This window comes from Salminus brasiliensis, chromosome 3, assembly GCF_030463535.1.
Source record: "Salminus brasiliensis chromosome 3, fSalBra1.hap2, whole genome shotgun sequence".
NCBI lineage: Eukaryota > Metazoa > Chordata > Actinopteri > Characiformes > Bryconidae > Salminus > Salminus brasiliensis.
Genome location: NC_132880.1, coordinates 35360806 through 35503690, shown reverse-complemented (window position 1 = coordinate 35503690; position 142885 = coordinate 35360806). Strand labels below are relative to the sequence as shown.

The following is a 142885-nucleotide window of genomic DNA, read 5'->3' as shown; positions in this document are numbered from 1 at the left end:
TTGCTTCGGTGGTTCCCAATTCTGGTCAGTTTTTTCTATGGAAAAAAATATATATACATTATGGGTTTGATTGCTTTATTCCCTTTTTACAGAACACACTGCATTGCAGATGATTTAGTACACATTTAATGTATTAAGATCAAACTTTTATCAAGTCATTTATTCAGTTGTACACAAAGTTTTACATCTGGAAAAGTTAATTACATCCAACAAGTAAATCAGTCAATGCCGAGTTAATAAATGTTTGCACAAAAAGTTCCATAACTTTTTTTTATGCCAATAATGCCGTTCCTAGACCTATGAAACCATCTGTAACAGCAGGCTGCTCATAAGCCATCCGTAGCTACAGTAGAATCGGTGACTCTAGCTTCTTTAAAGCAATACTTTGGAGTGGAATGAATAAAAGGGAGAGACTACAACTGCAGAGAATTAGGAGCCATTGACCATCATACATTACGTATGCTGAAATCACGTGACATACACATGATGAAAAATGTACTGAATCTTCTGAAAGCTTTCGTCCATTAACAATAACTATAATCCAGCTATTTAATTTACCCTTAAAGCAAATCAGGTTCACTAGTGCACTGTTCTAAAAATAACATTAACCACTCCATTTCTGAAGTACTCACTCTGACTGGCAGGTGGAATAACATTCTGCTTGGCTGGTTCCTCCTGGGGCACATGAGGACGGGGCTTAATGGTGTTGCTCTCTGCAGGTGCAGGTAAAACCTCGGTGTTCACCTACAAAGTGCACAAAATGTTATATTTGCAACAAACCATATTTCATGGAGAACCAGAAACTCAACATTAATCTTCAATTTGAGAAACTATGCATTTTGACTGCCATTTTAAAAAATTAGCCTTTCATTTCTCACAAGTCTGCCAAGCAGCCATGATGTGAATTCTCTTGCCTAATAAAACACAGCAAAACGGTTCACAATGACTGTAGAAAGCATGGACAACGCAACCCCTCTCAAAAGTGAGGCCACCACATTCTAGCGCCTCTGCTGTTTAGTTTCCAAATAAATAAATAAATAAATAAATAAATAAATAAACAATAAAAAAAAATTGTGAACCTGGTGAATCTCTAATCTCGCTTCCTTCAAGTTTGGTTTTTTTTCCGCTATGCTGGCACTTTTGCCATTTTGTGAGCAGATTTGTAAACGGATTTGTACCATTTTTATTACCTCTTAACAAGTATCTGAAATCTGAAGCAATTTGTAGCATGTATGAAATGTCTCCAGCTATTTAAGCACTAGACAGAAGTAATAAAGATTGAGAATGTGACCTGCCTCTCCACGTCTAACTGGTGGATTTGTGCGCCTGTCTGTTTTGGGTGAAACTGACCAATGGACACTGAAACTCATCTTTGTTTATATACCAACTTCATTCATACAATTCACTACTATAGTGACTCTGGTAAATCCATTTTACTCATCCACATGAGTAGTGTTTTTACAGGAAATATTAGGAATGTCTACAATCAGCTTCTGGATATTTTGATATAAACATGTGGGTATTATCTTTTACACACAAGTGCCTTTAAAGGTGAATTTAAGAAGAAAAAACTAGAAAATGCCAAACAATGGTTTGTTGATGCAAAATAATTACTGACCAAGGGAAAAAAAAAAAAAAAAAATGCCACATACAGTAACTGTAAGGCTGTGCTGTAGTCTGAGATAATTGGTCTGCGAGATAGGGGCAGGTCCAACCAAATGAACATGTGTGTCTGGCTCTGCCTCATGATTTCTACCGTGCATTTCCTGGATGCAAATTTACAACATGGCGAGCAATTTAGGCTTCATTTCTATAGAATGGAAGGCAATGGAAACACTGTGTCCATGTTTCTACAGTCAGTGTAAAAAAGCAAACAAAAAACAACCAAACAAACAAAACAACAACAACAACCTCACCTGGGAAACAGCTGTTTCATCCTCTGGTTTCTTCTTCTTTTTCTTCTTTCTCTTGGACTTGCCACTCCCAGAAGGATCTCCTTTCTCCTTATCGTCATCCGAATCTTGCAACTGAGCCACATTCTGCACAAAAAAAAAACCACACAATTAGTATTACTTGGATCCAAAAACACCTCTTGTAACAAGCATAAGCTTTCTTTTTTTTCCACTGACCACTGGTGGCTGGGAAACAGGTGTCTCTTGGACAGCAGGTGTCTCTGCTTTAGGGCCTTCATAGTTCCCCCATTCCTCTGCCGGAGCATTCCAATCAGAACTTAAATCCCCAGGTCCATCTGAAACGATCAGGTTACTCCAATCACTATCAAACATTTCATAACGTGCTTTCAACTAAACCATGCACTCCTATTTGATCAGCCTAATGAACACTTATTTCTCTTACTGAATCCAGACCACTCGCTGTCAACAGCAGTGTGATTCTCCCATTTCCCATTGTCACCAGCAGACTGAATCACAGGATCTCCAGCTGAGAGACAGAAGGTGCATGATCTGTTTTTTTTTTTTAACTATAATTAACTTGGGAAATAAGTTATGGTTGCTACCTCCTTAATAATATCTGTCTAACGTCCTTCATTTGTTCACTCGAGAGAATTAGGAAAAAAAACAAAAAAAACAATTCCAATTCATATCTATAGATTAGGTAGAAATATATTTGAATCAACTGCTCTGATGACATGCACAACATGGGAAAAGATGCAAGCTTGCATGAAAATTCCATTAAACTGCATTATAAATGTCCTAAAGCAGCCAAAAACGTTTCTATTAAACCCTAAAACAAGGACTATGTTCACAGCAATATGTTCACAGACTGTCAGTGTGGCACATAACCTCACATTTGGTATGCAAAGTTGATTACCCACTGTATCTCAGACCTGGCCTTACTTTAACCATTGCATTTGGCAATAAGCCATCTGCACAGTTATATAGTGTGTAAATACCTGTTGGGTTTAATCCAAGCATGAAATTCACGGTGTTTCGTTCAGCCTTAATTCTCCCATCAATGCCAGCCCACGACCCTGAGCAATAGCATCACATACACACATTTATGAGCTGTGAGCTATTTATTTAGCATTTTTCCATAATCAATGGTCTGTATTTCTTTCAAAGATTTTTAAGATAAATAAGGTGAGGTCAAGATGTTGGATGATCACCACCCCCATCTCATCTAAAATGTATCGGATGGAACACAACCAGAAAGTACAGTTTCTCTGCTTCATATCCCTCTAACCCACACATCACATTAGGCATGGTGCCAATTGGTTCACATATCTGCTCTAGAAAGACCTATTTTATTGGCAATCCTTCTCTACAGGGACTAGAAGCTGTATGCACATCTGTTTCAGCAATGGGTGCAACTTAGTAGTTGAAAGTAGCTGAATGCATTCATTAATAGGGGTGTCCACAAACATTTTGACATATGGGTATATCAAATCAGCCCCAGACTGTTGGCAGGGTAAAAACACTTCTGCAGGAAACTTCCACTTCCACAAAAAGTGTCAAAAACTTCAGACGTAGAGATGGGATAATTCTGTGTAAAACAATTCATTTGGGGTCAATTTACATGCAAGCTAATGTGAAGCTTAGAAATATTATTCTGTCTTTAAGGTCAGATGATTCATGATAATCCCTTACCCTCCGATTCTTGTCCCCGGTTCAAGGGCTCAGAGTTCCTTAGGGTTCCAGATTTCTTCATGTTGACAGACCACTTCTCACCATCTGAAGTGCTCACTGGAGGAGTGAGCTTCAACATTTCATTCCAACCTCCACTATTCACAGAGCTTATAGTAGTCCAGTTGGGTAGTGCTGTAGACAGTGGAAATTTGTAAGCTGTTTAGTTTTTACAAGCAGCACTTGCACAGAAAATGTAAAATCTACACTGACAAATCCACATTTGTACCTTGAGTTACAACAGCCTCCTTCTTCTCGGTCTTCGTATTCATTGATTCTACCAAGAGAAAAGATTAAAGATGAACAAACTTAGTTCTCAGGTCCCAAAAAAAGCTACAAACTCAGAGATATAAGTAAACACCCCCACAATTCAACTGTTAATTAAAAAATATATATGTTTTAATTCTGAAAGATGACCAACACAGATCCACTGCCAAAACTAAAGCAAAAAAACCAAGAAACATTTACAGTTTCAACACAGCTTACCCTTGTTCTTCTTGGTGCTTACAGGGGCTGTAACCACAGGCTGCGCTGTTTGTTTGCCACCTCGGTCTCCAGCCACAGGGCTACCAGAATCACCAGGGCCTTTTTCCTTCCTGCGTTGCTGGCGCTTCTCACGGTTACTGACCTTAGTTTCCCAGGCACCTTACAAACAATAATTGTAATATATGCTGAAAACATTTAGCTAAAAACTAAATTAAGTGTTGCATTTCAGCTCAATATTAGGATTCAAATTTTAGCAACTGTCAAGTTTTATGTTCCAAACATTTCCAAACCTCTACCATGCAAAACAAATACGGCCATTTTTGTTATTGTACCTTTTAGTCAGACAAATGAGCTGTTCTTATTTGCCATCCTGTATAGTGTCTAAATTAAAAATACGCTCAGAGCTGAAACACCCCCAAGAACAGCAGTTTAAATTGGTAGGGCTGAACAGTGGTACACTAAATAGGAGAAGATATGCAAATCAGTTGATTCTCATGACATTAAGAAACTGAGTATACAATGGGCTGTTTTTAGTTTTTACTAGGGCAACCTAGTAGAAGAGGAAACTATGTTAAGGATAAGGATTCATTCTTTTAAGACTTTTTAAACTGATGCTACAATGGAAACTACAAACTTTAGCAAGAATAAAGATCAGTATAATCAGTGATAATTTACTGGCATAATGCCATGAAGCCAAATCCTAACATCAAGTAATTCTTATGAAGCAAAAACCTAAGCTCTAAAGCTAACCTTTTCTCTGAAAATGTGCAATTGTCACAATGTGGTAGAAACCAATACCAAGGGCCATACCTTCATCAGGCTCCTTTCCATCAGCGGTGGTAACATTTTGGCCCTGCTTGGCCTCCGGTTTTGCTTTCTTCTTACTTTTCTTGGCCTACAGAAATAATGAAAAAAAGACAGACAACCTTACCTTTACTTTTACTATTTAGTACAGTAAACCTGTGGTGAACTGATGCCTTCCCTCAATGGAATTAACTTCAGGTATGAGTGGACAGAGATAGGCAACATGGCAAAAAATGAATTTTACAATACCTGGACATTTTAACAGGTAATAAAATTTAGATTGGATAGGTGGGAATGCACTTAATCTTAATTATTATTATTTTTAAGTTACTTAACGCTAAAATTAAACTGGAAAAAAACAACTTAAAAATAAAATGGTGCATGTTGGCCTGTTCCAAGTTTAAATTAAGATCATCCATTATATTTCAAATATTTCTGACCCTGTCCTCAAGCAGAGGCCTTTGTTTCCTTACAGCGCAATGTACAGTATATTTAAATAAGCAGTAATCAGCTGTTAGTCAAATTATTAAAAGTTCATTTTCTTACTTTATCAGCTTTATTGTCAGCAGGTGGTGCTGCTGGTGGTGGTTGTTGAGGTGGTTGTTGTTTTGGTGGTGGTGGTTGTTGCTGCTGCTGCTGCTGCTGCTGCTGCTGCTGCTGCTGCTGCTGCTTTTGTGGTGGTGGTTGTTGTTGTTGTTGTTTTGGTGGTGGTGGTTGTTTTGGTGGTTGTTGTTGCTGTTTTGGTGGTGGCGATGGTTGTTGTTTTGGTGGTGGCGATGGTTGTTGTTTTTGGGACTGTTTTTGTTGCTTTTGTGGTGGTTGTTTTTGTGGCGGTGGCAGGGTTGCCTGTTTAGGGATCTCCTGAACAGCTTTGATTTCTTCCCGAGGTTCAGTGACTGTCCGGCCATTTGGTTGGGTCTTCTGCTGCAGAGAAAAGACAACAGACACTTGTTAAATATAAATGACAGTTTCCCCTGCAATGTCCTAACACCGCCCATGTCTTTCAATACCTATACAAGCTATATGAAAAAGACAAGACTACTAATTTTAGCTGTCTGCTTACAAATAACCAAACTAACATTTTATAGGGATGTCCTGACACTGGTGGTTAAGACTGCACCAGGCATTTTAAGCTTGATTCTGTTACGATTCTCTGTTTTTCCGTTCAAGCAGAGCACCCTTAGGTTAACAACGGGCCTCACTCATCAATACACTAAATGTGGACACCCCTTCTAATGAATGCATTCAGCTACATTCAGTTGCAACCATTGCTGACACAGATGTGCAAATGCGCATACAGCTTCTCTAGTCCCCATAGGCAAGTACTGCCAATATAAAAAGGACTCACTGGAGCAGATAAACTTGAACATATTGACACCATGTCTAACGCCAGGTGTGGGTTAAAGGGGTATAACCCCCCCCCCTTCCTGTGTTGAGCTGTACTTTTGAGATGAGCTGGGCAGTTGGGTAGAGGTGGGGTGGTGATCATCCAACATTGACCTCACTAACTTGTGACAGAATGCAATCAAATCCTCACATCAATGCTCTGAAATCTAGTAGTGTGTCTTCCATTAACAGTAGAGTCATTTACTCCAACAAAACCCTTTAACACCATTGATTTTAAGAAGAAACGATGAATGGGCAGTGTCCCAATACTTTTGCCATAGGTCATAAAACCTTAAAGATTTAGTTATTTATATTTTTTATATTTATTTTTAAGTCATAAAGGCTTAATAGATAGTTTCCAAAATTAATCGCCGTTTCTAGGTATTTTAGGGATATAAAATAGTGGTCAAACACTATTCCTGCTCTGCACTTTTCGCAAGAGGCGCTATTTCTGAACACCGCTAAAGCATGACGAGGTCTTAACGGGGTCTTTACTGAACAGCTAAAAAAGCCAAATCTGTGAATCATCATCATCATCATCCTCCTCTCAGAAGACGAAGTTGGAGAAGACTGCGGATTAGTTAGTTAGCTATCTAAATCTACGTGTGGCCGCTTATGTCCTCAGTTAGGACTTAAAGGGAAATCCCTACAGTAACACGTCGAGGAAACATCTCGGCAGCCTGAAGACACCGACCACAGCTCCACTTTGCACTAAGCTAACCGCTAGCTAGCGCTTTCAGAAGATTAGCTACTATTATTAAATAACGTTAACTTAGCTAGAATATTTACTTCATACTTGTTTCGTTTAACAGCTCGTTTCAAAATCAGTCCTAAAATCTGAAAGTACTTCAGGAAATGCTTTAAAACTGACCTAGCTAAATGCTTTCAGCTGTCGTGGCAAATCCAGATCCAGAAAGTAAAAATTCAGCGCGGGATTTTGTTCCAACCACCTGAGCAGATCTGCTGTAGCACAGGAGCAAAACCTCGGGCTGGATTCTTACTTTTTGGACGGGGAATTGCCACATCTACCCACCAGGAACACAAATCTGTGCCTGTACTGTCGAATCTGTCGAAGTCAATGAAGTTACAGGAAGGCAGGTTAGCCAGCACAGCTAGCCGCCTGTCGGCAACGTGCACAGATTAACTGTTCTGGGAGCGGATCTTGAACCGGGGCTGCGCACCTTTTCGCTCGCTTTCTTCTTGTTCTTTTTCTTCGGTTCCTCGGTCCTAACCGTCTTCGCCGGCGGGGTCTTGCCTCCGTCCGTCGCGCTAACGGCAACGCTGACGTTGACGCTACTCTCTCTCGCACCGGTTCGCCGTTTTCTCCTTGTGGCTCCGCCGCAGGCCACGACCCACCACACCGCCACAAGGAGCCCGACCAGCACCGCTGAGAGGATCACCCATGACGGCCAGAGGTCCGGGTTCACGCCCAGGTCCAGTCCGAACTCATTGTTGAGGAAATGCAGCCCGGACGACGCGAGCCGCCGGAGACGATCCGATACGAGCTCGGCCTGCTCCAGCGCTGCGGCTCGCCAGGTTGCTGCCATCTTACAGCACGGGATCGCGCACGCCAGCACACATACGCTTACGTACGCAAGGGGCCGCGCGCACGTTCCAAGACACGACACACGAGAACGCGCACGCACGGACACGTATGCTTACGAGAGGACGTAGTGCTGACTACTGAAAGCCATTTCCTCGACTTGATAAACTGTTAAATCGATGTTGATTATCATTATCCTGCAGCAGAGGCCATCCTCTTTCATCTTCAGCTTTTTACAGTTTGTGTGATGCTCTACCATGAAAGTGTTCCTCGTACCTCTGGATGCAACACAAGCACAAAGCATGATCAAGCCACACCATGATTAATAAGAGCTGTTCTTTTCATTATATTCTGCATCCTTTTCACTCCAAACATACCTCTGCCAATATATTGTGGCCAATATATTCTATTCTTATTAGTTCAAATCAGTTTCCCCCCCAAAACACACCAGGCTTGATTAGATCATTTGAAAACATCTAATGCTGAATTTTGTGGTGTGGACACATGGAAGGTCTGCTGATGACTCTTTCATGAAGGCAATATTTTTGCAGTTCTTTGCAGTTGCACAGTAGAAGATTGCACCAACACTCCAGATTCTGATAAATCTTTCTGAAGGTTGTTTGCAGTCAATGGTTTTACGTTGCCTGTCTATCGGGCCTTCTAGACCTCAACTTGAACAACAAACTGCCATTTCTTAATTATATTACAAACTGATTAAACAGCTACCTGAAAATGATGTGATATTTTCTTATAGCCTTCTCTTGCTTTGTGAGCATCAATTGCTTTAGTTTCCAGAGTGCTGATTGTTGGAACAAGATTATTAGGAGTAAGTATTTATAAAGCTTTGAAATTTGCATTACTTTGCCTTTCCTAACAGTGGTTGTGGACAAAGGTTGTACATGTTTTAGGCCGTAAGCCTAAAAACAAAAAGTTATCTAAAGGGGTGCTCCTTTCCTTTTTTCACTCTAAAACTGTACAAACACATAGCGATCTTGCTTAAAGTGTTGAAAATCATTCGTTTCATCCATCTTTTATCTGTTGGTTCCATGCAGTTTATGAGGCTACCACTAATCACTATGCTGATGTGAGCAGTGAAGCTGTGCGGTGTGATCAACTTCATAAAGGCGTGACAGGATACACAAGATCAAAGATTTACTATGAAGCAGTGCATAAGATCTTACAACACCATCACAACAGTAACATAAATACAGAAAAATACACAAATAAGCCATGATGTTATTACTGCAACTTCTCCTGTAAAACAAGAAAATTCCACACTGTTAACAGTGTCAACTTAAGTTGAGCAAAATAATAATTTTGAGAGGGTTTCGCAATACAAACCCTTTGATTTGTCAGTTCTGAAGTACATGTGCTATCGAGAACACAGACTGAGGTAGTCGAAACTAATTTCACTTTAAAATATTTACAATAAAAACCAATTATGTACTTTTATTGTACGTATTTAACTGCCTATAACCGTCCCAGTTGCCGTCATGTATCACTGGGCCACCGTACTGACCAATGAGAATACTAATACAGACATTTATGTTTTCCATCATTCATCATCCATCAATCATTTTTCATGGCTGTAGAAGCAGTGCTACAACAGGCTCTCAGTATTTAGAAGTTAGGCTGTGAACACTCACTCCCGTATATCCAAGTCAGTAAATAACCTCTAAGCTGGACGTTAGCTTGCAAAAATGTAAAACTGCAACACAAAAATACATTTACTAAAGTACCATGAATAAACTGCTTTTCTCTGTGAACTGTGAGCTGAATACTTTTACTTCTTCTTCAATTGAGTAAACACTTCTAAGTAAACACTGTACAGGGTTAGAAATCTGCATCAAGAGTGAATTCACAGTCCATTGTGTTTGACATCACTCCAAAGCGTTGGTACTCAGCCACTCGCTTCTCAAAGAAGTTGGTTTTGCCTTCCAGCGAGATGGACTCCATGAAGTCAAAAGGGTTCTCTGCTCGATAAACCTTTTGGTAGAAAAAGACAAAATAGCAACATTAAATGTATTACATCAGGCTTTAAAAAAAGACATCACTCTTGAACAAGAAGAACCTACACCCTGGAGAAACATCCAGACCTGTGATACTGACATGCAACTCACAAAGAACAGTTTAAGCATTGGAAATCAACTAGGTTCACTAACCTTTGGCATTTCTAAGTCTGTTAACAGCCTGTCAGCCACAAACTCAATGTACTGTTTCATTAGAGAGCAGTTAATCCCAATGAGGTCAACCGGTAAAGCCTCAGTCAGAAACTCCTGCAAGAGAAAGCAGTTGTCTTATGGTTATAATGTTCTGACTATATAAAAAATACTGCATAGTAAGAACAGCCTATTTGAATTGCACTGACCTGTTCAATGCTCACTGCCTTAGTGATGATATCCCTCACTCTGTCAGCGGATGGTTTCTTCACCAGGTAACTGTACATAAGGCAGGCGAAATTACAGTGCAAACCCTGAGGGATTATAAAATGACAGTCAGTTAGGAATTCAAGAAAGCATATTATCCATGTTTACTCTGAAAAGCCTTGAAGCTACCTTTAAGAATAAAAACAAAACCTCTATTCACCTCATCCCTGCTGATGAGCTCATTTGAGTACGTAAGCCCAGGCATCAAACCTCTTTTCTTCAACCAGTAGATGGCAGCAAATGACCCTGAGAAAAAGATGCCTTCAACCGCTGCAAACGCTATCAATCTCTCCCCTGTGAACATCAGAGGAACTGAAGTTATACCTCACAAAAATATTAAGTATAAGTAGAACACAATTATCACTATTTTATTCACAACCTTCTAAGAAGTAAAAATAGATTTGCAACTTGCCAAAAGTAGAGTTTGTATCAGAGATCCACTGTAGAGCCCAGTCTGCTTTTCTTTTCACACAAGGCATGGTCTCGATGGCATTAAACAAATAGTCTCTGGAAAACAAAATGAGTGGTGAGGAAATCAATAGATTGATAAAATGGTCATTGAATCGTCAGGTAACTTTTCAAATAGATTCTGCTCTGTCCCCAACCAAATCAGCCAATAGCTGATCAACTCCTAGCTAATATACATGAACGCTTGTGAAAGAATGGGCCCCACACAGACCCCTAGACCCACCTACAGTAGGAACTCCGCGCTAAACAATTGCTATTTGGAAATGATCAGTGCATCCACATCATGGTTCCTGATATAAATTATGTGCCAAAAGTGTATTACAAACTTCAAATAGAACCGTTTAAGCAATCATTTTGTTTGTGCTTTATTTATACAGTATATACACACACTCACACACACACACACAGTATATTAACATAGTAGTAGTAGTAGTAGCACTTGATCTCTGGCCTATTCTTGGTCAGGGATCATGGATAAACTACAGCACGCTACTGATGCACTAAGAAACAGATAATCCACCAAACCACAAGACATAAGCTACTATAGCGTTGTTGTTGCACAAAAACATTCTATCTCTATTTTTTATTTATTTATATATTTTAAACATAATTTGAATATGTCAGTTATCATTATCATGATGAATAGACCAATAGGAATGCTCCAAAATAACTTGGAATAAAATTTTTTTCTTTTTATTATTTAACTTTCAAAGTTAAGAAGATTTTTGTCCCTCTACTGTAAAGCTGGCATTTTGGGGATGTGAGTTTTTTAAGTGACACTGAAGATACACTAATTGTCTTCTTTAAGGTTGGCCTAAACCGCATTTGACAGGCCTCAAATACTTGTTAGGGTTTCCAAAATGCAAAACTAGTTATTCTCAAAACCACCCTTAAAACAACACACGTTCATTACTGCAGTTCAAAAAACATCCTCCAGGCAGCAAGAGTGTATTAATAGTGTATATTGGTGATGGTGAAAATGAACTGAAATCAGATACAAAAATGTTGACTGTCGGATGCTGATATATATCAGCTTGTATAAGACAATAAGCTCTTCTTGTATAAGGAACAAACATATGATTCATCACAACTGTCGTCCCTTCTTGTTATACCCTGCATCTTATCCCCAATTTTGCACTAAGCATTTTTCTTATTGTACAATCATTTAAAGTGCTCAACACTGGTGATTTCTAAGACATTTTATTATATGAGCTTTAGTAGCCTTGTGGGAAGTGGTGCAGTCTTTTGCTGATAATTTATTGTAGTTTAGGCTACAACTTTTGTGATTTAAAAAAAATATGGACCTTCTAAATTCTATGCAGAAGCCTTCTAGCCTTCTTTTATTCTGTGTTCATGCGTTCACTATCATGCTTACTTACAAAACCACATTAGAAAAAAACAGTTAGTGTAAATGAGTGTTCAACTGAAAAGTGCTGCACCTGCCACCTGCATTTAAATACTGACTACACAGCAACAACTGCAAATTGGACCCACGCTGACTACTCCCTGACCCTAGTGTTGTTCCCTCACCTCTCCTTTAAGTCCTTGATGTAGGTGTTGATCAGCATGCTATACATCTCTGAGTGCACATTTTCTATGAGGATTTGGAAGCCATAGAAAGAGCGAGCCTCTGGAAGCTGAACCTCCTGACTGAACCTCTGCACCTGCAGGTGGGTCAGACAAGAAAACAGGTCAAAACAGTAACATATTGGGCAAATGGTATATCAGTGACATATCATTGTTAATTATTCTGCTAAATGGTTACACTCATAAATAAAGGATTCTTTGGTTTAATCATTCCATACATTTCCATTCACATTTCATTCATAAAGTAAAGTTAGCATATACATACTTTAAAAAAAGTCTGAACTTACATTTTATAAAATTATGTATGACATTATAACAGCTAATATAAACTATATACACTATATGTCCAAATGTTTGTGGACACCCCTTCTAATGAATGCATTCAGCTACGTTAAGTTGCATCCATTGATTTCTCTGCATTGAAGTTGCACACACACAGCTCTCTTCCCTGTATAGAAGTACTGCCAATAGAATGGACTCTCTGGACCAGATAAACTTATTGGCCCCATGCCTAATGCCAGGCATGGACTAGAGGGAAATAAAGCCCACCATTATTGAGCTGTGGAGCAGCGGGACTGTGTTCTCTGGAATGACGGTGTTCCATCCAATACTTTTGGGATAAGTTGGGGATGAGGTGGGGTGGTGATCACCCAGCATCCTGACACCACTAATGCTCTGAGTAATACTTCATAAATAAACTAAAAGCAAATACTAAAGGTCTTTAATAAGCTCACCAGGTTCTCGTTGACAATACCATCACTTGCCGCAAAGAAAGCCAAGACATGTGATATAAAGTGTCTCTCATCGGGCTTCAGTTTCTCCCAGTGAGCCAGATCCTTTGATAAATCCACCTGCACAAACCAACACAAATAATCAACAACTGCCTCCATACAAAACAAATGCATTCTCATCACTTGTTTAGCACAAAGACTTCAGCCTGAAAAGGACAGAGACCTTGAGATTTGAAATGACTCTGATGGCGGGCAATATGACAAAAATATAACATCATAAAATTAAGACAATTATACTGTATACAATTTGCATCAATCCATCATACTACCATAGGCTTATTGTTATTGTACATACACAACTGCCCTGAATTGAACCTGGCTCAAAAACTGCTTTGCTTTGGGGATAAGCTTCTCTCGATAAGCGGTCTTAGAAGAGACATCATTACATTTTTATGTACAGGCCACTACAGAACATGGTCAGTCCTAACTGTTAAACTGTGCTCAAGTGTTTTCATAGCTAAAGATTAAACAAATCATTGTGTATTATGTAAGTACAATGTTGTGTAAGCAAAGGAATGGTACTGAGGGAGTACTAGGGGTGTAGGAAAACACTGACATAAATTGTTTTGGAACTTTTTAGGGGAAAACCTCCCTGATGTTTTATGACACTAACTTGACAGAACATCACATAAACAACAGTCTCTTTTTTATGCTGAGCAGCCTGCTTTCCCACAGGAGGCCTTATTAAACCATGCAGAAGATCAGAAGATGTCACTATGGTTTAGTAAACATCAAGGGTTTTTCAAGTTTCCCAATACACAGCTGGTCAACCTTAGCAAATAAACACAGATTTTGGGAACTGAAAAGATGTTAGAACGTATTCTCAGTACAGTAAAACTGCTGTACTGCAATGTTAATACATGCTTATACAGTGGATTCAGAAACGATCCGGGACCCTTTTCATTGTGCCATTTGTATCACACACTTGGGTCTATAAGGGCCCTCAGCATTGTCAGTACAAAACTAAGCTATGCAGTCCAAGAAACTGTCTGGATTGTGGCAGTGCATAGAGCAGGGCAGGGATATTAAACAATATCTAAGGCTTTGATTGTTCCCAGGTCAACAGTGGCCTCAATAACTCCTAAATGGAAGACTGTCACAACCTTCAACAGTCCTAGAATAGGCTGTCTGCAAGAAGGCTTCTTCTGGCATGAGGACAAGAAGTAAAGGTAAGTAAGAACCCAACAATAACTTCAAAAGGGAAACTATCTTTGCAGCACTCCATTAATCCGGCCTTTACTGCAGAGTGCCAAGACTGATCCACTCTTGAGTAAAAGGTACAACCTGGCAACATGTGGAAAAATCATCTCTGGTCTGTTGAGACGAAAATTTGACTCTTCGGGCAGAACAGCAAGCACTACGTCTGGTGAAAAACAAGAACTGCACATCGCCTGGCTAAAACCATCCCTATGATGAAACAAGGTGGTGGCAGCATCATACAGGTGCTCGACTGCAGGGACAGGGAGACTGGTAACAACTAAAGAATGGATAAATGAAGGCAAATACAGGAATTACTCCAGAGCAATCGCAATCTGTTATGGGAAAGGGATGAACTGGGATGACAGTTCACCTTTCAACACGACAGTGACCTGGAACATACAGCCAAAACAACACTGTGGCTTCAGGGCAAGTTTCTGAATGTCCTTGAGTGGCCCAGCCAAAGCCCTGATGTAAACCCCATCGAACATCTGTGGAGAGACCTGGAGATGACATTTCACAGATGCTCGCCCTCAAATCTGACAGAGCTTGAGAAGATCAACCATGAGAAATGGAATAAAATGCCCAAATCCAAGAGTGCAAAGATTGGATATGTCCAATATATGTCCTATATAAAACCTATTTTCACTATTATGGGTGTTTAAGTGTAGAATGATGAGTAAAACTTTTTCAATTAAATTCACAACACAATAAAATGTGAAACAAGTACAAGGGGTCTGAATACTGTCCGCTGGGTATGGTCCAGGTAATCTGCATTACTAAGTTTCTGTTTAAAAGAGCCTATAAAGCACTCACAAAATGTCAGTCAGTCCCCTGCTCAAATTCTGACCAACTTAAACCCTCCATTTTTGTGCCTGCTCCAAAAAAGCCTCCAAGATTCAACCCTGTCTTGGTTTTGACAAAACAATGAACTCCTAATCCTCTAAGCCTCTTGTAGAGCCATTACGCCTCACTTACACCTACAATGTGTGTATACAGTGCAAACAGGCCAGTGTATCATAAACATAGACCTTCAATTCATGCTACAAGGAATGGCCTCAGGGGGCATCTTTTCTTTAACATCATCGAACCATTTTTCTCGTGCACTAATATTCAGCTCACTTCAGGGCAGAGTATTTGTGTTCAGTGATAAGTAAAACAGCTCATGTTGGCCCACACTAACTGGGAATGCTAAAACAGGGTGGACAGTCCTGGAGGCCAGATTCCTTTTCTCGCTCAAGCACATCTGGTTCAACTCACCTATTAATTGCCAGGTTAAGTACAGATGTACCTGCTTAGCCACATAAATCACAAGAGGATCGCTGACCAATGACGGTCTTACCTACAGAAACTGGGGGAGGAGCCAACACTTTAAAAGAAGGAGCCAAGCTGGTTGCTAGAGAATGGACTGCTGTCATTTTTATTTTATTTTATTAAATAAACTATATAGATGATATGAACTGGTTGTGTTGGGACTATGTCACTCTGGAAATTTTATGTGTTTCCGAGCTTTGTTTTGGGTGTTTTACCTGTGGCTCTTAACTTCTATAGATTAGTTCTTGTTGAAGTGGACTTGGTGTGGGTAACTTCATGCCAGTTCTTGCCAAACCTGCATTACAGGGGATTATCGCTTGTGTTTCTGTGCTTTGATAATTTGTCAGTACTCTCCCAACTGATGTCCTGTCTTGTGTTGGGGTGTTGTTTGGTAAACTTTGCCAGCACACTCTCCCTTAAGAGGTGTGTGCCACCTGGGATTTTAATGTGAAGTGCATTCCTACACTTGACATGTAGGGCTCTGTTTTGCCTTAGGCTAGAGAGTGAGTGCCACCCATATTTCATTATTATCTAAGTTCAGAGCGGCCTGTTTTTTTACATATCTTTGTAGTAAAGTACATTTTGAGTGTAGTGTGTGTTTGGTTTCAAACTTTATTAAATAGCACTTTAGATTAAAGGTGGGGCTGTAGGTCATTTTTAATATTGACTTCAACTCTTGATTACAAATCTTTGATGGTGGCATTTCAACAAATGTTTGTAATGAAGAAACCTAAACATATGTACACCTTCCACTTCAGGAAATGCCTGTGTTTCTGAATGCCTGTGGTTTGAAAAATTTGCATCCTGTGGCAAAATCACTTTTAAGGTGTGTCAAGCAGCTACATACCACAGATTCGTCCACTAATTAAACTGTCCTTGGAGCACTTTGGTAAGTACTAACTGGGAACATACTGGAAACTTCAAGTCCTGCATGATGCTTTCTGAGATGCTCTGATCCAGTTGTCTAACCATTACAATATGGCCCTTGACAGTCACTCAGATTTTTGCAACAGCTTTTTTCTTTCGTCCAGCACATCTTCGTCCAGAACTGCCTGTTCACTTGCTGCTTAATACTCAGCCATTGTAATGAGAAACAACTGTTTATTTTTAGGTTGTTTTTGAGTTTATTATTATTATTATTATTATTATATTTCATATTTTATTTCCCCTGTGGCTCTCAGCTACATTAAAAACAAGAACCCACCCCCTGGCCCAGTCAGTATTCACTATCAGTCACAGAAAATCCAATACCTGTCTCATTATCTCCTCTCGCCATTTGTTCTGACCAAGAAACTCCTATAAATGCTGATGCAATGAGGCAAAAGCACAAAAGAGCAGCTCCTGTCTCTCTGACCTTATTGTGGGTGTTAGAGACATTGCACCAGTGTAGTAAATCAAGACTGCCACGTTTTAAACAGTGCAAAATATGAGTAAATCTGCCTCTGAAAGTGAAGATGTTCAATCGTTCACTGTATTGACAGGTATCTTGTTTTTGACACACACACACACACACACACACACAGCCTAAGACCAGACTGAAATCAGAACACTTGGGATGGCTCGTGTTGTTGCCTTGTACTGTCAATGTTGTCAGGTGTGCATTTACTGAGTAATGTAGAAAAAAATCTAATTAAGCTCATACTTACCTCTTCTACTGTCCAGAAAGAGGCCTGGGCCTGTTTGTACATTCTCCAGATGTCTGGGTACTGGATGGGAAAGATGACAAATCGTCTTCTGTTTTCTCTGAGAAGCGGCTCGTCTTCAGTGCTCTGTGGATCCACATCTTTGTGGCCATTCTGACAAACAAAACATTTAATAAAAAATATTTTATTCTTTCTCTCTGTTTCTACAGAAATGTTTAAATATTTTAAATCTATATTGTTACATAATAAATCTACTTTTTTATTTTAATAAACCTAAATGTACGTCTGTATTTAAGCAGGTGTGGAGGGAGCAGCAGGGGGCGCCAGTTCAGCAGCGCGACGGTTTTCTTTGCCAGTGAAATTAAATGGACGGGACTGTGGTAATTCAGTGCTAGTTTACATAATTCTTTATTTAAAGGTTTAAAAGTCCTAAAACTAACCCTGGACAACCACAAAACGCTTAAACAAGGCACTTTATTATTTGCCCTACGCATTAAGTCAGTACCCCGGCAGTATCTAACTGACTGATCTATATATTTACTCCCTCTGAGCTCACATTAACACTACACAACTGCGTGTGCCAGCTAGCCATCACGACACAGGACTCATCCAGACAGACTGCTGTTCACACACTGTAATTACATGTGTGTTATATGACTATAAACGTTGTATAACAACCCCTGGGATGTGTGGCGTCTTCATCCGGCACTTTCTTTGTTATGAAAGGTCGCAGAACAGCGAGAGGCTGTGACTTTGCCAGCAGGAGACTAACATTAGCTATTTTAACACAGTCCACATAATAAACAGCGGCAGCCTGGGTTTCCTACCTGATATTGCTTGTCGTCCGTCCACATATTTGTTCCATTGGTGTCCATTAGAGATGCACCGCTAAGCCAGTGTTACTGCCGTGCCTGTCATCGGAGGCGAGTGAGTGGAAACACGCTGTGGCAGCAGCGGGCAGAGCTCTCAGCAGGGCGCCTCCTCTGGCCTTACAGGGAATGACAGGCGTATATTAGCTTACCAGAAAACTACGGAGTCAGTAAAAGTAAGGAGGCTCTGTCAGTTTAATAAATCAGTCTAATAAACTGTTTAATAAATTGTTCCCTGAATTTAATAGCTAAATTGTTCGCACAGTTTATGTAAATTGTCCCCTCCTCTAAACTGAGGGAACGACTTATTAAATCGAGGGAACCTATTTCTTTATTATTTAATTTAATTAAATAATATATATTTTTTTCTAATTGAGAGAATAATTTCTTAAATCGATAGAAGGTTTTAAATTTAGGGAATTATTTATTAAATGGGGGAGATTTGTTTTATTAAACATTTTAAATTGAGGGAATGATTTATTAAATCGAGGGAAGTTTTTTTAATTGAGGGAATGATTTATTAAATCGAGGGAAGTTTTTTAATTGAGGGAATGATTTATTAAATCGAGGGAAGTTTTTTTAATTGAGGGAATGATTTATTAAATTGAGGCAATTTTCTTTTTAATTAAGCGAATGATTTATTAAATAAGGAAACGTTTTAAGTTTCTTCTACCTTTGATACTTTAGAGTCTCCGTAAAAAACTGACAGGAACTTTTCAGAAATAAAGCGATGTAAAACGAATGAATTCTGTTATTTGTGAATTTTCTCAGTTGTTCTAATGAACAAGATTACATTTTTTGATCAAATGTGAAACAATACCGATGTCCAGAAATAAAGCATTTTATATTTTATTGCCTACGTTGTGTTTTGCAGGGCGCAACTATTGGGACAGTTGTCTGGGTTTGAATGATTATTGAGTAAACACACGTGGCAGAGCTGACTCCCATTCTTGGTCTTGGCCTTTGACCCAAATGAGGCTGACTGAGAAAAACTACAATTAAAAGAGGAATCTTATCTGCTGCTGAAATCCTCCTCCAAAGTGCAACTACAATCTACTGTTTACAGGATTGATTTATGAATTAGTTATAGCCTATACCTCACACTCTTATCTGTGGAAGTAGAAAAACAGAAGGGCCAGAGCGCAGACGGGTGCAGAAATTGGGAGTCCAGAGGTCTGGCTCGCCTGCTAAGAGGAGAAATTTGATGGATAGATGTATTGAATTGATGGGCAGAAAAACGGAGGCTCCCCAATTCAACTATGAATGAGTTTACTGGAGGAATTGCTAAGATCCTCAGTCAGTGAAAGAAGGTACAGGCTTACTCTACTTAGATTTACTTTCATGACAAATACAGCAACTATAGTCATATTCAATAGATATTCATTATGGCTGTTCATCTTTACTCGTCATGCCCCAGTGTGGCTAAGGTAAACCTTTAGAACAAATAAAGAGACATTAATAACTCATTATTTCAGTCAAAGAAGTGTATTAAGTTAATATTTTTCATTACAACACAATATTACAGTCAAAAACAGGCTATGGTCCATTAGTGCCTCAGACAAAAATATTTTACATTACATCGCTAAAGGGTGTGATTTCATTAACTGGGGTGGAGATATAAATTTTCAAATCAAAAGACATTGAACAAAGCCTTTTTGGAAGGTAAACAGCACAAGAAGATATGATCAAATGTTTCATTGTTGCTAAATTACAAAATAACCCTCATCTGGCACTCTTCCATCCAAAACAGAGTATGTTGGTCTTCCATCTGCTGCTGGTCCCAAAGTGTTCTTTCTTCTGAGAAAATGGTGCAAGCACAGCCTGGGCTCATACTACATAAACATCTGACAGTGTTGGACTAGACGCTTTCGATTCTTTTCACCATGCCATCATCTCTCAGTCTTTGTTGTGGACCCAAAAGCCATTCGTTCAGGTATATCAGTGTTACTTCCAATGAAAGATATGATCAAATCTTTAGAACAACTATTTATGGTTAAGCCTGAGAGAAGCTGTCAGAGATCAATAGCATGAATCTTGCAGCATTTATGGTGACTGTTATTGGTAGTTTGAGCACACTGCCTCAGGCACTTGCACATTTAGCTTGAAGTCACCTTCCCCAGTCCCAGTTCTAAGAGATTCCTTTAAAGTCAGGCCTACGTCCTTGGTATTTGTACAATCTACAGGTGTGACCCTACTGTTTGTGTTCTAAGAGCCTTTTTCAGGTCACAAAAGTCAATCGGTCATTCACAGTACACATAGCCAAAGGACAGCATGAAATACACATCAATACTGGGAAATACTGCCACAATCCATGTACTGAGGACACAACCAAAGGTGTACTCCACAGCTCTATGAACCCATGGTCGACAAAGATGGAGAAGCTTTGATATAACAAATCAATATCAAAATTTCCACGGTGTCAATCTACATAAAGGGCCATAACACATCTGATTTTATACTCTAAACTCATTAAAATCACATCTGATTTTAATATAGACAAGTGCATAATGGTGCAACAGACAACTCATTTACAAGACTGTCAGCAGGTAATCAATATATAATTAAATTAATCGAACACTTATGTAAACGATTTTTGATTAAGAAACCCAATGATTGGATTCCATCTCCACAGTCATCCATTTTGTTGCATATGTTGATACTTAATATGGGGCTCCTGGACTCATTTCTCTGGTGGTCAAGGAAAATAAGCATTTCAAATCAGTAAATTGTGAGAAACCTAGATAAGGACATTTATTTTGTGATCCCAATGCCACTGTTCTTGTTCCTTTTCTAGTGGCTAAGCATTGTTGTCCCCACCCATAGCTGTTGGAATGTTCACTATGCAGGCCGTGAGACTTGACTTGAAACGCACAGGGTAGGGGTCAGCATCAGATTGTTTCCCCAACTACAAGCCATACTGGACTAAGGAGAAATTCTTCATGGTGTTGTCAAGAGAGATTCCAGCCTCCTGCATCTCAAACCTGAAAGACAGACAATACATGTATTTATGAATGTGAGAATATAGGGTTCACGCTTAATTAATACCCAGACAAAAGCAAGACATTTTCATTCATTTGATGATGCATTTATGTGCATTTTTAAAATGATAAATTCACCAACAGGAACAAAATAAAGTGTATAAATATCCAATTTGTTTCTAATTACCAGTCATCTGTAGAAATGGTGTAATACACAGGTGGCCTGTCTGAGTTATTGATGGCTGCGGACTCCTCCTGACCACTGGCCCCCATATTATTGAAGATCAGCCAATCTCCCACAGTGAGCTCAGGGAGAAGGCAGTGCTCCACCACCTGGTCTAATGCGTCACAGGAGGGACCCCACAAGCTGCTGGGAAACACTGGCTCATCTGCTGTAAGTGACATCTGAAAAACAAAACAATGGAACTCAAGTGACCAGACCCAAAAATAAAAGCAACTGGCATGTGAGTAGTTTTGCCCATGTGGGTTCTATACCTTGTGTACTGTAGGGGATGGAATGGTGTTTCCTAACAGCTTGCCCACAAATGATCCATAGACACCATCATTTAAATAGTACAAAAAATCTGGCTCATCGTTTGGAGTCAACTCTGCTGTGGACACAAAAGAAACACAAGAACTTAAAACGAGAAAAGACCCATGTTAGAAAAGACCTAAGACCATGTCCTATGTTATGTAGTACCACAGGTGTGTGCAGTGTGTAGTGAGAGAGACTGCACTCACCTTTAGATTCAACATGAAGATTGCTCACTGCCACTTTCTTTCCAATGACATTTACCGCCAGGGTGAAAGAGGAAGACACGTAAAAAGTTCCTGGCTCAGCAATGACGCGCACTCCAGACATAACAGGGAAATAGGCCTCCAGCAGAGGTCTAATAGCAGCATGGATCTGATCATGAGAAAAAGAAACCATTTTATTACTAAAATGGGAAGAAGCAGAATAGTAAATTTTCTATTCAAAATAAAAAATAAAATAAAACAAGCAACGGATGATATGTAAGGATCTCAAAGTTTGGGGTACCTGTTTCAACTGAAACTCAGAGCCACTGAATCCACCGCCAATATCCAGAATTTCAATGTTAAACCCAAGCTCCTCCTGTGGAAGAACAATTGGGAATAAATTAGTCAATTTAAAAGTAAATGTTTTAAATCATGATTCTTTTGATACTACATATCCACTCACCCCCATATCAAATACACAGCGGGCATCGGACAGCGCATGGGCATAAACCTGGGGGTCTTTGCATGATGTTGGTACCTGAAACCTGTAAGATTACAAAGACAAGGCAGTTTAAGTGATGCTCTGGGAAGTCACAATGCTCATCACAGAGGTCATGGTCACTAAAAAAAACAACTTACATAACTCCAACCACATCCACACCCAGCTCCTTAGCAGTTTCCATAAGGTGCCTACAGCTCTTTAGGGAGCACCCAAATGCCATGCTGGCCTCTTCTGCTTGAGCATCAGTGGACAGCTGCAGGAGCAGCCTGGAAGGAGAGATAGAGTTTAAAAGTTGATTGTAATAAAAAATAAGGATAAAAATATAAAGCTTGTTTACAGTTAACCAGAAACTGACCTGGCATTTGGATGAGCCCGGGCAATTTTGCAAAGCTCTGCTTCATTGTCACACACCAGGTAGTTGATGCCATTCTTGGCAGCATGTTTGATGTGGGAGAGCTGCTTGCAAACACCAGCCAGGATAATGTTCTCTGGGGGGACGTCATGGTTAAGTACAAGGGAGATTTCAGCCTGAAAATGTTTGGTGGGAACAAAAATCATCAGAAAAAGAAACACCATGTTTTTCAAAGTACAAAATAAAATAATTTAAATTGCTACTTCTCAGATCATGCAAATAAGCAATGCATCACCTTATTTGCACAGACAAAACCAACTCCCAGAGCCGCCAGAACCTCAATGACTGCAGGGCTGCTGTTACATTTGACTGGGTAAAAGGGTCGGACCATGGGCAGCGTGCTCTGCCAAAGAACATGCTGCTGCATCAAGGCCCCAAGGTTGGCCACAACAAATGCATTCTTTTCAGCCTGAGGACAAGACAGAGGACAGAGAGTGATCTACCACCAATATCAATTAATGGAAAAATATGACCTGCACCCTGCTCCATCTATTCAAACTGAGCAGTCTTTCATAGTTCCACTTGACTCAGCGGTGCGTGTATGCCAGGCTTTTATTAAAACAGAATAATACATGGCTGCACTCACCAGAGCTTGTTCATAAATGTGGTTGTCAATGACATCTTCAAGGGTTGTTCCTCCGTCAAGCAGCTCAACAATGTAGTTTGGTTCATCAGTAAATCCTTTCATCTCAACCGTAGTCCGCAGATCCGACAATCATAAAGAGAGTTTATTTTGGGGTCCGGTAAATATGCAACAAACTGCAAAGAGAGAGCACAACATGTGTTTATACAACACTAATAAACTGTACAGACATGCAACAGACACGTACAGACATGTATAGCCGGTAGACATGTATATAAGAACAGTCAGACATTTTCCAGACGCTGGCAGTTTGCAGGCATACTGATTTAGGTCAATATTTAGCGGATGTCTAACTGTGCACTTTGGCTCTCAACTGTTCATAGTCTAAACCTACAAGCTAATAAGGCCAAAGAATGCCAAGAATGATTGAACACGTCTACTTCAGCTATGCTTTTAAAATTATTTCTTACATGACTGGCTCTATCAGTCTACAGGCTGCTGTATTACATGAATCTATAACGTATGCCTAAGCATGAAGATATTAATAGTTGGGGACCGGACCACTCACATGGACAAGCTGGGAGATGGACCTCTCCCGCTATCAACTAGGATCCCAAGGTGGCTCGGCGTTGAAGTCGAACTGCTCGCGGTAGAGCGCCTCCCCTAGGCCTTCTGGGTACCTCTTATACACTTGCACAGAAAGAGGGGAGCCCTGTCAGGACAAAAAAGAGTAGATGATTGAGATTGCAGATAACTAAACAGTCTAAATCATTGAGAATGTAGCTTATAAAACAACAACAACAAAACAATCCTGAACTGTAAGTAAAGTAACATCCCTGCAAACTGTGTAACAAATCCTAAATGTGGTAATAAGGGTAATAAGGGTTGGTTTACAGTAGTCTCACCGGTTTTGGGCATCGGCACAAAACCCAAAACCATTTGTCTTCCCTTGACGCCATTTGTCCAGACAAAAAACAACCACAAACCAAGCTGTTGGGTAGCATTCAAACATTGTATATGATAAAGATTGTGGGTAAAGCATGCAAATCAGTGGATTTGCATGGACTTATAGAATTAATATATATTTGGTCACTGTTTTTTTTTTTTTTGTCGTCCTGAGTTTGGGGTGGGGGGGGTTGTGCAACATTTGGTACCTATTTTTGTCTCTCCTAAGAAGGAGAAACCAGACCTATTGTAGATGTGAAATGGACTCCACCGAGACCAGAGTTCTGCCAAATACAGCGCAAGAATTGTTGCAAATTGTGATATAGGAGCAGTGATGACATGGATATCGGGCGTCTGAACATGAGACCCAAGACCAAGATGATCAGATGTACAAATGAGTTCAGGAACAAACTGACTAACCCTCACAACCCAGACCTAAATCACAAGCTCATTAAAGAAAGATCTTAGTAGTGGGAAGACGCTGTCAGTCTGAACAAGTTAATTACACAGAATATAGATATAAGTCTCAAGAGTCTTAAACTCTGATTGTAAATAAATAAATAAATATATATATATTAAAAAAAAGATCTGTAATAATGCTACTATAAGACTTTTACTCTCTATCCTTACAGTACACTCCCAATACTATATGCCTGCTGTAGCACTGCACAGTCCACAAAAAGTGTCACCTTCAGAAATATCCTTGTAGTAGGGTGGTGTAATGTAGTGGGTAACAACACTGTAACAACACCACCCTCCCTCTGGCAGAGAGAAGTTTGCATCCCAGACTAGGCAGGCGCAACACCCTACACTAATAAGAGTCACTGGGCAAAGCTCTTAACTCCACATTTGCCTGCCTGGGTAACATGATTTCAATGTCAGCCGGTCTGGATGAGAGATGTACATACATGTAAAAGTAATGTAAATGTTGGGAGTGTGGATTTATTATTTGATTCATATGGAAATAGCTGTACAAATGCCTGGAGTGTCACTACAGTAACTTTTGACAGGGGGACATTTGGGTAACGACAGCAGATTTCTCTTTAGAGAATAAACCTGTGTTAGCTGTTAATCCTTAAGAAGAAAAACTAACTGGCCATCCTGTCTGATTAAAGTATGCACTAGTAAACGTTTTCCTGGCATAATAAAGAGTTGCGCAACCAGCGAGAACATGGTGTGTAAGTTCATGGTGTTTCACCAACGCGCTGACGTAGGACTTCAGCCTGTCACGGGTCCCCACAAATCCGCCCGCAAAACACACAACTTCTTAAAAGCAGCCGGATCATTTAGCTAGCGAAGCATCCCCCGATCCTAACAGAAGGTAAAAAGTCAGATATCCCCCCTTCCTCTTTTTACCATCGTCCTCTAAAACCTCCGCTCCCTACACGCCAAGTTAACCATAATACATGTCACAAGCTCCCGGATTTAGCTACCCGAATGAATCAACGGCCAAACGTCCTCAACGTGCATGTGTCACTTTCACCCACACCCAACAACCTTCAAGCCCTACAAACACATTACCGTGGTTTATGTCTAAAATCTACCACCACGAACCCCTTCTAGAGCCGTCCTAAACACCCCAACAAGCAAAGGTCTCTATCAGCGAGGGACGACAACAGCAGCAGGCGCCGCCGCCATGTTGTACGGCTGCTCGTTCCCTCAAGAAGCTCAACATTGGCGGGATGGAGTCCGCCACAGAAACCCCCGTACTTACGTGAGATAACGGCCTGAAAGATTTGGAAAATCGTCTTCTCTTTTTCGGCGGAATTTTTAAAGAGTGGTGGGGACACTGGTACAAGAAAGAAAGGAGGCTGTTGTTGCCATATGCCTGGGTAACGGGAGCTGGAGAACACGCTAGCTTCCAGTGCTCAGGACTCGGGTAAAGAAGAAATGGCAGCTCAGCCGAGAAGATCAATGAGGGAGCGGAGAGTCTGAGGGTGTGGGCGGGGCTAGCATACGAAACAGCCAATGAGCTTTCAGATTCAAGAGGCAGTAACGATATAAACACCAAAAGAACCAATAAGGACGGGCTCCAGTAACGTTACACTATGGGAGACTGTTACAACACCGTAAGAGCAGTAACCAGTGTAAAGACTGGCCTCCAATATACAGTCTGTGGTGGCGATGGTATAATTGGGTCCAACAGGCCCAATAGGTCCACCCATAAATACTATATACATTATATATTGCCAAAAATATACATAAGTGTACATATCAGAGAATTTCTACAGATTTGTATATTCTGTATTTTGTGTATATTTTGTATTTATTTAATATAATTTTTAATAGAACTTTATTTATAATAATATGTTTAGTATGTATATAGTTTTATCCTCCTGTAGAGCATCAACCTGAGCCTCAGCACAAGCATTTCAATGCATAAATGTCCTGACATGTTGTGCAAATGACAAATAAACTTGAAACTTGAACTTGAAGTATTCACTCCCGCATCCAAATCATTGAATTCAGGTGTTGCAATCAATTCCATGGCCTCAGGTGTATGAAACCAAGCACCTAGGCATGCAGACTGAAAGAACGGGTCGCTCAGTGAATTCCAGCGTGGTACCGTGATAGGATGCCACCTGTGCAACAGTCCAGTCATGAAATTTCCTCGCAACTAAATATTCCACAGTCGACTGTCAGTGGTATTATAACAAAGTGGGAGCGACTGGGAATGACAACAACTCAGCCACAAAGTGGTAGGACATGTAAAATTACAAAGCGGGGTCAGCGGAAGCTTGTTTCCATGGACGAGCAGCTGCATCCAAGCCTGACATCACCAAGCGCAATGCAAAGCGTCGGATGCGGTGGTGTACAGCAGGCCGCCACTGGACTCTAGAGCGGTGGAGATCACGCTTCTCTGTATGGCAAGTCCTTGTTCGGATGATAGACGAGTCTGGGTTTGGCGGTTGCCAGGAGTACAGTACTAGTCTGACTGCACTGTGCCAAGTGTAAAGTTTGGTGGAGGGGGGATTATGGTGTGGGGTTGTTTTTCATTAGTTGGGTTCAGCCTCTTAGTTCCAGTGAAAGGAACTCTTAATGCTTCAGCATACCAAGAGAACAGTTTGGGGATGGCCCCTTCCTGTTCCAACATGACTGCGCACCAATGCACAAAGCAAGGTCCATAAAGACATGGATAGGCGAGTTTGGTGTAGACCTCCTGACCTCAACACCTTTGGGATTAATTAGAGGGGAGACAGGAGACGTGAGCCAGGCCTTCTCATCCAACATCAGTGTCTGACCTCACAAATGCACTTCTGCACTTCACTTGACACTTGTGTTACTCTTAAAGCAGCCGGCACAACAACCGACACACCCTAAAGCAGCCGGCACACCAACCAGCACATCTCACAGTAGGTGGCACACCAACTGGCACATTGAGAGCATTCTTTTAAAATAGAGAAAGATGAGTCTGGTAACAGGATAGAAAGTTCATGATCCCTGGTAACAGGATAGAAAAAGGAGTATAGCAGGTCACCAACAAAGAAATCTGAAAATATTGTGTTTTTTAAAACTGGAATGCTGGTCAACCTAATTTACATATGGTTGCTGTCATGGAACAAAAACATAGTATCTTCAAAACAGCAACTAAATGTGATTGCAAAGCAAGACATTTTGGAGCACTTCTATTGGTCCATTCATCACAAAGTTCAACTTACAACTGTCAGATTCAGAATCAGTCAGTGGAAAGCGGAAAACAGCAAGAATTGAGACATACATTTTAAATATGATATTTATACACAGGGTTGAGTTGCACTTAGTTTTAAAGTTTTAAAACATCAAACAATCTCCCGTTTTTAGCTCACTTTTCTTTCCTTCTGTGAACAGTAAAGAGAGTGTGTCAGTAAAGTAGGGTACCTTGTATGATCTGCAGGAGTGTTTTCAGGTTTTGGATATGATGAGACATGATGAGTGCACTTTAACATGTAGATTAAGATCTGTTTAAATCTACACCCTGGACAGTTTAAGGACTTCCCAGGGTGGCAGGGTCCAGAACCATTTATCAGATTAATATGCTATAATTAATCAAACCTGAGATGTGGTCACATGATTGTTTTTTTATTTCAGCAGGGCATTAAGGCGCCTGGTGCGTTTTTACGCATTTCGTGCGTTTTTACGCATTTTGGGCGTTTTTGCGCACGGTGCACAAAACAAGAGAAAGGGAAGTACACTCAAGGATAAATACAGTTTTTTGTCTCTGTGCTGTAACGATAAACCTGTCCATATATGCTTCACCACCAACACGCAGGGCTAATGTGGGAAGTCCTACGTTGCCCTAAAATGCACACATGCATCAGTCTCACGGTGGCGAATTCAAGTTAAATTATTGGACTATTTACACATACATTTATAAACACAGAACTCCAAATGAGCTGTAAATTTAACCCTAGTCCAGATATCTCACGATTTGCCGGCTGCTGTAAGACAGTTCTTCACGAATCTTCACAACTCACACACAATGTTTCTGGGCACGTCTGGTTGTTACCAGTGGTTAGTTTCTATTTCAGGACATGCTGATTTGTTGTACTGGGTCGGTCCAGTGCTTATGCTCGCACCAATTTCCCGTTTTTTCTGAGCTTTCTTTTCCCCCATAAGCAGCTCCGTGTTCTCTGTTGGTTTATCATTTTTATCATTTTTATTTTTATCATTTGTGTTCACAGGCTGGATCAAGGGCTCAGACCAAGAGTGGACATTCAGAGTGGTCGACTGTTCAAATGGTAAATTTAACAGGGCACACCTCGACTACAAGAAAGCCCTTTCAGTCACATGCTGTGATATTTTTGTTTACTTTAAAATGAACGTTTTCAAACAAGAGGTGCCATGTCCCAAGTTATTTAAGATAACATGTAGATATAGGTCCATTAAAATAAAACGAGCAGCAGTGCGCGTCTGATGCGTTTTTACGCACGGTGAACAAAACAGGGGAAAATGAAGGTGCTGTAAGGTGTTGATTAGCGTGTCGATTCGGGCCTCACTACCAACACGAAGCGCAGATGGAGTCCTACGTTGCCCAAGCCGCTTGAAAATGCATAGATGCAGAAGTTAAATGAGTGCCAATTCAGTTTTAGCTCACTTGGAAATGGATTGGTTCAAACAAGAGGTGGCATGTTAAGACATTTAAACAATTAAAGCCTAAATATTGTCACTAACAAATATTCACTTTTCTTAGCCAGCCTCTTCTTTTTGCAGTGCAGCTTTCTGCTTTTCTACATGCTGTATCTCATGTTACATCAAAAAGCTCCATATAATGTTTAATACTGTTAGCTTCATCTGTCAAGTTAAACAAAGTTGTTTAGACCAGTCAAGTAACCGGTATACCTTAAAATAGAGTACAATTAGTGTTAAACATAGTTTGCTGTTGGTCATAAGGTACAGCATGTGTCTCATATTGTGACAGATGACATAAAACTGGACCTCTTTGGAAAAGACAGAAACATTTATATCACTTGGAATAGCAGAACATGAGGCTTAGTGCTTATGAATCGATGTATAAATAGTCAAATGAGAACAAATCAGAAATTAAATGTTAGTGTAATCGATTGTGATGCTCCAAAACCAGACGCAGTTGAATCTGCCACTGTGGTGGCTCAGTGTTAGAGCTCTAGGCTATTGATGACAGGGTTGTGGGTTCGGTAACCGGGCTCGGCAAGCTGCCACTTGAGCAAGGGCCCTTCACCCTCTCTGCTCCTCAGGCGCTAGAGTTGGCTGCCCACCGCTCTCTGTGTGTGTGTTCACTACCACAGATGGGTGAAATGCAGAGGACACATTATGCTGTACATAGTGCAATGCCAAATACGTGCACCTTTACTGATACTGCATGTATGTCTTTTGGGGCAATGTAGGACTTTCCACATTACATTACATTACATTACATTTAAGACTTTCCACATTAGCGTTGCATGTTGGTGGTGAAGCATATGGAGGCATTTATCAACATGTTACAGCACTAAAAGAAGACAATAATACTTATCGTTAAGTGTACTACACTTTTTCCGTTGTTTTGCACACCGTGTGTAAAAATGCACCAGATGCGGAAAAACGTACCAGACACCTTGAACGCGCTGCAGAAAGTGTACAGACTAAAATCACAACTGCTGTAGTGAAAAACAGTCTTGTGACTACTCAGGTGTTGATTAATTATAGCATGTTATTCTGGTTAATGGTTTTGGACACCTGAGAAGTTTTGATCTGTCCAGGGTGTAGATTAAAAAATATCTTAATCTACATGAATGGACCAATAGGAGTGCTTCAAAATGACTTTTACATTGACCTCTATTCAAAGGTAAGGAAGTTTTTGCCGTTTTTAAAGATCCTGGTGTAGGATATGCCAGGTGGTGTGCTGGCTAGTTAAGGATTTGCGTGGACTGGTTGTTGCTGCTGTGCCAGATTTTGCTGGTTTAGGATGTGCCGGATGGTGTGCCATATGCTTTATAATGTGCCAGATGGCATGCCAGGATTTGCAATGGCAATCCTGGATGGCATGCCAGGATTTGCCGGATGGTGTGCTGGATGGTGTGCTGGCTGGTTTAGGATGTGCCAGATGGTGTGCCAGATGGTGTGCCGGCTGGTTTAGGATGTGCCAGATGATGTGCCATTAGCAGTAGGATGTGCCGCATGATGTGCGATTGAATTTAGGATGCGCTGGATGGTGTGCCAGATGGTTTAGGATGTGCTGGATGGTGTGCCAGATGGTTTAGAATGTGCTGGATGGTGTGCTGGATGGTTTAGGATGTGCTGGATGGTGTGCCAGATGGTTTAGAATGTGCTGAATGGTGTGCCGGATGGTTTAGGATGTGCTGGATGGTGTGCCAGATGGTTTAGGATGTGCTGGATGATGTGCCAGATGGTTTAGGATGTGCTGGATGATGTGCTGGATGGTTTAGGATGTGCCAGATGGTGCACCATTGGCTTTAGGATGTGCCACATGGTATGCCAGCTGGTTTAGGATGTGCCAAGTAGTGTGCCTTTGAATTTATGATGTGCTGGATGGTGTGCCGGATGTAGTCGTGTTCAAATGTTGAAATTTTCGTTCAGGACTTTAGCACAAACTTTCACTTACTGGAAGTATAACGTCTCTGTAGCTTTTGGAGACCCTGCTTTTTTTACTATGACCAGTGCTTGTATATTTCTACTGAACTGTAAATATGTAAGCTTATTTACAGACATTGGTTTCTGTCACTAAATGAGCTTCAAGTTAATTCTATGGGTATAAAATAGAATAATTAATGAGGGGATTCCTGGCAATATTGTACTGCAACAACAACTAAAACGCCTAATATGTTGGAAAACAGATATCATTAACAAATATTTCTGGTCACTTTTTTTTGAAGGAATGTCTTTCATGAGTGTTTTTTTGTTATAGCCTCTGGAGCAGCTTGGTTTGCCAAAGAATTTTAGTTAATTCCCCAAACAGATTGCAAAGCTTACTGAACAAATGCATTATTGTTTACAGAACAAAATATCCATAGCCTAGCGGAAATCTCACAGAATAGCCTTTTTTCTTTGAAGAACAAACAACTTTTCACACTGCTGATATTCCAGCTATCCTTATAACTGTGACCAGAAACATACAAAAAGAAGAGTTCGTAGCCCATGCATTCACACCAACATTGACCATTAGTTATTACACATATGTTGTAACAAAAACACATTTGCCTTTCTGTAATAACAGTAAAATTATCCCATAATATAATAATCACATACATACACTACGTGGACAAAAATATTAGGACGCCTGTTCATTCATTGTTTCTTTTAGGATTGTTTCATTCATCTACACAATTTTGGAATATTGCTGTCAGGATTTGGTTGCATTCAGCAACAAGAGTGCCGGTAAGGTCAGAATGTTGGATTATCACCCCTCCACCTCATTCTCAACTGAATCCAAAAGTATTGGATTGGATGGAGTACCATTACTCCAGATAATACAGTTCCACTGCTCCACAGCTCAATCCCCCTTTATATCCCTCAAACCCACACTTGGCATTAGGCATGGTGCCAAAAGGTTCATGTTTATCTGCTGAAGAGAGTCCTATTCTATTGGCAGTACTTTGTTTATTGGGACTAGAAAGGCTGTGTGTGTCAGCAATGATGCAAATTAAAGTAGCTGCATGCATTCATTAGAAAAGGCGTCCACAACCATTTGGACATATAGTGAATATGTGGTTTACTCCAAGCTCATTGCTACAAAGGGTTTTTTGGGAGAGCATAGAGCAAAGTGGGCACCACTTTTGATTCCTTAGGTTTTTCATCTTCATTTTGTAAAATAGATGTTTTTGAACATGTTTCTTTTTCTTTATACTCAATATTTTACAAAAATGGTTCTTTAGGGACCTAAAAATGTTATAAACTAGGGAACTGAAATGGATAAATTATTTTTCAACTAACCCTTTCATGCATAGAATATGTTTGTTGTGTCATTTCAAGCCTGTCTCTCATTAGATGTCTTATCTGTTGTGTTTATGCATGTTTTTTATGATACTGACCAAAATAAGACAAGTAATGACTTTTCAGTTTTTACAATTTAATAAGAACAAGACATCCCAAATTAAAAAATGAGTCACATGTTTTTTTCATCAGAAAACTATGTCATTTATTCCAATCCGAGCTTTAGGCCACAGTCATGCTGACGCTTGAAAGGGGCAAATAGCTTAGGCCTACTAGAAATAGTCCAAAAATCCCATGGGCTTATTTGCCCAGTCTACAGCTATAAGGCTTTGTTGACTGCTGATTATAGACTAAGTTTCTTGTTACCATTCAAGCCAAATCTTTCCTAAAAGAATTAGGAAAAGGCCTGTGGCAGACCCGGCACTGAATGACCCACCAAATGTTGTACTACTGAGAGAATGAGGCTTCAGGCGAATTCCACATAGTTCAACTGTTAACCACTTCTGTCTCTTAAAAGTACATTCATAGCTGCAATATTGAAGGAGTATTACTGTGGAATAGCTTTTGTAAAACTACTGCTTTTGTAGAATAGCTCTAAAATTTACCAATCTGTCAAAAAAAGTGCAGTAATCTAAGGTCAGTATACACCGATCTCATATAACACAAAAACTGCTGACAGGTGATGTGAATAACATGTACACATAACATAAACCAGAGTCCTGGTTATCGGACTAAAGCTTGCCCAAACGAATCAAAGTAACTTAGACCTTGGGGATGGTGGAGGATTGAACAGGATTGCACGGCCCTGTGTTTGAGATCCAGGTGCATCAACTCACTGAGTGGAGTTCATTCTAAAACCAAGCCTTAATTTAATTTATTTATTCTATAACCTCTGTGTAAGTGTTATTCAGAGTACATATTTAAGTTCCTTACATTCCTTACCTTGGAATGTAAAGGGTGACCATAGTATGGCTTTCAGAAAATGGACACATTTGACACAAATGACTGGCTAAACTGCTGTAGGTTAAACAGGTGGATGTAAATGAGTAGAAATAGCATAGATCAGCAAAGCTTGTCATGGGTATAAACTGGCATGTGTTTTAAACTAGCAATAGACTGTAATTTACTAATCACCAGCGAAAAACAGCATTTCGAAAACTGGTATGCTATTCAACCAGCACAAATCAACTACATTTACATTTTACAGCATTTAGCTGGCGCTCTTATCCAGAGTGACTTACATGGTTACTCATATTACAGAAGTGGGCCAACGCAATGTTAGGAGTCTTGCCCAAGGACTCTTATTGGTGTAGGGCGCCCAGACTGGGAACCGAACCCTGGTCCTCCAACATGGTGTAACAGCGCACTGGCAGCTAGTGGTTTCATCTGTTGCGCCACACCAACCATGCCACACCAATCCCAGCATGGATTTGTTTTAGCGCCTTAACTTCTGTGTGGACTGTAAGTGAATTTACTATATTTTGTTTTGTATAGCACTTTTCACTGAGAAATCTCCAGGATATGGTCTCTTTGAATGATCCACCTTAATCCCTTAATTTAAATGATCCACCTTAATCAGCAGGGTGTCTAGCTCTTGCTAGATCTGGGCCCAGTTTCCTAACAGGTAACTGTTATCTTAACTGACAGACTGTTTAATCAGCTTGATTTGTGTATGGATTAAGACATGAATTTACTATTATTCATTTTTTTTAATAGTATGTGAAATCTCTTCCATAGAAATGTGAGGTAAATTTGTGTAAGTCCTTTGAATGATGCATATTATATTAAACAGCATCTTTGTTAACATGTGTTTAGTCCTAATCGTTCTAATATAAATATTAGTTCCATATGATTTGCAGAGGATCTTACTGTTTTGCTCCCTCCACAGTAACAGGGGGCGATATATTCTCGCTCAGGCCCAGAAAGCTACTGCAGAGATTATGATGGTGGGGTGCGTTCACTTCACGAAAATGTGCCCTATAAATAGAGCTTCCCTGTCGATTTAGACTTTCCTTTTTTTTGTGTGCTGATATCCATTAACTTGGTTTACGTAGTGTAAAATCTGGAATCCAGCCGTGAAATATATACTTGGAGATTATCAAAATGTGCGAAACTGAAGCTTTCTGAAGCTAACTGGCGCTAGTCCAGATACGGCTTTGGCGCAGCACGGTGAACGCTGTAGTGAACGCTGCCTTCTTAGATCAGCTGACTTTGAATGTATTGAGCACGGTCTGTGATCTCTGTGGCAGCAGGGTAAATAACCGACACCGTCTGTTTTCTTTTAATAGCTGAAATAGGCAATATAATCATTATTTTATCGTGGTTTGGTTTACTGAGTCTGTAAACCCTAAACGGTATGTATGTACACATAAATATCAGTAGCTTATCCCATGTTCGTGACTCTCCTGTGTAGCGTTAGGCTCGTAGTAAAAAGGGACATTGGCCAGCATCGACTGCTATACACACCGACTCTCATACTAGTGAACTGCGTTTTAGGTGTGCGTTTAAAGTCCAGACACTGTATTTGATGTTTAATTTGAATAGTGTATCTAAATAACACAATAACACACCAGCTGCAGCAGCTGGCTCATACAGTCTGTCCTTATGATCAGGAAACTCGTGACTGCTATTTGAGGAATAAACGAGGAAACGTGAAACTGCAGGCAGACAGTTGTCAGATCAAATCCCTGTCACATATGTACAGCAGTATTCTCTAGATCTATTCTCAGCTCCTTCCCCAATCCTGAGCTCAATGACCGTGTTTGATTTTATGTTATAGGAGATTCCCTGGTCTGATGCACTGTCTGAGAGAAGCCATGGCTGAATTCTGGCTCATATCTGCTCCTGGAGAGAAGACCTGTCAGCAGACATGGGATAAGATGAACATCGCCACCACTCACACCAACAGCAACCTGTCCACCAACAGCAAATTCAGCATTCCAGACCTAAAGGTGAAGTTTCGGCCTTTTGTTTCTGTCTTTGAAGAACACCACATGTTGAGGTTTTATGGTTGGAGAACTCGGTACATTCGAAGTGAGCTGATCCTAGAAGGCAGCGTTCACTACAGTGTTCACGATGCTGTTCACGGAAGCCGTATCTGGACTAGTATCAGTTGTCTTCAGAAAGCTTCAGTTTTGCACAATTTGATGATCTCCAAGTACTTATTTCATGGCTGGATTTTACACTATGTAAACCAAGGTAATGGAAATCAGCACAAAAATAAACAAGACCTGATAGACAGGAAAGCTCTATTTATGGAGCACGTTTTCGTGAAGTGAACGCACCCCACCATCATGATCTCTGCAGTAGTGAGAGACCAGTAAAGGTGCACGTATTTGTCACTGTACAGCGAAATGTGTCCTCCGCCTTTAACCCATCTGTGGTAGTGAACACACACACTAGTGAACTAGGGGCAGTGAGTACACACACACCTAGAGAGGTGGGCAGCCAACTCAGGGAGCCCAGGGAGCAGAGAGGGTAAAGGGCCTTGCTCAAGGGCCCAACAGTGGCAGCTTGCCAAGCCCAGGAATCGAACCCACAACCCTGTTATCGATAGCCCGGCGCTCTAACCGCTGAGCCACCACTGCCCTTAACACTTAATAACTACAGCAGTTGAATAACCAAAAACATAATGGCTTGTTAAGTGTACTATACCATACTTTAAGCATATTAATGGTACTGATCAGATTACTCAAGTATTACAAAGTGTTGAGAAATGAAGATAAACTCAGATACAAGCCTGAAGCTTCAGGTGATTTTGAATCAGAAAGGGGGGGTGGTCTCAGTGATTTGAAGTGTGGTTGTGATGTGGGCTGGGGTTTTTGTGCACGTCTGTCTCTACAGTATCAGAATAAATAAAAAAACAATGAGTGGTCCAAAGATCCAGGGACGTTTAGAGAGTGTGGCCAGACTGTTTCAAGGCTACAGGAACTCTACTGGCTACAGATAACCACTCTGTACAACCGTGGTGAACAGAAAAGCATCTCAGAATGCACAACAAGTTGAACCCTTAAGCAGATGTGCTGCATGCAGATGGCTTCGGTCAGCCAGGAACAGAAAGCTGAGGCTGAAGCCTGCAAAAATGCAACCTGGTCAAATGAGTCCGGAATCAGAAATCAGAGAATTGCTTCAAACAGATCAGCATCAGGCAGGTGTTTAGATTTGCTTTTTTTTTTGTTTGTTTGAGCAGAACATTTAGATGATACTGGGCTACTGTGCTAAAATATTTGTTTACTTGATTACTGCTTTTGTAACAGTACAGAAATACAGGTTATATTTCTCTGTAATGCTGAACCAGAAGGATTTGGTCCCAATTTAAAAATTGTGCAAGCAGCTATGCATCAGCATCTGCATCTATACTGTATACTTACATGAAAAGTGCAGGATGTTGGCAATGGCCCACAATTTCGTATGCAGGCTTTGTAGACTGGCATAAGAACCTAAGACCTAAGTTTCCATGTGTTTTAGTGAATGTTGTTGTTTTTCTTTATAGGTGGGAACACTTGATGTCCTTGTAGGCCTGTCAGATGAGCTTGCCAAACTGGACTCCTTTGTTGAAAGGTTTGTGTCTTTTTGTGTTATTTGTTCAGTTTGTGTGAATCATCTTTTAACATTAGACTTGTTTCAAAAGTAGATATCTACTGTAAAGTAACACCTTTAGAGAACCATTTCTTGCAAAGTTATGTAGAAATGCACATTTATGTAGAAATTGCACATTTCTTGAATATAATAGTGAGCGATGTGCATTGCTATTTAGCGTCAGATTTGTATAATAAATCCAGTTCAAAGGATAGTCCAGTGATGCCCTAAAATAATCAAGTTTTTAAAACTTAGAGTTGAAAATCTGACCTACAACATGTAGTAATAATTATAATATATATATATATAATTATTATTATTATTAATACTAATATATTATAAGTATAAGTAATTATAAGTAATTAATTATATATGAACACAGAAATAACAAAAATATACAAATAAATAAAAAATGAAACATTTTTAAAAGTGCTAGCAGTAAAAACAGTAAAACTGATTAGTGAAAAGCCAAAAACAATCTAACAAATTTTTAAAATGTCATAATTTTTGTTTTTACCTAAGAAATTTATTTTGGTCACTTGAGTCTAGCTGCATTTGCAAGAAGCCACTCCATATAACTTAATATTTTAAACCTCCTCAGTGTGGTAAAGAAGTTGGCCCAGTACATGACTGATGTTTTGGAGGATAGTCGAGATAAAGTACAAGAGAATCTTTTGGCCAATGGAGGTAAGGGAAGAAATCATCCCATATGTTGAATATAATTACATAATATGTTCACCATTGTAAGTGTCTTTGTTTGCCACTAGGAGATGGATGAATTTAAGCAGACACTTTGGCATGTGTATTAGTAGTAAGGATACAATACTAATCCTTGTGCCAACATTTCTTTTCTTTGCAGTTGATTTAATCACCTACATAACAAGGTTCCAGTGGGACATGGCCAAATATCCCATCAAGCAGTCTCTGAAGAATATCTTAGAAATCATCTCAAAAGTAAGGACCATAGAAGAATATGTATCATACGTTTTTGAATCATGGTTGTTTTGTGATGTTTTTACCTCCAAATGACTTTTTTAATGCATCTGTCCCTTTTTTTTATTTAACAGCAAGTGACTCAGATAGACAATGATTTGAAAGCAAGAGCTTCAGCGTACAACAGCATTAAGGGCAACCTGCAGAACCTGGAGAGGAAGAATGCGTAAGTGGAAGCATTTAGACTATGATAGCCTAATAGTATAGTTAGCATTCTGTAAATTGAGGCTTTTCTGTGTGTGCCTCCCAAACAAACAAACAAAGCTTTTATCAAGGGGGAGATCAGTGCTTTTTTCTAGTTGATTGACAACTGATCTCCTGATGGTGATGTTTTTGTCCACTAGGGGGAGCCTTTTGACACGGAGCTTGGCTGACATTGTGAAGAAAGAGGACTTTGTGCTTGACTCTGAATACCTCATCACTATGATTGTTGTTGTTCCGAAGTAAGTAATGCTGCTATTTCTGCTTTTCATAATGTTTACTTTAACTGGATATTTTTTTCATCTTCCTTACATTGAGCCGATTTCTCAGTGCTCACCAACCCAAGTAATGGAGATTTATTTTCCTATTGAGCAGAAATCATCAATTCTGTTGCTGGGGAGTTAAGTCTGGCCCAGTTTATTGATTTCCTTACCTTTCCTCACCTCAACGTATCAGTTAGTTATCAGGTTTAGTAGGAGTGACCGAGCAGGGACATTACCAACACTGGCCACTGGCCACTCCAGAACCATAATTGATTACCCCTGCTGAGGAACAGTTAGTGGCCAGTTAGTTAGGGAACCTAAATTCATGTTTTCTCTCTGAACAGGTTCATCTTTCTTTTGTGGGCAAATAATATATATGCACCCTGTATGCTTTATCTTGGGTACTGCTTGTGTCAGTGGTACCCTTACCAGTCAGAGGACTGATGTGTTTTGTTCCACCCACACAGCTTTAACCACACTGTCCATTCAGCTCTGTCTCACTGCGTTCCAGTCTGAGAAAGCTAGCATACCTATCTGTCTCTCTGCTGGTCTGTCCACCATCTGTTTCCCTGTTCATTCATTCATGTCCATTTATCCATGCGTTCCATTCATGTGTATCTCCATCTTTTACATTTTTTTTCTTTTTTTTTATGTGGGTCTGTCAGTTCTGTACGTTGTGTCTAGATTTGATGTATTCAAATTGCATAGAATAAAATCTTTCTGCATGGACTTCTGTTGGACAGTAAGAAGGTGTTTTCCTCCTCCTGTATAAGGTTTTTTCATTTACAGGGATGTCAGTCACATTCAGAAGAATATTAGGACCCTGCCCAGACAGTTCTCAGATTGGTTTGATTATTAAATTATAATATGTATGTTATTATATTTCTTTTCTGCTATTTTCATCCAAATTTTACTGGATGTTTAATAGATCACTCAATTGTAGTGCCATCCAAGCTGTACTATACTGTTCCATAGGACTTTAAGTCACCTCATCTGTCTATATGTTTTCTAATACCCGTGGTCAGCCAGGATAGGACTGTCCGATTTAGCTTTGTAACTTAAAGGCGGTAGATCAAATTTTTTTCTGCATGTCATGGAAATTTCATGGGAAAACAAAGTATCTTAATCAACAGTTTTTCCCTGATATCCCTTTTATGCATCCAGGTTTTATGTTTCCTTTTTTTAATGTTCCAGTAATTGCTTAATTTTACAGAACAAGTTACCCTGACTGGCAGAAGACATATGAGACCCTTTCTGAAATGGTGGTTCCACGATCTTCGAAGTAAGTCATGTTTATTGGGATTTAAAAGTGAAATCTGACTGAAAACATGGGCCGCGCTCATTTCACAGTGTTTTTTAACACAATAGAGAAAACTGTTCCTGCTGTTATTCTTGCATTTATTGTGTTAACGCAGTGTTTTGGAAAACTGTGAAGTACTCGAAATGAACAGTGCCGAGCTCAACTCGTGTAAAGCGCAGTCTTTGTGCATTATGCTTTCTGCATCTGTTCCTTTGTTGGAGAAACAGGCAGACTGACCTATGTAATCAGCCATCGCAGTGACTATGGAAACCCATTATCCCCCTGTCTGTGTGGTCGTGATGACAAACGCAATAACAAGGACCATAGCCCTGTACACAGCACACACACACACAGACAGCTGTCCGGGAAAACTAGAAGGTCCCGGTCCTCTTTAAAAGCAGAGCTGCATGAGGAATTCCTGACTAATTTCACATTTATGTTAGGTTTCATCAAGTTATTGAGTTCATTCAATTTGTCATGGGTGTCCTAGATATTTTCCTCCTTTGTTTTGCTATTTCCCATTGTTATGATGAACAAATAGTATTCTGTATGTCCAATGGTTTAAGGACACTTGCCCATCCAACATATCTTCTGAAATCAGTGTCTTATGTCATTGGGTGGATCTCCAATACTTCAGAGAACACAGACCCAGTGCTCCACAGCCCAATGCTGGGAGTTTTATACCCCATTGGGTGGCGCTCGCTCCAATACTTCAAAGAACACAGGCCCAGTGCTCCATAGCCCAATGCTGGGGTAAGCTTTATACCCCTCTAGCTGCCATAGTACTCCAATACTCTGTTAAACACAGATTTAATGTTCCACAGACCAATGCTGGGAGTTTTATACCCCATTGTATTGAGCTCCAGTGCTTCACATCGTACATGGTACTCCTAGACTCATACATGGCGCCTGCTGCTGAGAGTCTCATGCAGATGACAGTGCTATTCTTTGAACAGTACACAAACTGTGCAATTAAATGCTTGTGCCAGCAATACACCTTAACTAGCTTAAATCACTAATATGATGAATGTGGCTGGATGCTTGGGATCTTGCTAAGATTTGTCTCAGCAGTTTGAGTTGAATTCCAGTCTGATCCTTTCACTGCAGTGCCGGTGTAGGACTGCAGCAGAATGCAGTAGTTGATTCTTCTAATTTTGAGATCACATCTTATCTCACAGTCTGCTGTTTGAAGACCAGGACAGTGGGCTGTTCAGCGTCACGCTCTTTAGGAAGGCCATAGATGACTTTAAACACAAGGCCAGGGAAAACAAGTGAGTATCTTAAGCACTGTATGTGCAAATAGCATGTGCACATATACAAGACTCTGTGTTTGTGACTGTATACATTCAACATACATTCTGTATGCCTGTTTACATTCAAAGCCACTACTAAAACACATACACAAGGTTCACTGCAGAACACTGTGCTTGGTGTCCTGTTGTGCTTGGTGTCCTTGACTGGTTTAATTCCTTGTGCCAGGTTTGTGGTGCGTGACTTTCAGTATAATGAAGAGGAGATGAAGGCAGACAAAGAGGAGTTGACTCGGCTCTCTACAGACAAAAAGAAGCAGTTTGTATGATTCCACACTGCACATCACAATCCTTCATTTAAAAAACAATACAGGGATTACACAAAGGTTGAATACATTGTTTAATAAACATTGAATTAAATTTTGCTATAGAGTTTGCAGAAAAAAAATGCAAGTGGCTGTAATCCTCCTGCTGTTTAATGTACTTTGTAATTTTTTATGTTACATTATGTCTTTTGATCCATCCCTCCCAGGCCAGATAAATACACACACCAAACAATGCAAAACAATGCATGATTTCATCTTCTGAAGATGAAATGACTGTTTTTTCATCCTTGCTGGGAAATTGAGGTGTTTCATCAGCATGCATGCAGTATAAGACCACAGAAGTAAATAAAGTAATGAACTAAGATTTCACACTGAAATAATAACCATATATAGATGCAAATGTTTGGGCAGCCCTTGTGAAATCGCATGCTGTATTGGGCAAAAAATGATCACACTTTATTGCAAAATCATTGTTTATTTACTGAACATAACATAACATATTTGGGGGAAAGGGGGTGACATGCTGATGTACGGTATAACGTTTACAGACATTATGCCTTAAAATTTGTAAGAAAAAGCCATTCAATTTTGTGTCAACTTCAAGTTTCACTTAGGAAAATCAGCAAAACATGTCATTTTACCAGCGGTGTGGAAACTTAGTAAGGAATAGTTTGACAAACAGTCTGATTTACATGGTTGTCCACTTAATCAGCCAACACAAGTTTGGTGTCTAACAGCTTATTTAAATAATGTCTATATTATAGAAGTATGGAAGGCTATGCCAATCAAAATTTGTAGCTCCAGTGCAAAACTAAAGAAGCAACTTCAAACACTAACCACAATCAGTTGTAGTTATATGTAAAAGTTTGGGCATCACTGGTCAAATAGCATATTTTATTGCTTTGAAAAGGAAAAGGATGCACATTAATACATGCTCACTTTTATTTGACTAACTTAAACAGAAACATAAAATACTAATTGTGTCATGTGCAAATGTTTGGACTCATTTGTAAGGCAGTACTTATTAACACCTATTGTGGCAGTTATGGCAGCTTAAAAACATTATGGGTCCATCTAGGAGGATGATCTTTCTATTAATCAGTTAGCTTCATTGGGATTGTTCAGCTGCATTACGGAGCCCATGGTTGTTGAGTGATAGCAAAAGATCTGAGGAAGCAGAGTTATTATTTTCTGGAATTGTCATCAGCAGACGATTCCTAATGACAATTTATGGCCTAACTAACAGGCTAACATGTTCTGAGATCTTTGTATGAAACCTTTGTCTGAAACTTGTGTTTTTGCACATACCAATGACTATTTTACTTTCTTTAAGTTAATCAAATGTCACATTATTATTTCCCATTTACTTAAATATTTTCATTTTACAATGATGCTACACAAGGAGGACTTGATTAATGTATTAAACGCTCTGCTAAGAGGATAAACCTGCATTTGTGTTTGTCTGCAGGGGCCTTTGGTACGATGGCTGAAAGTGAACTTCAGTGAGGCTTTCATTGCTTGGATCCATATCAAGGCTCTGAGAGTTTTTACAGAGTCTGTCTTAAGGTAGGATGCTGTATAAATAGAAGCCATGTTCATTTCTTAACTGTTTGTCTGTGCATTGTTTTTATTAATGAATCCATATGAAGATTTAGATATTAGTCCCTCTAATCTGAACCCTGAAGGTATGGATTGCCAGTCAACTTCCAGGCTATGCTTCTGCAGCCCAATAAGAAGAACATGAAAAAGCTGCGGGAGGTCCTGCAGGAGCTATACAAGCATCTGGACAGCAGTGCTGCTATTATTGATGTAAGTTACCATGTAAATCTAAGCTTGTGGTGCCAGGTACAGTGCAGTGTTTTGTCTAATGTTTCCTGCCTTTGTCTGTAGGCCTCCATGGACATCCCTGGTTTGAACTTGAGCCAGCAGGAATATTACCCCTACGTTTACTACAAGATTGATCTCAACCTTCTTGATTTTAAATAAGGGAGCACAGGCACAGTTTCCTTTCATGGAACACAGGGACGTTCTGCTCTGTGGATAAGCTTCAGGATCTTTGAGTGAAATGTGATTTTTGCTTTAATAATTGAGCTTCTATTTAGTAATTGTCCTCTATATATTTGTGCAGAAGAGGCGTACAAGAAAGACCACAATGGAGGCACATGACTCAAGGTTCTTTCACTACGCACCTGGCCCTCCTGTGCGCTGTTGACAAAAAAACTTGCCCTATTTTGTGACCAAGTAACAAGAAAAGATTACTTCCTGATAAACAACATTGCCAGGAATTGGCAGCACACCTAGTCCTTCTAGGTCAGGTTTTAAATTGTAAAAGTCATAGAGTAATAAAATTGTAAATACCTTTAACCTCCATGGAAGCCTCCTGATTTAGGAAATCTCTAAATTGAAATAAATATCTAGGCTGATTGATGGCATGCGCTTACTCAAAAGGATAAGTCATATTTACCTTGAAGTAAAAAATGAAGTATTTCTTTATTAGTTTTCTGTGTAGTACTTTACCGTCCACACCCTTCAACCATCTTATTCCTGATGTTGTAGATTGTATTATACAGGCAAATGGGCATATTTGAATGACAGCGTTTCACCCTCTGATTGGCATGTTTTATTGGATTAAACGACTCAGTGTGCCGTCAGTGTATTGTGGACACGTATTCGCAACCTTGGTATATCTTTCTCCATAAAGGTGCTGTTTTGTCCGGGCTTTAAGTTATTCGTCCACTTGTGATTCCTGTGTTTGCTGTGTATTTCTGAAATGAGTGATTCTGTTCAGTCTTGTTATCAGGAACCAGTATCTTAATGTTGTGTGTGTTTAGTTGTGAGATCAAGATTTATTTATATTTAAAGAAGACTGTGATCACCTGTGTCAGAAACGAACCACTAAAGGACCAATAAATGTGTACAAAGCTAGTTGTCGTGTTTTATTACAGATCAAGGCACACATATTCAGTCCACAGTAATGCGATTGTTTTGGAAGAATGCTTCCATGTATTAAAAACACCATCGTTATAAAAATGCACTTTATTTATGAAGCACTTTTTATGCCTAAAATGCAGTTCAGAGCACTTCATGGACACAAAATTTGTTTTTCATTCGGAAGTAAAATTTTGATTTCTATTCAAAATAACACAGCAGCAAAGAGATGAGTGACATAAATAATTATTTAAAATGATAAAAAAACAAAAAAAAAACAATTGCTTGTAAAAATGATTCACAAGCTTGAAAAAGCAATGTTTAAAAAAACAGCTCCAGAAAAAATGAAGAGACCACCCTACATTATTAGTTTCTCTGGTTAAACTATTTATAGGCAACGTGTTTAGGGAAATTAACATTTGCATTGTATTTTAACCAAACCATGGACAACATAGCCCTTAAATTCCAAATAAAAATACTGCTATTTAGAGCATTTATTTGCAGAAATGACAGCTGCATAAGTAATGCAAAGACATTTTATAATAATTATAATGCAAAAAAGTTATTATTAAAATTTAAACAACAGCACTATTATTTGAACTTTGAGAGCATTCAGAATCACTATGGTGAAATAACCTTGACTGCCAATCACAGCTTTCATGTCTTGGCAGGCTCTCCACTGGTCTTTCACATTGCTGTTGGGACCATTCATAGTCTGCAAATTCAGGTAACTCAGCCTTGTTTGATGAAATACCTGGAAGAAAATGACTGCCATACACATAGAGATGGGAATTTATCTCTCTAATTTTTCCAGAGCTGTATGTTGCTGGAAATAAATGGTGGGAACAATTCTTATTACCACATCAGTATAATAATAAGTAATACTACTAATATCCATTATTACTCATATCTAGTTATTACTATTATTAGCAGTAATATCATCTTTATATTAAATATCTAATTACAATACATTTTATATTACATTAATTATGTTTATACATAAATTATATATTTCATTCTTCCTCACCATTCGCTGTTCTGCTCTGGGGCCTTACATTGATTCATCTGCACCTCACTGCTTGACAGCACATTTACCTTTTTTCTCTTGGTTCAGTCTTGTTTTATTGTTGTTTTCTCTCTGATTTGCTTATTATTGTTCTATTTGGTGTTGACCAAAGGAGAATGGGTTCCCCTTTTGAGTCTTGGTCCCTCTCAAGGTTTCTTCCTCTCGATCTGAGGGAGTTTTTTTATCTTGCCACTGTTGCCACTAGCTGCAAAGCTGCTTTGGGACAACATTTGTTGTGAAAAGCCCTATATAAAACGTTTGAGTTGAATATAAGTGAATTTTTTAAAATGACAATGTTCTTTACATTGTGTCCAAATTCCATAATATATGAACCAATGGAGAATAAAATATTTTTACATAATAATTATCTTTACAATATTGCAGATACAAAGTTATATATAATAAATATCTAACATTAAAAATCAATAATATAAATACGATTTCAAAGAATCCATCATCTTTTTTTTTTTGGATGACTTGGAGTGCCATGATCTGTTACAAATGAATTTATATTTGAGGTAGAGAGCTGCCATCAGCAGCCGGAGCCCAAGAGAGCACAATAGACCTTGCTCTTTCCAGGAGGGTGGATGGCTCTCCTTCTCCCCACATCACATCACTTCACTTCACTTCACTGTGATTCTGGCCAGCATGGGCGTGGTGCTAGCCAGTGTACGCACGTGTAGGAGGAAGCATGTGTTAGTCCTCCACCTCCCAGTGTCCCGGAGCATTACAAGTGATGGGGGAAGAGTAGTAACGAATGGACTAGCTTCATGACATTATTATAAATGTTTATTTAATTAATATATATTAATTTATAATATATATATTAATTTATATAATAAATTGCACTTACCAAAATCAAACGTGTAAAAAATAATTTCTCCAAGCAAAGTGTTAAGTTAGGTCCTCGTGTGTGTGTTTCCTCGTGTGTGTGTGTTTCCTCGTGTGTGTATTGCTGATTAATAAGGGTGATTTTGCTGCTTTCTCGCAGCTCCGCCCTCAGTGACGCAGGCAGCGATGCAGGGTTCAGCCTGGTCACACTGGTGGTCGTTCACAGTGTCAGATACAGAGGAGCCCGGTACGCTACAGAGGGAGGAGGGTCGCTTACTAACCCCAGTGTGGAGCTCACATGATTTGAGGGTTGATTAGAGTCTGCATCTCTTTGCACCCTCGTCGATGGGTTGCGGTGGAAGCCGAGCAGATGCCATTGAACCGCGCTATCCGGAGAGCTGGACCAGAGAGACCGAGTCGACATGGCTCACCAGCACCGAGGCTGAAACACCTAATGGCGGCAGCAGCAGCAAGATCCACCCGGGCTGTGGAGGGGAAGGCGGGGTGGCCTCGAAGGAGAACAGCAAAGCGGCAGGTAGCATGGGTGTCAGGGGGGTCTTCACACCTTCCTGATATGTGGGAGTGTGAACGCGAATGTCATTACAGATATGACCTGACAGCTGCCAAAACATGCTCATGTAAGATGCTCTACTGGAGGGTGCTGCTCAAAGTGGCCAGATACTGTAATCTCAAATGAAAAGCCTGCCCAAGAATGAGAGACATTACTATTGGAACTGACATTTCTTGGGGGTAACTCACAAAACAGGACCTTTCAGTTCAGCTGGTTAACCTAAGCCAAATGGCAAGTCTGTCCAGTTGTAGAGACGAAGGGTATCAATGTCCTCTACTTGTCTTATGCTAAATTCTCTGTTTATGATTCATTTACCCAGCTAACCGATCAATCAGTGGGGTTCTCACATTCAGTGACTTCTTGGTAAGATGTAGAACTTTAATCAAATGTGAGAGTTGACCTCTTGCTATTTGAGCAGTCCTACTTTGTGCAATACCTGCCTGAAGATCTTCAAGGGACAACAGCTTGCACAGTTTCATCCAAATGTTTGAACACACTTGGGTGAAATATCTGTTGCTTTAAATTGTTACTGAGTAGAATGTAAGATGACCTGATCTTCAAGAAGTATAAAGCTAGAAAGCCAATATCAAAACCCCTGTTTGACCGTGAAAGGAAGACTTAGCAGACTCTGGAGTGGTGGTGCACAAATTGACCATCACTGAAGAGTCATCAGAAGAAAACCTCTTTGGAGGCAATATAAGAACAAGTGCAGAATGTCATGAAAAGGTTAAATATAGGGGTTGATCAGTCATGCTCTGGGCTTGTGCTGCAGCCAGTAGCATGGGGAACATTTTACTGGTTGAGTGAAGAATGGATTCGATCAAATAGCAGCAATTCTTGAAGCAAACATAACGCTATCTGTAAAAAAGTGAAAAGATTACTTTGACAGCAGGATTATGATACATACACAGCCATAAAAATCACAGCTTAAAATCCATAATGGACTTCCTCAAGAGGTGCAAGCTGAGGGTTTTACCATGGCCCTCACAGTCTCCACACCTAAACATTGATGACAATCTGTGGATAGACCTCAGAAGAGCAGAGCATGCAGGATGGCCCAAACCTTTTGCAGAAAAGAATGTGTGAAATCTCCCAAACAAGAATTGAAAGAGTCTGACCATGCAAGGTGGACCATCCAAATCTTTGCTTTAGGCCTTTTTTGATACTAAAAGCTAGAACTGAACAAGTATTATAGAGAACCTTTCAGAAATCCTTTGCTTTTGCTTGGCTATTCACAGTTAGATATTTTGACCCATAATACAAAGGTAATAATACCTTTGTATGCCACTGTATAAATGTAAATTTATAAATGGACTAATGAGCAAAGGTTAACGTATTAAATGAAACTTTTTTATGTAAACGAATTACATGAGAAATGTGTTTTTCTGCTTTGTGAAATACCCTCAAAGTTTATGATCCTGTGGTATCTCTCATAAAGAACAGTTGCATCATTCATTGTGGTCTGTTTGCTCCACAGGCAGAGGTACAGAGGCTCAATCTTCCTTCTCTTTCAGAGAGAGGAGGATGGTGAATGCAGGCACACAGTGTGGGAAGCAGCCCTTGGCCTCCAGTACCTGCACAAACCAGCAGAGAAGGTCTCGTCGAGGCTGCCCGGAGGTTGCTTTTCTTCTTTCTTCAACATTTCTGTTTCTGTGTTTGTACAGCAGAGGAAGGGAAAGGATGATGTGCGATCTTGTCTGGTTATGCTGTATCTGTGTAGCTGAAACACATGGCACGTGTAATAGGCACTGAGAAACATTGATGAGTTGCATTCAGGACCAGCTGTGTCAACATTTGATTAGCAGGAAGATGTGTGTGCTAGTTTCCGGCTCATTCTGAACGGGGTTTTGTCTTGTTCCCTTACAGCAAACAAGTGACTCAAAATGGAGAATGTCCAAGGAAGTGACTGTTCCCTCAAAAGAGGTTTCGCCAGGCAGTGATGTGGCCTCGCACCCGGTGAAGCCGAGCGGCGAGAGTTCAACCACGCACGACAAGGAGATTAACTCAAAGGGCTTCAGCCACGTTAAATGACGGCACTTATAGCTGTTAATAAGCTGTTAAAGCGGTGAAGGGAAAGGGAAGTTAATGACCAAGATGATCCCCAGTGTGCTCTCTGACAGAAGGTGGGGGCCGTAATGGTGCCATCGTAAAGTTAAGCCACTCGAGGAGGCCAATTCTGCGATGGAGACTAAAATACGGCCTATTGAAACATTATTTTGTTTATGGGGGGAAAAAGTTTTGTCATTTAATTACTCAGTTGTTTGATTCGTGTTGTGGGCCACCTGCTTTGCACATCGTCTCTAATCAGAGGAGCAGTACTTGAACTGAATGTACTATGAGGTGCATGAGGCCAGCTTAGCAACCTGCATGCATGATTATTTATTTATTTTGCCTGGAGGGCTGAAAGGTAAGCGTTGGTTATTTAATGTTTATTCAGTGTCCCCTAGCAGACGTACGTGGAAACACAATGACAAATATGGATTACTGTAATTCTAATGTTATGATTGTAATGTTTTGTTATATTACGTTTGTTCAATGTTAATTAAATGCTCAACATCTTTAGGCAGTAGCATGTTCTGTCCATGATTTAGGCCATGGGCCAGCTGTCCTCCTTTTAAAACTGATTACATGTTGTTGTTTGGACAAACTGAACTACAGTTGAAACCAGAAGTTTACATACACTATATAAAAAGGCACATGCATTTTTTCTCACTGTCTGACATGAATTTAGAATAAACTTTTCCCGTTTTAGGTCAATTAGGATTATAAAAATTATTTCTATTTGCTAAATGCCAGATTAATAAGAGAGGGAATTTTGGGCCAGCCCATATGATGATGTCATGTCTTTGGAAGCTTCTGATAGGTTTATTGGCAACAATAATTAGAGGCACACCTGTGGATGTATTCTAATGCACACACTGCTTCTTTGTGTAACATGATGGGAAAGTCAAAAGAAATCAGCCAAGATATCAGGAAGAGAATTGTGGACAAGTCAGCCGCACAGCGTAGGTAAGATGTGCTAATACACAATTGTAAACACCAGTAAAATCACTATTTCAGTGAGAATTTCTGTTCTAAACTGATCTACTTTGTTGTGGCGGCATTTTTTGTTAAATCTCAATAGTGTTTAATATCTCACAATCCAGTATGACTGACCTACCTGACCATTCAGCTCCCAGTTCCAAAGAAAGAAGTGTGGTTCTCCCGCTGGTAAAACAGAGCATTTCCACAATAGTCTGGTTTCTAGTCAGGTGTAATTCAGGAGCAAAGGCAGGATGGGAGTAACGTTATATCTTCCCAAAAAGATTTAATGGAATAAAATATCTCTGTCGTTGCACAACTACAACCAAACTGGTTGGTTTTTGGTAGTATGGACAAATGACAGAAAACAGAAAAACATTAAAGGAAGAGTGATTCAAATCCTCCTGTTTTGACATTTACTAACTATTTGAACTGTTGTTCTGTGTGCCGTTTGTTGTTGGCTGCATCACATTAAGCTTTTTTTTCTCACCAAAATAATGTTGATAAATGACCAATAAATGGTCTATGGTCTTAGAAAAAAAATTTGAAGTTCATCTGCAGCAGCTGAGGGTCATATCTTTTAATAATGGCTAGAGGACGCCGGGTGGCACACTGCCTAAGGTTCGAAAATTGATCAGAACCTTAAAAGCATATATCCGTTATCCATTAAAAATGCCTGATTATTGCCCAGGTCTTGCTGTTGTACATCCCTGGAACAACAGAACTTCTTACCGTCTCCTTCGGTGTCTGAACGGGAGAGATGCTTACTGTTTTAAAACACAGACTGACATCTCTTCCCAGAGTACAATAATCAGCACTTATCTTGCACTGATCATCCGACACCCTGTTCTTGTGCTGAATGCAATCAGATCCTCACAGCAATTCTCTAAAGTCTAGTAGAAAGTGTTTCCTGGACAGTAGAGACAACAAAAAGCAGGATGAACTCTTTTTAAGTGCCCTTGATTTTGGAATGAGCAATGAATGAGCAGGTGTCCCAATACTTCTGTCCATATAGTGTATGTAAATGACTCTCTGAGATGTACAAAGATTAAGCTACATCCAGCCTACTTTCCTTGGATGCATTCAGAACTACATGTTCCAGTGTAGTTTTAGCATGTAGGTCAGTGGTTCCCAACCCTGGTTCCCAACCCTGGTCCTCTAAAGAGCAATACATACAAGTCTGTCCAAAAATCCCACAGAACTTTTTCCTACCCGCATACAGTATCTGGGCTATTCCCTTGGAAAATTTGGTGACTTTCTGGATGATTTGCCATTGCACCCTTTGGGAAATTGTGGAAGGCCAACCAATCCTAGGAAGAGTCATCAGTCTTGGTGATTATCTACCGACAAATTAGGATCATTCTCAATCCACAATGGAAGTACCTCAAGAGGCGCCACCTGAAGGTTTTGTCATGGGCATCACTATAAAATCTGTGGATAGACCTTAAAAGGGGTTCAGAAGATTGGGACGTGCGCCACCAGATGGCGCACAAACAACATGACATCCACTTCCCAGTTTTTATTTTTAATCCAGGCTGCATCTAAAACTACATATTTATTTTACAGGCTTCTTTACGTACTAGACTACTATTGCTACTATATATTTGAAGTATGGAAGTATGCAGTGATCACACATGATCCAAACCTACTGTAGCTGCTGCACATAAACATTAGTATTTTCATGCTAAGTAAATCTCAACCTTCCTCTCAGATATTAAAGAATAATGAATGCATGGGTTAAATGGAGATTACAGTCTGATTGTACTGGGCGTGGGAACCCCAACCTGACGGAGTTCTATCCAGAAGAACAACACTGTCATATGACTCTCGCTCCTTACAGAAGCACTGGGAGCGTTATTTTGTAACCCACCTGTATTCAGACAAGCCCCGCCTCCTGATATAGGATTGGCTGGTGTTTCGTATTCAGAGGTCCCGCCCTATAATTATGTGATAATTATAAGCCATAACCAAAAAAAAAAATAAAATAAAATAAAAAAACCCCCAAAAAAAAACAATGAACGAGAAGCTAAATTATATGATATTTAAAACTGCAAAAAATGCCATCCCTTAATGGACTTCAGTGAGTGATGCAGTGTAGAGCTTTTTTTCATAGTTTGGAAATATGAAAGGAAATCCCACAGAGTGCACAATTCAGTGATCTTTAGGTGTGTCATAGTAGTGGTCATATCAAAATGAATAAGGGGGGGGGGGTTGTGGAGATTATAATGGATATTCAATTAAACATGAATATTTTTCAGTTTTGTGTAATTATGGTCTGTGATTAGCTTTTAGAAGCATTCAATTGTTCAGCCATCAGTTTCCATTCACCATCACTGTGAAATCTCTGCTTTGGTAAGTTTCTCTAAAACAGAGCACCACTCTGCATAAAAGGCTATTAAGTTATGCAGTAATTAACATATTAGCATATTTACATTTATTTAACCCTAAATTGAAGGCACTGGGGTGAGAAAATTGATCTGGGGTATTCCCCTTGAATTTAGGTGACTTTCTGGATGATTTCCAACTGTCCCTTTGGGTAATGTTTAAAGGTCAGTGAATCCTAGGAACACTCACTATTATGGGGTTTTCCTTGGGTTTTCATGGAATATGATTGATAATAGCTCTCACCAAGGTTCAGTGTGACCCTAGAAGCTAAGGCACATTTTTACCCACTTTCCACACAGTTTCTCTGGATTTTTATTTAATCACAGCATTGTGTGATTGTTAAAGTGGAGGGAGATGTCAAGTCTGGCTGTGTTCAATCAACAGAGTATTATTGGCAATTAATTGTAGTTTATTTGCTGTTAGGGTAAATGAAGGGACAGAAACCTTTTCACATGGGCATTTCACAAAATGGGTATATTTGTTCTGTAAATAAATGCTATTGTTTTTAAAATATGTTTGATCTGGTTCCCTTCGTCTAATATCACCAATTGTTTAAATATATATAAATGAATGCAATCGTAGAGAAAATTGTGAAGGGGCAAATATTTTCATATCGTTAAAATCATACACTATACAGTATTATATACTGTGCGCGAAATAATATTAATACACTTCTCATTATGTGTACTAAAGGTGATGCACTATTTCGACATACTATGTAGTGCGGTAGTATGCGATTTTGGACACAGCCCTGACTTCTGAGCCCATCCAATCACAGTACAGGAGGCGGGGCTTGTTCGAATACGGGTGAAAGAGCCCCACACAGCTCTGACTGGCCGACTCCACAGCAACGGCATTTTCTGGAGCCCTGAATGAACGCCGTGCTGATGGTGGCGGATTTCTCTAAATGACAGACCGGACTGTAAACAAACCCTCTCACATTTTCTCCTCTCGAACGAGCCACGACTGACACTCTTGGGGGGGAAAGTCTGAGGCGGGGGGAAGAAACAAGAAAATGGCCAAACGGCCAGGCATCGGCGACGACGGAGGGACGTTAACGTTAATCTCATCGACGGTTGGCCAAGATGTTCACGACGGAGTGGAGGAGTCCACGGACGAGGCCTTGTCTCTGGAGGAAATTTTAACGCTTTACAGTCAGCCGATCAACGAAGAGCAAGCGTGGGCTGTTTGTTACCAGTGCTGCCGGTTCCTGGCGCCTCGACGGCGGGCTAAATCTACCCTGAGCCCGGCCAGGAGGATTGAAGGACCGAGCGATGTGAGGATCCGTAAAGATGGCACGGTTCAGGTACACCAGCAGAGCAGCCCAGGTAAACACGACATATTCATCTTAACGGACTCAATTTTGGATTAAATGAATGACAAATAGTTTGACGGGGTGTGTTGATTTGTTTAACCATCTCATAACCCGCGTAATATTACAGGAACGAGGGCTGTGGACCTGTTTTGTCTTTTTTTTTTATTAAAAATGACTGTTAGGACCCCCAGCCAGGTTTTTCAAAGTGAACATAAACAGCAGACTCCATCATTGTCAGTATATGGATCCATTAAAGGACACGCTACACTTTTTTCAACGTTAAATATTTATTATTTTATTATTTTACAGCTGTTTTATCTTCTTTTTATCATTTTTAATTCGGCTGATATACTGTATATTAATATTTTTTAAATAGGTTTATAGGTTTGTGGTTAGAGTAGGCCTCTTCTCTTAGTGGGGACCCCGCATCTCTCATTGTAAACAATAGGAGCTGATCCAGCTGTGACACCTCACCGCAGGGCCAACACAAAGGCTCTCACACATGCTGCCCTTTAGCCTCCTGTAAGAAAACATGGTCACCAGAATATATATATATATATATATAGCCCACGTTCTGTAGTGCTGCACCGTGATCCATCTTTAGATGATGAAATGTTGAGGAGGTGCTGTAGTGTTTAAGACATTAACTAGCCTACACATGTAATTTAGGCTAAGGTGCAGATGTGTTCACCATGAAAAGGGACGGAAGAACAAGCTAAACAGCACTCATATTTGCTCATATTTGCTTATATTGGAAGAATAAGATTTCATTTAGTAAGCTTATGTGTTTTTTCATGTGTATTGAAATCACAACCATACTAAGCATAATGAAAATGATGATGATGATGATGATGAATGAGCCTTTCAGCCTCAGCAGACGATTGTTTGTTTATAATACTAAATCACGTCTATTTTATTAAATTTACTGCATTTATAACCATCCAGAATGAAATGCTTTGCTTACTGTAATGCCAGTCCAGATTGAGTCTGTCCCAATTTGTCCTGTATTTTCTAAAATGTCAATAAACTGACATCAGATATCCGCATCAGTCCACAGTAGTCTTATCCGTGCATCCCCATTTTCAACGTCTTTTGCATTGTTGTTTTTTTCTTAACATCTTAAGTAACACCTTGCATTGTCTCCAGCTCCCCATTATCCACATTGCATCAATAGAAAGTGGTTGTCACCTCCATTCCTGAATATCTACTATCTCATATGTCCCATTTTGCTTCAGGGTCCTGGTTTCGGGGGTGTTGTTTTTCGGTTTTAACTATACTGGGACTTTATCTGACTCCCTCCCACAAAGCAAAAAAAAAAAAAAACACAACCATTTGCAGATTCATTCCACCGTCCATCCCCAAAATATAGTCGTTGGTGAAGGCTATTACTTTCCATAAATTCCTGTTGTGTATTGTGCAGACCTGCTTTCTATTGTAATCCGCCACCGAATACATGAGCGTCCATGTTTTCATTTAGCTGCTTCAAGTTACAGCTGGCCCCGTTTTAGCTGCTGAATGGAAATCACTTTAAGGAGCCAAAGTATTGGGTTATATAATCAATAATCACTTGGAGAGACGTTTTTATTGTCTTAGCACAACGGTTACGATAGTAGAGGTTTTATTCATTCAGTGTGCGTGCTTATTTATTAAAAATGCTTATTGGACGTTATTTTGTTTCCAGGTATTTCCTTTACAAATTCACAAATTCCAACCCCTTTATATGTGTAGATAAAGAGTACTTGGGTTTTAAACCCCTATACTTGGTGAAATTTAATAGGTCAGGACACTGTTCATCTTTCAAAGACATCAGTCATCAAGGTTTAAAAGGCCTCTAATTAGAGACCGGCATGGATTAGCCTGGCTAGTCATGAGGCCTGAAGTAAGTCATTGAAGGCTGACTTCTTGGGTCCGTAGTTTAATGACAGTATGTCCGTTTAAATAGTATGTCAAACCAATGATCTGAGTCACAAGTTCCGTGTGAGTAAGTGCAGTATGATGGCGTGTGTGTGAAAGAGCTAGGCTGGAATCTTTCACTGTATTAAACAGTGCTCGCTTTTTCCCCCATGTCTTTTCACTGTGAGCCTTTAAGACAATGTAAATGAATGCATGGTCAGAAAACAGCTGTTACTGATTGTTTAGAGACTGTCATTTAAATTTAAATACGTAACTTTAACCTTTTGCATTTTTTTAACCCAGTTCCTTGAAGTAGTGAAAGCCTGCTTTTTGGAATTGGTTGTTTCCCATACATAATTACTGCTAATAGGTTTTAAATGGAGTGTAGCCTCCTGCTCTCTTGATGCCAATCTAACCATTTTTCCAAATTATATAGTAGAGCTGAGGTTTATCATTAGCTCTGTTGCTGTAAGAAATACAAAACACAGACCTTTGCTATTATAATGAACACCTGAAACTGACTTGCTATTTTGTTTTTCTGAGCATCTGGTGAAATCTCCTTCGTGTATCACTGAAGGACACTTGAGACAGCACTGTCACTTTCTGCTTTCTAATGTCGAGGCCTAGCTGATGGTTATGGAATGTGGCTAGTGGCTTAATTAAGGATCTGTGCTCAGTACATTCATTTGCACACTCTTTTGGTTCTGTAAAGTACCATGTTTGTAATACAGATCTGTGAGTCTGACGTCTTAAGAACCTTCACTTGATGTTCTTGATGTTCTACACTAGGGCTGGGCGATATAGTAAAAATAATATCTAACGATATTAAAAAGACATTTTCACAATATGATCTTTTGATATTTTGATTTTGGAAGGTTTGGCTGAGTGGTGCACTTTTGTCACACTCCATCCAGTTAAACAGAGCTAATTATGCTTTATATAATGAAACATGCAGTGTTCTGTAAGAGATATCCTTGATATGCTTAGAAAAAAAGCATATTGTTTATCACGCTAACGAAATTCATCACAGTGCGATAAGAATCAAGTCTGATTTTGAGTCAAGTCTGATAAACTTCCCAACTGGGGCTAGTTTGTGAGTTGTAAAGTACACAAATAATAAGTCAGTTGTAGTCTAATTTTATTTCAATTGATCGAGGCTGTCTGCAGATTTCTGCTCGCTAACAGAAGGGTTACACACGCCGGCTAATGGTGTCTGGCTGCTGATGGTGAGCTTGACCATTTTCAGTCATGATTTGCTCTGCCTGAAACTGATCCAACCATCAAAGAGAATTACAGAGTGTGTGTATTCATTATTCAGTCCGAGTTGGATAAATAAGTCTCGCGCTCCATTAATGTGTCTCCAGGCTTGGCTGAGGCAGAGCTTATTCCGTCTAAAGAAGAAACTCAGCACTTAGATTAGACTTGTTTTGGGTTTTGTTGAGTGGTACATTTTAGCAGCAATTCTGGAAGCCGAATATCATATAATCATATAATTTTCAAACTCTTCTACAGCCTTTAGTTCTCAGTATCGTCTCTCTTGCTAGTGGCCGGCCTGTGTCCCTACATTCAGATGACCAATAGCATCTGCCATCTTTTAAGATTTTTTCAAAAATCTGTCCAATCAGAATGCTGTATTTATTTTCCAGCTGAACAGCAGTGTTGTGTTTTCTATGCTGCTGCAGCACGTCAGGAGTAGACTGCTTGTTTTTGTAGGGAGGAGCCCATTCTGAACCTTCTCTCTGTAGGACTGTAAGTCTACTGGCAGCTGCTCTGCTGGTCTTGAAAGCCTTAATTGTAAGATAGAGGTTAAGCTGAATTAGGTGACCATACGTGCCCTAACTCACTAAGTCATTCACTCAGTTGCAGAGGCCATGGGATTCAGAGAAGCTCATTAATACATGCAGTTACACTGTGTTTAATGCAGTGATTAGTGTTTACTTTCATTACTGATCATGCTCCCTGTTTGTTTGGGTAGTTCCTGCCATGGTGTGTAATGTAGTTACATTATTTCAGATCATTTTTTTATCTTTATTTGAGTTAAACAAAGGTGACAGTTGAGTAGTAGTAGTCATGGCTGTTAGTAAAGCACTATTTAGACCGTAATGCTGTGCTGCGCAAATGTCAGACATCTGGAAAGATCCTGTCCAAAGCTGTTTGTCTGGGTAGTTGGAGTTTATTTGTTCTAAAACACAAAATATGATGTGTGTATGTGTGTGTTGGTGTTTAAAACTATTATCAAAAACTCTAAAAATATAGTACGTACACTGTACTGCAATACATCAGGTTTAGGCAGCATTATGCAAGAATTGGCATTTCTGGCTCCTGGGCTTCCACTACTGTAATTTGTGTCATTTGCGCTTTGAGCCACCCCTAAAGGACACACATACCTGGACAAGCTGAGAGATACAGAACCGCCACGGAAAGTGAAAGAAGCATGAGGACTGACGTGGTAAAACTTGGGTTATGCAGCTCTCATGAATGCTGTCCTGCCACTTCACCAAAGTTACATAGTGCAGTTAGTAGTGTGCTCAAAAATACATTTTGAGATGTCATTTGTCACAATAACTATCATTATATTGTCAGGCACTACCATACCTGGTTTGTCTAGTCAGTCCTTAGTAAAGTAAATCAGATAAGTTGCTGGTGGAACTGAACATCAGGACAATTGTAGAGAGGCTTTAAATGTGAGCATTATTTCTTCGTTTTAATTCTATGTATAGACGTCCAGATTTTAAAATCTGGACTGTTTCACATCTCTCAGCTTCTTCAGCTCTTTATTACCTTTAGTACTTTTTATTTTTTTAATTTATCCCCTACCCTATTTATTGTTTAGTGTAATTTTCCTTTAGTTTAATACTGTAAATAATCTGTGTTCTGTGTTTTTGTTACTTGTCATACGTGTTGCTCTCACCAAGACAAATTTCTTGTATGTGTAACATACTGAAATAAAGAGATTCTGATTCGTTGAAATCCACTATCTGTATTCTCTACATTTAGTCTGAGGCCCTTTTAAAAAATGTATCCAGGTGTTTTTAAAAATGTAGGTTTTTGTCTGCATTTTGGCCTCCTGTCAACACGGAAATGCTGTTGGTCACTAAGCTTTTTTTAGTGCTGTCTGTGGAAAGGGAAAACAGAGCTTTATTAAAATACATGTTTCTGGTTGAATCTAGAAGACCTCATTACTTCCTATATAGTGAACTACATAAGTCCTAAAACGTACATGCAGATAACACTAGATTTCAGATTCTCACATATGAATAATTGTAAATACTGGTCTATTACAAATATCTTATGCTTTAAAATTAGAATTGGGAAAAACATTGTTGTTGATGTTTTTTAAAACATCCGGATACGTGTGGACGGGGTCTGGGCTAGGAATGTTTAAAGTACTTTCACAAGCTCTCCTGACCCAAACCTGGCTGGACCAGTTTAGTTTTTCCTCCCCCAGTCAGGTTTTTGTGAATTCATGTATACCGTACCTGGTAGTCATACTGCAAAACTTTAATGTGTCTTAGAAATGCTGTTCTTCATTAAGCTCTTCTTGTTTTTTCTTTCTTTTTGCAGATAAATACAAAGGACTGCCTTCCTCATCAACAGAGGTGAGTCATGGAAATATTCCAGTGTTTTGTGTGTGGGTTTTTTTGTTTTTTTTTTTGGGTTGAAGAGCGAGACCGGTTTGCACTGTTAAGGAACAATCAGTCATGCTGATGATGTTGCTTGGTAAATCATTATCAGTTTTGATGCTGTTTGGGTAGAGTTGAGAGTGTCCCCAGGTCTGTGGAAGGAAGCAGTGCAAAAGGAGACACTTTGGAGACACTTTGTCCTGTTTTTTTGCATTTAAATTATGCTGTTTAATTATGAAACAGCTGCTTTCGGTAACATAAAACAACTGTTTGCTAACTTTGGTGTGTTTTGCTTTACTCCGCTTCATGATCTTATTTTCTAAACTACTCATAAAAGAATATTCAATTGAATTTAGTAGCTTATGACTGCTACCATAACAACAACCGGGTTTGGTTTTGCTTTATACCCAAAGTATCAAGGTCACAAATGTTCTTGATTCTTCATAATGAACCTTGTTTTATATATATTAGGGAAGCACTGATCCACCTTTTTCTGTTCTGATACCGATACTGATACATGAACTTTGTGCTTCGGATGATTCCTGATACAGATTCGATACCACTGTTGAATTCTCATTAATCATTACTTCAATAACTTTATAAAACATACTATAGCAAATGACGCAGATATAAATTAACCCGATTTCTGTGTATTAGTCACTAATAATGGACCTCAGCACAGTGCTGTCTGGGCTCAGGACTTTTATTCTGAAATTCGAAGTCTGTGAGACTAAAGAGGGGCGAGCAGCTCCTACTCTTCTTATATGGAAGACAAGCCAGATTACTTGCTGATAGTTAATGACAGGTCAGGGGTATTCTGACCCTGGGTTATGAAGCCTAGAAAACCGGCGAGAATCGGGTTTCGTGAATGGATCTGCCTTTTGAAGACTAATTACCTGATCCAGCTAATTTTGTCAGTATCGGGAACGATATCCGATCCTAGGATCGGATTGGTGCATCCCTAATAAATATATATAAAGGTGACATATTAGGCTATACCCCTTTTAAGCTAACACAGTTCCTTTAGGTCTTAATGAAATGTCTGTGACATGTTTAGGTCAAAATAACTCAAGGGTACATTAAAACAGGACCTTTTAAAACCTAAAAGTCTAAAGCAGCCCTGTATAGAGTGCCTGTTAATGAAATAATAATGAGCCACTGCTCACCCCTCCCCTTTTTCATTACTCCTCTCTTGGCTACATGAATTATTAGACTTTACTTCCAAGTATATTCTCTTTTGTTCTTGTGTGCACTCACTGGCTACTGTTTATTTCACCTTTGTGAAGTAAGCACTGAAAAAGTGAGTTTTTCATGTCCTCTTTAAAACTGGAAAATGAGACATGATCATTTCATTCAAACTTTTTGTTAGGTGTTCTCAAGCTTTTGATGATCGCCGTAGGGCTGCACACATGTGCTTGTGCAGATAAACTCTCTTCAGTGTGGAAGAACTTTATCATCTGTGCTGTGTCTGAGCCTGTTTAGCTGTGATCTGCAGAGCTCTGTGCTGACTCCTCCGTCAGCTGGAGCCTGACTTTGAGGGCGGAAAATTTGCCAGAGGGAATTAAAATGTTTGTTTGCTCGTCCCTTTTCAGCTGCGTCTGTGGCTGCCTAATTGTTTTACCTCACCCTTTCTTCGGCAGTCATCAGCAACCATTTGCCGTTGGTAGACTTGACAACTGGAATGAAATGTGCGTTCACAGCCTGGCTCAGAGATCGGAGTTTTGGTTCTTTGGGTCCATTCATTGCTCCTACCCGATTTGAGAAATGACTCAAGCTTTTCAGTAAACAGTGCACAAACGGGCATGGTTTCCTGAGCTTTTCACCAAGAAAAGCTGCTCAACCCAAACAGAACATGACACAGCATGCTTTATTCACTGTGATTCAGAGTATGAAGACTGAAATGGATGTAGAGAGGACACAGATGTACTGTCCCCATAAATCAGTTAAATGCATCGGCTATGATGTGCTGGAAATAATTAGAAAAATTCAGATTTCAAATTCATTTGTAGGATTTGAGCTCCCATTCAGCAAAACCTGGCACAGTAAACGCTGCAGTCAGGAGGCCTGTTTTGTGAAGCAACTCGTTTTCCTTTAAAGCAGTGCTCTAAAAAAATTATACTGTCAGAAAAAACAGCATCTTTTTATGGTACACTGACTTATATTAGGGGGAATGACGTCTTGTTCATTTCCACTCTGGGCCGAAACACTGCTACTACACTATGTTATTAGTCTTATTTGTGTAAAATCCTTCAATTTTACTTTACCGCTACAGTCCACATGCTTCTTTCATTTCAGATGCCGATTCTGTATCTCTCAGCTTCAAGTCTGTATTTCCACTAGTGTTTGATCTACAGGGTCTATTGCCTCAACACGGCTAAAATTTTTAACTGTCAAATATGGATCATATGATCTGATCGCCTCTCTGGGTTGGCTAAGCTAGAGGAATATTTGGGCTGATACCTGTACATAGCCGATTGATCCTTCCGTCTTTACTGTATGGCACAGTCAGCAAACGTAAGCTCTCCTGGCTAAATGTGTGATAGATTTGGAAAGCCCCCAGAAAGAACAGATGGGCCAATGCAGTACACAAACACACCCACCCACCTAAACCTTTCCATGCATATGTACTAAGATACTCAAAGAAATGTAGTGAGCTAAAAATCACACTGTTTCCTGATTTTAGTGTCTTTTGTTTTAGCAGAAATGGCATCTGTTGGTTAACGGTCAGTTGTCATGGCGTGTAGGAGGTTGAATCACACGGCCCTGTCCGCCTACTGCTCTCATCAGCTCTCTCTGCTGAGTACATGCAATGCAATGCCCGTGCTCACACTCCTCCTTAAGCGAGCACACACCCACCATTCCTTCACACCAACATGTACTGACATGTGACCACTTTCGATTGTTTAATGTTTGCTGAAACGGTCATGCATGGGGAGGTATGACTGCTCTGTGTTTGCTCTTAACTGTTTTACTGGATGTCTGTGTGTGCTCAGTATGATAAGGGCTTTGGGCCAAGGTGTCCTTCTCCTTAGACGCTCATCCCTGTTAGTAATGCGGTAATGAGAGAGGCTGTGTGTGTACTCTGTGTTTTTTGTCTGGCTGTGCATTTCCCTTGCTTTCTCTTTGACACTCAGACTCTCTCGCGCTCTCTCTCGGCTGTTAATCTGAGGTCTCATGTGATGGCACAGTGTGTTACCTCACCCTTAAGGCACTGTCTGAACCAGCGAGTGATGACTGAGTTAGCAGATAGCAGACATTTGATGCAGTAGTTTGGTATAATCACAGTTTTCTTGTTGCCTGTTTAGCTTCACAATGAAGATGCAGGTAACTTTGTGCAAGCTGCATGCATCACAGGCATCACACACTTGCCTTAAAGTATGCTGTTAAATAATGTCAGATAGACTTACTTAGTGGGGATTTTTGCATAGTAACATACTGGTATCTACACTATATAGACAAAATTATTGAGACAGCTGCTCATACATGGTTTTAAAAAATATATATTTTTCCTGCTTTAATTATAAGGGCTGTCCACAAACATTTGGCCATATAGTGTTTAAATAGTAAGTCTGCCACCATCACAAGATTTGCTTATGCCTTCTAGTAATGTGTAGTTCTGCTGTTGCCTGGTGTGATTCACCCTTTCCCTGCCCTGGCACCACCTCGCCTTTTGGTATTAATGTGCACAGAATAGAGAGAGCTGACCTACTTTCTCCATTAACTGCTTTTTATGATAGCTGGTGTCTAAAATGCTTTCTAAGTAGAAGAATGATCAATCACACTGGACGGCTGGCGTCCGTTCAGGGGCTTAATCTCAAAAGCTTTCAACTCGAACGAAATCAAAGGCAGAAATTTGTGAGTCTTCCAGACATTGAGTGAAATACTCTATTCATCTCAGTGTTGGCAACTGGCTAAAACCAAGCTGTGTCTGGAGAGCAGAAGAGCATACCTCACTGCAGGACACTCTCCCTTGTGGAATCATATGCAGCCATCTGACTTGAGGCCACACTGTTTTAAGCTAACATCATCCATCCTCTGCCTAGGAGATAAAAGAAGCAATCTGACCTCAGGTTGTGCAAGTGTCAGGAGCGCCAGACTTCTTCCCTATGGTGCCCAGACAAAGAGGATTAGACCTGAAGTTCAATTCAGTGGTTTAAGGTGGGATTAGCAGACTTCTTATTAGGAGTTTTAATGATTTTCTTCTTTCCCAGGTTGAAAGTATGTAGAACTGCCAAATAAACACCGGATTAAGGGTATTAACTTAAATTAACTTAAAGCAATGATTTGGTGAAATATTATATTTGTGTGAGCGGCGCAAAGGTGTTGGTCAGGTCACTGGGAGTTCATTTCCTGACGCGAATGGCCATGAGTGGTCTCCCTTTCCCCCTTTACTCAGCATAATGCTAACCAACATGGGTCATCTGTTAACTGATGTAGTGGAATTGGGCTGTTGGTGTTCTCTTCCAAACATGTTGAGCTATTCGTTTAAATTTTAGTATCAACGAAAAGCTTGGTGGTATACTTTGTGATAATGGTGACATCTCGGATCAGAACTTTTCAGAATACATCCATTGCCTGGGGCTAGAGCTAAAGATTAACTCATAGGTGGGTAGTAGACAAATCTATTGGAGTACTTGCCCACTTAACATGGATTTAGGCTATTGCATGATGCTAATTGGAAGAGCATAAGCTGTCATTCCTTGTTAGCTACCTTAAGCACCAGTCAAAACTAAATAATCAATCGTTTTAGCTGATTAACAGTGTTTGGAATAAGGGGGAAACTATACCTATGACTTTTGGCCGAAGCATCCCTCGCACTGTGCCTGTCGAAAGCAATACGAACAAACTGACCACCCTTCACCATTTAAGTCTGCCCCTTCGTTCCTGGCCTCTCTTCTCTGCCTGTGTGTGAGTGGTCAGGGTTAATAGGAGTTGTTTGTTTGCTGCAAGGTTGGTGTGTTGACCTCGTGGTTTAATCCTTGGAGGGTTGGTCTGGAACAGCACAAAGCCTGTTTCTTTCACTTTGGGTTTGAATCCCTCCTCAGCTGACTGTGTGTGTGCGCGAGAGGAAGGAAGGATGAGGTAAAGTGTAGAAGTATGCTGGGTCACACACAGTCCTGCGTGACGCACATAGACGTGCTGTGTACTTTTCATTCACATTTAGTACCGTGATAGCATTTTGTTCACATAATCACAGGGAAGCATAATCAGATCTGTTCATTTGATCAACACTGGGAGTTTGAGGCTGGAGCTTTGGCAAGAATTCTAAATTAGCCAAAGTGCTGCTGACCTACAACCAGCCAAGATCTTTGAAGCTTGATTTGCATTTGTATGGGAGTTTTTTTGGAGTGTGCTGCTGGTCAGCTGAGCTTTAATGTGAGTGATGTGTGTCAGAGAGTGTGTGATGTGAAGCAGCGGTGTGTGAAGGCCAATCTAAACCCTGGTGAATTCACCTTCATCGTTCACTGACCCTGACCTGCAGCCCCATCTCATTTAATGGGGCTTTCTAGAATTAATGAACTCCCATAACCCCATAACCACGGCCTACGTTACTATAGCTACAGGGCTGCCTGTCACCAGTATTCTGGCTCTTCGTTCACTGTAAGGCTGCACAATATGTTTCTCATAGTCATCGTCCCAATGTCGGTGTTTGCAGTATGGAAAGGAGCTCTACAACAGTTCAAATCCATCGTTTCTAGTTATTTGAATAAATGCTGAAGCAGCAGTAATTTTGCAGTCGTGGCCCGCTCCTGTAAATCATATGTACAGGGAAACACTGCCTAGTGTATGTAATTGTAGACTTCATGTGCGGGAACATTATTAAAGGCATGTGATACTGGTCTGCTTGTCAAAATATTGCGATAAATGAATGTGAAAACATTTCTTTAAATATTGTGATAAATTACATTTACTAAATCACCCACTCGTAGTGTATGTAATTGTAAATAAGAAGGAAGATTATCTGTCCAAATTATGTAATTTCTAATGTGATATCCGGAGCTAATCTGTTTCTATTTTTATGCAGGTGGAAACACAGTACAATATAATATATTTTATCAGTCAAATTTAAACCTTTGTCTGTTGCTGGTATTTTTATGCTGTACTCAGTTGATTATGTTCCTAGAAATGAGTCTTGTACACCCTGATTACTTCCCAATGCACAAGTTAAAGCTCATTAAGGAATAAAATAAGGATTGCTCTTCCATACATGAAAATAAACTTCCCCTTGATCTCCCCATCGAGGAAGTAACTTGCCCTTGAATTGAACAGGTTTGTGGAGGTCTGTGCAGGTTTGGCCAGCAGTCAGCCACATAAAGCTATCACATCCTTTCCCAGGAGACTTCCAGAGCTGGTGTCAATGAAGTGAGACGAATGGCTTTGGGTTTCGGAAGCCCTCCTTCCCCCTCTGAGAGGATGTCGCCAGTTTTATTGAGCCTGCTCCTCTGAGCTCTCTGCGGGGTTCCTGGCCTGCTTTGAGCATTAGCTTTTTTTTTACATTTATTTATTTATTCATTTATTCATTTATTTATTTATTTATTTATTTATTTATATATAAATACTGAAGAGAGGGAACACACACCCGGTCCATCCCCAGCCAGCAGTTTTGAAGAATGGCCCTGTTTATATGTTTGTGTAAACAGCTCTGTGTTGCTATTTTACATTAGGAAATGTATAGTTATTGGTTGCTTCAAGTGCTTGCAGTTGAAAATGTATGAGAAGTAATGAGCTTTTTATTCTACACAGTGTCAGGCAGTGTGTATTTGTATAGAAATGGACCTATCAGTGTTTTTAGGGCAAATACCGATTGGAGATTATCTTTCAACTGCAGGGCAGGAGGCTACATTGATCTTTCCAGGCAGGCTTCTATAATGTTCTGTGCATCGTCTCTCGACATGAAATATGCTTTACTTTTCAGAAACGACCACATTTAAAGCACTGTCGAAGTCTAAGCATGAGCTGAGATCCAAGTGGAAACACATCCGAAAAGGGCTGCTAATCTAGCTCTAAAAACTCATCACTTCGGACGTGTTTAGCTTTAGCTTTAGCTGACTGTTGCTGTTTTTGTATGGTTAGTGGTGTTTGTTAGCTCTACTGTGTTCTGATTCTTATTGATACTCACGTACTGGGCTGAGTAATGTACTCTGTGTGGTCCGGTTAGTGGTGTTAAACGTCTTTACTCTGCTTCCTCCTCGAGTCACATTTGTTTTTACACAAGCTATGTCTGTTCAGACTCTGACTGGGTTGGCTAACTGGAGAAATATCAGATTATTTTTAGCCAAAAAATGCGACCGGCCGATGCACAGCTTGCAAAATACCATTTTACCAAGTTATTGGTCACAGTGTTGTGTAAAAAAAAAAAAAAAGTCTGGAATTAAAATCTTCTGTGTGGATTTGTAAGGACCCTTGAGCAGTCTAAGTAAAACCATTAATGGAAAAAAATGAATGGAACTTTACTTGAGTTAGATTTTTCGGACACATCAAAGTGAAGTGCTGAGGCGTGTTACATCACCAGAGGGAAGTTCTGTGCCACTGGGTTATGTAAGGAGTGAAAGGTGCTGACGGAAGACCTTTCACCAGTGTCTTAATTCCAAAGCAACTGCTTTTCCAATCCTTTTTCACCTCAGATGCCTGAAGGAGCTTGGAGGATTCTGTGGAGATGAAGGAAACTTGGCTGTGGGACTGAAAAGAAGCTGTCCCCTCCGTGACACTTTCAGGGCTTCTGTTGGCCTTTCCTTTATGTGCCATGCAGTGAGTCATCCTCGTAGCGTTTGTCTGAGGGGGATGAGTGTCCGCTTCGCTGTAGTGGTCTGGATTCTGCCCAGGCTGTTACATAAAGCTGTCTCTCCCTCTTTCTCTGTCCCCCTCACAGCAATCACACTGTGTCCCAGTGCCAAGAGCTTATCTCAGTGTAGATCCTGATCCTGCACATCCCTGTCAAAATCTCTGCCCCGACTGGCAAACCACTGCGTAGCCTTAGCCACCCTCACTCTGACCGAAATAAACAGTGGAGGAGAAATAGACAGCTCATGTGAGCTTGGAGAACCAACCTGAGTCTGCAGGAGTTCGCGTCACCTAATGATTACTGTGGCTGTACTGATGGGTCAGTTTGGGGTTTATTTGTAATTGGATGGGGTAAAGTCAAGTATTTTTGAAGAACATTTAGATCTGCTGTTAGGGAGCTTCGTATCTATTCAGTCAGTCAGGTATTGTGCTCTCTATGCTTGCTAGCTTTGATGTTTCCTCAAACAGGACCAGTGGAGTCTGAGTGCAAAGTCACTTGGCTCCACTGGTACACGTGGTATCTATAGTTGAATGTTTATGGCTGCTCCCTGAATTCACCACTATATAGAGTTGGCAGAAAGGCTTGTAGTGTACCTTCTTTTTTACAGTGTGTATTAAGGGACATTAATTGCAATAAACCTCCAGAAAGATTACAGACCACCTTTTTATAATATATTTAGTAGATGTGATGAGGATCCAGTCAGATTAATCATCTTCATCCTCTTTCTTCTCAGCCTAAGGCTCCATGAAGTAGTGCCGGGCCTCAATATAGTTTTGGTGTTCTGAAGTCTTTCTGTGTATAATGATGCACAGTTCTGTCATTGTCCATCTCCATGTGGACAGAGAGGCTGCATTTCATCTGGCCAACTGTAGATAAGGGCATGGTTCTATTAAGGTAAAGGTAAAGGTGCACGTTTTTGTCACTGTACAGTGTACAGCGAAATGTGTCCTCCGCATTTAACCCATCTGGTAGTGAACACACTCACACACACACATGTGTTAGGGGCAGTGAGTACACACACACACACACCCAGAGCGGTGGGCAGCCAACTCCAGCGCCCGGGGAGCAGAGAGGGTAAAGGGCCTCTCTGCCCAACAGTGGCAGCTTGCCGAGCCCGGGAATCGAACCCACAACCCTGTTATCGATATCCCGGCGCTCTAACCGCTGAGCCACCACTATTAACTAAACTTACAATAAATGCTGAATGATTCTGAAATCCTGAAAAAACGCTGCTGTACCAACTATAAATATTTCATGCAGCAGTCCAAAATTGAGCTTCTTGGTATAATCCTGAAGGAGCTCCATGTTTCTATTTCTATTTTTTCTGACCTCCCCTCACACCTAAAACAGGTAGTCAGCATTTTTGAACCCTTGGGGCCCAGGCTCAGTTGTGTGAGAAGCAGAAAATGTGGACTATATGCCTCCCTTAAGGACCTTTTGAGAATGTGAGAATCTCTACTGTAGAAAAAGAAAAACAGATTACTGACCGACACAGTGCTGACATCCTCTCAGACAGGAAATCCCAGATCAGAATGTATTATTCAGTGCGATGCACTGACCTGATTAGGCCTGGGTACCAAAAAATTCTGTGCTTTTTATTTTATGGCACATTTTATTTAGAAATATATATAGAGAGACATAGATAGATATCTATGCATTTTCAAAATAACAAAAAAAAAAAGAGAGAGCAAACTTTCCTAAGCTAAGGTTTGGGCACCCTGCATGGTCAGTACTTAGTAACTCCCCATTTGGCAAGTATTGCCGCTTGCAAAGGCTTTTTGTAGCCAGCTAAGACTTTTGACTTTTCTTGGGGATTTTCGCCCATTCTTCCTTGCAAAAGGCTTCTAGTTCTGCAAGATTCTTGGGCTGCCTTGCATGCACTGCACTTTTTTAGGTCTATCTACAGACCTTTAATGAAGCGTGAGCCTTTTTGACGTAGTCCATTGTGGATTTTTAGGTGTGTTTAGGATCATTATCCTGCCGTAGAAGATAACCTTCTTTTATCCTCAGCTTTTTTACAGAAGCCATTCCTCCCTTTGCCAGTGAAATGTTCCCTGTGCCACTGGCTGCAGCACATGTACAAAGCATGATTAATCTGTCTCTGTGCATAACAGTTAGAAAGGTGTTCTTTTCAAGACATTCTGCAGCCTTTTTTTCTCAACATATCTTGGCCCATTGTAGCCTAAAGATTTTTATTCCCCACTCTAAAAATTGAAAAAAAAGTTCATTAATACACAATTATAAATTAATTAATAACAATAATAATAACAACAATAATACACAAATATTGCTTAAAATACATGCAAAGCCAGCTTATGCTGCATTTCCAGGCAGCCGACAGCAAGCTAACAAGCGCCTATGCCAGCCAACATTGTTTAGGAGTGTTGAGAAGGAAGAGTTCTATCTACCCACCTGAAGAGAGCACAGCTAATTGTGCTCTCTCATACCTCAGCTGCTAATGGCAAAGCAGCATGGCTCAGAATTTTACAGTGGTGGCGGATTACATGCCGAGCTACTCTGAGCCCCCTTTAAACCACATTTGAACAATTTTGAACATATGCTAAAATAAATGGGTATAAAACCGTTTTAATTACTGTGTATCTATGTTTATGTACTTTCCTGCCTCGGAATGCTGGTATCAGATCAGTGCCCAGAAATGGCACTATCCTGAGGTATCGAAGAAAGGTGGACTGGTGCAAGTCTAATTCATGTGCAGATTTTCAGTGCGTTTTTTTTTTTTTTTTTTTTTTTTTTTTTTTTTTTTTTTTTTCTTTCTTGCTAAGTAGAATATTGCTTTTATGCGTGCACTTGTGTATCAGATTCACCCATGCGTCATGGGCTCGTGCTCTTGGCCCCATCACAACTGGATTTTTCTCTGGGCAGCTGACTGCGGCCAACCGCTGCTCGAAGGCGTTGGCATGTTAACTTAATAGTGGAAGCAGAGCAATACACAGAGGTGGTAGCATCACTGTTTGCGTGTCCTTAAGTGCATGAGTGAGTGAGAGCGTCACTGCTAGCCCAATCTGTACCCTTCGCCTGTGGGTTGGCTGGAGTGTGCTGTGTAATTAAGGGTCTCCCTTTCGCCGAAGTGGAGTTTAAAGAACTACAGCTGGTGTGAGCTGGACTTCATTAAAGTCTGACGCTGCGTGGGGCAAAGATTGGAACAACTGCTTTGTGTGCCAGAGCTTGCGTGATTAGCATTTTGTATGGTTTATTTGTATGTGTTTAGTTAATACTTTCCAGAGGAATTGCTTTAGTTATTTTTGGAAACAAGATGGGTGGAAATTGCTTGAGATAAGTTAGTTCCAAGCATTTAGATCATCATTCAGCCTCATGACCAGGCCAGGACAAATGATTAACTGGAAATCCAACCAGCTTCTCCATGTCAGAAGATTATGTAAAAAAAAAAAAAAAAAGAAAATCAGTTTGAATGGCTCATCTCCGTATGATGCTGAGAGGCGGTGGAGGAAGCAGAGTTCCACAGTGCCTCCGAGCAGTGATGTCATGTGAACAGCTCAGAGAAGCTTCTGTGTGTGTGCATTGTATTGTGAAGTGTGAGAGACAGTGCTAGGTCGGAGGAAAACAACTGCCTCATACTGTCCATATGGGAGGAGTATGAACAGGGTAATGTTTGAATGTTTTAATGAATTATCGTTCAGTTATATGGTGCATTAAAATTCTTTGCTTTGCATATCCTAGGTGAGGAAACCGAGGACCTGGGTATCAATCCCACAACTGCGAGCATTAAACCACAGCTCTAACCTTTAAACCAAAACTGTGTTCCCTTCACGTATCCTACCTTAAAAGACCAGGGTCAAACATGCTGCGGCGCCTTTTAAGTTTAAGGGCCTTACTCAAGTGCCCAACAGTGGCGACTTGGTGGACCCGGGTAGTAAACCCACAACCCTGTGAGCATTAAACCTAACCACTGAGTCACATCTGCCCCACCACTGATGTTGAATGGTGGATGGATGGATGGATTAATGATGGTGCTATTCATGGCCCTGTAATCACGAATCAGTATCACGATTAATGAGTGTATAGGTGAGTGTGTATATGAGTATAGGTTGGCGTGTATTTCCACACATGGATAGAATAGAATTGGATAGTATACAACCTCAGAGCGGTATAAACATCAAGTTGGACCTGGATTGATCTTAAAACAGCCGATACTTGCTCCATTAAATTATGGATTGGCCCCAAACACGACCCACTGAATTGGTTCAGGATATCCCTAGTGGCGTGATCAGTGTGAAATGTCTCGCTTTTGTTTTTAGGTTTTAGCATTCACACAGGCCCAAGCAGCACAACGGAGGGTCCCAGATCCATCCCGGTAATGGTGTGGAATCTGCAGAATAGGCATGATGCCTGTGTTATCCAAAACACAGTAAATTAAGCTAATCACTGTTACAAAACCCACTTTTGTAAGTCGCTCTGGATAAGAGCGTCTGCTAAATGCCATAAATATAAATGTAAAATGTAAATGAAACATGATTTGGGGGGGTGGTGGTATGAAACAAGCATATATATAATCATATAAAATATAAAATCTTGTTTCATAGCTTAATTTACTGTGTTTTGGATATATATATATATATATATATATATATATATATATATATATATATATATATATATATATATATAAACGCATATGGTGTTTGAGCTATGGAGTAGTCCAGGGGGTCTCAATAAACACTAAGTGACAACCCAGTGTTCCTGCATTTATAATCTTGACTCAACCAAGTTCCTTGGTCAGAGGAGATGGTCAGAGTTGTTTTCATCCTATCGTGTCAGTTCAGTTCCACATGGTCAGGCTTTCTTTCTTTCCCCTCCTCCTTCTCTCGCTCTTTCTCTCGTCCTCTGCCCTGCCCTCATTCCTCCTGAGTCACAAGCCCCTAAATGAGATTGTGATGTGTAATTGGAGAGAAAAGTCCTGTTTTCTGCAGCTCGCTTTTGCATGTCCACTGGGACAGAGTGTTCTTTCTCAGCCGTTGCCTGTACTTCATCCAATTTACGTAGGTCCTCTAGTGTGCAACGCTTCAGACCACTCAATCTAGCACTTCTGCAAATAACCTGAGCTACTGCATTGGGAATAGCTTGTCTTACTTACTCCTTTGTGTGGCTGTTTGAATGAACCGGTTTGCCTAATAGACATACCATTAGTGTGATTAAGGAACTAGTACACTTAATCAGCCTCTGTTTGTTTATCCACCTATGTTTGGAAGTTGCTTGTTGCAGGAGTGATCGCTTTGTCAGTAGTGATGATCACATATAGGAACCAGGCCCCCCTCCATGAAAACGGGATTATTTACATTTACATTTATGCCATTTTGCTGACGCTCTAATCCAGAGCGACTTACAAGGTTACTTGTATTACAGAGGAGGGCCAATGTAGTGTTAGGAGTCTTGCCCAAGGACTCTTATTGGTGTAGTGCAGCGTAGTCACCCAGACCAGGAATCGAAGCCCAATCTCCCACATGGTGTGATTGCTCATTGGCAGGTTGTGGTGTTATCTGTTGCGCCACACCAACCACATTATTATTATTATTAAACATATTATTAAACTAAGAGTGAAAAATGAAATGCACTAGCATCATTTGCTGAATGTATGCTAGGGAGCTGCTGGGAGACAACTAATTAGCAATTTGTGCTAATGCAATCTGCAGTTTTCTGCATTTGTGCTTGTTTTAGTACCTGGAGATAAAAAGCACAGCTTGTCCAGGTTGGCTGTGGTGGTCTCCAGGTTTCCAGACTGCTGTGAGCCAAAGCTGTTCATGTGGCCTTTTGTCATTGTGACTGTGGAATCAGGTGCTTTTGTTGCCTCACTGTGGGAAAATGAGCCTGAGCCTCAGCCTCTGTGGCCTTCTGTGGATCTTTGTCTCCTGTTTGGCACAAGCAAAGGCCTGTCTGTGTCCAGTAGGGGCTGTTCTCTTGAGATGCTGTCGTTAATCGTGTTTTCTATTAGTTAATGACCAGGATTAAAGGAATACTCCCAATGTTTTTTGACCTAATCTCTGTCCGCCACATCTGCAGCACACAGTCGATTACCGCAGACTGTAATTCCCCTGTAGTTAGTAAAAGTGGGCAGGCACTGAACGAAATTCGGACAGTTTTCAGCTGCATTAGAAAACATGTACTCGTACTTTAACTGGTTTAATCAATCAACTCAGGCAAATGGGTTAATCACTGGGAGTTAAAGTAGTAGATTTTCTTCATATTAATAATACAATCAACCCTTCAAGCTAGTGTTAACGCTGTGTCATCTCTCTCTCACATGCAATGCAACCAAATACCTGTGTGTATGTGCTCTTAAGCTATCTTACTCCAATCCAGATGCATCTCCTCTTGCTACGGGTGTGGAGTAGATTTAACCACATTGGTGATATGTCTGGGACCTTGACATCGTCACACCCGATTTTTACCATTTCTAGTTTGTGAGATTTCCAATGTCATAATGGCCACATTATGTGTAGCATCTTATAGACATAAATAGGGACAAGTGATGCCTATAATAGTTACATACTTAGTAACATTTGAATGGAAGATGGATGTAGTGTGGATGCATTTTGTGTTTGTGAACACAGCTGTGCATTAATATAGTAACACAAAGTCCATTTTCAGGCACTGTGCTTAATCAAAAATATATTGTATCAGAACCAGTGTCTTGTAAATGTTGTGTATTGTTACATCGCTAATTCAACATATACTTATATAATTTTTTTTGCAATAACTTGAAAATGTTAAAGTGAAGGGCAGGTAAGAAGAGGGCTGGAGGCTGCTTGTCTTGGCAGGCACACAGTCAGCCGTGTAGACATCTGCACATGGGCTGTCTTTATAGTAGCTGTCGGGGCCCATTCAGCCGTTCAGCTGTTGTGCTTTACAGTGGTCTATTGCACTGAGGTGGATTAGATTACATAACATTAAGACGCTTATGATATTTATTTTTATCGTGAATGGGATTAACGTTTGGAACACGAGAGTTGATGTACACCACATTCAACCAGTGATTCCCAGGAAGCAGCACTGCAGGATCAATATTTGAGGGAGATCAGCTAGACCTGTTTGGATCTGTAAGATGTTTCAGTTTGTCATAGGTGGTGTGAAGGGAGGGATATTTCTTCTTTTGCATACTGCTGGAGTCCTTAGCCTTTGACTCCTTCACATATACACAATGTTCAGCAGGCCTACGCCCTGGTGCCTGCTGCCCTGGCCTAGCCTCACCTGTTTGGCTACTCCCTTTAATAACAAAAATTGCACAGGCTTTTGTCTCGTGGCAGTGATAATGCAATCCAGGCATATCCTGTGCTCTAAGCTATTCAGTTCTTTTAAACTGTTACTTGTCCTATTGCAGCACACCTTTTAGATTACTGGGTAAAGGAGTGAGGACAAATCTATAATCCATGTTTGCCCCAGGTCTGAAATTCAAGCCATTGACACTGTGCAGTGTTCCTGAAAAACTGGCTTGCTTTTGGAACTCATCAGGGCATCAGAATGGATGTTAATGGAATGTTAAAAAGGAAGTTGTCTAAAAGGTGCGTGATTTGTGTTGAGTAGTGGAAAAACATCTCGTACTTTCTCACACTGCCTAATTTTGTATTTGTGGCCTTGCTGTTGCAACTACTTTATGCTATTTCTTTCCTCTACAGGAAACAAACTTATTTTACTGTAATGATTGCTCTAATTATGGCTGATTTTTTTTTTTTTTTTGTCCTCATATAAATGACAAGCAGGCATTAAAAAAAGCAAACAAGACCAACACAGACGCACTGTAAAGACGGATAGTAAAATCGGACAGACAGACATACAGTTCATATGTTACAAACTGTGAAAATGGACAGTAAAAAGAAACAAATAAATAAAATAAATAAACAAATAAAAAATAATTTAAAAAGGCAGGATGGAGAGTAAAAAGAGTCAGACGGATGGAGAGTAAAAAGAGACGGACAGACAGACAGACAGTAAAAACTATAAGGGACAGACAGACAGTACATAATAAGCATTAATAGTAATACGTTTTTAAAAACACAGACAAAACGAGAGACGACAGTTTTTCCACTTTCAGAAGAAAGACGTTTCAGGAAGTCAACAACAGAATGTTCCTGAAGTTTTAAGTCTGCTTGCTTTTCTAATTCAGTATGCACTTCAGGAACAGACAGAGGTGTAAAATGGGCGATACACTACATTTAAGGGGATAAAGTTATCTAGAAAAAAATATACACACAGTTTATAGTTTCCTGCTCCCAACACACTGACCCGACTGATCAGCTAAATAACAAGGCCTTTCTGAGTCTACACTTCTGTGTGTTTGATCAGGCAAACACTAAAGTAAGCAGGACACAGTGCTTCAGTACCAGGGTTAAAACCAATGCACTAAACGATACCAATGAACGTGAATAGGCTCACACATACGCTAAAGAGATCCGGGCTACCACCATTGAACATCAAAAACCCTAGTGATGAGTGATGGTCCTAATGGTAATGCTAAATGATTGTATGTGTATGTGTGTTCTTGGCTAATGAACTTTTACTTTTAATTTCTGAGGAGCGCTCACTTCACCTCACATGAACTGTTTTTTACCACAATTGTATTACCTGTGACTGATTTTCTTGTTGCCTGGGGAAGTCACATCACTGCTCTACTCTGTGTCCTGTTTGTGTATGTGTGTGTGTGCGCACCGGCTTTGCTGTGTTTTGGTGTGACCACTTTTATACTGTAAATAGCCTTGAGGCCTGAGCTCACCCGGAGATTGAAATGAGTTAGTAAGAGCAGTCTGATGACTACTTGAAGGCTCATAATGATAACAGAGGACAGCTTTGTGTCCACAGAAGCAGTCAGGCAAGGGTCTAGCAGATGTAGGGACATAGGAGATCTGACCCCCACACTTTATCACACATTGCATGTGCAAAGCCTGGATAGAGATTGACTTACTGGTCGAATGGATAAAGTGATCTCCTGATTAGGGCAGTGTTTATCAAGGTAACACGTGTGTATGTGTCAGTACATGTAGAGTTTATTCGTTTTTGTAAAATCTCATCCTCAGCTTCCACAGCGATCTGTCCAATCATCTCATCATGCTAATCTGAAGCTGCGGTATGAAGTCGACCCTGTGCTGAAGACGACAGAGCGCCAGTCCTCAGAATTAGAATTAGTTCTGCAGACTTTGCACACTGTATGATTAGGTTTAGCTGTTTGAAATAGTTTGTTGGTGTGTTGATGTGTTTCAGAGTTTTATTTGAACAAAATCAGTCATTGATCAGTTTATTGATAGATTGTGTCTGTGTCTCAGTTGAGAGGTAATAAGGAAAAAGCAGGGAGCGACAGTGAATGGTGTAAGACAGGAATTATTTTCCTTATCCTCTTTTAGGCCACATGCACACATGAATTTATGTGTATGTGTGTGTGTATATACACTTGCATGCAGTCAGTTCTTGAAGGTTACAAATTGTGATGGCTAGACGACTGGGTCAGAACAGCTCCAAAACGTCATGCAGTGGTCAGTATCTACCAAATGTGCTTCAAGAAAGTAACCACCTATGAACTGGCAACAGGGTCTAAGGGCACCTAAGGCTCTTTAATGCGAGCAATGGTGGCCCCACCTCAGAACTTACAGGACCTAAAGGATCTGCTGCCTTGGTGCCAGAAAACACAAGACTCCTTCAGAGATCTTGTGGAGTCCATGCCTCGTATGGTCAGATTTGTCGTGGCAGCACAAGGGGCCTTCTCAGTATTAGGCAATGGGTGTTAATGCTATGGCTGATGCAGCAACGCAATTCCTATCTTTATGTTGGATGTTGTGGTCAAATATTGTGTTGATGTACCACATTTTTCAGTGTATTAGTGTTAGTATTAACCCACATTGCATTGGGGAGGGGGGGTGGTGGTAAGCTGCTTATGCACCAACAGTGTCCCTCTCACAGGCACATGAGGCACTGATGAGATGGATGTGCAGGTGGACTTACCAGTTATGTATGTTTGTTAGATTAGACATGGGATAATTTAACCAGGTTATTGTTTCTACATCTGAATTTGTAATTACATCTGGCTGATAAAGACCCTATCACAGAGGTAATGATCAGTGCTATTTTAGGATATGAGCTCTGTGTGCTGCTCTATGTTCATTGTAGAAATAATTTGTTGTTTCTGTTGTTTCTCTATTTTGGCATGTCAATTCTCTGACTCAAAGCTTTTTAATGTAAACATAACTGTATTTGAATTGTCTATTTCAGCACATGTCTGTGTACTTTACTGTGTACGTTTTTCATTGTTTCTAAAAGAATCACACATATTATTACACATATTTAAAATATATATGTGTGTGTTTATGTATGTGTTTGTTGTAGGTGATCGAGTCTCTGGGCATTATGATCTACAAGGCCCTGGATTATGGCCTGAAGGAGAATGAGGAGCGGGAGCTCAGTCCTCCTCTGGAGCAACTCATTGACCTCATGACCAACATGGCTGACACAGAGACAGACCCCTGCCCTGACGAGGGCTACGAAGCCACGGAGGAGGAGGATGAGGGGGAGGAAGATGAGGGGGAGGATGAGCAGGCGGAGATTTCCAATATACGTGGCTACCGTGACATCATAACGGTAAGGGGTATTTCAGTTAGCAGCTGGGGATGGCTATGGCTGCAGGATTCTTGTGAAGATGTGCCTATGTGGTTTATTTAGCATGCAGTTTGCATGTTAATTGGAGGCTATAAGCTTCCATTACTTCCATTACTATGCTATTTCAGTGTAGCACTAAAGCGCTTGGGCCTGCAAATATGAATTATATATGCATAAAAATATGTATAGTATGTTATTTTAATTATGTTTAGGATAAGAAGAAATGGAAACAGCTTTCAGCCATTAACGAAGATGGTACCCAATCAGTGACAGGCCCGCCAAACTGCTGCAAATGTTGTAATTGGGTTGTGCTGCTCTGAAATGGAGAATTCTGTGTGCAGAACCGAATGACAAAATTTATTTGAGAATTCTCTGAAGCATTTGTGTCTCTGAAGCGAATTCCTCCCTTCCCTTTAATGTAAACGCCGCTTTCGTCAGAGTTCTCTCTCATCTCCTGTTCATTAAATCAACTCCTTCAGGCCGACTCCTTCTCAGCTTTTCTACTGAGACCCAGCATTGAGTTTTTACCAGGTGCTAGTTATTTCTGTGCTGAAATAAGAACCGTCAACAGCAGCTGTGGCTTTAAGCTGTTTACTAATCAACCACACAGCAAAATGGAAAACGGCTGCTCTGTGTTATGTACACAGCCTAATAGTACAGGGCTTCAGCCATGTCTCCATGTGAGCTGAGCTGCTCTGGAATGGAATTAGCATCCAGTAAGCGGCGTAACGGTCAAGCCAGGTCAGAACAGCTGCAGAATAGAGGTGCAGCGTAAGGGACTGGTTAGATAACTCTGTCTGTGCCTTCATGCCTTATTTTCGACCTTTGTCGCAGAGGTCCGGGGAGATGGGGCCGGCTCAGAGAAATCGAATGATACGGCAGTCTGATTCTCCTAATTGAACTCCTATCTTTTCTTCCACAGAGCTGAAGTGCCAGAGGAATTTTTTTTTGGGTGGGTGGGTGGGTGCATCTGGGGTGAAGGATAACTCTTTGAGGTATGAAGCTCAGTGGTTGTCTGAGTGCGCTTATGTGGAATGAGGCAAAAGAAAATGCTGCATGCTGCCGGGGACTGAGCTTCAATCCTTATTGTGTGTCGTTTTCTTTGACTCCATACCTTGCATAATCACGCATACAATCTGTACAGATGTCTCTACTCTGCTGGTACATTTTGTCCAGAAATGCCAAAATTTAAAAACCAAAAAACCTGGATCTAGGGCTTGGATCCATAAACGTCATAATGCATTCGTGTCTCCAGTCAATACTCTTTTTTTTTTTTTTTTTTTTTTTTTTTTTTTTTTTTCTTTCTTCCTTTTATTAGAGCATTTAACATGATGCAAGTACACTACATGAAATAAAAACTGTGCTTTGTGTCTGAATTAATGCAGTAGCCACAAGCTAAACATGCTAAAAGCAACACAACACACAATTTGGATGATGCTGTTATCCAGAGCGACTTACCTTAAAAGTGACTTACTTAAAAGTCAATTATTCTTTAAAATGAGGTAATTACATTATTATGATCTTATAGTATCCGTATATCAGTGGCATGAGATGGTTTTAAAATGAACAAAATATTGTTCAAATGGTAATCATGACAAGCCTTGTTGTATTATGACCTCCCTAACTACTGTTTCCTTTATGACTTAAAATATATAAAAAATAAAAAATAACATTTAAAAACCAATTACATTGGTTAAATAATTATTATAGGTCAGTATGTAACTATAATACTGTAATCATTTTAAAGAGTAATAAATTAAAACATTTTAATTAATAAGTAGCATAGCATATTATATTGTATCACAATGTAGTGGGTAACAACACTGCCGTCCCCATGGCAGACCAGGGTTTGATTCTTGTTACTAAAGGTTCTGACAATTCACATGAAATACTTCAAAAATCATGACGTAAGATGTATGTCCAAAACAAAATCACACCATAACAAATAGTCTCATTGTCCAACCCCAATGCACACGTAATGCATTTCTGGTTAAGCACTAGAATAGTTCTGACTGGAAGAAGAACAGGTTTTAAAGGTTGTTTGCATTTTTTTTAAATGCCATTGTTGCTATTTCCTCAGAGTAGAGATGATTCCTCAGCTGACAGCCATTCCTGAATAGGGCAGAGCACAGCTAGGTGTGTGGGGGGGGAATGCCATTGAGCCGGTTGGAGGTGTTGGTAGTAAGCCTAAATTAACATCATGGCTCCATCATTGCCCCATGTTTTCATGCTTTTAAGGTAATGACCTTTGCATAAAATCTGTGTTTAGACCTGCCGGTTGTTCAAGCTTTGGGTTGGGTTACCACAAGAATGTACTTAGCGAAATAGCCGTCTATGTGTCTGAACGAATATCCATGTGCTCATCAGACATAGTCACACGATGACTGTCTTGAAACTGATTTGCTGGACATGGTTTTTAGACCTAAAGTAAAGATAATCCTTGTTCAGGACGAGGTAATTGGAACCTTTTTAAATGCATGTACCTTCCTTGTGTAGGCAGTGCTGTTTTGTGAAACTGTGTTCTCAACAATGCTGCTTATTTGCGGTGGCTACGGCAGTTCCAAAAGACCAGCGTACTAATATTTCAACACTTAATGCTATTAAGAGATTGTTTTCCCCACTTATCACTGATTACTATATAGCTAGACAGATCGGTACAACTACTGAGGCCTTCTGACCTTAATAAGGCTGCTGTGAATTGAGTCCAAAATGTCTAGAATAGTCCTTTATTTACTCTTCACATTTAATGTCCAGATCATACAATTATTAATCATTCAGTTATTCATCTACCACCATCTCTGTGCAACTCTCAACAGTTGCCGCTAACAGTTAAGCTTGTTTTTGTTTAGGCCAGAAGTCCTAACTGTGAAATCTCAGCATGCCACTTTGTTTTTGCCACCACAGTATTTTTATAGTATTTATGTGTGCCAGGATGCACAATCAAAACAATCCAAAATGAGCCCTTTAAATATATTACCTCTACATTAAACATGCTTAAAATGTTTATCATCAATTTATTTTCCATTTGTATGTTTAGAAATATGCATTTTTCTTTGTTGAAAATGTCCATTTTAAGGAAGGCTCTAAAAGTGCTGTGTCAGATCACTTATGGATGTACTTATGCATTCACTCAAGTTTACTTAAGTTCCTAGATGGCCACCATAATTTGATGTTAAGTGACGCTGATTTTAATAAATGTCCTATGCTGTGTGTTCTTGGGCCTACAGTGTATTAATAAATTATAAGAGATCTAAATTAGAGTACTGATTGAAGCCTTAGGTTTATTGCAGTAGCCATATGATCACTTCCAGAGAAATCAGCCCTGTGATGCTAAAAAGAAATATTTATTTATTTTTCCCCCCTCTTTCTCTAGCTTTGTACATCCCACCTCCCAAGTCCATCAGATGCTCCTAACCACTACCAGGCTGTGTGCCGGGCTCTGTACGCTGAGACCAAGGAGCTGCGCACCTTTTTGGAGAAGATCAAGAGTGCCAAAGAGGTGATGCCTATTATGATACTGATATTATGATACCTGGAGTGACTTATTTTTAAGTCAGGATAGCTAATATATATATGAGAACTTATCATTGCATGCATAAATGGCTCTATTCAAGTGAATGGCAGAGGTGCATGATTGTGTGAATAGGACCATACAGCTTTGTTTGCAGGAAACAGTTGGAACTGCTGCTTTGTTAATCACTATGTCTCAGCTTCTGGATCTCACTGAGTAAAGCCTATGGTAAACCAGTTCCCTCCTGTGCTAAGGGTGCAAAGAGGAGAACTCTGTGTCTGCTAGAGTTGTGCTCCTTCCCTATTATGCATTTTTAAAGATATCCGCCACTCACTTGTTACTCAGTGTTGCATAAGAGAAGGTAACTTTTGTGATCGAGGGGATTTCTATGAACTGTCCCAAAGATTATAAACACTGATGTAAGCCATGATGATTTTAGATAATATTATAAAATCTCTTAAATTGTATTTTCCTGTAAGCACAGAAAAACACAACACTTTGAGTTTTGATGTTTTCATTGTTTGTGTTTTTAAGTGAAGAAAAAGAATTAGTGTGAGTTTGAGTGTGAGAGAGATAGAGAGAGAAAAGGGAAAGAGATAATTACATATGTGGATGCAAAATGAGTTTCTGTAAACTGTCTTGATTAAGAAGATTAGAGGTCTAATTTAAACTCTACAGTTAATGCCAAAGGCCTGCGGTGTGCTTGTTTGCAGCTCTACATATGAAGCGTATCAGAATATTATACTGAATCAGGCACAGGGTCGCTGCAGCTTATTAATATCCTGCTGTGTCAGAATAAAAGCACAGTGTTAATCAACTATGTTATGATTGGAAGCCGAGAGTGGGTGTGCTGTTTCTGAGGTAATATATGATGAAAAGTCTCGTTGAGAAGCCAAGTATTTAAAGTTCCCGTCTGACGTCCAGTTTATGTAATCCTTCCCCTCCTTATTCATGTTAAGGAGGTGGGCTGCTGGTGGAACACAACAAATGCTGAACAGTACAACATACTGAACAATAGCTAGAGATCACAGAGATTCAAACCTGTGTTCTTCTAACCAACTTATTAAAAACTTAAACCATAAAGAATTATGTAAAGAACCTTTACATCAAGTGAAGTTTCCTTAGACCTGTGAAAGGCTTCATTCTCACATCTCTCTGTTACTCTCTATAACATCCCTGTTATAAGTTATGTATGGGCAAAAGTATTGGGACACCTGCTTATATATTGTTAAATCTGAATGAAGGGTGTTAAAATTGGTTTATCCTGCCTTTTTTTTTTTTTTTTAGAACATTAGAGCTTTGAGCATTTGATTGCATTAGTGAGGTCAGGATGTTGGATGATCAGCCTCCCACCTCATCCCCAACTCCCAAATTCATCCCAGGTGAAATTGATAGAGCACCGTTCAGCACCGAACAGTTTCACTGCTCCACAGCTTAATACCAGGGGTCTGTATACCCGTTTAGGCCACATCTGGCATTAGGCATGGTGCCAGTAGGTTCATGTTAATCTGCTCCAGAGAGTCCTATTCTATTGGCAGTATCTCTCTGTCTAGACAAGTTGTGTGTGTGCATTTGCACATCTGTGTCAGTAATGAGTGCTAAAGTAGCTAAATATATTTTTTTAGAAGAGGTGTCCAAGAACATTTGGACATATAGTGTATGTTACTCTTTGGCTCGTCTCTCTGCTGTCTCACCCAGTAGCTGCTTAGCATGGCTAAGGGATAGGGGCTCCTCCACCACTCTGTCCCACTCTGTCAGCTGTTTACTGAGGGATTGGCCTATTACCCGCTTCCTCGTGACTACACTCCCAAGACAGTCAGCAGCGGACAGCATGGTTCTCGCGTCTGCTCACGTAATGGGTTTGTCTATGCTGGGTGTGCCAGTTTGCCTCGGGCTGCTGAAACTTTTTAGTAAAGTTCAGTTCAACCTCTGCCTTATCTGGAATGTAGTTGTGAATGATTCTATCTGAGAATGACCCCAGGCATATCAATACTGCAGAACAGCATGTACAGGGCTACAGCAAGTACTGGCTAGTGGTATTCTGAGACTGTATATACAAAATGATTATCAAACCAAGTGAGCTCTCCATGTAGATGTAATAAGACATTTTAAGACATTACATCTATTCTTATGTTACAAAGAAATAAGCCACAAGAGGCCATTTGGTGGTTATTTTAGCATAATTAAGGGGTATTTAAGCCAACTTTGTGGTAGTAAAAACATACATGGCTTACTGCTTGCTCATTTAACTTCCGTAAAATTTGTTAAAAATGCTGTAGGTACCCAGTTGTGATCCCGAAGGTCTGCCAGATCCGTCACGCTTCGAGCCGGATTTATAACAGTGTCTCAAAAAACAAATTCATCTTAGACGTGCATAACTTCAAAGTTTTGATAAATGTTTTTCTTAACTTTTTTCCAATAAAATTATTTCCTTGAAACCCAAGATGCATATAGCAGCGAAATCTGATCTGACTTTTTATTAGGGCTTTTCTCAAGAACGAATTTAAGAAAAAATTAAGTATTTTCGAAGTATTTTTTATTTCCGTAAATGTACGACCCACACTCGTCTTAGACTGTTAAGAGTTCAGACAGTAAACCTCTAAATTGATCAGTTTAAAAATGTCTTGTTCTTAAAGTACTGTCAGTGCCTAAATAAGGAAAAATGACTTTCCAATGTCATGCCACGTTCTCATATATTCCAAGGATTTCTTTTCTGTTGACCACCATTACTTCAGGTTTGTGTTTACTGGAAATTTCTGTTTGTTTGATTGTCCTTTTTTTGCTCTCAATCCACATTATTTATGATGTAAAATGCAGCACCTGTTTTGTTTTGGGATTTGTTTAATTCCAAGGGCAGTGGTGACTCAGCGGTTAGAGCTCCGGGCTAATGATGACAGGGTTGTGGGTTCGATACCTGGGCTCGGCAAGCTGCCGCTGTTGGGCCCTTGAGCAAGTCCCTTCACCCTCTCTGCTCCCGGGCGCCGCAGCAGTGGTTAATTTGTGAGGGCAACGGAATCCATAATTTTAGAAGCAGATCTGTGAACAATTATACAGTTTAAACACGCATCACAAATTTTACAGACTTTTTGTTAGGACTTTTCTCAAGAACTAATTAAAAATAATTCTTAGGAAGATGTTTGTGAATGAGGCCTATTCTTATGAACGTCTTTGTGTTTATCTTAAGTTTTTCTTTGGAAAGCTTTTGTGAATCTTCCACCCTGGCTGTAATATTTAGAAACCCCTGAAAGCCCTCTTTACCTGGGTGTTAGATCAGGGTTGGATTTAAACTCTTCAGAGGACATGGATTTTGACACCTTGCTGTACCAAAGCTAAACAGTTTAATTCATTATCCCTATAAGCAGCTCCTCCACCATGCTGTATAGCTCATGAAAGACAGCAATAATGCTCCAAAATGATTTCATGAGCAGCATAAATAACTTGCCACTTGTACACTGTACACTGGTACAGATTATGGTGTTTGGTTGCAGGTATAAATATCACTGATATTTACAATGATCCAATCAGGGCCTTTAGTGTTTAAGGGGATTAGTGTATGAGTGATCTAGATTCTAGTCTTGTGTAGGCTTGTTGGTACAGAATGTGTTCAGATATATGTAAAGAAGTAGCATGTAAACACCATGCATTTCAAACAGCTTTCCCTTATGGATGTTCCCAGGCATTCAGCCAAATGATACGATTAACATATTCATTAAAACACATGACAAAATTCAGCTGCTAACAGCTTCTCACGTCTTGTTTTCTACAGAATAAACAGGGAGTTCAGATTGCAGCCAGCAGGCAGATGTGGGTGAGATGGAAACTGCTGCAGTGGCTTTAGAGAGAAGAGGATAGAAATGGAGTGGGAGAGGGATGCTTAGACGGTAGAGGAATTTTAAAGCAGTGGAATCAGCATTCTCTACAGCTCTGCAAGGGGTCCCTCTGAAGTGAGGCTGACTGACAGGAAGAGTCTGATCTGGCTCTGATGTTTCATGCAGCCCCAGGCCATCGAAGACCCAGAATCCCTTTGTGAATGTGTGTGTTTCATATATATGAGACAGGCAGTCTGCTTTTTTGCAGCATTTCTGATTAAAAGTTACTGAACACAAGAAAGATAAAGGGGTTAAAGAGAGTCAGTCGCTGTGTTATTTTTATGATAATGTGGCTGTAATGGCTTAAGGGTGCCATAGAATAAATTTATTAAGTATGTTAAGTTGTTCTTTGATGTATAAATAGTAAGTGTGTTTCAGGGAATGAACAATGCTCAGATGCAGGTTTACAAACCTATTTACAACCTTGTCATTTAGCCTCAGAAAGTACCAGTGCTGTTTGCTTCCATGCTTGGTGCAGTGCGTTTGCGCCCCCCCCCCCCCCCCCTTTTGAAGTGTTTTTAGCTGAGATGATAAAAGCTGATCGGCTAGGGTTAGCTTTTAACTAGGGTTAAAAAGGGGTGGAAATGTCTGATAAATTTCCAGTAAATTACTGAAACCTTCCATGGGAACTTTAGCTCGGGAACGTTAGCTCGGAAACTTTGGGAATTTATGGGATTTTAATATTGGATCATTTAAAGGAACTTTATCATACACTATCATCAATGCACTGTTTTTGTCAGCAGCAGACATGAATGCCTATAAATACAAATAAATTTTCCATGGGAATTAACAGGTACTTTTGGGAATTAACTGGAAATAAAATGGGAATATTCTAAGATAAAGATGAGAAACATGCATATAGTTGGTAAAAATATACTGATTTATATAAGTCATCTGGACATATGCTGTACATGTGATGGAGGAATGAACAGAGGAATACAGGGCCCTTCAGTGTGTAATGTGCCTGGGATTGAGGAGCAGCTTTGCTCTTCAACTGTTTTGGTATCATTTGGTATTATGTGTAAGTTTCTTACATTTAGCTTTGAATATTTCTATTTTATTCTTGTTAATTCTGTTTAATTCCCATAATTACCTGTTAATTCACGTAAATTTCCATGGTAAATTTCCCAACTTTGAAAAATTTGCAGCCCTGCTTTTAACTTAATACCTGCTCACTTCCCTGGCTTTAGCTTCCTTGCCTGGAGAGTTTGAGTTAACTTTCTGCAAAAACCTGTACAGGAAAAACCATGGTCAAAAGGCTTGGTTCCTGTAGCAACCCGCAATCCCAAAACTAGCCTGGCTGCGATGTGCTCATTTAAGGAAACTGACTAAGAGTGTTCAAAACACCATATTCTCACTAAGCTCAAAAGGCTTTCGCTAGTGGGCTGGTTGTATGTAAATTTGGGGTGTGTAAATGTGCCAGTACTTTATGGAACGGTCTTGGGGTTTTGAAATCCATGTGTTTTACAGGTCTGTTTTGGTTACTGTTCTGGACAGGTTATTTTTGATACTCTAATTGATTTGGTTAATAGTGTGAATAGTGTAATTCTTAATTGGTAGTGGCAGCCCTGTAGTGAAACAGTCATGGATGTATTTTGGGAAGGCCACAGCCTTTGTCCTCACAGTTCCCCTGTTGTAGTAACTCTTTTACAGTGAGTGGTTCAGCTGTGTTGGCAGAGGTGCAGACAGTTAAAAAGCCACATTAGCTGCACATTGATTGCGTCCCGCAGCGTTTGGTTCGATGTTGACACAATTTGATATACTCTCACAAGAGCACAGATCAATTTACAGTCACCCAGGATGAATAAAACAACAAATGCTTTTTCTGTAGATGTGCTATAGCTAAATCTCTCACCAGTTACATGAATTTTCACACTGATTTCATTTTCTTTCAGAATTTGAGGCGTATGGAGGGAGACATCCCTGAGGAGCCTGTCAAAGACCTGAATGAGCTGCAGAATGCTGATTGGGTAAGAGCAAGTTTCTTCAAGCCCCCGTAAGTTTAAATATAGCAACTAGAATCTGACTCAGTGCTGAATGTGGGCACTGGTGTATTGCTGTAGGATTCTTGTCACTGTTCTGAAGCTGTGAGCAAGGCGGTGCTTTGTTTGGTTTTATAAATGTCATTTAAAGCTCTTAATAAGCATGCGTGTCTGTGTGTGAGTGTGTGTGTGTAGCCTGCACGTGTATGCTTCCTGATGCACGTATATGATTTTGTGCTCTCCAGGCACGGTTCTGGGTGCAGGTGATGAGGGACCTGAGGAACGGAGTGAAGCTGAAGAAGGTTCAGGAGCGACAGTATAACCCTCTGCCCATCGAGTTTCAACTCACTCCCTATGAGATGCTCATGGATGACATCCGCTCAAAGCGTTACAAACTCCGCAAAGTTATGGTATGTGTGTGTGTGTGTGTGTGTATGTGTGTGTATAGTATACAAGCATCAATTGTTGATTAAAAAGTTCATTGTGGAGAATAGATATTCTATAAATTATGATCTCTAATTGAGTTACATTGTACACCACGTTTGCAAACAGCCAGAAAACAACCCCCAGCCCATTTCAACAGTCATGTCATGGACCCCACCCTTCCTGCCTCCCGGCCTTAATCAGTTCTCATTATGCAACTGAATGAACTCAATACAGCCATCCTTTTTCTTTCTTGTGTTCAAAAATGGTGAGAATATTTTAACCCACTATCATGATTTGAGTCGATTCATGGGCTGGAAGTATTGTTACACACCTAATGCAGAAAAGTACCTTTTTCTCTTTGCTTAAACTAATGGTCCACACAGTACCCATAGTACAGTACAGTACAGGTACAGATACAGGTATCTCAGACTTGTTCTCATCTGGTATGAAAATGACTTTTATCTAAGGTCACGTTTTTATGTGCTTGCTGCTTTTATTTACCAATTTCAGCTACTGGTTAAAACATCATTATTAGACTTTTTTTAAACCTTGTAATAAACCGCGTAATAAGGGGAATAGCATTCAGTGTTTCCACTCTGGGCATGGCTTGCTGCTTACTGCACTATGGAACTTTGGGGAAGGAGGCAGGATGACGCTCGCAGAAACTGCATAATGCTAACCATATTCATGTAAAATCCTATAATATTACTCTCCTGCCTCAATCCATATGCTTCTTTCACTATCAGTGATGGTTCTGCATCTCTCAGCTTGTCCAGAAATGCATGTGTAAAGTTTGTCTTTTAGGTGTTCAAAGCATGAATTCCACTTCTTGACTGTAACAGGATCCCAGAAGCATGAAACACCAATTATCAGTTAATTCTGCTTTACAGTAGCTGTGGTTGAGCAACCCACTATGCGTTTAAGCTTTTGTTAAAGATTTAGCCATGAAAACATTTAGTGGGGTATATAAAAGGGTGTGTTAACTTGTTATGGCAAGTTCATGTTTTGGGTTCCATAATTAGTTTGTATTTAAAATTGTTAATGGACATGTGTTTATTTTAATATTTTTATCAAATAAAAAATATAGTTAATTCAACAGGCAAAAAGGTGTGTACATACGCATATTTATATATAACCTGCTAACAATTGTTCTGACAATATTGCGGTGAACTGCTAACATAAGCAAAAGGAGGATGAGCTTGGATGTGCCATGTTGTTTTGGGTGGATTCCCAAAAGTGTCTTAAGAAGTAAATTCTTCTGAGATTTTTTTTCATAAGGTCATCATTAAGAAAAAAGGCTGATAACTATTATTATTATGAACTGTTATTCAAAAATCTTATTTTGAATTTTCTTTTTTTCCAAAATATTGTAGGAAGAAAAATGTAAATTGCAATTGGTATTCTGGAAAGAAATGTTCTTTAATATTTTCCTAACCTTATGATAGGCTCACACTTGCACTGTTGTCTGTGTACTGTGTCTACAAACATTAAAATAGCTTTTTGATGTCGTGCCACAGTTCCCATACTTTCGAAAAAGCATTGTTTTCCTGTTGGCTGTTTTCTCCACCATCACATGTAGTTATTGTTTACAGAACCTTTTGTACACTTAGTTTTCTTCTTCTTTTTTTTCTAATTTGGTCTCTATCCTTTGCACAGAGTTTACTGATTATTGGAAAGTTAAAAAAAAAAAGAAAGTTTTTGATAAGCTGCAAAATGCAGCATAAAAGGCTACATTGTTAATGGCAACAAAAGGAAACAATAAAGAATAATGTCTTAGTAAGAATTAGTAATACGATTTCTGGATGTTTGAGAGTTTTATTTGATAATTGCTTTGAGGAACAATCTTGTGAACAAGTTTTTATCTTTGATGTTTATCTCAAGATTCTTCATTCGTCTTAGGAAATTTTATGAATCCAGCCTACAGTATATATATTGTTTAGTTCCTAGCAGTGTTAAATGAGGTTGTTAGAGTTCTTCATTTTCTATCACAAATGTAAAGGACATTCTCTGAATGTAGTCAGGAAGCACTTTGCTTTTTAGAGCTATTTTGGTAACTTTTGTGTTTTCAGGTCAAACAGGGAAGGCTGGTTTATAACTTTCCCATTTTCATTCTTTCCTTCTTGACTGAGAGCAGGCAGAGTTTTTATTGTTCCGTGTGCCAGCGATTTACTGAGAGCAATGTTTGCTCTTCTTATCAGATGATGACTTGGCTTTTCTTTGAGTTGAATGGTAAGAATGTTTTTTTTTTTTTTTTTTTTTTTTTTTTTTTTCCTCACCAGATCAAGTCTGTACCGTACCATAGGATGGTACCGTACCACGTCAGAATATAGGCCTACTGTATATTTAATCGCGTGGGGGGGAGAGAACAACAGCGATACGATATGAGTTATTACAGAAAAGTTGTAGAACAGTATAGAGGAAAAAGCCTGCTGAGATCTGTCACGTCAGAGCTGATACTGATTCAAATGTGATAGCTGTGTGAGGTAATAGGTCAACTTTTATTTGCCTCATACACCTTTGCCCCACGTAACTGATACCTGAGTTATTAGGAGTTTGTGTTTAATGTTGTTGGTCCTTATGAAATGCCTATTTTTATGTTGTTTCTCTCTGTAAAAACACAACTTTTGGCAGACCTTTGGTCCACCTTTGGCAGATACACTTGTTGAGTTACAAGCCATTGTGTCTTTCTGTTGCTACTGTGAAGAAGAAGCCTGCCTGTCACTGCAGAGTGATAGCACTCTTAACCGCGTTGCGTGTGAAGAGACTTGAATCTGACCATTGACACCTGTCCTCCTTCTGTCTTCTACAGGTGAATGGTGACATTCCTCCCAGGTTAAAGAAAAGTGCACATGAGGTCATACTGGAATTTATACGGTCTAGGCCACCGCTTAATCCTGTGAGTTTACACATACATGCACTAACAAAACAAAAACAAAAGGAACACAAGGTAATAATCAAGTTGGATTCACCTAGTAATAATAATTGTATTATTTTCTATTAGAAATATGTTAAAATGATTATACATACAGCATTAAATTTTACAGCGTAAGGTAATTTACACACACACAAAAAAATATATAGGTATTTCATTCAACATTTGCCTCAGAATGAAACACACTTCTAAAAAAAACAATGACAAGCTCTGTAATTAATGGCTAGTTTATATCACCATTGTAAGCTAGCTGAATATTCTTGCATAGTTTTACACTGTAAAAGAAACCCTGTAATTATTCCTGAGTCTTACTAGATAGTGTTGCTGACCTGTTGTGTCCGTTCAATGCCAAGTTTGAGCTCCTGTACTGATGACATGGTACAGGAAAAGCTGTGGTTATGAGGCCTGTTTCGCATAGCAACCACCAGTATCAACAACACTGTATTCTCCCATCACTGTTGCATGCAATAATTTCCTCAGTTTTGACTAGAACTTGTTGTAAAGAGCTGGTTGTATTTCAATTTTGGGGGGTTTTGGAGTTCGTCCAGCTCTGATTTGGTTATGCTTTCTTTTTTCTTTTGAAAGCAGAGACAACTGTGTTTGAGGTTCACAATATGTCAGTTCCATGTACTGAACTCTCATTATTTAGCTATACTCTATGTATACATTTCTTCACTGCTATCGTATATTATTAATTTTATATTAATTTTATATTATATTAATTTTAATTTAATATTATACATTTTAATTCCAAACGTTTTGAATGGTAGTGTGTTGATTTTTATTGTATCTGTACTGCATTTTGTTTTGAGGAAGCACACTTTTGGAATACATCAAGAAACTTGGAAGGGCTTGGAAATGCCCTGCATGCTTTTCTCTGACATGAATTAACTCTCATAATCTTTGTACTTATGTCTGTAGGTCTCAGCTCGAAAGCTAAAGCCACACCCTCCAAGACCCCCTAGCCTTCATGAGCGCATACTGGAGGAGATAAAAGCCGAGAGGAAGCTCAGGCCCGTCTCTCCTGATATGATCCGCAGGAGCCGGCTTGGTTAGTGATCTTTCAACAATGTACATACTAAAGAGATACTAAAAGCACAACATGCAAATACAATTCCAAATAAAACCTTTTCCACTGTGCCTATGTGAATGATTACAGTGCTTTTTCTAGTAGCTTTATTTGTCCATGCACATCTCGCTTTGTCCACTTAAGAGGTCAGATGAAGCTGTAGGCTAATAAAGTGTGCCTCATATAGTGCTATTAGCTAAAATGCTGTAAGAATGTCATGTCATTTATCAAGAGGCGAGTGTATGAGTGTAATTCAGCCAGATAAGGGAGAGTTCGGTTCAGGTCATTCCATGCGGCAGTGTGGATGTGTGACAGTGTGCCATTCTCTCATGCATGGCTGCCTCTGCTGCTGCTCCAACGTTGTCTCGTGAATTTGTTATTTGGCCCTGGCTCTCTTCTCCATGCTAATGCCTCATCCTTAGACTGTTCTGCTTGTGGCTTCTTACCAACAAACATTGATTAATCTTTCATTTCCTTTCACTTTGCATGTTCTCCTACTACTGATCCAGACTATAAGAAATTTGAACTTAATATAATGTTATCGTGTGCCAGCTGTTTATTGATTTGAGCTACACAGTTTAGTTCGAGCTTTGTCTGTGTGCCAATGTTATGCAGCCAAAATCTTTCGTTCATTTTTAGCTTTTGCTTGTGGCTGTTATTTGATAAATTTGAAACAATGTAATTCGCTGATTGATTAAAAAATCTAAGGTTGAGGAAAAGGATTGCTTTTAATCATGGCTTTCTGTTTTGCAAGGGTGTAATCGACTTAGTACAGTATCAGAGAATTACAAAAGTAAGCATTTGAATAAGCTGTGTATTACTGAAAACTATGTTCATAGGTGAATAGTATTCAGGTAACTCTTCAATCAGGTGGGTCTTATGTTATTAAGCACATTGAATCCAAACATTGTAGGAGGTAGTTTGTGCATTTCTGCTGCATTTGTACTACATTTGGATTGAGCATGTATTTGGAATATAAGTTTCAACAAAGTCTAAGGCTCGGTATGTGTAGTACATACCAACAACACATGAAATAGTAATAATCTAATCAAATTTCAGAATGTCAGAATCAAGACTCTAGTCTGCAAGTATGTCATTACATTTTTACTATTTTCTATGAATATATTTATAACGTTTGACTAAATAACTATATTCAATACTATGGTTTTCTTTAAAGGTGCTGTATACAGTTCTGGAGAACAAAAATATTTAATATTTGAACTCAACAGCAAAACAAACACACCCCTTCAGTACTTCTTCAGAATCTCCCCCTCCCCAGATCTAAGTATAAGTAGCCATAAAACACTTTGCAAATTTTGTACGGTCAAATATCTTGATGCAACATTTTTGAACACTTGGCAGACACACAGCCTCCCCCCGCCTTGCTCATGGGCAAGTACGCCACTTGTTGCTGATTGTCTAGGGTAATGTTGTGTTTCTTGGTCCGAGCCATTTTGTTAGTTTTCCATTCACGGAGCCAGGGCTGAGAATAAACCCAGGACAACTTTCGCAAGGAAACATTTGTTGAACAAAAAGCATATTTAACTGAAACACTGTATTTAAGGCACTGTATACGGCTCAGACATAACAGCAGGCATACCTAAAGAAAAGTACAACAAGGCTGCCTGTAATATTTGTGAAAAGCACTTCTCTGAGTAAAAAAAATGGTTTAGATAGTTTACAGTAATCACCATTTTCCATTATTTATTATATTATTATATTATTATTTAATAATTCCATTTTCCAACTTTCACAAGCTACTTTTTAAACTAGTAGTTTCTTACTGTTTGTCATTTGATGTTTTGGCAACTTCTGTAAAGAGCTCTTGGTGTGCAATAAAATGTTGGAGGTTTCAGTTATGTAAACACACTAAACAGTCTTTGGAGTATTTTGCTGTAGTTATTTAAACATTACAATATTTTTGAGACACCATATATGCATATTGTGTGATTTTGAGCTAATCTAAAAAATCGAAATCTATAATAGTGAAGAGAAAAGTCTATATTCTGAATTGTTTTGGGTCGTATTGGAGTTACATATAATGGCATGTATGAGGTAGTAGTCCTGTATGACCAACTTAACCTAAGATCGTTATTAGAACAAAAATCAAGCATAAATCATTTTTTTTACAACGGAAACTCTACTCTGCTATTTTCTGTTTTTTTTGTTTGTTGTTTGTAACATTTAAAACCTGTTACTTTGTAACTAACTCATGGCCTCATTTATTCTTTCCCTCTCCTTTCCTTTTTCTCCTGTAACACTGTCCTGATCTCTCATTAGTGCGACCGCTTAGCATGTCTGTGAGTTTTGACTCCTCAGGTAAAGACTCAGTATAGCTTCTTTACCGTGGTTCTCTGATCCCGTAGTTGATGTTGTGATAGACTTCCTGGTTCAGTTGCTTTTTCCCCCTCACGTTCTGCGTGCAGTTTAGAGCAGAAGCTTTCACTGTGGTGCACCCACGCTCTCCTGAAGAGAAAAGGAGTCGAAAGGAGGAATGGGTCAATGCAGTGTCCTCAGCCAAAGCAATATCTCCATTACATCAGGGTCACTTTGCCATTCTGTCGATATGTCCAGTCTCTTGTCAGGAAGCACTGAAAATCGAGACCCTATATCCTGTTTTTCCCCCACAGCCACTGATGAAGCAGCATGAGCACCTTCAAGCCTCATCAGTGTAGATATTACACAATACAGTAGTCAAGTACAGTATTTTCAGAAGGGCTCAGCCTCAGACACCTCTAACGTCACCAATTGGATGGTGTCCATGATCTGCCGCATTTGCCAGGGTTATTATTTTTTTTCATTGAACATTGCATTTTATGATCTACTATTTATGATAGTCGTGTTAGCCAGCCTGCTAATTGCTAAGTTGGCTCCAAGCACAGCTCTGCACAGAGATCCAACCACAGCAGTTCTACTCTGCTTTGCCATGACTTAGTTTGTAGCACTGTGCTCTTGCTAGGATTGTGTTATCTAAAATATAATATTTTATTACTTTGTGTTTCTATTTTTTTTGGTTAGCTAACAGTAATGTGCTAACCGCACCAAAATGGAGGGCTTTTGGCCCAGCCCCAGAAAATAATGTCTAGTGTGATCATAGCTCAACACTACCGTAGTCACCAATATTTGCCTACCTCCTTAGCATGTTTAAAATGGAAGTTACGTTAATGTTAATATAAGAATTGTAGTGTTAGCCCTTGGCTATATCAAGTATTAGTTATAATATTCCATTAAATGTTGGGTACCATAATAAGCTTTTTATTAAAATTGTTTGTTTAATAAAATTAACCTTTGACCGCATTTCAGGACATATTACGTTCCACTGGTGTTGGTGGTACTCTTAGATTAGCTGAGTGGCTGTCTTGCTCTCTCTTAGGTTGTAAAGGAGAGGGAACAGGGATTAATCATAACGCTGACCTCAACTCTCACAGCCAGCTTTCCACAGTAATCCCAGGAGTCAAGGCCAGATGATGCTGGACTCGCAATTACATAACAGCAGCTCCCTTATGCCACAGCTGACCTCAGTGTATCTCTCCTTAGGCTGTGTGTCAGGCCCCTGTGGGCAGTTACCTGAATGCTGGCTCTGACCCTTTCCTCCAGCTCCTTCTCTCTCTCGCTTTGTTTTTTTTAAAGTGTGCCCTTGACCCCCACTGCCACCACACTGCACAGAAAGCTATTGTGATGAGTTGCTGCTTCTTTGCTGTGTTTGCTGCTTCTTTGTGCTGATCTCCAGCTACCACTGTGTGCTGCACTTCCGGAAGCATCTCGTCGCCCTGACAGATGCCGGCTGGCTAACTTCACTGTGTGTTGTGCTTATTGGCTGAGCTCACTGTGTGATTGTGGCTGGTTTGAGTGTGAGTTCGGTTGTGAGAAAGACGTTACCCACCAAGTCACAATACAGCTAAGAAAGGGCAGGCACTGCTAAAGCAGCAACACATTGTTGGTGTTTTTGGGATCATATTGAAGGATATGTTCCTTTCTAGGCGCAGGCAAAAGCATGAGCACTCCTCAAGACTTGTTCCGAAGCTCAGGTAAAGTATCATGAACGCACGCATGAATTTCGGACCGCTCTCACACTCGTTCTAGTGGAGTGTAGAAGATGTGGTTGGATTTTGTTATCTTGAGTATGAGGAAGCTTTCCTCACACTAAGTGTGCATAGGGAGTTGTCTTACACCACACATCCTTTCCTTTCTTTCTTCATCTTGTACACAAAGATTACTTCAGTATCTGTGTGCTTCTATAATTCTGAATCTGAGGGCATCCATATTTAATGAAGTGTTCCTTTTTATGTGCTCTGCTCGCCCACACAACTTATTGGCCGGAAATGGCTGATGACCTATTAAAGATTGCGCCCATGTTTTGCCAATGGTTCCCAACCCTGGTCCTCGAGGACACCCTGTCCTATATGTTTTAGTGGTTTCCTGCTCAAACACTCTGACTTAAATATAAGAAAAGGCATGTTCATTAGCTGATTAGCTGGTTCAGGTGTGTTGGGTGCAGTGTAAACAGTAAAATGTGCAGGGCAGAGGGTCCTCTAGGATCAGGGTCTGGGAGTTTTGATAGTAGTTGTATTATTCATTGTCAGGCCAATTTAAAGTGATAGTGTGAGTTTTGAGGTAACTCAACTCAGTTTGGCCAACAATACATATTCAGCTGAGCCTCAAAAAATGTAAACTTGTAGATGTGCTGTCGCTGAAATTGCTTAAATATTTTTATTTCACCCTTAATCTGTTTACTGTATTCCCATCTGTAGGTTTGACCTTCTTTTATCACATGTGGAGAGGCCTTCCTACACTCAGACTCCTGATCGTGGAGAGCTGTGATGTTGATGGGATTTTAACTTCCCATCCCCTAGTACTTGACTAGCAAGCAGTTAGATGGTTGTGTTATAATGTAGAACGTAGGTGTTTTATGTAGTGTAATTTCATATCTATAGAGTGGCACAGCAGTCTAACTGCCTGCTCATTAAGACTGAGGAGATCATAGGTTAAAATCTCAGGAAGGGCCCAGCTTTAATTTATCATCACATGGGAAGTACTAACCTACAGATGGGAATAAACTGTAAACAGATTTGGGGGGGAAGGGGCACAGAGTAAACATCCGCAGAACTACAAAATGTCAGTTAGGAGAACCTAGGAGATTGCCCTGCAATCCATATCATTTTAAGCCGGCATGACTTTGTTTATTTATGTTTTTACAGTGTATTGCCAGTGTAAAGACTATGTATAGGCTTAGTTAACATAAAACTGATCTTACACTGTTAACTTTGTAAATATCAAACTGACCTGGTAGCTCATTTTGCAAACACGTGCCTGCACTGGCTCAATAGTCTGTATTGCCACAGATCTTGATGTTATCTAAGGATTCCCTAATTGAAATTACATGCAGTATTTCACTGTGACAGAATCACATTGGTTCTGTTCTATAACTGCTCGCAAGTCACAAGTTGGTATCATAGGGCCAGAATTGTGGCATGTTCAGTTAAATGCGTTCTTTTAAATGAGATCTAATTAGCTGCATTGCTGCCCTGTGTCTGACTCTGCCGCATGATTCCTTGTACAGACCTATGCACCCCTGATGCACCCAGGAAGTTGGCGATCAGCACACTTGCCCTGGCTAATGGCACACCACCTGCTCACAGCCCTGTGAATGGAGTTCCGGGGGCTCAGCCACTCTCGCAGAGAAAGAGACTGCTCAAGGCACCGACGCTGGCTGAGCTAGACAGCTCCGACTCTGACGTGAGTGTGTGTGTGTGTATGTTTTGAGTGGGTGCAAATAATGGTGGAAAAACACGAGAATCTTCTAAATGATGAAAACATGAAGCTAATCCAAAGATTGCAACAATGCCACCTAATGTTTTACTTGTTTCGTTTTTATTTGCGGCATGATCATAATTTTTAACAGTTTAGTGGTGAAGGCTGCATAGCTCCTCATTTTGTGAGCGACAGTATTTCATAAGCTGTATTTGAATAAATAAATTCACGTTTTGAGAGAGAAAAACTCTTTACATTCCATATTCACCTACAGAAACTGTCAGGGTTCACATGTATTGGAAATATTAGTGAACTGTTGAGCCTTTGACATTGAAACACAAGTGCCTCACACATATTAGTAAGCAAGTAAGTAAATAATATGTATTATTTTTTGTTTAACTCTTAACACATTTGGAGAAAAAAAGAGGATCTGCAAAGGGATTTTCATTTTATGGAAACACGTTGCATATAGTACTACATGTTAAGAAGTACATCCAGTAAGCATGTGTGTGTAAAACCAGCTTATACTGAAAGTTATACTCACTGTATGTATGTTGCTGTGTATGGAATGGTAATGTCCTGGAAAGGTCCTGGAAAATGTTTCCCAAAAGTATTCCCAAAAAGGTTGGGACCCCTGACTGGGCTTCCTAATGTTGCCCTTTTATGAACTGAAGAGCAGTCTTAACTAAAGCCTATGATTTGGCAGATTATGCACATGAAAGCTGTCTCAGAATATTATAGCATAATTCTATATGACTGATGTGCTTCATGGCCAGTAAAATGGCTCTTTGGCTCATTAAATAGCTAATAATGTTTTTTATATAAAAAACCTCAAATAACATAATTTTTTAATATTTGGATATATGTTGGTATGTTTCAAGTGTTCATTTAGACTAAAATAAATGAACCATCTGTAAAGAAGCAGTAATCAGCAATGAAAAAATTAATCCGTGCACTCTTAGTATTGTCTGCCCACTACTGCACCTTGAAAATAGATTGATGTTAGTGACCATTTTTCTTCAATGCTCACTGTTTTGCTGCCAATCAGAGTATTACATTTGCCATCCAATGATGGCACACCCTGGGTATAGTTCTTTTGCACACTGTTTTTACCTTTAATATAAAAATTCATGTACAGTAACTGGCAAAATGAGTCTGTTAAATTACAGGACCTCGATCACTTGATGGTGTAATGGATCAGCAGGTTACAGTTAAAATATGAAGTGCAGTTCGAGGAATGTTGTTGTGCTAGTTGTAATGTACAGTTCTCTGCCCACAGGAGGAGCCTAGCACCCGTCGATCGGCCAGCAGCTCCAGCATGTCCACCTCGATGGTGGACGACACCTCTCCAGAGCCTGTTATGGACAAGAAGAGTAAGGCTTAGATTGATATATTTAGGAAAAGTAATGTTCATGTAATGCTTAATGTATAGTTAATTTTCCTCACTTTCTTTATTTTCTCAATAGCTCCACCGCAATTCCTTCCCATATCCTCCACCCCACAGCCTGACCGCCGTACTGCTTCTCAGCGGAGGCACTCTATAGAGAAGGAGGCCCCCACCAGTGTCCGGCCGTTTGTGCCTCCGTCTCGCCAGACCTCCAAATCGCTGGTATGTTACGGTTTCCCTGGAGATGTCCCACAGATTCAGACCCTTTTATTAAAATCAGCCCACACAAATGTTGTTATGTATTTTACTATGATCCAGCCTGGTGTAACCTCTTGTGAAGGCACTTTGAGGACAGTGTACAGTGAAGTCAGTATAAAGCTGTAGGCTGTCATCACAGACAAAGCCATAACACTAATCAGATTCACAGGACTGACAGCACATCAAGTACTGTAGACAAGGCAGAGGGAGGGAGGCTAGGGAATCAGTTATTTAAGGTTTTTTTTAAATAAAAATCATACTGGTTAACGAGTGCTGAGCCAAGCTGTTGTAATGTGCATGAAATCCTACTGCTCATAGCACTACTCGATCTTTAACACTTGGAACTTTTTAGCATAGCTCATGTGTCTGTAGTTTAAGCTGTTAGGAATTTTACTTGGAGTTAACAGTCAGTGGATTGATGAATAAGGATAAGCTTGAATTAAGTCAGATTGGTGGGACTAGTTTTATTTTGAATTACCATGATGTAGCTGCTTTTTATAAACTATTTAGGGCAGCATTATGAGTGTTAATTTTCCTGCTCCTGAGCTCCCTCTACAGTCACAAAGTCGCTAATGGACACGCAGTACACATGCATTTTAGGACAAGCTGAGAGATACAGAGCCAGCATGTGAATGTAAAAGAAGCATGTGGACTGGTAGAGTAATATTTCAAGATTTTGCACAAATATAACTCAAAAAGCATCACACAGTTTTTGCAAGTGCTAACTTCCCACTTTACCAAAGTTACATAGTGCAGTAGGAGATGTGCCAATAATAGAGTTGTTATCCTCTCTTTTATGAGTCAGTGGAGCATTATAATTATTTGACGCTGTTATTTTAAGGAAAAATTCTATGATATTGCTGTGATAGTGGTGATCTTGTAGCGGTATACAGTAAAAGAGCTGTAATTGATTCTTTCCTCATTTGCATTTTGCTGTAGCTGCCATCGGAAAACAAGGTAAATCACCCTCACTGCCTCTTTGCTTTTACTAACATTCAGACTTCGAACTACATGAAACAGGCCAGACTAGAAGACTATTGTTTGGAAATGCAGGGATGACCACTTCCAACTAAAGGAGAGCGGGTAGATACAATTAGAGCTGTAGTTTAATGGAAACTTTAATAATTTAATAGATATTATAATGTACAATGAGTTTTTAAATATTTAATGCTAATATGGTGTCTAGTCTTCAAAACAGTGAGGCAAAACATGACCACCTGGCTTAATATGCTGTTGGTACTGTTTAGACAGTTCACTCTACAAGACCTCTGAAGAGACCTGTAAGTTATTCTAGCACATTCCACAGCTAAACAGCTAACACATACCCAGCTGTCCAAATGATGTAACATAGATGAAAACATAGAACTCATAGGACCAGACAGTCTTCTGTCATTGCTCCTAGGTCCAGTTCTGACCTTAATTGCCAATTGTTTGCACTTTTGACGGTAGACAGGGGTTAGCATGGGCACTCTGACCAGTCTGCAGGATGCAGTCCCATGCACAGCAGGGGGCGCTACGCTGTGTGTGTTCTGACACACATTCCCTCTATAACCACCTTAAAACATTTGTGCAACAGTGACCCTTCTGTCAATTCTGACCAGATTGGATAGTCTCTGTTGTCCTTGAGTATTAGTAAGCCTTGGGTTCCTAATATACCCTGTCAGTGGTACTCGCCACTGCTGACCTGGACCACCTCACAAGCCTTGCTGGTGATGTCTTCTATGGCGTTGCTCAAAGAACCCTTTGTAGCACCTTTATTTTTTACAGTGTAGGTCACTACTGGTTGCAATAATGAATACATAGACTGTTCCTATTCCCTTTAATGAGTAAGCAGTTGTATACAACAACAGTGTGAACCAAGTGGATTAAAACTCAGACTACACAGAAACTGTTACAACACTAATGCCTTGCTAACCCATGGTGTGTGGGCACATGAAAACCAACATGTGTGTTTTCAGTGAGCTGTGAGCTGTGTGGTATTTTGGTGTTAAAGGTGCAGATGGGCTTGTATGGGGTTTATAGTGCCAAACATGTCATTTATCTACTTCTGCCATTGGAAACTTTGCATTTTTTTTTGGTGTGAGCTTGGAAGGTTCTATTCACCATGCATTTAGGCTCAAGGCTACGGATTAACTGGGTTGCGGCACATAACACAATAAATATTGCAACACATAACACACTGGGAGGGAACACCCAAAATTCTGCTTCCATTTGTGCTGTGGTTGTTCATGAGGCATGTCCATTGGTTCTGTAAGTTGGTTTGGGGTGTTTCCATTCATGCGATGCTTCACCATGCTTTTTTCCCCACCTGATACATTTACCTTGCTATATTTACCATCGCCTCCCTCACTACTTGGCTACGCAAACATGTCACGCTTGTAGTAATGTTTGATGTATGTATGTGTTTGTTTAGGAGGAATTTTGTTACCCTGTGGAATGTCTGGCTCTGACCGTGGAGGAGGTGATGCACATCAGGCAGGTTCTGGTCAAAGCTGAGCTGGAGAAGTTCCAGCAGTACAAAGACATCTACAATGCGTTGAAGAAAGGAAAAGTGAGCCCTGCTATAATTCAACCTCCTAATTATGTCCACACTACTTCAGGATCTAGAGCTTCTTGTGTCTTGGATGATGCTCTATATTGTTCTAAAGCTGTGAACATTGACCACGCTTTGTGTTTTCAGCTTTGCTTCTCTTGTCGGACAAAGAGGTTCTCCATTTTCACCTGGTCCTACACTTGTCAGTTCTGCAAGAGGTAAGCTCATACACATGATATTTCTAATTCACTTTGATTAATAATCTGTAGTTACTGCTGAACTAAACTATTTAAAGGAAAAAAAATGAACATATGGTATGACCTCACCTAACTGTGCTTTATTTTATAGACCTGTTTGTTCGCAGTGTTGTAAGAAGGTAAGTGTGACCCAGCCTCAGTCTCATATATGCATCTAGGTAATGCTGTAAATGAAACATTTTCAGTGCATCTTCTAATTCCTCTGTGTATGTCTATTTAAGATGAGGCTACCTTCCAAGCCTTATGCCAACCTGCCCATTTATTCATTGGGATCCAATACCCTGCCTAAGGAGGAGTCTGGAGCCACAGCCCAGCCAGAGAAGGCCTCAGGCAGCCATCACCGCCACAGCCTGAACCGCTCCATTTCCAGGTGAAACTCTTTGAGTTTCCTCAGAGCTTTGCTACAGGACATTACCGGCTATACATCTGCATCATCAGAGCTTTCTGAGAAAGCATGTGCTTCAAAACTATGCTATATATATATATACATATACATATATACATATATATATATATATATATATATATATATATATATATATATATATATATATATATATATATTTTTTTTTTTTTTTTTTTTTTTTTTTTTTTTTTTTTTTTACATATTTTGAGTGTAGTTATTAGGGGTGTAACCGTGCAACAAAAAAATGTGACAATGTGCATTGTGGAGAATGGCAAAGCATAATGCATTGCCAGTATGGCAAAAAATCTCTTTATTCAGATTTTGTTCAAAATATCCAGAGAATAGTGAATCTAGTATTGTTAATCGAATTGTGAGCTAGGTGTATTGCCACACCCCTAACATCATATAAAACCTAGGACATATTTGTTTTTACAACTGTAACACAGCCAGTAGCACTGTAACAGCAACTGAAACTCTAGGCCTTTGAAAACATTTCTGTGTTAAAAAAATAAATACATAAAAAAAGATATTGATTACTCTATGCCCAAGGCCTTGCACAGCAGCTGTTCATAAAAACTGCAAACTGCTGTGTAAATAGCGACTGTGAACAAAACAAATCTCAAGATTTAAAAGTCATGATTCAACAATAATTATACTAATAATATCTCATGTCTGATCTTTTCATCTGTGATCTGATCGTTTCTGATCTTTATCCTCACAGATTTTCTAAACACGGGGAGCGCTCGTCCTCCAAAGATGAAGTGGAGCTGCCAAAGGAGCTGACGGAAGACTGGAGCACTATGGAGGTGTGTGTGGACTGTAGGAAGTTCATCAACGACATCATCTGTTCAAGCAAGCGCAGTTTGTCCTTGGCCACCAAACGCGCCCGTCTGAAGCGCAAGACCCAGTCTTTCTACATGTCTCCTTCCAGCTCCAGGGATTTTCGTCCTTCGGAGCGGACTATTAATGAAGTGTAGGGGGTTCTCTCGCTGCGTATCAGTACCGCATTCAATGGCAGCCGTGTTGGCTGTCTCTCAGTGCTGGGAACTCTTTAACGGTCTGGTCTAGTCACCTGATTCATCCCATCTGTTTAGGCCGTTTTCGTCTTGGATAATTGCTTCATTGCTCTTTGTAAGAGAGTCCAAGATCCCGACCAGGTGTCAGGCATGATGGGTCTCGCATATGACGGCATGACCAGAAGAAAAGGAAGACCTCAAGTCAAAGAGGTCTAAGTCACTGTAGATGACTTAGATGACTTGTAGATCTCCAGTACCCTTCCCCTCCTTTCCTCTTCCATTTAAGAAGCGCCAGAGGTGGCTGAAAGAATGAGCCTTGCCCTTCTTCCAGCATGGGTCCTTCCTCGATCGAACCAGCCCTGCTCCACTGTCTCAGGAAAAGGCAATTCGGTCTGGAAATGAAGTTTCTACCACAAACTTTAAAGCTTATTTCTACCAGCTTTCTTTCCTTACAGATGTGCATGTTCTAACACTGAATGAACTCAAGCGAGGGTGAGGCGGCCGAGAGAGAGAGAAGATGAAGAGTTTCTGCTTAGAGCATTCAATTATTGGTTGAATGGTACGAATCCTGAATGTACGTTTTCATTAAAGTGTGAACCATACAACTGTATGTAAATAGTAAGCTGAAGTATCAGCCCACAGAAGTGTAAAAAAAAAAAGAAGAAGAAAAAAGAAAAGTAAAGAAACCACTTCTTATTGGCCCCACTCAGGGAGAAGTGAAGCAGTCAATCTCTGAGAGACGGACAGGCAGATTAGGTCTGGTCAGTCTGCCCTCCTCTGCCCATTTACGATTAACTTGCCAAATGCTTTTTTCCTCATTTGGTGTTTGTTTAAGCTGCTGCTTTGTTAGGCACACGGTCCAAATTCTTGAACAGTTTTGATATCTGCAGAAAGTCTTTCAGGATATATATATATTTATATTTTTTGCTCTATTTTAATGAGGGTCAGAAATATGAGCAAGTTCCCAAGCCCGGCTCCCTGACCACCTCTTTGTTTTCTAGGGAATGTTTGGATGCTAAATGATGATGATGATGTTTCTTAAAAAGTAGAGTAGTTTGCTTGTGCCAAAAAGAAAACTCTCCAACAGTCTGAACTGTATGTGTCTTGGACCTGTTCTGTACAGTAAATATAAAATAATCTGAAGCTAAATGATGCAAACGGGAGATTATTTTCATAGAATGCATTTAGGAAGGCACCAAATCATCGACTTATCTAATAATACATTGTGTAGTCTCTTATTATGTTTCTATGATTTTATATTAATATAATTCCTGTAATTATTTCCATTGTTCTGTTTATTTTCACAGAGAGCACTTTTACAAGACAACAAAATGCTGCATTTCTTTCTTTCTTTTTTTTTTTTAAACTAGGATACAAGACATTATTGTTTTGTTGTCTGTCTGATTTTTAAGTGCCATGTAACATTCCAGAACTCCTATGACTATCCTGCTGCTGTGAAGCTGTTGAATTAACCGTGGGCTGAAGCGTACTTAATCTTCAATACATGGTTCATATACAGGTAGTACAGGTAGTGTTCCTTCATTTCTTAAACAGAAACAAACAAGCAGTAGATCAGTGTTTTGCAGGTTAGTAGATTGGCTTAATACCTCTCATTTAACTGTGCAGAAGTCCCACACTGTTCCACTGACTCTATTGCCTCTGTGTAAAGGAAGAACGTGCATGTAAAAACTGGACCTGGTGTTTTTTAAAGTGAATGAATTGACAATAAACAAACTACAACTACTGTAGCGATGTTGAAACTGGTCTCTTTTTGACACTTTTAAAAGGGGGATTTAGCTCATTTGATTTTTCCAGATTTCTGAACACTTCAGTTGTTGGGATGTAAACAGTCATTCAGAGTAGTGTGATGTGATATGACATGGTGTATTGTAATGAAAAACTCACTGACTCTGATGGTAACTGGAACCTGGGGTCATGATATCTACAACACAAATGTAATGTCGATTGCAGTAAAATACAATGTGTTGACAAGTATTGGGACACCTGCTCATTCATTGTTTCTTCTGAAATAAAGGGATATTAAGGGTATTAGAGTTTATCCTGCTTTTGCTGGAGTAACTGTCTCTACTGTCCATGGAAGGCTTTCTACTAGATTTTGGAGCATTGTTGTAAGGATTTGATTGCATTTAGCAACAAGAGGGTTAGTCAGGATGTTGGATGATCACCACCCCAACTCATCTCCAACTCATTCCTAAACTATTTGATGGAGCACCATCCATCACCCGTCATTCCAGACAACACAGTTCCTGTGCTCCACAGCTCAATGCTGGGGAGCTTTAACCCCTCTAGCCCACACATGGCATTAGGCATGGTGCTCACAGGTTCATGTTTATCTGCTTCAGAGAGACAAAGACATGCATATTCAACATTTGTGTGGGACACAGATGGAATTGCAGTGAAGTGAACACACACACACACACACGCACACACACACACACAAGTGAGCAAACACACAGTAATATAGTAAGCACATGTTCTTGGAGCAGTTGTCCGCCATCGTTGTGGTGCCCAGGGAACGAAGAGGATTAAGGGCCCTGCACAATGGCAGCTTGCCAATCCCAGGTATCGAACCCGCAACCTGGTCATTAATAGCATGGTACTCTATTCTATTGGCTATATGGCTCTACAGTGACTAGACAAGCTGTGTGTGCATTTGCACATCTATGCCAGCAGTGGGTTAAACTGAAAGTAGCTGAATGCTTTCATTAGAAGGAGTGTCCACAAAAACATTTGGATGTAGTGTAGTTTGTTTGACTCCATAAGCTCCTCTAGAATGGATCATTTCACAGCACAGCTGTGGATGTCAGGATTTTCAGATTGCTGTGCCATTTAATGATTATAGAGTGCCCTCTAGTGGTGAATCTTTTCTCCTGGTTCAATGGCAGTGCTTTGCAGTGCTTTGGTGTTCAAACTTACATAATGAAAGAATCCTATTAGTGGTGTATAATCCTGTAGACAGATGGCAGGACTGTCGAACACCTGTTACTTACTATTTGCCATTAAGCATCCATATTAAGGATGATGCTAATGTTTCCTTGCTGTTGGAAGTCAAGTAACAGCTGGCATTTTGTCCTGTAGGTGGCAGAATAACTTCAGCTGAAGATGAACATGATGTCTAACCTTTCAGCTGATGAGCAGTTTTCCATTAAACTGGCTATTTGCCTGTTTTAACACAAGTGTGATTTCCAGATTTCACCTTTGCCAAACACATCACTGAGTACTTTGCCTTGCAGGCTGAGAAGGAGGCCAAAGGTGTGAATGTAATGTGAGCCAGACTGAGGCATCTTGCACTCTGACACTGCCTGCATTTCACACGTGTGTTTCAGTTTGTGGTGAAGAAAACACAGCACTAAGAATAACTGTTTGTCCATTAGGTGACTGCTGGACTCTGGGGTGCTTAACAGGTGTTTAGTGATTGGAGTTCTCTGGTCTCAGATGAATTGTGCACATCTACATTCTAATCAAGCAGCACACAATCAGTGTACTCATGAGAAGGACATACATTGAAGCATGAATTAACCCACTTTGTTAGAAACTGGTACCTCACAGGGTCACTATATACAGCTGTGGTTGGAACTGTTAAGCATGGGGTTGGAACCTCAGCATTCTTCAGCATAACCTCAGACCATCAGTTTGACGGTTGAAACTTGGACACAATTGACTGTTCCAACAGGACAATTGTGTACGTACATTACATGTCCAAATGTTTGTGGACTCCCTTTCTAATGAATGCATTCAGCTACTTTATATTGCACCCATTGCTGATACAGATATGCACAGATTTGCAACTTGCCTACCCCTGTACAGAAGTATCGGCAATGGAACGCTGGAGCAGAGCATAGGACACTCTGGAGCAGATAAACATGAATCTATTGGCACCATACCTGATTCCAGGCATGGGCTAGAGGGTTATGAAGCCCCCCAGCATGGAGCTGTGGAGCAGTAGAACTGTGCTCTTTGGAATGATGGTGCTCCACTCAGTACATTTGGGATGAATTGGGGGAGTTGAAATGGGTTGGTGAAATGGGTGGAATACAGAATTTTCTCTGAATGCAATCAAACCCTCATGGCAATGTTCCAAAATCTAGTAAAAAGCCTGGACAGTAGAGACAGTTACTCCTACAAAAGCAGGATAAACTCTCTTTCTTAATGCCCTTGATTTTGAAAGAAACTGAATAAGCCCCAATACTTTTGTCCATTTATTGTATGTTTGACCTTAAATGCAAAACTTTGACCCTGTGTTGATTTCAGAAACCCACAAAAATTGATACTTGTGCACCAAATTTTTTTTCAGGTTTTTTAAAGATGTGCCCTCATTCTGCCCCAGAAAAGAAGATCAAAAAAAGCATTCACTCTCCAACATGCCCATGATTAGTGAACCCAAGCATCTGACCCCATCTGTAGAGGAACAGTCTACTGACTGCAGTCCATTTGTTGTAATGACCGATATGTTAGGCTCTCTCAACTCCTCATCATTGGTCACTTTCTGACCACCGCTTTTAACCAGATATTATTAACGTGGTGGGCTGTTCTCAACCTAGCAGTGACACTGACCCTATACGCCACATTGCTGGGCTTTTTACACACGTCATTGTCACTGCTGGGTTGAGTGGTCCACCAACCTAAAATAACCAGCCATGTGCGCCTCCTGTGTTCAGAATCTGACCACTGATTAAGGGCTAGAAGATGACTAACACAAACTGTGAATAACAGATGGCCTACAATCTCTGACTGTACACCAGTGAGCTGGTTTCTAATAAAGTGGCCACTGGCTCCACAGCAAGTAAGGGGTTCTTTACACTCTCCCCACTCGATTACTAAATTAGAATAGGTTCTTCTATTGAGGTTCTTTTATTTGAAGCACCTTTGTTTGTAAGAGTGTAGAAGAAAAGATGAAATATCAAAGGTCAGAGCACCCAGACCTCCCGACTAAATGCAACACCCCACACAAGAACCTAATCCACCACGGTCACCATGACCTACATGCCTTTTCCCCCTTTTGAAGCTACACTGTCCTCTCTGGTGTCTGGTGCTGTCCAGCTCTCTCGCTGGACCATGCTGTGCCCATCTGCTGCAGCGCTGGCACTTAACGTGTGCAACGTGACACTTTACAGTGTTCATGTCTCGGCCATTCTCCGTGGTCGTGCTTGATTCCATTCAAGTACTGGGAAACATGAGTCAGCCAAGGCACTAAACGAGGCTCAGCCGAGCTGTGCCCTGGACCATGTGGCTGGGAGACATTTATTACAGCTTATGTTATTTACAATAAAACTTTGATGAGTTCAAATGTTCTGTATTACAGAACCATAAATACTGAACTGTCCACACTTCTTCTAACAAACCTCGCTTTCTCCCTAAAGCAGCCCGAAAAATCCAAAGGAGTAAACATAGAAATATGGACACAGAGTGACCCATCAGGCCTCTATACTGTTAGGTACACTATTTTTCAAATGTTTGGAATCGCTGTTTTCACCAATATAAAACTAATTTGGTTGCAGATACAAGTAGACAATGATTATAGTACCAAGTCTGTGCTCTATACCTACACTTTTAAAGGTAAATAGATGGGCAGTTCGGGTCAGGGAGGGCTGGATTCCTGCTCAAGCACACCTGATTCAACTTCTCTGTTAATCGCCTGGTTCAGTAGACCGTTAACCATTTCAGTTCCATTAAGGCCAATTATGAACCTTTTTTTAAGGTTTGAAGTCAATTTAAAGGCTCTTCAGACTCTCATCATTTGTAAACGATCAAAGAACCCTTTGTGTGTATGTAGCTGTATAACATAATCATAAGGTAATAAGATAAGATAATGACGTATAATAATATGAATATCCAGAGGGGGTGATCAGGTCTCCACAAAGATAACCTGACAAGAAATTACTATGAATAGACTGTATAAATAAGTTTCATTATCATTATCATGGCATTATAAGCCGGGCCAACATATCACAGCAGCAGTAACGGATTTGTGTCAGTAACAAGTAACAAGTCAAGTGATAAAACGTCATCTTCGTAAGTTGATTTTATGCTTTACACAACTGTAACTGACGAGAACTATCTATACCTGAAGGGTAAATGAGATATATCATAAAGCTTGGCGCTAAAGTTAGCACTGAGGGTCAGCTTGACACTCACTGTGTAGACAGAGGGCAGAGCTGAAAGCTGAAGGAGTAATCCAGTGTTTCTCCACCTAATCTCTATCTGTCACAACAGTAGCATACTGTCAGTACCATGGACAACAATTCTAATGTGTAAGTAGGTAACAACTCCACCTTCCCTGTGGCAGATTACGGTCTGCTTCCCTGGAAAGGTCAGTACACCAATAAGAGTTATTGGCCAAGACTGCAAATAATGCCAAATGCCAATAATAATAATAATAATCATAATAATACATTTATTTCATCAGCACTTTTCCAAAGAGATCTAAATGCACTATTGATTACCACTGGGATGAACATGTACATAGAAAAAAAACAGCAGACAAATCATATAGATATAGATCATAGAAATCATATAGATATACATATAGATATACAGATGACAATACATATGGCAGATGACCGCTGAATGTATGGAGGGAGAGAGTTCCAGAAGCGTGGAGCAAGTCTTAGTGACCGAAAGCTCGGTCGCCAAGGCTACGAAGTTTGGAAGAGGGAATGGCAAGTAGTCCAGTTGAAGAAGATGTAAGCATGCTCTTAGGTGTGTAAGGTTGAAGAAGGTCAGACAGGCAAGAAGGAGCTAGATTATTGAGAGCTTTGTAAGTAAGCAGAAGGATTTTGAACTGAATTTATTCAAAAGCCAGTGAAGATGTTGGAGACCTGGTGTGATGTGGTGATGGGACCGGGCGTAGGTGCAGGGGAATTCTAAACCATCTAAAGTTTGTAAAGCGATGATGAGCTAATGGCAGCAAAAAACGAGTGGCAGTAATCAAGGTAGCTACACATGAATGCATGAATGAGAGCGATGAGAGTAGGTTTAGAGACAATGAGAATTTGTTCAGCATTTCCTTGAACTCTGAGAGATCACAAGTTTGGACTACTTACTAAAAAAATTGGTCCAAAGCTAAATCTGCCTGTCATCCGTATAACAATGAAAATGATCTGACCTTAATGTAATATGTTTAATGGGCAGGTGTTTGAGTTTTTAATTACCTTGTGTTCCCTTTAAAAAGTACAGATACATTATTGTCCATGGTGGTCAATTATTAAAGAGACATACTGAAAAATGCATAAGGTTTCCTTTAGGGATTACTAATATAAGCATTTATATTATAAATATAATGAATGGACTGCAGTTTTTAATCAAAATGTGGATTACCCCACTATGAATCTCAGACTTTACAGACATTACTTAGGATTAAGCCTAAGACTTGGATCAAAAGCATTTCCAGTTATGATTCAACACAGACATAATGGTTTTTACCAAGACTAGGCTTAATCCTAGACATGCTGTCATGTCTGTACAACTGGCCCTAGAAATAATCAGTTTTAGGCTTTGTGTGGTGATGTTTCTCTTTACCAAACATTCAGTAAACACTTTTCACCAAAAGCAGCACTGAAAAAACACATACTGCCCCTAGTTAGCCTTCGATTAACTTTGGGCAATTGGAGGTTTAAATACAGAGGCCACACAGAGGCAGATAAATATATCATCACTGTCACACAAAAACCTATAGTCTTTTTTCCCATTTTTGGCTTAATATGAATTTGGCAGTTTTGGCACATTTTCATGTGCCATTTCATTCATCATGAAATATGAATGAAATGGCACATGAAAATGTGCCAAAACTGCCAAATTCATATTATAGAAATGCTCCAAAATTACTTGGATTAATTATGTTTTCACTGACTTCCATTGAAAGCTAAGAAGTTTTTCCTTCTACTGTAAAGTTGACTTTTTGGAGATACAGGGTTTTTGTCTGACAGAAACGGTATAATACAGGGCACACGGCCCAGTTTCACCGCTGTGGATTTCTCCACTTCATTGCTACATTATAAACATTTCTAATATAATGGTTAAGTGCAGTCTCCTTTCACCAGACATGCAGTAAACATTTTAAAAGCAGCACTAAAAGAAAATTCAAGTCATTAGAAACAGACATTTTCAACAGTTTGGTGCCCTTTTGTGTCTTTTGCCTTTTCTGTTCTAGCACTTTAGGGCTACAATCAGCAGAATGCATGCAAATACAAAGTGCAGCACAGCAGCAGGCTCTGTTATTCTAGCAATTGTCCCGTCAGGGAGCTCCATAGCAAACCTTCGGTACATTAGCCTTTTTTCCCCCTTTCGCGTGGAAGGAATGTGTCTTTATAAAAAGTCTGCTTAAATGGTCTTTAGCAGGGCACCATAGTGCACCACCATACTGTAGACGAAATGTGCTTTCTTCAGGTTTATCTCCAGTGTTTTTGGATTCCAAAAATTTTAATTGCAAGTTATGGGTGGATAAAATGACGATATGGCAATATCATAGTAAGATACATCACAAAACACTTTTCTGAGTATATAGAGGGTATCAACAGGACTTCTACAATATCCACGACTGCGTGTCTCATAAAAAAGATGCAGATCAATTACAAGGAGCCTGTAAACAACAACCAAACAACCAACTAATACATAGCTAAGTTTATAGACCGTTATAAAGAGCACAGTTCATAATTAGCAAATATTTAATGAATAATATTGAATGAAAGTCTTTTTAAAACGTATCACTGTTCTTCAGCTTGCACATTTTATCACTTTGAACCTCAGAAAAGCAAAATATCATTTTACAATATCATGACCCTTATGATTCTTTGTCATATCACCCACCCTTACCTCAAGTACACTGCCAAAGTTCATGTTATTGGAACCCCTTTGAGAGGAGAAGATGATGATGGAAGGTGCTGGAATGAGACACATTGGCCTGTGAAGATTTTGGGTCACAGTTGTGCAGGGACAGCTGTGTGTTGCGCAAGTATGTGCTCCTGAGCGCACTCCCGGGACATTCACTGTGACACAGCCACTCATCAGCTCAAACCTCCTTTGATTTAAGACCCTGCAGATGCTGCGCTCTGCAGCAGCATACCATCAAAGCCACAGGCGAGATGAGGCTCAACCTGCAAAGGGATGCAAGCTTCCTCAGATGGTTTTCCAGTCTTTGCTGTGGCAGCTTCTTTGAATTTCTAGGTGTTGGGGAGTTAACCGGCCCCCCTCACATCCTTCATGGAGGGTTTGGCCGGTTGGACACACAGATGAGAGCCAGTGAGCCATGGTCGAACAGCTTGTATGGTAAAGAACCTTTGGACGACCACGCGTCTGCTTTGGGGTCATAACACTCGAAGCAGTCAGAGTCTTCGATGACGTCGTGGCTGTTAAGGAAACGGCCCCCCGTTACATAGACCTTGTTGTTGATGACAGTAGCTGAGTGGTGCATCCTCCTTTCCTTCATGTTCTCACATTTCACAAACTTGTTGGCTTTGGTGTCGTAGGCGATCACCCTTCTGGTGTACCCTTCATGTAACACATATAATTCTGAATAAGGTTCTATATTATAACATTAAAAACTCCATAATCTTCATAAGCTGGCAGCCAAAAAGATTTGCTCAAAGTGTGCACTGGTATTTTGTACAACTTACACCTGTTATGTCACAGGTTATGTCATACATTATATGTCCAAATGTTTGTGGACACCCATTCTAACATATGCACACACACACAGCTTGTCTAGCTGTAGAGAAGTATTGCCAGGACTGGAGTAGATACACATAAACCTATTGCCAAGCAATTCATCCTTTTTGACTGCCGGTGTAGTACCACAAAGCCTTTCTGAACCTTTATACAAGAGCTTTTCCTATCCCAATGCCCTGAATCGATAGTTCTCCCTTTCAAACAATACTTTATTGTGCATTTCAAGCTGTTAAACATGGTGTAGTAAGCTCACCTCCAATTATGTAAATCTTGTCTTCTATAACAGCGGCAGGTGCACAGACATTCTTCACTGTCCTGGTCTCCAATCTAGACCACATGTTCCGTGAGATGTGATAAACCTTGGAATGGTGAGAGATGTTTGACTTATTAGAAAAGATCGGACCAAGATTTGTGTGAGCAGACCACAGATTAGCTCTTATTACCTTTATTCACTGGGACCTCTCACTGGCACCTCTACTGTCTGATCTTAGCATCTTTGTACACTTGCAATACTTTTTATCAAAACTCTGCTGTCTGTGTTCACCACAGGAAGACTGTGTAGCTTTTTTTTTTTTTTTTGGGGGGGGGCATTGTTTCTTTCTTAGGCTCTAAGTTTTTCCTGCCACTGTCACCCTCAACTTGCTCATTAGGAGTCTGGATCCACATTTCTGTAAACCCTGCTTTCTGACAATGTTGGTACAAAGCAGAAAACCTGAACTGAACTGGACTACACTGTATGTAGTTACCTGTATTAATCTCACTGGATTCTGCATGGAGTCCTCCCCTCCAAACACATAGATCCTCTGGTCATTGGCTGCCACCGCAGGGTGCAGGACCGCTGTAGGCATTGGTGCCATGGCCTCCCACTGGTTGAACATGCTGTTGTAGCGCTCCACTGTGTTCGATATCTGTTTGTCAGCCCCTATACCTCCTAGAGCGAAGATGAAGTGCAGGTAGGACACGCTCTGATGGGCGTAGCGTGGTTCCAGCATGGGTTCGGCTGTCCTCCACTGGTTAGTCTTCAACGAAAGAGTGTAGACAGTTGCACTAACTGCACTGTCTCCAGACACTAGGCTAAGGCTGAGGCCTCCAACCACGTACAGAATGCTGTGAATGCAGACGTATGCGGCCTTGTACAGGCGTAGAGGCAGCTTGGCCAGCCACTGCCAGCGCTGGGTGCGTTCATCATAGAGCAGTGCCTCTCTGGACGTCTGCTCGTTGTTCTTCCGGCCTCCAACCACCACTAAAGTCTCTCGGCAGGTGTAGCGGCGAGGCGTAGTCCACAGGGGCTTCAGCTCGCGGGTGCATTTGGCGCTAACTGAAAACATCAGGCGTCGCACAGACTCAATAATCTCAGTGCAAAGCGTGGAGGACTGGACAAGTGGGTCGTTGGCTATGAACTGGAAGAGGTACGTCGGGTGGATGTAACGCAAGCGCACCTTCTTGAAGAGGTCGTGAATGGCACCTCGTCGTGAAAAGGGGTCATGGTGGATCCAGGCCAGAAGAGTCTCAAACACTTGCTCTTCCTCTGCACAAAGCCGGTCATCCTCCAGATAACACATAAGCTCAGGCAGGGAGAGCTCACAGAAGTCCTCAGAGGCAGCAACGTCTGAGAAGCAACGCACAGCCATCTCCTTGGCCCTGTCCCTCAGGCTGTCGCAGTGCAGGATCTCCGACAGGCGGATCATGCTCAGACAGTTGTCTGGGTTCAGCTGTTCCTGCAGAAAGACAGAACAAGCCTCAAAGAGCCTCACATACTGCAGCATGGAAGCAGCCTGCATCAGAGGCAGCACCAGCTCCATCGTTATGGTGATGCTGCCTGTGTAGATGTAGTCCACGATCCCTGCCAACACCTCAGAGCTGATGCCCTTCAGGTCCACCCGGGCCTGGCTGCTTTCACGGAAGTTGCTGCAGAACATGGCACGAAAGTAAGGGCTGCTGGACACCAGGACGTTCCTGTGGCAGGGAATCTCCCTGTCCTCTGTGCACAGGAGCACGTCGGTGAAGATGCGCTCCAGCCTGAGGAGGTTCAGCTGGCAAAGCAGGTGGGCTGGAAGCTCCTGGTCCTTGAATGGGAATACCTCAAGTGACGAACAGGCCATTCTGTGAACAGTGAATAAGAGTGGGAGGCACTGTGGGCTTAAAAAATGCATCCTCATTTTACACAATATATTATGATCTAGTACTTGTGTCAGATGCTAATCCCAGGAGACCAAAGTACCAAAAATGTTAGCGTTCCTCCTCATTTCACACACCTGATTCAACTTAACAGTTAATTAGCAAGGCCTGCATGAGTTGAATTCAGGTGGAAAGTGTTAATATCTGTAGAGCTGTGGTCCAGCAGGATCCCAATTTAACAGCAATTATTTTATTTTTTTTTATAATAACTTGATAGCTACATGTTAAATGAATAGAAATCAGCTTTTTATTTGTGTATTAGTGATTTGTTTATTATAAAGTATATGGTAAATCATTTTAGATGTATTAAACAGTAAATAATGTAATTATATTTCGTATTAATGGCAATATCTTGCCAATAGCTTCATGCTATACAGGTTTGCATTTTGGAATCATATATTGTTCCAGTCATTGCTTTAAAACCTCTCATATTTCTTAGAGTTTGTATAATAACTTGAAATCAATGGAGCTCTATAGTTTCAGTGTTCTGTACCAACAGTCCTGCATAATAGTCATTTATATATATATATATATATATATATTTTTTTTTTTACATGTAGTTGAAAGAAACACTGATTCTGAACATTTGCCGACATTTCCTGTGCCATTATCAGGCATTATTTCTCCTGTTCAAATCTCCATCTCCCCTGAGCCACCCTAATACATTCATGTGTCGCTTGTAGGCCTCATTTTCCCATCAAAATTGATTTTATCAAAGCAGTTGAGTCACATCCCAGCTGTGCCCGAGCACACACCAGGTTTGCCCTTGACAGCCTCACTGTTTAGACGAGGGCATTTCATGAAGCTATTATTGGCACTAAGTCGTCTAATCACCCCAGAGACAGCTACTGATTTTATTTCTCCCCCAGATCACACGCGCCACCCCGACTGCTATTTTGGGAAGTTAATCATTATTGTTTATTATTAACTGCCATTACTAAGACTGTGATGACAGAAGAGAACTGGTGGTATTCCCCGGCCTTGTCCTAGAAAAAAGCATGTTACTCTAATTTCTATTTAAACAATGCTTTATAAACCTGCTTAATATAGCATCCGAATCTCGGAAGCAAATGCAGTTGTACAATTTCAAAAGTAGGAGCCATGAGCCAACTTTAAAACATGGTGATTAATTAACTGGTGACTGGAAATGTTGGTTTAACCATGGGTTTAAACTGATATACATATAAAACAGTTATGCTGGAGATCAAACATTTTGATTTATATATTTATATAATGATACATCCACAAGGCAATGCTATGGTGTACACACTTTCTCTCTGACAGTAAAACTGTCAGTGTTGGAGCGTTAAACCAAGCACTATAATGTGTTTAGGTCATTACTCTACAGAAACAGTAGTTCAAAATGATCCTTAATTAAGAAGTAAGGTTTAAGTTAAGTTTTAGTTTAGTTTAGTTGCGTACATTTCCTCTGCTAGACAGATTATAAGTACAATACAATTAATCATCATGGACACATAAACTGTAATAAATCAATTAATACAATAAATTATTCCATATATGTTACAGTTGATACAATTCACATATGAATACCTTGTTTCCCAGAATTCAACTTGCTAAAAACCTTAAAAAGATTGCCCTAAAATTAATTTGAGATTAGAGCTTACCTTGACTCGAGTGTGGTCCTAACACTCACATTCCAATGTGTCTGGACAGAATCAGTCACGCTTCAGCAGCATTAAGGCCGAAAAGCATTCCCCTCAGGTGTCGCTCTACAGACGTAAAGGAAATAGTCGGCAGAAGTGGGTGTAGAGAAAGGTTCATTGAAGGATCAGTTTAGAAGCTTGCCATGAGACTGCTGTGTACATTCCAGTTTCTGAGAATAGTTCTGGAGACTGCAAACGTCCCTGTCTTTGACCCTCCCCTTGTTTGTTCCCACATCGGTTAGCCATGCACCATGTGCGTTGTGTGTTTACTATGGCAGGGACAGTGAGCCTAGCTTAGCCAGGGGACAGGCACGGGGCTGGGTCTGTGAACGCCCCTCAGTGGTCTTGTGTAACCCAGGAAGCTGGTAAATATAGAGCTGTGCTGATGGCTGGACTGAGTGGGAAGAACAGCTGAATATCTAGGCCTGATTACCTTGGTTTGCCTCAGATAGTCGGGGTGAGGAGGAACATGCTAGGTTGTTATTCACCTGCTACTTGTGACCAGGCACAAGCATACAGACTGTGTCTAAACTTGAAGTTTACCCTGGCCAAGGGCAAGGGCCTAGCAGCCACTCTGAACGTCTTAACATACGCTTCTGTTTGGAGAGAAGCTTGAGAGAAGGTGTCTTTAGGTAATTTATCCTGCACCACTGCTTCCCTGCTTTTACAACAGTCTGCAGAAAATAGCATTAAAATAAACCCATAGCTCAGATAATTACAACTATTAATAAAATATAAATATCTGCCTTCATCGCATGCTACTTTGAGGCAAAAGCAAGGCTCCAAAAATCACTTACGCCATGTACTGTCACTTGCTTTCAGTCGTAGGTTTAGATTAATGGAAATCTATTTGTGAATAAGAACAAAGGTGTTAACTGAGTGTACAACTACATAGGAAAAGCACTGTAATTTGAGCCAGCTGACTATTTTTCTTTGCGTACAGCTTCTTTCTGTTTCCGGCTAGCAGATGGGACCTGACTTGTTAGTCCTATCATCGGTTGCATCCAGGGGCAGGATGAGTTGGATGAGTTACTGTCATGTTGATTCTGCCGTGCAAACAGATATGCATGTAGACAGATTAAGTAACACTAGGCCACGGGTGTGTGTAAGTTTATCATGTTGGGGAATGCACTTTACACCATTTACACTCACACAGCAGGTAGGTTAGGTTCACAAACATAAATTATACTAATTAAAATGAGTTAAATGTACTCATATGTACTTTTCTGACTTGTGGAAGTCAAAGATTCGTTCCCATCACTACAAACAAACACAAATAATCGTCTTTGTATATTTGTTTATACAACCATCCAGATAGTTATTTCATTAATTTTTAAGACAAATCATCTACTCTGCCTTTAATATGGGTACTATGCTGAGATGTTGTTAGCCTTATAGTGCAGAGAACTGATAACTAGAAAGTGGTGGACTCAAATCTGAGGATCCTTCAGCGATGAGCCCCCCTGAACAAAGAAGATTACTTCACCTTCTGCTGACGGGAAGCTGTTTGCACTGCACTTAATTACTATATCTTAATAAACACAAATAATTTATAGGAAAGTCTTGTGGTTTGGTCTCAATGGAACCAAATATTTGGAAAGATCCAAAAGTTTACATATCTGTAATCAAATCAATGTCACCAGGGGCACAGCAATTTTCCGATTTTGGGACCCATAAAAAGATATTACACTGGGTTTCAAATTTATTACATTTTTTAGGGCCTCTGTTGTTTTATGGCCTTGAACGTCAGTCACACAATTACAGACTGCTTGACACACCAGGAGGACTGAAATGTCTTCTGAAATATTGAATTGATTTATTGATTTATTATTAAGTAAGCAATGTATTTCACTTGTAAGACACAAGTTGAAATGAAGGAAGATTATTTGGTCATGTAGGCTGTAAGAGTCATTATTAGTCTTGGCAAGTGAGTAAATATTTATGTATTAATGTTCATTAACATAGTTGCATGGATTTAGAGGTACTTAACTCCCTGCCCCCCTCACACATACACACTGCCAAACATAGGTCTACTTGAAAACCCCCCGGACCACAACATCCTAACCACAGCAAATGCCCATGTGTATGCCTTCTTTCGTTTACTTGCACAGATTTTTGAAGAGGTACCTTATTATTTCATCAAAATAACAGGGTATGGGTTTAGCCTACTCTACCTAATTATAACAGTAGAAGCTCATACAAGGCTCTGACAGGTTCATTTAAACAATAGCAATTGCTTCAGAAATACAATTTTACCAAAATCCTTGTTCTCATGCTAGGGACAAATATCCTAACCTGGGAGACCAGTTAGTCTAGATGAATTTCAAGCTGGTTTACCACCTTCACCATATGGCCAGTGTGTTTTTTAGGCAATGATTTATATAGTGACCATCAAATGACCAATCTAATTGTTTTCCCTGCTTAAAAAAACCCCACCCAGCTCAAGATGGTACAGATGAATGAACCTTGTTGACTAGTTTAGCTTACATTTGATGGTTCAGCTGGGCTCCACTACTGTACACAATCTAACCCAACTAGTCAAGCAGCTAGTCCACACACTTGCTGTTGACCAGCATGACCAGCCTGACCACACTGGTCCACCAGTATGGCCAGCCCGGTCAAGTTGGTCATAGTCAGTCAAGTCAAGTCAAATTTATTTGTATAGCGCTTTTTACAACTGTTGTTGTCACAAAGCGGCTTTACATAATTAGTACTTAATAAAGGACAGAGACAGAGAAGAAAGAAGAAATAACATGAAGGGTCAAAGACCCCCGTGAGCAAGCCAACAGCGACAGTGGCAAGGAAAAACTCCCTCAGAGCTGGAGGAAGAAACCTTGGGAGGAACCAAGACTCACAAGGGGAACCCATCCTCCTCTGATCAGACTATTTAAACATTAATGATAAAAAAAAAATGATGGTACCGATGAACCATCTAGTCCATCAAACACAAATGAAAACATATGCTATGCTGGTCATCAGTTAGTTAAGATGGTCACCTGGATGACCAGCCTTTTAACCATCATGGACCAGCTTAGACCACCTAAAAAGCATCTACCATCAAAAGCTAGTCTTGAGCTGGATCTCTCAAAGAATATAAGACGTTATCCCACTGGAAATGTGAAGCTAAGCATAAGGGTGGCTGTTTCAGCTGGGCTTCATATTTTAACCTTGCTTTCTCTCTCATTCACCACAACACTCTCCTACGTCACTCGCTCGAACGGAAGTGACGGACGTGGCCAGAAGCGTGACGAAGGGCTGCTTGGAAATACAACAAGGAAGTGGATGTTTAGCAGCATTATCGCTCAAATAACATTCAAAAAAGATAGCTATATTTTAACAAAAAACTCTCAAGTGGACCAGCGGCTGTGAGAAGTGTCGGGAGGGTATAGTCGCGTTGGACTTACCCGAGAGCCCGTTGCTTTGCCTTTTACATAACCGAGTCCAGCAATGAATACGGACGTGGAATTTCACATCAGACAGAATTACCCCTGGAACAAGCTGCCAGCAAATGTCAAACAGGTAAAGCTACTGCAGATAAAGGCTCATAAAACACACACACACACGAACACACACACGATCACACTCGATGTCGGGCACATTTCCTCCCCCAGAGACTTGTCATGTAGTCGGTAGCACAGCTGCAGGTCCATTGGGATCCAGCGACCCGCAACATCCTCATCTTCATCGTCGTCTTCATCCTCATTATCATCCTCCTCATTTCCAATGATCTGTTTTTTTTCATTCCTGTGCAGCAGTGGGATCACTGTCGAAACCCTGCCGTGTCCACGATTCAGTCTTTAGTATAAAAGCACGTTAAGAGTAAAGTCCAGGAAAGCTGCAGGGAGCCGTTTGCCACCCCTCAGATGCTGGAGCATTCATTCAGTTCACTTCACATCTGTGTCTGTAGAGCTTTTTTAAAGTGGACAATGTACAAAACACAAAGCAGATGTCCAGAAATCTGGCTCCAGGTCCCTAATGAGCATGCTGAAAGCTACAGTGTCAGTTAAAACTTCACAATAATACATAGAATAATATGAGTATGAAGAAGAACCACACACAACCGAAAGGGGACCTCAGCCCATCTTCTGGTGGACATAGTGAAAATGAGACTAATGGAGAATTCCACTCATATTTTAGATTATCTGCTTAAGTCGGTCTTTTAGATGTAAACCTTCATGCAGAAGACCATACAGAGAGGAAGTGCAGGACAGCTGCAGGGAACCGCTGGCCACTCGTCAAACGCTGGAGCGTTCATTCAGTTCACTTCCCATTTATTTCTATAGAGCTTTTTACAGAAGACATTGTCATCATCTTGCCATGGTGTCAGTAAAAACTCACTTATAATAAGAGGAGGAAGAAGAACCACTAACAGGAACCAGATGTTGACCTCAGCCCATCTTCTGGTTGGCTCAGTGGAAGTATGATTAATTCTGCACAATTCGGTCTTTAAGTCATTTCTAGTGGTCTGATGTTCAATATGCCATTTTAGAGAAATTTGCATGAGTTCAATTTATGTTCACAACAAGAGCAGTCAAAAAAAAAATGACTCTACACAGAAATGTGTTAAACAGTTATGAACGTTAAACAGAGTTATGAATGCTTGCTCTATGATGAATGAGACATTGGTTTACAATTGTTCTGCACTAAGGATTTGGCCTTAATGTATTTACACATGTCAAATATATGTGGAGTAGAGAGGTGCATACAGGGTGTTGTGTGGAAAAACAGAGCTCCTTCTGAACTGCCAGGATGCTCATATCCAGATTTGGCATAATGGCTCTTTTCCTCCCTTTGCAGAGTCTCGGGAACTCACAGAGGGAGTACGACAAGCATGTCCTGCTGTACAGTATCAGAAACCAGCTGCGATTCCGCAATAACTTAGGTAAGTTGACATAATATTCAAAGCTTTTTGATAAGGTTTATGGCCAATTAGGCTGGTCACGATTTTAGTCAACAAATCGTTTACATTATAAAGTTCATTGACAGAAAATATACAAACAATTTTGTTCTGTTTATTGATGGAACTACTGTAATTAGCAAAGGCTAGAGTGTGTTGTGGTTCCATTTTCACGTATAATGATTTTTTGTTATGTTGAGTGCTTTAGAAAATGAATAATAATGAAAAGAACATATATTTCCATATAAAACATGTATTATTTAAATGTACAGTACTGTACAAGGCCAGGTGGAATAGACAGCAAGGGATGGTTCAAGTAGCAGCTGTTTCCTATATAAAATATGTGCATAACAATGAGTAGGTATGCAAAAGTGTATGCAGTGTATGCAGTCAACTCAGGTTATGTGGTCACAATACACAGTGTTGTGCATTTGTCAAATGCAGACACTTGTTCACTTGTATTGGGATTGTGTAGTGTGGCTTTGCACTGATTTTTGTAGGATGTACACTCCTAGGGAGAGTCAGAATGGTTTAGAATTGTGTCTGTTGGTATCTTGGATCTTGCAGAAGATTGTGGACTGATGGAGTCTTTAAGTCTTATGAGCTTCCGCAACTTTTCTTCTAAGATCCTTATATGATGGGGCAGGTGCAGGAACATCTGATTCCAATCACCTTTTTGAGGAGATCATTATCTGAGGGCTTCATGGTATTTTTTACTTAAGTGATCTTTATTTTTGACCATTTAGTTGTTTCTTACATAAATAATGGGAGATAATGCAGTGAATCCAATTTATGTGTAATTTTGCCAGATCACTTATGAAAGATTGAAAGGTCATAGTCTGGATGTACACGCCAGTGTTTAATGACAAAGGAAACACTCAATAACTAACAACACAGTGTCTATCTTCAAATTGGCTTGTTGCATTAGCATGAGGTGTATTGGCACAGGACTATTGTCAATGCGGGAGCTTCACGTTTAGTGAATTTTGGAAAAGTTCATTTACAACTATGACTGACTTGTTATAATTATTAACATTGCAAATTTGTAACATGTTAAATATCCCAAATCCTGCCTGTAGTTACTTAAATTAATGTACCATATCGATTTTAATGACTTCCCTGATGAGGGCTGAAAACTCTTTATTCATTTTGATGCAGATGTAAATCAGATCACATTCATGCAGAAATTTAGATCATTTAAAAAGATTGTCATAAAAAGTGTTCTCACCATTTAGTTCAGAATTTTTCACTTGTTTACTTTATATTTTAAAACAACTTTTTTCCCTTTACAGTCAGGCATGTGAAGAAGGATGAGCGGAAGTATTATGAGGAGCTGCTGAAATACAGCCGAGAGCACCTTATGCTGTACCCTTATCATCTCTCTGACATCATGGTTAAAGGACTGCGAGTCACTCCTTTCTCCTACTACATCAGCATCATGGAGGTACAGTAAGCTTTTTACTCCATTGCATTCAGTGTTTTATGTACAGTTGTGGTTGGAAGTTGGCATACACTCATCATGGACATGAATGTCATTGCAATATTGGACTTTCTTTCTTTTTTTTAGGACTTTAATTCTTTAGGGGACAGGGAAGGGGGTAGTTCTGAAATCAACACATGATCAAAAATATACCTACAGCACACTCAATATGTGGTTATATGTCCCTTAGCAAGTTGCTCCTTGACCAGATGCCTGGCTAAAGTGATAGAGGTCAGCTAAATGTATTAGTTTCCACACTTTAAGCACAATCCACATATTTTTAACAGGGTTGGAAGAGACAATAATGTGTATTGTAGTCTGTGCATTGGTGAATCCGACAAGTGTTGTCAAACTGTTTCTTATTATGTGGGCTTAGAGAGGCTATTCAGCTGTAGTCAATTATGATCACTAACAGGATGTTAAGAGGCTTTGGCAGGTTTAAGGACATTTGTGAACTTCCAGCAACACTAAATTAATATTGTAAGAGTTTATGTTTGACCCTGTATGTATAATGCAGATATTTTAACCCCAGTACCCCAGTCTCACCAAAAGGTTCAACAAATATGATAAATAGATTATTAAAGAGGATCATTAGAGAGGATTTAGAAGAAGCCATACTGGAGGAGTCTTTTTTTAAACCTCAGACATTTTGTTTGGATTGCTTTTGTCTAGCCAACATGCTCATGTGGGGCTCACATGTGTGCAAAGTGGGCTAGGTGGGCTCTGAGTGGGTTTGTACATGCTTTGTTACTTAGTTTGTTACTTGGGTGCAGTTGGGCTTCCAAAAACAGGCCCCATTGTTAAAGCCCAGCCTAATCTCACTTGGGTCCCATCTATACTCCATGTGAAGTATACAACCCAGATGGGGCCCATATTTTACCTTTCCTGGTTCCAAAGCTGATTCTGGTGGGCATCTATCTGTGGGGCCAACATGAAACCCGTGGACACTTTTTGTTTTCTAGTTTGGTTACCCATACAGGCCCCACATGACTGTGTTGTCTAGTACTAATTGAAGTAAGTTAAAGAAGGTTGTAGAGTCTGGGGTGTCTTAATTTTTCCATTTTACTGTATCTGCAGTGCTTTCATAAATCTGTGCCTGAGTTTTTGACAAGGGTAGGCATTGCTCTCATTTGGATTTGCATGAAAGCCTTTGCACAATTCTAAAATTGTGTCACTTATTGCAAACATTACGCAATAACTTGATCACAGAAACATGAAATGATTGCAGAGGTAGAGAAAAGTCCTGCTAAGATTTGTTAATGTAACCTGGAGCACACAAACAAGATTCAGATACTGGGCTAATATTTATTTAATTTGTCGCTGAATCGTCTCATACTGCAGTAACATAACTCTACCTCCCACACACTGTCTCTCTCTCTCTCACACACACCACTGTCTCTAGTCATCACCAACACTGTGAATTGAGATCTGTCACAGCATATGGCTGCCTTGGGCTGGCCACCGAGTTGTCAGTCTGAGTGCTGTTGGTTTATTCATTTTTCCTGCTATGACTGAGACAGTCCTCAGTGTATCGACACAGCAGTCAGCGCACTTCAGTGCTTCAAGTGTGAAGTGTTTTTTGGTGGTCTGCTTGATTTGCTTTGTATGACTCAGCTGTAAATCCACACACAGTTACAGTGTACTTACAGAACAGAGCAGTAATAGATCAGCCATGCTGAGCTTCAGTAGATTAGCTGCTGTATGGCTTTAACTGGTGCAGCTGCAGTGCTAGACTTTGAACTCAAGACATGTGATCCATGTGAGTCATTTGAAAGAGCGTATCCTCGCTGGAAAAACTCCACCAGAAGCCTTTGTGCAGGAATTGCTGATTTGGGATCAGTTGGTGCTTTTACTCCCCTAATAGTGTTTTATATGGACAGTATGTACAGTACAGACTTTTTTATACTCCACCATGTTTATAAGCTAATATGTACAGAGCCCTTAAAGTATCAAGGTAGAAACATAATAAATAGAGACATCGATCATTAAATCAATGCTTTATTTTAATAAATTGTTTTCTTAATAAAATAAACATTCCTTTAGTGCAATACATTAGAGTTAGAGGGATTTATTAAAAATGTATTAAACAGAGGGATTGTTTCATTAAACTGAGGGAACAGGTTGTTAAATTGAGGGAGTGTTTCAATAAATTGCAGGAGTGGTTGAGAATGTATGCTGATTTGGGATAAGTTGCCCCGCACCCTTATAGTGTGTTATATGGACAGTATGGACATTCTCATACTCCACTGTGGTTCTGAGCAAATATGTACAGAGCCCCAAAAGTTTCAAGTTAGAAAAAAAATATTTAATAGTAGAGAGTAATAGAGAATAATAGAGACTTTAATCTCGATTTATTCAATTTAATAAATCATTAGTGTGCAAGCTCATACATTGCCAATTCGGTTTACTGATATTTGGATAGATATAATTTGTTCTAAGTTTAATGATTTAAAGGATTAATGGTTCAACCACAACTTCCTTGAGTTACGACATGTATATGTAAACTATCAGCAGAATGGGGAAGCTGGAAGTTGCACTTTTACATGTAGATACAGCCACAGTCAAAGTCAAGTTCTGGTTGAATTTCTTTACCATACTCATTGAACTGTTATGTAGCTGGGTTAAGCCATGCTGGCAAGAAATTCTGTAATATTATAATAAGGTGTTGAGAGTAAACCTTTCACACAATATTCACACAGGTATTTTTGTGCTATATGATTATTCATTTTGCTGCTATTAGAGAGATTTTTTTGTGTAATAAACAAAACTCAAAATGGACTATACGACATATTTAAATAAAACACTCACTGTATAAAATGTTACTGCTTTTGTTTCTTTCTAAATGCTGAGTAATGACTCTTATGACTTGCTGTTTGTAATGAGGAGAGCCGCTGACTCAGGTTCATGCAGTCAAAGTTAAAGTCGTGATTGAATTGATAACTTTATTGCAGAGAAATTTCCAAGTCTTATGGTCTTAATCAAAATCACACTGTATAATATAGACAAGAGCTGGATGAGGAGTTACATTCACACTCTGAATGTAGCACCTAAGGTTGAAAGCAGATTTATTTTTGCTGTCTGATTTGAATATTTCTATAGAAATATGATACTTTTGTAAATAACTCTGCATGGTTAGTGGAGGGAGATGTTACCTCACCTGAAACATGACCTGAATCAAAAATGTTGGCACTATTTTCTGAATGTGTTCTCTGTAGGAGATGTAATGGTCTCTTTTACCCATGTTCCCAGGACATCATGAACTGTGAGAAGAGTTATGACTCCCTGCCCAACTTCACTGCTGCTGACTGTAAGTTCTGTCTCAGTTTTGCCCTACCGACTCTCTGTGTCTCCCTGGAGGTTGTTAAATGTTATCAGTGACCTCTCTTGCACACTAACATGGCCAGAGGCCACAAGCTGCTGTCTGCCAATGTGCACACAGTAAACTGTAGCAGTCACTAAAATAGCTCTGCTTGATGGATGCATTACACGCTGTATCTTACAAATTACTACACGTCCTTTATAGCTCAATTCATGCATTATGTATTACCATTTTAAAATTATGTATTATAGATTTCCATATTTAGTGGTTACAGTACTCTCTAAACATACAGCATCAGCATAGTCCAGCACAGTTGTTCTTGAAGTGGTCAGTGTACTGGTAATGAATATAATAAAAATGATATAATAATAAATATAATACATAATATATAATTGGAAAAATATCCAACCATTTGCACAGTGATTTAGGATGATGTTTACACTCACTAAACAGACCGTACTAATGTCGTATAGGGCCTTCTTTTGCTGTCAGAGCAGCGCCAGTTCTTCATGGTATGCATTCTACAAGATAGGAAAAGCATTCTTTTGAGATTTTGGTCCGTGTTGACATGTTACATCACTAAATTCCTGCAGATATTTCAGGAGCGCCTTCATGCTCTGAATCACCCATTCTGCCTATTCCCAAAGGCATTCTATTGGATTCAGATCTGGTGACTGGAAAGGCCCCTAAAGAACACTAAACTCATTGTAATGAAACCATAGCCTTTTACTGTGTCACATGATGCGTTATTATGCTGGAAGAAGTTATTAGAAAACGAGGTAATTGTGGCCATGAATAGATGTACGTTTTAATGATTAATTAATATTAATGAGGTGGTGTGTGGCCCAAAATGTGCCATACAGCCTGGACTGACACATAGCAGGTTGGGTCTTTGGATTCAAGCTGTTGTCGCCAAACTCTGACCCTACCATCTGTGTGCCTCAGCAGAATTTGAGATTCATTAGACCAGGCTATGATTGGTCTTCAACCATCCAGAGTTGGTGGGCCTGTGCCTACTGCAGCCTCAGCTTTCTGTTTTTTGCTGAAAGAATTGGAACTGTAGTCCTATGCTGTTGTAGCTCATCCTCCTCAAGGTTGGAGGTGGTGTGCATTCTGAGATGCTTCTCTGCTCATCACAGAGTGGACAAAAGGGTGGTTACTGCCACCCTTTTGTCAGCTCAAACCAGTCTAGAAATTCTCTGTTGACCTTTTTTTCTGTATTACATTTTGCAACTTTAGAAACAGCTGTGTGAAACAAAATATTAGTAGTTATATAAATACTCACAACAGCCTGTCTAGAACCTGCTGTTGCAACACTGAATCATTCAGAGCACAATTTTTCACCAGATTACCTAAAGCTGCTGACCTGTCTGATCTGTATGATTTTATGCATTGCACTGCTGCTGCATGATTGGCTGATTAGATAACTGCATTAATGAGTAGGTGCATAATAAATAAATAAATTAAATTGCTCAGTGTGTGTGTATATGTAGATGTGTGTGTGTGTGTTTGTGTGTGTGTGTGTATATATAAATACACACATTTATTTTTATTTTTTATTTCTTAATCTGAGTAAATGTAACATTTTAAAGGAGAAATATGTTGATTAAAAATTTCATGGCGTCAACAAATCCCAAAAACGTTGGGACAAGTAGCAATAAGTGGCTGGAAAAAGGAAATTGAGCATATAACGAACAGCTGGAAGACCAATTAACACTAATTAGGTCAATTGACAACATAATGGGGTATAAAAAGAGCTTCTCAGAGTGTCAGTGTCTCTCTGAAGCCAAGATGGTAAGAGGATCACCAATTCCACCATTGTTGCGCAGAAAGATAGTGCAGCAATACCAGAATGGTGTTACCCAGCGTAAAATAGCAAAGACAAAGTTATCATCATCAACCGTGCTTAACATCATCAAAAGATTCAGAGAATCTGGAACAATCGCTGTGCGTAAGGGTCAAGGCCGTAAAACTCTACTGGATGCTCGTGATCTCCGGGCCTTTAAACGTCACTGCACCTCAAACAGGAATGCCACTGTCAAGGAAATAATAACAGAATGGGCTCAGGAATACTTACAGAAATCATCGTCAGTGAACACAATCCACCGTGCCATCCGCCGTTGCCAGCTGAAACTCTACAGTGCAAAGAGGAAGCCATTTCTAAGCAAGCTCCACAAGCTCAGACGTTTGCACTGGGCCAGGGTCTTTTAAAATGGAGTGTGGCAAAATGGAAGACTGTTCTGTGGTCAGATGAGTCACGATTTGAAGTTCTTTATGGAACACTGGGACGCCATGTCATCCGGACCAGAGAGGACAAGGATAACCCAAGTTGTTATCGACGCTCCGTTCAGAAGCCTGTATCACCGATGGTATGGGGTTGCATGAGTGCTTGTGGCATGGGCAGCTTGCATGTCTGGAGAGGCACCATTAATGCAGAGAACTATGTTCAGGTTCTAGAACAACATATGCTTTCATCTAGATGTCATCTCTTTCAGGGAAGACCCTGCATTTTCCAACAAGATAATGCCAGACCACATTCTGCAGCAATCACAACATCATGGCTACGTAGGAGAAGGATCCGGGTACTGAAATGGCCAGACTGCAGTCCAGATCTTTCACCTATAGAGAACATTTGGCGCATCATAAAGAGGAAGGTGCGACAAAGAAGGCCCAAGACGATTGAACAGTTAGAGGCCTGTATTAGACATGAATGGGAGAGCATTCCTATTTCTAAAGTTGAGAAACTGGTCTCCTCTGTACCCAGACGTCTGTTAAGTGTTGTAAGAAGAAGGGGGGGGATGCCACACAGTGGTAAAAATGGCCTTGTCCCAACTTTTTGGGGATTTGTTGACGCCATGAAATTTTGAATCAACATATTTCTCCTTTAAAATGTTACATTTACTCAGATTAAACTTTTGATCTGTCATCTATGTTATTCACAATTTGTTTAGTGTCCCAACTTTTTTGGAATCCGGTTTGTATTACAGAATGCATTGAAATAGCCTCCTTGTATCTTTATTCTTTCTATGGTATTTACCCTAGACCAAACCATTGTGCTATAGAACAATGACTTGTGTGTCTGGTGTTTAGCTTTGAAGACCAAAGGTTCAAAGTACAAGACTATGTGCTTGAGTGGTATAAATGTGTGGTTGTAGTACTGCTGGTGTCTGTACTAGTGTATCAGTATGAGTTCAGATTGATTTGAAAGAATATTTAAAAAATACAAAAATCCTTCCTAACAGGTTATTGTTTGATTAACGTTTACAGTACTTCCTGTATAAAACAGTCCGGTCAAACAAAGCTTTGTCAAGTTTGTAAGACATTGTTATAGTACTAGTATGCAGTAAACGTTAAATTTAAAGTTTAAGTCGTTATACAGAGGAATAGACTGATAGTAAAAAAATAAATGCATAGGTGTCTTACACTGATGTTAAACAGATGCTTTTGTATGTGTTTATTTTATCTGCTTATTAAAAACAATGCAACTCACCACAAATGACAGATATTCCAAAATCCATTAAATGGGCAGCAGTGAAGAATGTGTGTGGTGTAGTTCAAAAAAACAATTGAAAGTGTGACAAGAAAAACTATAAAATGATAAACTATAGCCTAAAAACGCCAGTATGTGTTTCCTTATTTACCTTCAACCTTTGTGATGATTACAAAAACAACCTTTGAGTAGTTCCTTTTGACAGTGTTGTGTTTTTTCCAAAATCTAAAGTTCAGATGTTCAAAACAATTCAGTTTTTTGAACATCTGCCTGGCTCTAGATTGTGGTAAGGGTGGTCATCTGGGAGTTTGCAGCCTTTTAGATGGTTAGCCGACTGGCTCTTCCCAGGTCTCATCTAATCCCTCACTCTGAAGGTGTGCACTTCCCTCCCTGTAGAGTTCGCTCCACAGCTCCTGGCATTGAGCCTAGAATATAGCTGTTAGTCCAGTCCCTCTTTGGTAATCACAGGGCTGTGTGTGATTGGGGGGGGGCAAGCTGACTGCTGGAGGAGTGGAGAATAAGGATGAGTGAGTGATTGTGTTTTTTCAGCTTGCTTGCTCTCAACACTAAAAGCACCACCACTGCTGCGGAAATACAGAGCAAAGCTCTGCCTCTGTAGATACTTGAGTCAATGTTGGAGCTAGAATTTTGGGTCGAGTCATGCTCTGTCACTGTAATTTGGCCTTCACTGATTTTTGTTCATAACTTTGCAATCCAGGCGTGTTTACGGATGTCTCTTTCTACCTCTGTTAGGTCTGAGGCTTCTTGGCATTGGGAGGAACCAGTACATTGATCTGATGAACCAGTGCAGATCGTCCAAAGTAAGAAAAAAAAAGCTTTGATGTCCTCAATCCGTGTCGCTGGTCTTTCATGTTTTTGCAGCTATGTTAATAAAGTCTCTAGAAGCTCTCTGAGGATTCTGAGCATGATCATCAGATGGTCCTCAAATCTGGCTGTTTTCAAGGGACGCCACTGTAGATCAAGTGAAGCTCTCCTCGGAGAGTCATGCCTTGTACACATAATGAAATTCTCACACTGTTGCCTAAGCAGCATCTGTCTCCGACCAGAAATTCTTCCGCAGAAAATCAGCTAGGGATCTTCTGCCAGCCAAGCCAGTGGAGATCTCAGTGGAGCCCTGGTGGGTAGCACAGACTGGCTACATCACTGAGGATGACATCAGGGTAAGGCCCAGTAATTAAAAAACTTAGCTCTAGGTTATATGTTACATATTTAATGATATCAGGCTCTGGAGCATGCTAGGAAGCATATATACAGTGCAATGCACAGGTTATATATATATAGGTTATAGGAAGAACGGGGTGTCATGCAAAAGCCCCCTAGAGATTGGAGCTCTCTAGATAAGATAACTTTTACCAAGGTCCCAGATCTTACTTAGTTTGATAGGGATATGGCTTATTCACCATCATCACTAGGAAAGACCAGGTGCTGTCAATATTGTATAAATAAATAAAATAAATAATAAAACTTTGTTTCAACAATCAGCAACCTAAGGCTATAAGAAGATAGTGTTATGTTTTCAGGTAGCCATTCCCTTACTTTATAATATAATTAAGAAATTGCAGTTAACAGAAATCGTGCAGATCAAGTTGAGATCTCAAAGACTAAGAGAAATGTCATGAAAACTGCTTTTAGGATTGCTAGACGGGCAAATTAAAACCCACATTGACTGCAAAAGACCTTTAGTACAATTTAGCAGACTCTGGAGTTGTGGTGCACTGTTCTACTGTAGAGCGACACCTTCATGCAAGAGTCATTAAAAGAAAAGCAGTGCATGAAAGATTGCTCTACACAAAAACTGAAATACAGCTGGCTACAAAAAGTGTGTCTATGATTTTGTCAGTGGTCAGGACCTGCAGTGACACTGACATTGTGGTGGTGAGTTAGATGCGCTGGTACGGGTAAATCAAATGGAAAGTCAAATGGAAAGTCACCTGTTGCAACACAGTTTGTGTTGGTCATCTCTAGTCCTTCATCAATGGTCTAAGATGGACGCTTTTTGGTATGGGATATTTTTCGATATCACCCATACCAGCACAATACACACTAGCACGTTGCCACCGTCAGTGTCACTGCAGTGCTGAGAATGACCCACCATTCAAATAATACCTGCTCTGTGGTGGTCAGTCCTGTGGGGTCCTGACCTCAGAGGAACAGGGAGAAAGGAGGCTAACAAAGTCTGCAGAGAAACAGATGGACTACAGTCTGTAATTATAGAACTACACAGTGCACCTATATGGCAAATGGAGCGGATATAATGGGCTAAGTTCATTCCAAACTGGGAGCGGTGATAACATTCTGAAATGCTTTTAATCATGTATATTTGCAAACTGGTGAACACATTCTGTGCTGCATGCTTTGGCAGCTGACTTATTTTTTATTATATTAACAGCAGAAGTTATTGTTAACATGACATTTGATTCTAATTGGAAAATCAGCAGTTGGTCAGTTTTCTTGAGGGTGAAATAAAACAGCCCAAAATGGTTGCTCATTTGAGTCTTTGCAGTTGGATCAATGTTTGTGTTGAAGTGTGTCTGAGTGTCGTTGTGCTGGATGATTGCAGATTTGTTCCCCAGCAGAGAAGAGGGCAATTGATAAGATGATAGATTCTGGACCCCAGCTGGCTGGATCGATGGAGTACAATGTGGTTCTCAGTGAGTGTCATATCCGCTCAGGAGGACGCGGAGCTTGCTCTGACAGGAATCCGGCTAAATGAAAAACAGTTAGAAATAATGAGCCGTCTCATTGCTGTGTGCTGTAGACAGGTGCCATTCGAGCCATTGTGCAGGCTGAATGGTGATGAAGGCTTATAGAACAGGCTAATAGAACTGTTGTGGATATCAAGTGTAAGGAGGGAGGACTCTCAAATTCACGCTTTCTATCCACAATCTGGTTTATCTGGTGCTCTGAATACATTACAGGAAACTGTTGCGTGATGAATTATGCATTAATACTAATATGGTTGTAAAAATATATCAAAGACATGATCACATACAGCTGTCAAGGCTATTGATCCCTGAGGACACAGGACAAAAAGGAAGATTGCATACACCAAATAAACACAGTTAATTATTAAGACACACACATATTTACACATACACACAGTGTGTACGTTAATCATTCAAAACTATTGAGTTTGGCAACCATAGCCTACTGTTAACACTGTGCATTGCTTTTGGAGAACTGTTTATTGCTGTTATTATTATCAGTAGTACATTATTTATTGAATACAGGTGTATTTGATCATACAGTATCATATTTTGTCAGTGTGGATATGACTTTAATTACATTCCTTGGACTGAAGGACATGCAGAACAGCAGATTTAACTTTCTTTTTTCTTTTCCCTTGATTTCTTAAAGGTCTGTACAACAGGGGCTATATATATCTTGATGTGCCCATATCTGATGACAGCTGTATATCTGGTAGGTAGCTGAAATAACCAGCTGAAATAACTGTTTTTATGTTTTACACCTTTCCATTAGGATACTGTATTAGCCTCATACACTGTTTACACTATGTCATCCTTTTAAAAGGTTTTAGCTCGTTCTGGCCTTGTAGTGTTGCTCTTAGCCACAGGTTGTGTGTAATAGCATCTGTGGGCGCCGGTCGTTCATAGAGGAAAATGGGGTAATCACAGATCCATTTGGAGCAATGGCAGAGACCACATTTGAGCCTCAAATAGCATTAAGCTGCCCAGGAGCTATGTCAGGAACATCTGTTTTGTTCTGGTCTATTCACAGTGCCACCTCTGGAGGGCTTCGTCATGAACAGGGTCCAGGGTGACTATTTTGAGACACTCTTGTACAAAATCTTTGTGTCTATTGACGAGCAGACTACTGTTTCCGAGGTACATGTTCAGAGTTTAAGATGCCAAAATGTGTTCATTGAGGTCTTCTTTTTCTCCTTGTCCTTCATGTCCTTCAGCCCTTCAGATCATTCTCCTTTGACTCACTCTTTCTTTGTTGTTTGTGTCGTCAGCTGGCTAATGTACTGGAGATCGACTTGGGCCTGGTGAAGGTATGTCTTCTGACGCTGTTTTCATGGTATACTGGTTTTAATACGATGCCATTCTCGATGGTCGAGAAAGGCAAACTCTGCTGAGTCTCCGTTATTGCTGCTGACAGAATGAAGCGGCAATTTTCCAAACCCAATGTGCTCTTAATGGATGCAGAAAAAGCCAGTCTTTGAGTCTGTGGTGTGGGATGTGCAGAATGAGGACAGCTTGACTATATTCACTCTAAATAGGATGAGAAACACATTTTCTTTGTAACTGTTTCATCAGGTCCAGTGGAAAGCAAGTTTGTTTTGGTATGTCACCCAATGCTTTTTCATTTAAAAGCCAAATTCAAAGAGGCTTCAAAAAGACCTGATCTTTACCAGGGAATGTATTTTTACTCGAGGCTGTCAATATTCATTTTCATTACATCTTGATATTTTCCTGAGACGGATAGAATATAGCATGCTCATTCCCCTCCAGTCATCTAATCCCATTAGTTTGGATCCATTTATTCAGTTCACTTGATGGCAATGGATATGAGTGAATAAATATCACTGTGTGTGTGTGCGTACGCATGAGTCAGTGTGCCAAAAACACCACATCACTTCTCAAATGTGATGCAGAGCCCACTTTAGAAACATCCCAAATTGGCAGTATGTTCGCAATATATGCAGTCTAGGCATGAGGCATATGTAAATTGTATAGAAATTGAACCACAGGCTTTGTCAGGTCATATCCACCACTCCTCATGGCACGGTCACAGACAGAGAAAACGGTCTTGAACTGAATTGGTGCCTGAATCCCATTTAGCCTGACCTACTTTTCCTCAGCACCGTTCTATCTGTTGAAGGGGCCAACACAATTGTATCTCCATGTGTGAATGTTCCCCAATTTTCGCTCACATTCCTGCTCTCCTGGCGTCATTTCAGAGCCGCAGGCTTCTGATTGCTGCTCTGTGCTGAACAGGAGGTAGAGAGAAGTTCTAAAATTGTTATTTTGTGCCGGAGTGTGCTGAGCAACAATATCTTTGTACGTCAGTGGTATGACGAAATGATGAAATGTGGTTAACGGTTGATGAGCTGAAGATTTCTATTGTATGGTAATAGTGAATGAACATCCGCCTGAGCTGTGTAAGTGTGTGTGTGTGTTTCTGTGTCCTAAATACAGAATGCAGTGTCCATGTATTGTCGGCTTGGATTTGCCATTAAGAAAGGTCAGGTGATCAGCCCAGACCAGCTGCATCCCTCATGGAAGAGCGCCCCTTCGGTCAACAAGCTAAAGTATGTCAACCAGGCTGGACCTTGATGTTGTTTACATCTGCAAACTAGAGCCAAGAACTTCTTCGGGTCTGATGCTTTATTTGTATTGTGCTTGTGCTATCAGGAGCACCATGGACCCTCAGAAGATGCTGCTGTCCTGGGAAGGGGGCAGTCCAGTAATGGAGGCAGGCTCCTCTGCTACTGATACTGACACCACCAGTCTGGAGGACCAAGGTGAGAGAACGCTCCCTAAAGACAACCGCTGAATTGTGAAACCATGCAGTGTGTTTTGCATGTATTATTTAGGTAACGTTAGAACATAAAGTACACCGGGGGCAGATCTATTGAAAGAGGCACTAATCACTGATTATCTGACATTACCACTGACACGTCTTGCCTGTAGCGGTGGAAAATTCTGTGCATTATTTACTAAGAACGTCCATTCAAATGAACACAGAAGCAGCTTTGTAATTAACATTGGACCATTGCAATACAAAACCCTATCAAGCTCACACGTGTTTTGTATGGAAAGCCCTTTTACACCAGATAGGAGGAAAAACAAATGTAGCCATCATTGATTTATGTTCAAACTGCGACTCATTAGAGCAGCATTATGGAGAATTACCATTTCTTGCTCTTGGGCTACCCCTACAGTTGGGAAGAGTAATTCACGATTTGAGCCATCAGTAAAGGACACGCTTTTCACATGCATTTCTGCACAAGCTGAGAGATACAGCACGTGAAGTAACACTTTAGAGTAATATTACTGGATTTTATAAGAATATGACTCTGGTTATGCAGCATTACACAGTTCTCGCTAGCGTTATCATGTCAAATGTTGCATTGTGCATTAGAGAATATAGACATTTTGAAAAGGCACTATTATATCATAGTAAATCAAAAATCATGAAAATAACCTTTTTTACTTTTTGCCTGAAACGCTTCATTTTTAGCTGGTGGTTTGAGCTGAACTTGAGTTCCGCCAATTGCATTTGTGTGTAACGCTGTGTAATTTCGGAGAGCATTCTGTTCCTTTGAGATCTATATGATTTTGAACTTGCGGTGAGCGTGAGCTCTTGACTACGCTCAGCACATTAAAGCATGGCAGTGACATTTCTGCTCCAGCACGCAGTAAGAAAGGTACAGCTTTTAACAGTATTTTGGAGGCACAAAACCTTGAAATTATTAATCAGGCTAAACCGTTTATCTTAAGACGTTTTGATGAGTCTAGAATATATCCATAGTATTTGGAAACAGCAGTTTAAAACATTGTTTGACTAAAATGATTTGGTTTTATGTTTTTATTTTCTTCATCAGATTAAGAATAATGTGGCATGGCAGGCTTTCACAAAAGGTTTTCTTTTCCATGGAAACTAAATACATGAAAACAAATCTCTCTTTTCTCCGTTTCCGACCAACAGCAGTATTAGCCATGGTAGCTTATCGTGCCTAAAATAAGACGCGCTCTTCCCAGGTGTTAAGGAGCACACAGTATTAGATAGTTTTATCTATTAGTAATTCATGTTATCTAAATAGGTAATTCCGCCAGTAATTGGTGCTTTGAGAGAGAAGTGCTGTTATGCAAAAACATGGACCAGCAAGAATGCTCCAATGGCTTGGAACAACATGTTTTTTCATGTAGTCTTACATTAAATGTAAGCTTTTTACATTGTATGTTTTTTTTCTTCTTCTGTAAAATAGCCATAGTGGAGGTACAAGGTTTTTGTGTGACCGCAACGATATGTAATGTGGCAGAAGCATTAAAGAGCAGGGATCTCATTGTGAATTTTAAAGGGAGCTCACCCAGTGATTCCTCTGAAACCAAGGGTATCCATAGAGGAGCATGCCCCTATCTGCTGCAGAAATTCTGCTGCAGTCTCTACTATTGTAGGAAGGCTGTACACTAGGTGTTGTACAATTGCTGTGGTGATTTGATTGCATTCATCCACAGGATCATTGGTAAGGTCAAGTACTAATCTTGGATGATTGGTTCTATTGTACAAATGCCATTAAAACTTATGCTGAAGGTGTATTCATTAATCCACTGCTTCACAGCCCAATTAAGCTTATTTTTATTGAAATTTGGTTGTTACAGCTATTAACATCAGTTACAAATCCTTGATGATTTTCTTTTTTGGGTACGTCTCAGACACAGCCAGTGTCAGTAGTCTGAGTATTCCGGCGGCCCCCACCAAGAGGATCGCCTTTCTGTTTGATTCCACCCTTACTGCCTTCCTCATGATGGGCAACCTTTCTCCTGTAAGTGACAACAACTTTCTTTTTATTTTTACTGCACAGTAATTCTGTTTAAACAAGGGCTGTGTATTTGCAAGAACAGCACATCACAATACAGGGGTTACAATTGCATTACATTTATTGCGATTTAAGGCAATATACTGAGTTTTACGTTATAGTATTATAAAAAAAAAACCACACCTTATGCACAAAATCTGAGTAAAAGTTTACTGTTTTATGCAGTCAGAACAGTGGGATCTGAAGAGAGTACAACACTGCTATCAGTGGTCAGGGTTTAAACACAATAGTTTGCCACAAAATATTAAATGTACACTATTAATAATAAATTGATACTGTGATTTTGAGAATCAATGCAGTGTTGCAAAACATTTATCAACATTTTTTGATAAATAAATATTTTCTTACACCCCTTTTTTAAACTGCCTTTTGATTTTGGGTTATTCGTTCTGTGCAATAATTCAGGTGCTTTTATATATTAGTATGACAGTATTTACAGTATGTCCTCCTTTACGCTTGTCTTTCCAAGACCTGCCTTTTTGACATACTGTTGGTCCTAAAGAGGCACATGCATTTGTTTTTTTTGTGTGTGTTAGAATTTAAAGAGCCATGCGGTGACCATGTTTGAGGTGGGGAAGCTGTCTGATGAGACCCTGGACAGTTTTTTGATGGAGCTGGAGAAGGTAAAGCCCTCATTACCAGGCACCATGGGAACTGCAGCTCACACAGGAGAAAAACAATCTCATCCTCTGTGCTCTTGCTTGGGCAGAGAGGCCTCCGCCAGGGAAGCCCGCTGACTGATTATGCAAGATACACACTCACCTATTTCTCTCTCTGGCTCCCCGTTCTCCTCTCACATGTAGCTCTAAATCCTTTCTTTTTCACTCATCCATACAAACACGGCGACAGTGTTCTGTATGATAAGTCTGATATGGAAGTTTTTGTGTGCGTGTGTGTAGGTGGAGAGCACTGCCGAAGGAGAAGCTCAGAGGTATTTTGATCATGCACTGACGCTCAGGAATACAATTCTCTTTCTGCGCTACAACAAAGAGCTCACCCCTGACCAGGGCCCTGATGTACCAAATATAGGTAATTCATCAGTGAATTTGTTTGCTTATAAAAACAAATGTTAATTGGAAATGTTTGATGTTCTTAGTAATGATATTCTCGATAATGGAGTTTTGCAGTAGTACATACAATAGTAATATATAAGCGATTAATACAATAGTACAAGAGTAAGACTGTAGTAATACAATAGTAATACTATGGTAATATAATAGTTCATAGTCCACTAGACATAGACTATATGGACAAAAGTGTTGGCACACCTCATTAATTGTTTATTTTTAAATAAACCTCATTGTCAACTTTCCAACTCCTCAATCAAAAGTATTGGATGGAGCACCATCATTTCTACTAGAGTGCACAGTTCTAATGCTCCACAGCTCAATCTCTGTGGGCTTTATAGCCTTTAGCGCACGCCTGGCATTGGGCATGCCAATATGTTCATGCTGTCTGCTCCAGAGAGTCCTATTCTATTGGGAGTACTTCTCTACAAGGACTAGACAAGCTGTATATCTGCATTTCCACACTCAGCAATAGGTGTAACTTAATGTAGCTGAATGTATTTGTCAGAAGGGTTGTCCACAAACATTTGGACTTATAGTGTACTTACCAGGCATGTAATAATACAGGTAATATAATAGTTCTCTAATAATGTAGTGTAATACAGATTGTAGCACATTTGATTTTATCTTTTTAATATATGAACAAACTCAATGACTCTAACAAGTGTGTGTGTGTGTGTGTGTGTGTGTGTGTGTGTGTATTCATGTGTTCCCCTCCAGGCTTGCCTCTGGACCTGCTCCGTTGTGAGAGTCTGCTGGGATTGGATCCTGCCACCTGCAGCCGTGTGCTCAACAAGAACTACAAACTGCTGGTTTCCATGGCACCGCTAAGCAACGAGATCCGGCCAATCAGCAGCTGTACACCTCAGGTAGCCCCCGCCTCCCCTGAGGGCTGTGTTGAGAGCCACAGGCAAAAAGACTGACAGATGCTAAGATTCACACTACTGTGTGTTTGTGTGTGTGTGTTTGTTTATATATTTGGGCCTTCTTCCAGCTCTTCTTCCAGCTCTGTACAACTCTTTAATTAAGAACGTGAAAAGGTTTTGAACAACTTAACTTTGGTGTCTTGCATAAATTTGCTTAACCTAAAACACTGGGGAATTTCTTGACACTAGCTGTTTTTATTCCAACTGCTCCTCCACAGCTTCACTTTTTGTTCTGAAACATAGTAAATGTGTTATGTGTCATTGGTGTATGTCATTTATTTGTCTTGTGGCTGGTTGCTATGGTGATTGCTAAAGGTGAGTAATGGTTAACTCCTCTGCCCTTTAGCACATTGGTCCAGCCATCCCAGAGGTCAGCTCCATTTGGTTTAAACTGTATCTGTATCACGTCACTGGTCACGGCCCTCCTTCTCTGCTGCTGTCCAAGGGCTCTAGGCTACGGAAGCTACCAGACATCTTCCAGGTCGGTAAAAAACAAATATTTTCTCCCTTTTCTGATACTGAGTTTGTTTGATAATAGTTTGATTTCAATGGATGTTTTTGTTAGGCTTATGACCGGCTTCTGATCACCTCCTGGGGTCACGATCCTGGGGTGGTACCCACGTCAAATGTGCTCACTATGCTGAACGATGCCTTGACTCACTCTGCGGTGCTCATTCAGGTAAAGAAGTAACACTCATAGAAACATAGACATAGACTATATGGACAAAAGTGTTGGAACACCTCATTAATTGTTTATTTTAAATAAACCTCATTGTCAACTTTCCAACTCCTCAATCAAAAGTATTGGATGGAGCACCATCATTTCTACTAGAGTGCACAGTTCTAATGCTCCACAGCTCAATCTCTGTGGGCTTTATAGCCTTTAGCGCACGCCTGGCATTGGGCATGCCAATATGTTCATGCTGTCTGCTCCAGAGAGTCCTATTCTATTGGGAGTACTTCTCTACAAGGACTAGACAAGCTGTATATCTGCATTTCCACCCTCAGCAATAGGTGTAACTTAATGTAGCTGAATGTATTTGTCAGAAGGGTTGTCCACAAACATTTGGACTTATAGTGTACTTACCAGGCATGTAATAATACAGGCAATATAATGTATTGTATCAAATTGAATCACAGCTTATTATATGGTGTATCATACTGTTGTTTTATTATGACTACCTTGTTAGCTTGTTTCTAGTGCATTCATTTTGATTAAAGCATTAAAAAAAAAAGATCAAATCCACACCATGTTCATCCTCCTTTCTTATCAGTATTATCATTTTTATTCAGGCATGGGAACCATATTCACAATAAAAGGTGACAGGGTGGTATGTGATGAGATGGTAAATATTATCCTTGAAACATGTTTTGCATTAATAGTATTTAATATATTATTTTTAAATTAATATATTTTTAAAATGTATATATTAAACATCAGAACATCATTTTCTGTTCCTGGCTACTACAATGGCTCAAAGAGGTACTTCCTCTTTGTAATATGATTTAACCCACAGTATGTTAACTCAGCGGTGCACACAAATCACCGCTGTAAAATAAAAAATCATTTGTAAAATAGGTTTTGGTTTTATAAAAATAAGTTCATAAGTTTTTGTTTTGAATAAATCTACACTGTAAGTCCAAGTCAAGTTGCACCCATTTGGCCATGTACTAATAAAAAAGAGAAAAAACTATTACATAACTATTGGCATTATTATTGTGCTTAATTCATCTCATCAAACACTGTGGACACAAATGGCACCTGTTTCATAATGGTAACTTTCCAAGAGATGAAAGACACTTTCTTAACTTTCAAGCACAATTAAAATAACAAGATTTCATTCCAAGTCATTTTGGATTATTTTGGTCTGTGTTCACAGGGTCATGGTATGCATGGCCATGGGGAGACTGTTCATATCCCCTTTCCTTTTGATGAGGAGGACCTCAAAGGAGGTATATCACTTCTATATATTTTTGTAGAGCCACTGAAATGCATATACCGACTTTATACTAAACTGACTCATTTCTAATATCTCCGTCCTGTAGAGTTCTCCTACTCTAACATGTGTGTGCACAAGGCCCTGAAAATCCTGCGGGACAAAGTGGATCTGGAGCACCAGTGTGGCTATATCACTATGCTGAACTGCAACAACAGGCACCGCCGCAGGCCCAGTGACGCTGACGCAGGTGGTAAGAGCCAGTTCCCATACTTCTCTGTCCATTATCTCTGACCATGTTGATTAGGACAATACTTTTGAAACAAGCATTAGCCAGAACTCAGAAACTTATCGGCAGTTGTACCAATTAGATTAGATGGAGCAAAACATGTTAGAGCGTTTGTTGCTGTATTTTTGTAATGTGCAGTTTTTTTTGCCTCTAATTTGTCTTTTAATTGCCATCTTGATTACATCACACTATGTCACTTATGTGGCTCCAGACTGCATGTGGCCCTGATTGTTACTGAGTGCATAATTTGTTGTCCTTTTCAGGAGACTCTGAGTTTGGTGCAGGGTTTGATGCCAATGGAAGCAATGAGTCTTTTGAGTTGGTAGCTGAGGAGAACAACGGGGATGGCACTAAAAGACAGGGAACAGAGGGTATGTGTGGCTGGTGAAAGAGACCACTCACCTCACTGACCAGTGAAGGTTAGGTGTCCATCTTTGCTGTATAGGAAATGTCAGTCTGTATACATTTAAAGAGTACCAACACCCCATGGTTTCAGATAACACCACGCCTAGTTCAACATTGAAAGATGCCCAAAAATGGGCACACTGTTGTGGCAGACAAACTGGCACTGCTGTGTCACTTTAACATCAGGGACCTAAACACAGCCTGTTGAAACCAATACAGTAATCAGGGACATTAATTTTTTTTAATTGATTGACATTACTTTTTGTAATTTATAAATTTGGCTTGAGGATGTATTTACATAGATAAATAAAATTTATGTATGTGTATCTTTGTAGTGTCTTCCAGTGAAGATGAGTGGGTACCTCTGGAGCTGTGCTTTGGAATGCCCCTCTTCAGCTCTGAGCTAAATCGCAAAGTATGCCAAAGGATTGTCTCGCACAAACTCTGCAGCAAAGACAGGTAACTTCTACAACGGAAGTCCCTGAATGCTTTGTAAGAGACTGTGTACTGTATCACAGTATGTATAAAGAGCAATATTTTCTGCTTCTGCCTCCAGTCTTCAAGAACTCCTACATTCCAGTCGAAAACTGTCCTTGAAGGTTCTGAGCTTTGTCCAGTCTTTCCAGGTAAGGTTGCATAAGCTTTGCATATCTGCAGTTTTACACCACAGAATGTTTTCTAGATGTTGGATATATAAGGGCATAACCTTTAATTCATGATTGGGAAGCAGGGATGAGACAGTAAACAAGCAAAATAATAACTAAAAAATAGCGATTATTCATGACACTACTTTTACGACTGGTACACATATGGTGCATTTCCAGTGCTCTATGGAATCAAAAATTCCATATTTCCGAATCCGTTTTCCATTGCAAAACAGTAGCCATAAAAGAAGGGGGGGTCCTCTCTCTGTTTCATTATG

At 40.1% G+C, this 142885-nt stretch overlaps 8 protein-coding genes across 17 annotated transcripts in view; 4 read left to right on the top strand and 4 right to left on the bottom strand.

Annotated features, from left to right (window-relative positions):
• Window positions 1-7896, bottom strand: part of mtdha (metadherin a) — a 9614-nt gene extending 1718 nt beyond the window's left edge. The window contains exons 1-12 of one of the 4 annotated variants that reach the window (XM_072675984.1): window positions 7499-7896; window positions 5478-5855; window positions 4938-5022; window positions 4128-4286; window positions 3871-3918; window positions 3606-3776; window positions 2912-2989; window positions 2356-2439; window positions 2130-2248; window positions 1917-2039; window positions 633-744; window positions 1-35 (exon numbers count right to left, since the gene is read on the bottom strand). The exon at window positions 1-35 is cut by the window's left edge and continues 1718 nt beyond it. In XM_072675984.1, the coding sequence (XP_072532085.1) occupies window positions 1-35; window positions 633-744; window positions 1917-2039; window positions 2130-2248; window positions 2356-2439; window positions 2912-2989; window positions 3606-3776; window positions 3871-3918; window positions 4128-4286; window positions 4938-5022; window positions 5478-5855; window positions 7499-7864 (1758 nt within the window). In that variant the 5' untranslated portion in view covers window positions 7865-7896. The remainder of the gene's footprint in view (window positions 36-632; window positions 745-1916; window positions 2040-2129; window positions 2249-2355; window positions 2440-2911; window positions 2990-3605; window positions 3777-3870; window positions 3919-4127; window positions 4287-4937; window positions 5023-5477; window positions 5856-7498) is intronic. The other 3 variants (XM_072675985.1, XM_072675986.1, XM_072675988.1) reach the window with 3 other exon arrangements.
• Window positions 7897-8995: 1099 nt separating this feature from the next.
• On the bottom strand, window positions 8996-18242 carry rrm2b (ribonucleotide reductase M2 b). The gene is made up of 9 exons (XM_072675983.1): window positions 18114-18242; window positions 17290-17439; window positions 13076-13192; window positions 12285-12418; window positions 10699-10793; window positions 10447-10580; window positions 10229-10333; window positions 10023-10136; window positions 8996-9846 (listed from the first exon to the last, which is right to left on the bottom strand). Exons 1-9 carry the CDS (start codon window positions 18159-18161, stop codon window positions 9694-9696), a joined length of 1050 nt encoding a protein of 349 aa, XP_072532084.1. The 5' UTR covers window positions 18162-18242; the 3' UTR covers window positions 8996-9693.
• A 1379-nt stretch (window positions 18243-19621) lies between these two features.
• Window positions 19622-26217, bottom strand: azin1b (antizyme inhibitor 1b). 2 transcript variants are annotated; one of them, XM_072675981.1, is made up of 12 exons: window positions 26028-26217; window positions 23937-24080; window positions 23372-23544; window positions 23021-23194; window positions 22729-22901; window positions 22511-22639; window positions 22335-22416; window positions 22173-22247; window positions 21875-22040; window positions 21629-21744; window positions 21321-21538; window positions 19622-21136 (listed from the first exon to the last, which is right to left on the bottom strand). In XM_072675981.1, exons 3-12 carry the CDS (start codon window positions 23471-23473, stop codon window positions 21061-21063), a joined length of 1311 nt encoding a protein of 436 aa, XP_072532082.1. In that variant the 5' UTR covers window positions 23474-23544; window positions 23937-24080; window positions 26028-26217; the 3' UTR covers window positions 19622-21060. The 2 variants fall into 2 exon arrangements, with proteins under 2 accessions (XP_072532082.1, XP_072532083.1); XM_072675982.1 differs by having other exon boundaries at window positions 21629-21741.
• Window positions 26218-34865: 8648 nt separating this feature from the next.
• atp6v1c1b (ATPase H+ transporting V1 subunit C1b) lies at window positions 34866-44537 on the top strand. Of its 2 annotated transcripts, none has more exons than XM_072675979.1 (13): window positions 34866-34954; window positions 35481-35652; window positions 37194-37261; window positions 37881-37966; window positions 38139-38233; window positions 38347-38438; window positions 38617-38715; window positions 39950-40018; window positions 41215-41307; window positions 41516-41609; window positions 43081-43178; window positions 43298-43421; window positions 43503-44537. In XM_072675979.1, exons 2-13 carry the CDS (start codon window positions 35497-35499, stop codon window positions 43596-43598), a joined length of 1170 nt encoding a protein of 389 aa, XP_072532080.1. In that variant the 5' UTR covers window positions 34866-34954; window positions 35481-35496; the 3' UTR covers window positions 43599-44537. The 2 variants fall into 2 exon arrangements, with proteins under 2 accessions (XP_072532080.1, XP_072532079.1); XM_072675978.1 differs by having other exon boundaries at window positions 34898-35055.
• A 2091-nt stretch (window positions 44538-46628) lies between these two features.
• LOC140552049 (brain and acute leukemia cytoplasmic protein) lies at window positions 46629-49574 on the top strand. The gene is made up of 3 exons (XM_072675980.1): window positions 46629-46972; window positions 48486-48625; window positions 48875-49574. The coding sequence occupies exons 1-3, from the start codon at window positions 46783-46785 to the stop codon at window positions 49037-49039; spliced, it is 495 nt and encodes a 164-aa protein (XP_072532081.1). The 5' UTR covers window positions 46629-46782; the 3' UTR covers window positions 49040-49574.
• A 3659-nt stretch (window positions 49575-53233) lies between these two features.
• On the top strand, window positions 53234-104787 carry spire1a (spire-type actin nucleation factor 1a). Of its 3 annotated transcripts, XM_072675975.1 has the most exons (19): window positions 53234-53742; window positions 59187-59221; window positions 77373-77624; window positions 81016-81141; window positions 86918-86992; window positions 87250-87414; window positions 90240-90326; window positions 91284-91413; window positions 93712-93750; window positions 95412-95459; window positions 96992-97167; window positions 98462-98555; window positions 98649-98791; window positions 99767-99784; window positions 101241-101378; window positions 101508-101578; window positions 101709-101736; window positions 101839-101987; window positions 102745-104787. In XM_072675975.1, the coding sequence occupies exons 1-19, from the start codon at window positions 53430-53432 to the stop codon at window positions 102998-103000; spliced, it is 2343 nt and encodes a 780-aa protein (XP_072532076.1). In that variant the 5' UTR covers window positions 53234-53429; the 3' UTR covers window positions 103001-104787. The 3 variants fall into 3 exon arrangements, with proteins under 3 accessions (XP_072532076.1, XP_072532078.1, XP_072532077.1); XM_072675977.1 differs by lacking the exon at window positions 93712-93750; XM_072675976.1 differs by lacking the exon at window positions 99767-99784.
• Window positions 104788-110810: 6023 nt separating this feature from the next.
• On the bottom strand, window positions 110811-117080 carry klhl38a (kelch-like family member 38a). The gene is made up of 4 exons (XM_072674793.1): window positions 116527-117080; window positions 113470-114826; window positions 112977-113082; window positions 110811-112546 (listed from the first exon to the last, which is right to left on the bottom strand). Exons 2-4 carry the CDS (start codon window positions 114823-114825, stop codon window positions 112257-112259), a joined length of 1752 nt encoding a protein of 583 aa, XP_072530894.1. The 5' UTR covers window position 114826; window positions 116527-117080; the 3' UTR covers window positions 110811-112256.
• Window positions 117081-119798: 2718 nt separating this feature from the next.
• The window catches only part of fam91a1 (family with sequence similarity 91 member A1), a 26422-nt gene continuing 3335 nt past the window's right edge, over window positions 119799-142885 (top strand). The window contains exons 1-23 of one of the 3 annotated variants that reach the window (XM_072675972.1): window positions 119799-120084; window positions 121363-121447; window positions 122755-122906; window positions 126192-126249; window positions 130505-130572; window positions 130819-130932; window positions 132333-132423; window positions 133130-133192; window positions 133511-133617; window positions 133749-133787; window positions 134935-135047; window positions 135151-135260; window positions 137176-137285; window positions 137876-137962; window positions 138239-138368; window positions 139127-139275; window positions 139679-139813; window positions 139898-140011; window positions 141213-141285; window positions 141379-141519; window positions 141822-141929; window positions 142299-142422; window positions 142520-142589. In XM_072675972.1, coding sequence (XP_072532073.1) covers window positions 120013-120084; window positions 121363-121447; window positions 122755-122906; window positions 126192-126249; window positions 130505-130572; window positions 130819-130932; window positions 132333-132423; window positions 133130-133192; window positions 133511-133617; window positions 133749-133787; window positions 134935-135047; window positions 135151-135260; window positions 137176-137285; window positions 137876-137962; window positions 138239-138368; window positions 139127-139275; window positions 139679-139813; window positions 139898-140011; window positions 141213-141285; window positions 141379-141519; window positions 141822-141929; window positions 142299-142422; window positions 142520-142589 — 2313 coding nt within the window. In that variant the 5' untranslated portion in view covers window positions 119799-120012. Of the gene's footprint in view, window positions 120085-121362; window positions 121448-122754; window positions 122907-126157; window positions 126250-130504; window positions 130573-130818; window positions 130933-132332; window positions 132424-133129; window positions 133193-133510; window positions 133618-133748; window positions 133788-134934; window positions 135048-135150; window positions 135261-137175; window positions 137286-137875; window positions 137963-138238; window positions 138369-139126; window positions 139276-139678; window positions 139814-139897; window positions 140012-141212; window positions 141286-141378; window positions 141523-141821; window positions 141930-142298; window positions 142423-142519; window positions 142590-142885 lie in introns of those variants that run through there. The other 2 variants (XM_072675971.1, XM_072675973.1) reach the window with 2 other exon arrangements.

Bases quoted from the DNA above. Each gene is read 5' to 3' on its own strand.
- LOC140552049 (XM_072675980.1), top strand. From the start codon at position 46,783: ATGGGTTGCGGTGGAAGCCGAGCAGATGCCATTGAACCGCGCTATCCG. The intron at 46,973-48,485 runs GTAGCATGGGTG...TTTGCTCCACAG, and splicing joins GGAGAACAGCAAAGCGGCAG to GCAGAGGTACAGAGGCTCAA. The intron at 48,626-48,874 runs GTTGCTTTTCTT...GTTCCCTTACAG, and splicing joins CTCGTCGAGGCTGCCCGGAG to CAAACAAGTGACTCAAAATG.
- azin1b (XM_072675981.1), bottom strand. From the start codon at position 23,473: ATGAAAGGATTTACTGATGAACCAAACTACATTGTTGAGCTGCTTGAC. The intron at 23,195-23,371 runs GTGAGTGCAGCC...TCTTGTCCTCAG, and splicing joins ACATTTATGAACAAGCTCTG to GCTGAAAAGAATGCATTTGT. The intron at 21,745-21,874 runs GTGAGTGCAGTC...TTGTGTCCACAG, and splicing joins TCTTCATGTTGAATCTAAAG to CAGAGTTGACTCCAAACGAT.
- spire1a (XM_072675975.1), top strand. From the start codon at position 53,430: ATGGCCAAACGGCCAGGCATCGGCGACGACGGAGGGACGTTAACGTTA. The intron at 91,414-93,711 runs GTTAGTGATCTT...ATCTCTCATTAG, and splicing joins GATCCGCAGGAGCCGGCTTG to TGCGACCGCTTAGCATGTCT. The intron at 101,579-101,708 runs GTAAGCTCATAC...TTTATTTTATAG, and splicing joins ACTTGTCAGTTCTGCAAGAG to ACCTGTTTGTTCGCAGTGTT.
- atp6v1c1b (XM_072675979.1), top strand. From the start codon at position 35,497: ATGCACTGTCTGAGAGAAGCCATGGCTGAATTCTGGCTCATATCTGCT. The intron at 41,610-43,080 runs GTATGATTCCAC...GTTTGTCTGCAG, and splicing joins CAGACAAAAAGAAGCAGTTT to GGGCCTTTGGTACGATGGCT. The intron at 43,179-43,297 runs GTAGGATGCTGT...TGAACCCTGAAG, and splicing joins TTTACAGAGTCTGTCTTAAG to GTATGGATTGCCAGTCAACT.
- rrm2b (XM_072675983.1), bottom strand. From the start codon at position 18,161: ATGGACACCAATGGAACAAATATGTGGACGGACGACAAGCAATATCAG. The intron at 13,193-17,289 runs GTAAGTATGAGC...TGGTTTGTGCAG, and splicing joins CTTTCTGGACAGTAGAAGAG to GTGGATTTATCAAAGGATCT. The intron at 10,334-10,446 runs GTGAATAGAGGT...ATAATCCCTCAG, and splicing joins AGCTCATCAGCAGGGATGAG to GGTTTGCACTGTAATTTCGC.
- klhl38a (XM_072674793.1), bottom strand. From the start codon at position 114,825: ATGGCCTGTTCGTCACTTGAGGTATTCCCATTCAAGGACCAGGAGCTT. The intron at 113,083-113,469 runs GTAACTACATAC...CACCATTCCAAG, and splicing joins ATCCAGTGAGATTAATACAG to GTTTATCACATCTCACGGAA. The intron at 112,547-112,976 runs GTGAGCTTACTA...TGTTACATGAAG, and splicing joins CAAGATTTACATAATTGGAG to GGTACACCAGAAGGGTGATC.